This window comes from Pinus tabuliformis, chromosome 6 (genome assembly GCF_031772625.1).
Source record: "Pinus tabuliformis cultivar Carrire ecotype Pingquan chromosome 6, CPIR1, whole genome shotgun sequence".
In the NCBI taxonomy this organism is placed as follows: domain Eukaryota; kingdom Viridiplantae; phylum Streptophyta; class Pinopsida; order Pinales; family Pinaceae; genus Pinus; species Pinus tabuliformis.
Genome location: NC_142292.1, coordinates 1,007,580,030 through 1,007,692,868, shown reverse-complemented (window position 1 = coordinate 1,007,692,868; position 112,839 = coordinate 1,007,580,030). Strand labels below are relative to the sequence as shown.

Sequence of the window (112,839 nt, the reverse complement as noted above, 5' to 3'; positions counted from 1 at the left end):
GAAATATTTAAAAAAGTGTTAATAATCTAATTGAGACACTTCTAGGCGTAATTTCCATAAATGATTTATGGGTTTTGGAGATCTCATGTATTCTATCCTCTCCACCAAATTTCGTGACTAGAACACATATGATGCTACAAAAACTAACAAAGTGTCGTACCTAACTTTTTCATTATATATATAGTAACTTTGAGGTTCTACAATCTATAATATTCTTACTCTGCACTAGTCAAATCATGGAGGGCCCCCAATCTCTTGGCAAGTGCACCTTTCTTTCTTGTGTACATATTTTTGAAAATTTCCATGCCCTGTAGATTTGGTATGTGCCCTAGCTAGGAACACAACACACTAGAGAAGCCCAACACAAAAGCACTTTGCACAACGGAAATATAACAACAAAGAAATCAATAAAGTACACAAGTTTTATGAGCCCAAAAATTGATCTTTATTAGTCAATTAATAAAATAATCATAGGGCTCTCGTACCAGGGATCATGACCCTTCATAACCATGCTACAAACTTTTATACATAGTATACAACTAGGGCTTGAAGTCTAATCCTTGAGACTCTCAATTTACCCATCACAACAAAGACAAAATAACTTGAATTAATTTTTGTAGTAGTCCTTTGCCTTCAACCCTTTCTGTCCTCTTTGCCCTTGATGTATTTGGTTGTCCTTTGCCTCCAAAATTCCACAATGATCAACTCCTTTGGTCATTGTCCTCTTACTGCCCACCTGATAAGCTTCTTAAACAATTCCTTGAGTCTGGGCTCGTCTCTTCAACCCTTTCTCCTTGCTTCTTCCTTATCCTTGTACAATAAATTACTCACAATAGGGTTTGTCTTTCAATAAATTATACTCCAACCTTCAAATACTTGTTATTTAGACTTCATTCATTGAAAAAACTTCATGAAACAACTCAGCAAGCCTTCTACATGAAAAACAACCCCATAACTCAATTAGTTGGCCTATTCCTCATCCCTGAGGTACATCGACCCTGCTTCTCAATGGTCTAAGGCCTCCCAACCCCCTTTCTAGGACTGCACATAAAACCCTTGGTTGATTTATTTAAGGCCTCTGTTGGTTATCTTAAGGCCTCGACTAGACTCCTCAGGGTCTTGGAAGGCCTAACCAACTCTCCAAGTCCTTACCAATTGATGCTTTGATTAGCCTCCTTCGCATTGGATTTTCTCCCGCCATCCATACTTACCTCTGCTAGCTCCTAGTCAAGTTGTCTTAAGGTATTTATACTCTATTCTAGATCATAACTAGCTGCCTAGCTCTGTGGCTAACCCTAAATAGGGCTATGACTGTCCTCAAATAGTTTGGAAACCCTTTGCTAGGGCTCAACCCTCCTCCTAACAGTTGTGACCCTTATCTTGGTTGTTCAAACAACCCTCCTACCCATCCTCCAAGAGACTTCAACCCTCTTTCTTGTATCATATTCCTAACTTGTATGATTGGCTCCTTGCTAACAGAAACTCAACCTCCTCTAGAGTTGCCTTTTACTCCAAAAGATGAAGTCCATTACTCTTGTGATGAACCTTAGGGTTGTCCTTATTTATACTTTTGTGTGAGTGATCGTGGGGGCTTTCCTTGTCCATCAAGAAACCCTCATCTAAAAACTCAAACATAAATTAGATTAAATAGTTAATTAACATAGGTCTCAAGCCTACAAATTTGGGTCAAAAACCCAACCAACTGGGTAAATTTCCCAACCAACTTACTTTTGGTGGGTTTTTTCCACTCGGAAATACCTTCCAAGCTACCCAAATTTCAACACATATTCTAGTTTCTTATGCATAGTGTTTCTAGTAAATATCTCTTTATTTTTCTCTTTAATTTACTATAGATATGTGTAAATTAGCCTATATTTATAATGCAACAAATAGTTCCTTTTATTAAGTGTAGAATTTGCTTTTATAACAAGTCTAAATCTTGCTTTTGGGTAATGATTGGAGTGGCCTGCACAATATTTTTGCAATGCTCTTTTACCCATGGTAGTAGAATAGATACATTACAACCTGATTTTCTACTCATTGAGACCCCAATGGATGCTTGATTTGGCTAGCTAGACATGATTGAATTGCTTTCCTTTTATTTGATCAAGAGTAGCCTTTCCACTCAATGCATGAGTGATTAATATTTCTTTCCCAATCAAAAATATCCATAAGTGAGGAAAGTAATGTTGTGTGAGCCTTTTGAGGTGGGATATCCCACAACTTAGATTTCTACTTATGCAAGGTTTGGTAGCCTAGATTGGAAAATATTAGTTCCCATTCTCTTTGGAAAGTTAAATTGGTATCTTAGAACTTTGTTTTATTTTGCAATAGTTAAAGTAGAGTTAGTTTTGATATCAAGTTAGGACTTTTATTATTTCCATTGCAATAACTTGATGCATGTATACCTTCTTTAATCATATATGTTAAGCTTGAATTCCATTTCTAGTCAAAGCTTTAATTTCATTCTTAGATGTTAAGCTTGAATTCCACTCTCAGTTAAAGTTTGAACTTCATTTTCATTCAAAGTTTGTTTAGTGATTTAATTAAGTTTCATATGTTCTTGATTTTAACTTGAATCTCTTTATTTACTTAAGCCTTCAAGTAACATTCTTTACTAGTCTTTTAAATATCATAGTTCATTTAAATTTTGATAAGAAATTCATTCTTATCAAAGGATGATGTTGACACATGTCAGTCTGTGTGAGGTATTATCGACGCATTTAATTGAGTTGGACCAAACAAGTATGCATGATGTAGAGTCGTGATGACCATGAGTCAAGGAAAGGGGCCATGACCCTTCATGACCCCTCACTGCAGACACGCATATATAACTAGAGGTTGGATGAGGGGAGAGAATAACACAATAGAATAGAACATAGCACATTCAAATGAAGGAGAGCCAAATGGAGTCAAGGACCACATAGAAGAACCAAGTCATGGGCTATGGGAATCAACTCAGTCAAGGTCAAGAACCGAGGTCACATAGGGTGACGGGTTTGTTGAAAAAGCCAAGGGAGAGTAGAGAAGAGTCTCAAGTTCAAGTTTTAGGTGCAGTGTGTGGCTACATGTTCGAGGGTATATAAATGAAGGTGTGCAGTTTGAGTTGCAGGGACATGGTTAGAGTCTGCCACCTAATGGGTGAACAAGTTAGGTCGGTCCCACTTAGGGGTGACCCAATTGTGTTTAGAGGTTAGTTCTTGAATTGTAATTGGAGAGGACGGGTAGGGGAGTGACCAAAGCTTCCTCCCTTGTGTTGTAACTCAAATATTGTGTATTGAAGGTTAATTGAAGTTTGATTATAAAAGAATTGGAGCTTATGTTCCTCCACCCTATATGATTGTGTATGTGTATTTATGTGATGTTCATGGATTTATGGTGTTGATGAATTTATGATGTACATTTATATGACTGGAGATAATGTCTTGCAGTTATGCAACAAGCATTAACTAATCACATTATAAGTTCAAAGAAGAGGCGTAGTCCAAGTGTTGGACTCATTAGTTGGTTGTGCCACTGTTGAGGAATCATATTGGTGTTGCACACTTAGAGGTCACGATGTACCTTAACCTATGAGAATGTTCTAGGGGCATAACAATCACCCTCCAATGGTGAATGTTAATTCTCGTAGCGTAAATTTAATTTTGGGCATCAAAGGTAGATCTATCAAATCTTGGGAAGAATGATGCTTCATTGTTGCCCATGGTATGAGCTAGATGGACTTGATTTTCTCATGAGTACTTAGCACATTCGGAGGTGGGTGGCTTGCACTCTAATTAACGGTGCCACCCTATGCACATTGAAATTTGATGAGGCTTTGTAAGTGGATTCACTCTAGAATTTAAATTTTGGTTGCAAGGAAATTGATATATTCTTTTGGATTTGCTCCTAGTATCACACTAGTTCATTTTCAATTCTTTCGTGGTGGATGAATTAGGGTCCTGCAATCTCTCAAGCTCTCTAGCTATTTTAGAAACTAAACTTTATGTTTCCTTCTCTTGGTCACATAAATGGGGCTGACCTGGACACGATTTTTCCTTCGCTTCCCCCCTTTTGTTTAGTCGTTACTCTACCTTTCATGTCCCCTTGGATTTCTTTGGCCCCTCTCATGGCCATGACTCCTTCTAAGACCCAAGTCCCCAGTTTCCTTCCCATTTATCTTTGTTTGGTCTCTTATTGTTGTGTTTTCCCTTCTGGTTTGTCTTCTTCTAGCACCTGCGATACGAAGTGGTGTTCTACTTATGTCCGCAAAAAATCCTATTATGTTTGAGACATACACCCCTTTAGAGAGACATGGTTCAGTGTGGAGCATCATATTATCAAGAGCACGAGCACTCTTGGGCTCAACTACATGTCGAAAGCTCGACCTTCAAGTATCAAGAATTCGCCCCCTTGCTAGTCCAAGAAGAAATAACTCAAGTGGAATAAGAGTTGGCTAATTAGAGGTGTGGTCTAATAGATTCATAAGTCTTCGCTGAAGTGGCAGACTGTAACTTGGACACAGGTCACACCAGGGGTTGCTACAACCAATACATGCACATCTTGGATGTTTACTAGCCTATGAAATTATTATTAGGAAATTTGTTAGTCGACATAAATGAAGCTAAGGAGGAGATCCTTCTAATGTTAGATGAGATGCAAATACACATGGTCTCTATGGATCACAAGCTCAGATGCATAAATAATTAAATGGGCATCCCCCCTGATCCAGGTTGCTCTCATGGTAGTAACAAGTATCCCATTCTAGTGGAAGCCCCTGAATCTAATAAGTCTAGATGATAGTTTCTAAGTTGTTTTATTTCTCTATTTTTGTCTATATGTTTTCTTGCTTTTTAGTTAAGAATGGCCTTAGAGGCCCTACATTACAATTAGGTTTTTTGGTTTTTGGACAATTATCATAAAACTTTTATCTTACCTATTGAAACAATTGAAGTTATATATGTGGTCTAGTTTCCCAAGTGAAAAACCAAAAACAACTTAAAATGATATATATATATATATATATATATATATATATATATATATATATATATATATATATATATTCTCTTGAATTTGAGAAACTGAAAATTTTATAAATTTTTGTTTTTTTGTTAATTTGTTTTTGCTTTTTTTTGTTTTTTTTTAATAAAACTTTTAATGTGTAAATTTTCACATGTTATTGACGCAGGGTTACCCCTGCTTTACCCACAGTATGCATATAGACCTATGCATAAACCATTTTCTCCCCAGGAATTTATATGACCTTCCGGTCAAAGGTTCATTATAAATAAACAATGTTTTATGGCCCCTTTAATTAGAACTCATGCAGAATCAATTCATTACAATAGCCCAGTCTTTATTAACTCCATCCTTTCTATCGGGACTCGATCACCCCTCATAAACCTTTATTAAACTTTATGTCCGCACATATAAACCAAATTCCACACTTGTACTTTGGTTATATCGGACTTAACCGTAAAACCCTCTATTGTGCTTTAATCCATTATAAACCCTTTATAATAGATAACACATAAAACCACATAAATCATACCTTTTCCACCAATCCTCAACCTTTGCACATTTCCCAAGAATTGCCTTTATCGCAATTGCTCATCGCAGTTTGCCATGGTCATACCACACATATGCTCTTATCACCCCTCCGACTCTGATATGCAACTATCGGAAGCATTTAAATAACGCTTAAGCCTTAAAAGACTCGGGCAAAACACTTTAACAGAATACAAAGGAAATACATTGAAATTCCGCTCTGAACCACATAACGGGACTTCAAATATTATAGACCCACATTCATATTTATCATCGGGTCCTTCGACTCCAAAGCTTTTCTGTGTGCTACACCTCCTCTGATCTCCGATCTCCGAAACACCCGACCTCCAATCGCCGATCTGCCCGATCTCCGATCAGTGCTTATCGCTATCGACTATCGGCTATCGCATCGTCCTTCAGCTCCTAACCTTTGCGATATGCGATTACATCTCAACCGTCGATCAGGCTCATGATCCAACGGTTGACAATTAATCGCATGATCGCAATCGCTTATTCCCTTCGGCCATCCGACAACACTTGAAGGGTTTCCGCTGATGCGATATTCCTCTGTCTCCTCTGCGATTGGATCTGGTCCATTGATCTGTTAGATCCAACGGTTGTTGTACATCGACACTTTACTCCTCCACTACTCTATTTACTTATGTTTTTATGCTATTCCTTCAGCGTTCCACTATGGTTTCGGGTTTCTTCAAGATTTTGGTCCCTCGGCTGTTCCACTGCGCACTTCCTCCTGAGCTTTGACTTTGATCCCTCTAATGGATTCAACGATCCATTATGATCCTCCTCGTCATGTTCCTCTCTGTGTAATCGTCGAACTCTGCCTGCAACTCTTTGTTACACAGAATATGCTAATTCATTCATTCATCATTCAATATTCGATAACACACTTATACAAATTGGAATTTGAATCTCTGTGCATATATATATCAACAAACAATTACATAATGAGACTCTCTGTCTCTCCTTGGCCTGATCTTCTAATTTAATGGCCTCTGTTCATTATCTGCCTGTAGGCTTACAAACACTAGCTAAATGTCTAACCTCTCTCTCTCTGTCTCTGTCTACCCCTGTCTATGCCTTTTAGGCTTACATTTATACAAAAAGGGATTCTAAAACCAATTCCTGGTTTAGATCCATAAGCTTCTCAACAAAATCCTAAAATCTCTTTCTCATCCCTAAGGATTCTCTCAAATCCACAAAATCATGAACTGACTCCTAATCTAAGATTTACAATCAATTCTCAATCCTCTCATCACTCAACTATCCTAAATCTCTCATGTTCTCCTACATTCGAGAACATTTACAAATATGCCTCACAATATTAAATTAATTCCTATTCTCATTAAAATCACTCAAAACATTAAATAATTACATTAATTCAATACTTAGGAAACCAACTTCCTTGGAACATAAGACCCCCTTTGTCTACTAGAATACAATAATAATGTTGAGTTGAATGCTCCTCATCAGTGATTTAAACTTTTTGAAAATATATTATATTTAAAGATTTTCCAAAATTTTGAAATTCAAATAGCATATATAAAATTGATATAATTTTTTTTAATAAATACTTATCATAATAAATATTAAAATTATTTTATTACAATAAATATTAAAATATTTTTTTATTATTAAAAAATCAATTTTAATTTTAATTTTAATGGTATTAAACCCCTAAAAGATATTATTATTTTTTTAATAACTTACTAAAATTATTTTATTATAATAAATATTAAAATATTATTTCTTATTAAAAATCAGTTTAAATTTAACTTTTAATGGTATTAAACCCCGAAAAGATATTATTATTTTTTTAATAACTTTTTATTAGTTTGAAAATTAAACAACTATTTTATATTAAATTATAAAAAAGTATGTAATATATTATATTAAATTGTTAAAAACATTTTTAAATTATTAAAAACTTCTTTCAATAATAATCTCATTTTAAAATTAATTAATATTTAAAATAAAATTATTTTTTTAATATATGATAATAATCAACATTTTTATTAATTAAGTAAAATAAATTTCTTATAAACACTCTAAATAAAATGACAAATATTTAATTTATTTTATTAATAAAAATAAATATTATATTTATTTTATTTTTTATAAATAAAAATAAATAATATAATAATTAAAATAATTTAATAGGTTTTTATTTTAATTCCCATCTTTTGAACGATGAAAAATTTATGATAACTATTTTTACTCAAAATGAGAATAGACCCAGTTCACTTTATCAAATCCGGAACCACGCAGATATGCGCAATAGCTTTATAGGACGACTTTTATGTTTAGAACAACTACACATATGAGACGAATATTACTTTATAGGACGATTTTTATGATTAAAACTACATGAATATGATGATGAAAATTTTGGAAGGGGAAAGAAGTATAGGGGTGGATAGAGGTGGTTTCCAATTTAGTAGGTCAGAAACGTTGTTTTTAATAGTGTATTTAAAAATAATAAAATAATATAATATTTAAAATTAATATGAGTTAATTTTAAATATTATATATTTTAGTTAATATTTAAGGTATATTTTAGTTAATTTTAATTAAATTTATGTAATTTTTTTGTTTTTGTTTTTTTTAAATTTGAGTTTAAATTGTTTAATTTATATTATTTGAGTGTTTTAGGGATTTTTATGATTTTGAAATTATTTATACATTTAAAAAATATTTTAAACATAAAAAATTTACAATTTTATTTGAAATTGTATTACCATATTTTGGTGAAAAAGATTATTTCATCCATAAATTAAACTACCCCATAAAAATATGTAATAACAAATTAAATATAAATAAAATATTTCATCTTATTTTAAGTAATTACATTCACGAATTAAAAAATATAATAATAACAAAAAAATATTCCACCACAAATAAAATACTTCAAATTTCATTTTAATTTTACATGGATTTATATAAAAAGATAAAGCAATTAAAAATTGAAAAATGTAAATAATATTGATATTGCAAATCTGTGTGAAGGAGAGATATATACATTTTATGTTTAGTTGACATGTGGTATTTAAAATAATATATATATATATATATATATATATATATATATATATATATATATATTTCCTAAGGAAAAATCATAATTTTATTAATGAAAACAAAATTACATGTTGTAGATGCTTGAAAGCATTCCATCATCTAGTCAAAGACTGATGATCATAAGTTCATACAAAATAATCAACTAAACAGATGAAGAGAAAAGGTTAAACTTTTCTCCATTTCTTTTTTTCAACCTTTTGCCATTCTCCTTGAGATGGCAAGGAGGAGACAATGGCTAGCTAATTTCCTTCTTCTATTCTTGAAATTTCCTTGTCTGAATCAAAATTGTCTGATGCATGATGACATTTGTATCCGCTAGAATCCTTTGCTTCTGGTATCCTTGCTAGCTGTGCCGTAGTGACCTATAAATCAGTTGGTTCTTGTGATACTTCCCCCTTTCCTTCTTTTTCTTGCGATTTCTGATTTTCCACATTGGGAATGGGAGCTTTTCAGCTTCGTCCTCTTCCTCATCTAGCTCATTTGGGGGAAATTTCCATCCTTTGGGCTGCTTTCCTGGTTTCTTCTTCCTTCGTGATTCTTTCTTGGCTTCAGGGCATGTGTTTTGTAGATGTCCTGTTTGTCAGCATATTCGACATTTGAAGGTTGTGTTCTCGAAATCTAGGAGTTGAGTCCAATTCTACTTGTTGTGTGTCAATTGTATGCAATCCGGTAGGCCTTTACTGAGGTCCACTTCTACGCATATTCGAGCAAAAGTATAGATTCGTTCCTCCATTCTTTGTGTGTCTGTCTTTATGTATCATCCTAAAATATTCCCAATGCCTTCTAGCACTTGGTCATGCCAAAAGTGTAGGGGGAGGTTATGAAGCCTAACCCACATCAACATTTTTGATACAATCATGGTGTTTGCATCAAATTTTGGGAACCAAAAGTCTTGTTGATCCCCAAAACCATGGGCCTTCCTGAAGTACAATTTCTCGATCCTTCGATGATGCAAACTTTACGATGAAGAATCCTTTGGAGCAAAGATGTATTTCACAGTTTGTTGTCCAATTTGTGAAGATCCAATGGAAAAGATCCATTGGTTTTGGCCAAAAACTGTTAAATCTGCAAATGATGGCTTGGGCTTCATAAGTTGTGCAGAGATCGTTTGTTTCTGAAATATCTATGACCAGTTCTGGGATGTAATTCAATTGTTCCACTATGTAGGGACTGGGAGTGTTGGGTGGTTGTTCTAGCTTTGCTGTAGTTGCTGGTTCCCCTTGTAGAATGTTTTTGTAGGAGAGACCACCCTTGATATGTTCTTTGTTTGGTTTTGTACCCTTGGGTAAACTAGATCCGACAACCCCACTTGTTACCTTTGACTTACTTGATCCCGCTGCTCTGCCTCTCAGTCTCAGATTTAGGATGATGGTGGTCGCGAGATGAATGTTGTAATCTTGTAGACTCTGATCATCCTACAGAGATCTGCCACCATAGATCAGGTTTTGTAGGTGCGTTGGATAACCTAGATTGATCATGATGTTCTGCTTCAATTGAGAAACCTTGTCAGATGTTTGTAACCAAACTAATGTTGATTTTCTAGCAAGGTTTTAAAAAAAAAATTGGACAGTGTTCTGGTCTTCCAATTCTTCCTGATCCAGTGGGATGTAAGATACATGTTTGGTATCCGTGATATATGGCGCCTCGGAAGCCTACAACAGAGTCTGCATTGTGGGCATAAGCCATACTGTGATGTGTTCTCTAACAAAAGAAGACCGAGTCGCAGAAAAGGGTTCCAATAGCCATAGATTTGATTTCGATCCAGATTATCTAGAAGAATTTTTTTTTGGATCTAAAATGAACAACTTTATCTTAGATCGACTTAGCTTTATACAAGCTATCTACATTTCTGGTGGAGCGTAGGCGAAACAGCTAACCGCTTCGACAGAGAGAAAAACCTTAGTAATTTGATGAGATCTGGCGGCGAGTGCAATCATGACTGTGTATATCCAAACCTATACAATGCAGAGTAAAGATTCGAGTGTGCATTGACACGACTCTACAGGTGCATATCTAACCCATAACAATAAATTGATTAGAAGATAAAAATTCCCCTCTCTTTCGCAGATAGTAAGCAAATCAGATCTGATGTCCATAAGAAATCAGAAGGAGATCTCATGGCGTCCTAATCTATTCGGCTCAATACAATGGTTTTGGATCCGTCCATCCGTGAACTGGGTAAGAGACGCGGTCCCAATATTGATAATCTCCTCAGCTGCAGAGAGATGTGAAACCCTAGCTTTCTCCATCCATTGAAGACAAACAGAGATCTGATTCACATCATTCTGGAGGAGGGAGCCGCAAACGCTTGCTTTCTCCACAGACCCTCCATCGCAAACCTTCACCATTGCCTCAAATCACCAACGCCTCAGATCCTCTTAGATCCTCCATCGTTGTAGATCGCAGATCAAAGCCCTTAATTTCTTTAAAATAAAATATATATTCAAAGTAAAAGTAAAACAATATTTTAATGTGAATAATAAATAAAATATTTCAATTTTTCTATTAAGTAACATTGTTTTATATCAATTTTATATATAGCGATATAAAGTAATTGAAATTAAAATTTTTTAAAGAGGGTTTTCTTAATATTCTATTGTGAATAATAAATAAAATATTTCAATTTCTCTATTGAGTAACATTATTTTATATCAATTATATATAGAGATATAAAATAATTGAAATTAAAATTTTTGAGAGAGAGTTTTCTTCTTAAATAAGTCGAGGGAGATTTATAATTTCTTTGATGATTAATATAGAGTTGACATGCAATATTAAAAGAAATATTAATAACAAAATAAATCAATGTAAAAATATCTATTAAGACAAAGAGATCATATGTATATATTATATAAAGGAAACCAGGTTCCAGGTTCAAACTTCATGGGGAGGGGTTGAGAATGGAAGCTACTTTGGGGAAAAAATTATCCCAACGGGCTTCCAAACTAGGACTTAGCTTTGCACAATCCTAGTGATAAGCATCCTATTACTAGTTTATCGTTCTTCTTCCATTCAATAAGCAAACAACCTGACCTAAGCTCAATCTAGTCATACAAATTGGTTAAGATGGAAGAGATATGTGTGTAGAGAAAGCACTCTTCTATATATTATATAAAACAAATGAAAATAAAAAGTTTCTTATGATTAAATATTTATTAATGTGTTATTCAAGTTGAAGGAGATGTGTAATTGATACATACTAATTTAAATGTAAAAAAAAATTATAATTGCTTTAATGATTAATATGGAATTGAAATGTAAATTTTTAAAAAATATTAATAGTAAAACTAATTTAATGTGAATATTTATATATAAAAACAATGTGTGAAGAGATGTAGAATTAATAGATGTTGCTAATTCCGTTGTAAAGGGAGTTTGTAAATTTGTAATTTATTTAATGATTAATATGAAATTGAAAAGTAACATTTCAAAAAAAATATTGATAATAAATATAGAATTGAAAGGTAACCCTTAAAAAAATATATATATTGATAATGAAAGCAATTTAATAAGAATATCTATATACAATATTATAATGAAATCAATTTAATAAGGATATATATATATATATATTTATAGGGTGAACGCTATTTCCAACCCTATAATATTATAAATGCGTGCTGACAAGCGAGGGAAATAGTGCTCGCCCTCTCTCTCCACAGCACGTGAACAAATCTCCACAGCACGTGAAGAAATAAATAGAGAGTGGAGAGAGAGGGTGAGCACTATTTCCCTCACTTATCAGCACGCATTTATAATACTATAGGGTTGGAGTTGGAAATAACATTATATGTTTAAGGAAAAAGAGCTCTTATCCCAGCAAAAAAAAGTTTTACGCATACTTTTTAGAACATTATTTTTTTTTGAAAATTCAGAGCATTAAAGGATCAAATCCCCATGGCAAATGAAGATCTTCGATTGAGATGAACTTTAACTTTTTAACCGACTTCAAAAAGAATGTGCTACTGATCCACACGGATGGGAAGCTACCACGAACTTGCAGAGTTATTCTACTTTTGCAGAGTTATTCTACTTTAAAGAACTTGTACTCAGTTTCACATGCATACTCTATATCTCGATTTGACGTAACGCACAGTTGTATGAGTGGCATGCCCATACCTCCATAGCGCATGATCAAATAAAATTTTATAATGCTCATCATGTATTTTCCGGCATCCCGACTTTCCGACTCCGTGGCTCTGACTCCAAATGTCACAGTCCCGCCATAATTAATGCAAACAGTCCCGCTCAGTGTTGCAAACCACTAGTTCCGCGGAAAATTTTGAAATTAAATGTCCGCTCTTTGCTGTTGGTTCAGGGTAGTGGCTAAGCTACGGTTCATCAAATGCAAGAAGCAGAGCAGTGATAAGGTCGCAAGATCTATAACCCGAATCTGTCTATTCCCTCCACCAACAGAAGCGTATTGACAGAGCAAGTCTTGGCTCCCTAACGCTTCCAGCCCCGAGTTACGACCGAAGATTTCTCAGCGAGACATGGAAATTATAGCGAGGATCTAACCCTTATTAACTCTTGCACAAAGATAAAAATCAGTGGACTCCTTAACATTAAAGAATGGTGGATTTTTTGTGGTCGATTAATATCCATGCTCGGCAGCTTGTAAATCCATGTCAAGCGTGTTGTTTGAATTGGAAATAGGATCTGCGGCCATCAAAGTTGCCATGTAAAATTGTACAGCTGTAATGTATTCGTTTTGGATGTTTCTTAGCATTTTTTAAGGTTTTTTTTCCATATTTTTCGAGGGATATCAATTCTAGAGAATACTATAAAATGGGCAAAGCCATAATCTTTGTAAAAGTTTATTGCAAAAACCAGAAGCAAGCCCAGTGATGTGTTTACATCAAAGGAGAACATCCCTCTATTTGCATTCTTCATGGAGTTTACAGCAGAGGAAAACCTCTCTTTATTTGTAATCTTCATGTAGTAATAAATCCGACACATAAATCCGACACAAAGACAAGACGCCGAAGTTTTGTGTTTTTTCAGCATAGCAGGTCACAAGGAAGAATTTTAATTCCAAGATTGAAATAGGAATGATTGTTTCATGGAGTTGATGTTTACAAATAAAGTGGAATCATCCCCTGCACTAAAAGAGAAAGTGACCTGCAAGTGCTTTCTTCTTCAATTTGGCGATCTGTTGAGCACGAAAATGAAGGCATTGAGCTCTTGGAACACACTGTAATATCTATCAAAAGAATAAATAAGGTTCTTCCAATTACCATCTTAACTTGCGTTCTTCCAATTACCATTGTATTCATATTTTCTTTGAAATTTAACTGTAAATTACATTTGCGGTTTCTTTTTTAATATAGTTTTCTCTTTTAACGGGCACGGAAATGCATTGATATAAATTGTTAGGGTCTTGCCTTTGGAACCGACTCAATGTCTGCCTTCGAATTTTTCTGTTATTTCGTCTTTTCAAATATACGGATGCCAATCTTTGGAGAAAATTCTTCGGTATCCCTGGTTCGGTAACGACCAGGCCAGCCATGTAAGTTGGAAAATTGAGAACAAAGGTTTTTTAAAACGTTCTCTCCAATTCTCCAGGACGGTAGAGAGTTTAATCATAAATAGAATTGTGAAATTGCGGTGAAATCTTATGATTTGTTTTCACTAGATGCTTTTATATTGTTAATTTCATAGCCCAATTTCAAGAGCAGATAAATGAGATAAAGTATTTATAATTACAAGTTGTTATGAACTTGTAATTTGAAAAAAAAATATAAGTGAAATTATTAAATTTATTTTTATAATATAATAAAATTTAATTAATATCTATATTTAAAAATATAAAATAAATTTATAATAAAAACATATTCTCTATTTATTTATAGAGTAAATTAATATTGTACCAAGAGCTTTTTTTTAATAGGATTACATAATGTAATGGAAAATATTATGTAAAAATAGAAAAATATATCATTACATTTTTTCCAAAAAAAATTATTTTAATTTTGTTACTATCAGATGTAGAGGGGGAATAAATAAATCTATACCTCCTCAAATTGTAGGAAATTTGGGACCAACTTAATTCAGTAGGAGCCACACCAGATCAGCAGTTGAACTGCTCAGGACTGCCCTGAATGTAGCCTCGGAGGAGTGGGAGACATTTGTCCAAGGCAGAGGACTACCCTAACCAACAACAGAAGGCAGTTTTGGGCGAGACTCGTAGTTTGAAACGCTGGGCGGGACTGTTTGCATTAATTATGGCGAGACTGTGACGTTTGGAGTTAGAGCCACGGAATCGGAAAATCGGGATGCCGGAAAATACATGATGACCATTATAAAATTTTATTTGATCATGCGCTATGGAGGTATGGGCATGCCATTCATACAACTGTGCTTTACGTCAAATCGGCATATGGAGTATGCATGTGAACCAGCGACCATAGAGGCATTTAATGCCCGATGCCAGGCGGGTTAGCGCTTGCTTTTTTGGCGGCATGTTAGAGCTTTCCCTACCTTGCCAAGTGTTAGATTCTTCTACTACTTAATTAACAAAGCAACACACTTGGCACGATCGCTACTCTTTCGGATAATCCAACCCTTCTCTATGAACAGTCTGGAACTCCATGACATCATTGAAACTGTGATCCAAGTTCCATGACATAATTGAAACTGTGCTCCAAGTTTGTGCATGAGAATTTTAAAGATGGTGGACAAAACCCAAATCTTCTTTTCTATGAAAACTACTGACTGCACTGTTAAAAGCTATAAAACCACTTGGTGAGTTTTGTTCCAAACACAGGCAGTAGAACAAATGCTACATTGTACAAAAACATTGATAACACGGATGATACATTAACAGCAAAGATGGTCACCAAAAACAAACTAAGGAGAGTCGTCAAACAGCATCGTACAGCCCTCAGATTGGCTTTTGTTGCAGTAGGTATTCTTGTTTTATCTTCCCATCCGACCCCATGTAGTGGGAGAAGTCTGCAGTTCAAGTCTCAGGACTGTGCAGCTTTTGAGGATGGAGGGTGGTCTATAATGGGTTATTCAGCTAGGATGCCTTCATTGCTCAAGAGCTATGCAGCCAACAAAGCTACTATTAAGAGTTGCAGTGAAAACTATGGGTTTTTGCCTTGTTCAACAACATTGGGTGGAAACCTGTTTTTAGTGGTTGTCTATGGATTTTTAATGCTGAAAGCTGCTGAACTTCTGTCAGATGGAAGTGATATGCTTCTGGCCGTCATCAACCCGGGGATAATTGGTGGCCTGGTGCTTCCTATCCTTGGTGCCTCTCCAGATGCTCTCCTTATTCTTAGTAAGAAGCCATTATTTTTTCCAGAGACTTCCAATACTGTGAAATGTTTTCCAGAAATGGCATTTTAATATTGTATCCATAATGGTGTTCAGACTTTGGAGTTCTATCGAGACATATTTTATTTCTCTTCACCTAGATGATCTTATGAAGATGATTGTTGATCTTGAATTAATATTGTTGCTGTACATTCAATTGTGCAGATTTTAAGCACCTTGCAAACTGCTTTGAAAGGCTTTTTATTAGTGTCTTCTGCCCAAGATAGTTAAAATAAAGTTTGAACTAACAGACATTCTGCTGTAGTCCTTCGAGTTCTAGTTTATAGTATTTATTTTATTTTATTTTTATTTTTATTTTTTTTCATTTTTTTTCCTGGGCAGTTTTGATTAGGCATAGGCATAACATTTAGAAAATTCAATGTGAATTGCTCATATTGTATTTGCAAACGCCGAACAGTGAACATTCTAAACCTTGTGCTAGTTCTGAATTTTGCATTCCAGAGACATTGACATTTCCCACTTTGCTTTTATTGTTTTCAATTGTGGCAGTTTCCGGCGTTACTGCATCCAAGGAGAACGCTAAATCACAGATTCTAGTCGGCATGGGCTTACTGGCAGGGTCGACAGTCATGCTGCTTACCATAGTATGGAGTAGCTGCTTAATAGCTGGAAGATGCGATCTTCAAGAAGTTGGCAACGGCAAAATGATGATGAAACCTTGCACACTCACCAAGAAGTTCAGTCTTTATGGTATTTTTTTTTCATTCTGAAACTACCATGAAGCTTTGTAAAGAAGTTTAGTATTAACGTGGAATGATATATATATTTACCATTAGAAAACCACTGTTTATTGTTGTTCCGTTTAGCACTGCGATCTTTTGAATTTGATCAGTGTACGAATTGTAATTTTTCTTTGAGATGACATATACGTTATTTTCTCATATTTTCTCTATATTACGTGAAAAGCTATGAAGTTATTGTTGTGAAGATTGAGCTAAGCTGATTATTTTTTGTGTTCCATTGGCATAGGAACTGGCATATCTATGGATTCTCAATCAAAAACTTCAGCATGGATCATGATTGTTAGTGTATTACCATTTATTGTGGTTCAAATCCCTAAGTTATTTGGCTACCCTGTGACTTTTCCATTCAAAGTCACAAGCTGTATATTGGCCATAATTGGGCTGCTAGGCTACTGTAGCTACCAGGTGCATATTCTCCCAGAGTGCTTATGATGTCTACTTTTCAGTGATTTAAATCATGGATAAGAGCAGCCTCAAATTTGGCCATTGCCATGAATTGACAATAATATTTGCAGGTAATCTCTCCTTGGCTCCAGGAGAGAAGGATAACCATGGCAAGAGAACGGTATCAACAATTTCTTTCTGTCAAAAGATTATCTCAATTTTCTTATGAAAAATGGGGTGGCCTACTTAACTCAGATGGATCTCCGGATGAGAACGTCCTTGCAAAGTGGGTGAAGATTGCTTGTTTATTTTCTCTCTTTTTTTTCTTTTTAATTTTCCAGATGCCTCAGTTGAGAGTGTTACTTTTGTTCTTTGCTTTCATGAATGCCCAATTAAGAATTTGATGATAAAGGTAATTGTTTCAGTTGAAATAAAGAAAGAACTTTACTGCTAATTGATATTGAGTGACATCCTTCCCCAGATTCCCTGCCGTAAAACCTGCAAAAAACAGGTTAATCCACAACCTAAAAGGGAAAGTTCATTGTCCTTTAGTAGATCCTTCTGAGTACTTGTGTGGAAAACCTCTTGTTACAGATCAAGTTTCTGCAACAACGATACCAGCTAAGCTTCTCATTCTACTGCGTGTAAAGATCCATGATGGCTGAAATAATGCCAAAACGCCATGCCACAGTGTAAATTTAAAGAATTTATAAACCTAAAACAGCCTTACATTTTTCTGTTCAATATTATTTAGAGAATCTTGACTCCAAGGGCTTTCCCATCCTGTCAAAGGGCTCCGATCCAATGGTACATCTCTCCCACTATATGCAAAGTACGAACTTAGGGAATTCGCTTTATATGTTAAAGTTGTCAAACGCTTTTGAATCCAAGTAGAACCAGTAAACTAACACTGTCAATGAGTTAAATGTAATGATTAGCACCTATGTCATCGCAGGTTATTCAATTTTGCTGACAAAGATAAGGACCAGAAGCTGTCTGAATCAGAAGTCCGAGGATTAATTATTGGACTGGGCCTCCCAGATGCCTTAACTCTACATGGAATTGAAACAGATAATGTAGTTGACAAATGGATGTCTGAATTTGACATAGTTGAAGCAGATCGAGCACTAACAAAGGAAGAGTTCATTGCAGGCATGAGCAGATGGATAAAAAGTGCTATCAAATGGTCAAAGGCTCAAAATAAAGGTGAACAGAAACCAGTTGACAGAATTCTCAGCCATGCAGCTAATGTATATATTCCTTTCCTTCAAAATACGGACTAGATTCCTATTTATTTCTGTTAATATGTATTGCAACACTGCAATTTATCTACACCTGGTATTGGGCATATTTTGATAATGTACTTTTGGGTTCTGAGAAGGATGCTGAGTTGTCACTTCAAGCTCTGCTGGACAAAAATGCTGATGATGGAGAGGGAAAGGATGATGAACAGGAGGAAACAGAGTCTTTAGGGACAAAACAGTTAGTATTTAGAGCAGTTCTGAAGATTGCAGTAGGTGCTGGAATGGCAGCTATTTTTGCAGACCCATTAGTAGATGCCATTGATCGGTTCTCTACTGTTTCGGGCATGCCTAGCTTCTTTGTATCCTTTGTTGCATCTCCCTTTGCAACGAACTTCAGTGAGGCTGTCTCATCCTTTATGTTTGCCAGCAAGAAGAGTAAACAGCACCTCTCCCTTGCCTATTCACAGGTGTGTTAGATATACACTTACTTAAAATATGACTATGTATGTATGTATATCACACCCAATGCATCTTGATGTTTAACTTAACGTTCTTTCTAAGTGAGCATGTAAATGGATGCCCTTTATCTTTCAACTGTATGATTATTTAAAAATATAATGATAACTATTAAAAAGTTTGATAACCAACAATTATATTTATTTGAACTTGTCAGCTGTTTCATGATTTCATCCATAGAACAACAATTTCCTTCAAATCGGATGACTCCTATATATGTCCACCCAATAATTTTCCATTGAGCTAGGGCTTATATATAGGAGTTTTGTACAAGGGTAAGTCACCACAATACAGAGACGAATTTGAATATGAATATAGGATCCAATACGAATATGGCAATTCTTCGAAAATATGGGTTATGACATATATACTTATTTTACATATTAATGTTAGTAAAACTATTGTTTTGTTAATGATGATCTTTTAGGTGGTTTGTTGGTGGGTGAATGACATTATTTGATTTCTTTGTTCTCGTTGCATTTTGTCCATGTAGTTGGGGAATTGACATCCTCTTCGAGAATAAAGAGTCACATCTTTTGTGCCTCTATCCTGTTGCCATTGGTGGAGCTGTGGTTTGCAACTTTGCCCATTGCCAGTGTGAAGAATTGTTACTTTCTGAACTCTTTTTGGTCTAGAAAATCGAATTCCTTTACTACATGCTTATTATTCTAAATCCTGCAATTCAGATCTTGAAGAATTATATACTACTGATGAGGTCTATCAACGTCATGAGATTCTTTTGCTGAGATGGGAAATGCATTGAATCTTATTTTAGATGTAATCTTGTGATCATAGTGCAGTGTTCCAATACCAGATATAGAAATGCTACTGCAAATGTTGGGGGAAGAAACAACAATGTGAACAAGGATTGGGGGCACCTGCACACTGGGGTGGATTGCATCTCCAAATCCTAAAATATGGACGAAGACATCTTCATGAAAGTGATACTCAAATAAATAGTAATATTTGATTGATAATGGATTGATTGATTGTGTTCATAACATGATATGAGATACATATGAGGGATAAAACCCCTATTTATACAAACAGAAAGACTAAAACCCTATGCAAACTGGAACTTAGAGCTTAATTACACTAAGAAGAGTGATCAGGCCCTTATTGTATAAAAGTGGCATTTAAAAAAAATATAACATCATGACAACAGCGTGAGCATACACACAAGATAGTTCATGTACCTAGAGTCTAATGCCTACTAAGGATGTTGTGGTTAGATACACAACATACTTTCCCGAGAGAGGAAAAAAAGAAAAGCTTTTCCCGCAAAGCCAAAAAACCAAGCAATAAAGCGTAATGTTGAAAAACTGCTGGAAAAACTGAAACGATGCATTGTTGTCCCAAATAAAGTCCAAAGTTAGTAATAATAAAGTAGAAACATACCTATATATCTATTTGCAACATTAAATTGCCCTAATTTAGTGGCCAAGCCCATCTTTTGGCCTCTAGTGTGACTTTTGAAGAGTGCTGCAAAGAAGAGAAGTTTGCACTTTTAGACTTGAACCATTTGAAGAATAGAGAGCATGATTTGAACTCCAAAGTTCAAACTACTTATTTCAAAGATTTCTACTTCAACCAACTGAACCAAAACATGATTATATCTAAGTATGAAAAGAGAAAGGGTATTATTTTTAGTCGATGACTACGTAAGAGAAGTGGTGCATTACAACATGTGCAAACTTGGGGTATTTTGCCAAAAATGCTTTGACTCCCATGTAGCTTCCTCTTTTCAGAGGAGGAAAATCCACTTGATCTCGTACTCCATAACCTTCTTTACATGAAGTTTGATCACATTCATCTCCAGAGTCTAGTATGAGTGCCTTCCTCATTATGTGGGGAATTTCTATCTAGGTGACCATCTCACTACATAATTTTCTTTTTAGACACAAAACATGGAAGACATCGTGTAGTCTCCCCCAATTAGGAATGTTAAGAGGCAACCTCGCCAACTTTTGCTTGCACTCATAATGGAAAAGATAACCTAGGATGAAGCTTTTTCTTACCTTGTTGCCAAAGATTTGTCTACTTGTCTGGTTGTAGGTGAACGAAGACCATATCTGCAACTGGAAATTGTCTTTTGAAGTGGTGTTGATAAGCTTGTTGCTTGATGTCGTTCGTTCCCATGGAATAATTGTCCTTTAGGAGGTTAACAATGTCTTGATTTCTTGAACAGTTTCAGTTGCCGCAAAGAATCAAATATTTTGTATGACCCAATGGTTGTGTTATGAGGGTCCCCCAATTAGGAATGTTAAGAGGCAACCTTGCCAACTTTTGCTTGCACTCTCAATGGAAAAGATAACCTAGGATGAAGCTTTTTCTTACCTCGTTGCCAAAGATTTGTCTACTTGTTTGGTTGTAGGTGAACAAAGACCATATCTGCAACTAGAAATTGTCTTTTGAAGTGGTGTTGATAAGCTTGTTGCTTGATGTCATTCGTTCCCATGGAATAATTGTCCTTTAGGAGGTTAACAATGTCTTGATTTCTTGTACAGTTTCAGTTGCCGCAAAGAATCAAATATTTTGTATGACCCAATCGTTGTGTTATGAGGGTCCATAGCCACATAATTCTTTGAAGGGGATCATTTTGGTGGAAGAGTGGTAGGTAGTATTATATCAACATTTTGTGTTAGAAATCAAAGAGTCCAAGCAGATATTGTGATGTTTAGAAAAATCATTATAGCAATATAGCATAGTCAAATTTATTTATACTTGTAGGTTACTTTAGTGCAACAAATCTTCCATCAAATAAGGTTGATTTGGCCATATTCAGTCACACAAGGTGGTCATAATTGGTTAGTCAAAATTGCTTTTCCCATGCCTAGTTGGTTCTAGTCGACTTGGTTAGGACCACTCAGTCCTTATTTGACTAGTTAGGACTAGTGAAACATGAATCTCCGATCAGTCAAACTCTGCTCTTCCCTCAAACGATTTGATTCAACTCTGGGCGAGTCAAACTTGCGTTGACCGAGTTTGACTTGTGGTCAACATGATTTTGACTTGCAACTCAATGATTAATTGTGATTTAAGCAACTGAGGTGATTTTCAACCCTCAACTTGGTGAGCAAGGGTTTTAACTTTTAGCGTTCGCACATTTTTTGTTGCATGGTTTAGTTAGGTTAAAAATTAAATGTCGGTCCATAACTCTCTTCTCACTGCTCAGGCCCGCAACTCATACACTGAGAGGTAATAGAGGCATGGTTTCAGTTTCAGTTTACGCTGCGTAATAGAGTCGTAGTGTAATAGAGGCGTAGTGTGCAATGTGCTCCAGTGTTATCTTCAACATGTGCTCTATCAGATATTTCAGTACCAAACCATTATCGTATCATTTCAGCAGCAATCAAGAGATTTTAGTTATTGCTTTTTAACTGATTAGTATGCAATATTTTAGAAGCAGATGCTGCTGGTTCTCTGTAGTCACTAGTTAGGAGTCAGGACTCTGTGCTTTGGATCATGTTTGGAATCATAACATATATGAGATACTTATTCATTCATGATATTTTGGACATCTATTGATATTATGCATTGTTTGGACATGACTTTATTGAATATCAATGAAATATATATATATATATATTTTTTTTTTAATTCAATATATGTGTATATCTTTATTTATTGAATTCACCGATTTTTTCCCGATTTTTTCTTGATCCGATTAAAACTCTTCGCTCTTTTGCCTTACCGATTTATTGCCGATTTCGAGCTTGGTAACATTGGTTAGGACCACTCAATCGAACCTTATTTGATCATTTATCCTTAATATGGGTTTAGACATTCCAATATCCTCCCTTAAAAACAAGTTGGAGGATGAGGAGGGTGGCATTGTCTCAACACCTCCTCACAATGGAAACTTCTTGAAACCCAAGCATAAACTAAAATCTAAAAACTTTGCCTCTATTTTATGGCTTTGAAATGTGAAAATTTGGATGCCCAAATTTCTACGACAACCACTGATTAAGTTTCTCATGCTTGTTAATTTCTGAATCAAGTTACTTACTGTTTCCTACAGTAAATATCGAAACTAATACAGTGTAGTCTACACCATTTAAATTATAAGCGGAAACAAGAAACTGAATAGGAAAGAAATACAACACACATTACATCATTGTTTTTGGACAAATGTCCCCGGAAAAACCCAATGCGGGAAAATTGGTGCAACAACTCTAACAGTTTTATTATTATGCAGTAGTAATTTTTGAATACAATCTCTGAATGCCTTCCCGACAATCCAGTTACAAAGAATATCACTAACAGAGAGATTTGTGAGATTACCTCATAATATCATTGGAAGTCCTAGTTGATCCAACCCTTGAATGAATAGCCCCTGGTTGCCTCTGCGCAGTGTCTGCGTCAGCCCAATGTCACACTGTATAGGATCTGTGTCACTCTTCTCGGCTGATCGATTTGCCTCTGAGATTTTGACTTCTGCTCTCCTGGTCTCTCACCTCAGCTTCCAGCTACAGAAATTGGACCCTCCAACAAATTTCAGACTCCCTCAAGGCTTTTGCGCTGCCTTTGCGTCAGCTTACGTTGCCTTTGCGTGGCCATGCATCAGCCTCTTCTAGCTTTGCGTTGCCTCTCCCGAATTTCTCTCTGCCTCCTCTACTGAGTATTCCCGGATCAGGCGAAATCTCCAACCAGAACTATCCTTGCCTCTCACTGCAAAAGCTCACTTCGAATTTTTCTCTGGCTTTGCTTCAGAAATTCGATCTTCCGAACTCTATTTGGTGTGTTCTCCAAGTGCCTCTCAAGTCTCTTCTTATATCTTTCTGTTGGACAACCAACGACCCAGATTAACTTCTAATCAATGGCTTAGTTCATTTTAGCTTGATCCTCATCTTCTTCTAGAAGTTACATCCACATTTTGGATTAATACCCATTAATTATTTTAATTTCCTAAGTTTAGACTTAGGGTCCCATTAAAAATAATTAACTATTTTAATAAAACTGTCTCCAGGTGGAATTTCCCAAAACGATTTCTCGGTATTGGAGAATGAATGTGTCTAAGCCTCCCTACAAAGTTTGAGACTTAAAGCACATCCAATGCTACTAGAAATCAATATGAAAAAATATCAAAGATCTGATCATTTCCTTTGCAATAGATAAGAGATGTCACATTCTCCTATACCAATTTACTGAGGTAGTGTGCATGAAGTTGCTTCATCTTGATTTGTGCAACTACATTATGAACCCCTTGCAACTCATCGATTTTGTGTGTGAAAAGCCAAGTTGGTTGATTAGGTTGTAAATCCACACTGCCTTAGTCATTACATTCACTTGTTGCCTTGTATTTAACCTTAGTAGTGGATAAGGAAACAACCTGTTTCTTGTTAGATTTTGTAGTTGGGACATGTGTTCTAGCCTTAGGAGGTGTCATTGAGGCTAAGAGAACAAGAGAATAAATTATCTCCAGGCCCAGGAAATTTTTCTAAGGGAAAATGTCTTAATTAGATTATTAACCAGTTTTTAAATTTTTTTCTAAGTGAAAATGTTTTAATTAGATTCTTAACCAGTTTTTAATAATAGTGACTTCTAGAAAAGGTACTTGATAGAGTCGAGATGATATTAGCCATCGATCGAGTTTAGATCTTGGCCATTGAATTCTCAAAGAGATATTATAAGAGGAAATTGATGGGCATCTTGGAGATCAACGAATTGAGGCGTGGAGATAACGTGGGATTGGACACTAGCGAGGGTTTCAACAATGATTGAGTGAGAAACATTTTTCGGAGGGATTGTTCATCAATGATTCTTCCAACTTCTGGGATCTAGGGGAAGAGTATTTGCTAGAGATTTTTGTTGTAGGAGGGACGAGATTTTTAGAGGGTCATGAGGGTTTTTTGAAGGGCCATATTCAACCAGAGAGGCCACACATGTGGGGTTTAAACATTGTTTGGAGGGCCGAAAAATTCAAGGAGCCGATAACTAGGGCCAATGATATTGTTGGAAGAGCCTGAGTTTGCCAGGAGGCAATATCTTCCATCACCAGGCCGCACGTGTGAGGCTGTACAAATCTTTCTGTGGGGTCATGTTGCTTTCCAGTAGGCCAAATTTCTCAAAGTTGGTAGAGTCATCTTGCAGAGGGAGGTCGAGTACCTTCCAGGTATTTTTATTTGTTGGGAGTTGGAGAAAATATTTTACTGGAGCCTCGCCATTCTATGGCAAGCAGTTGTAATATCTATCAATTACATAATTGTTGAAGGAATAGTAAAACCCTCATAAAAAAAACTAGTTTTTCCAGGGACATTTTCCATATCACTCCTCATCATGATCAAACTCATCACCACTTCTACACAGGAGATCATCAACATGAGCTACATAAACAATATGGCTCAAAGTTTGAGGACTCCTAAAACTCCTCTACAACTTTAGTAGTAGTAGTAGCAAAAATAGACATCAAAACTACAAATCACTGATCAACATGGTCACTCATGAAACTCATCATTGATTCAACGCTACTAGAAATGGGATCATCAACAAGAGATACATAAACATAATCTATCTCAAAGTCTTCAAACTTGGATTGCTCAACCTTATAACATGATAGAAATTGAAAAGGTTTAACATGCCTAACCAATGATTTTTGTTTGAGTGAAGGGTTCATCTCCTCAATCTTATAATGTGGTAGAAAAATATTAGCATACCTAACCAGTTGATTTCCTTTGAGTGAAGGGTACATTCTTGTTAAGGCCATGGTAGAGGAGTTCAACAATCAATACCACCAACATCAACAAAGTTCAACAATCAATGCCATCAACATCAAGGTTCTTAAAGGGCTTCATGTTCTTGATCAAATGTGAATCTCATACCCTCACGCATGATAGAATCAAATGGAAACATTGCAAACCCCTAAACCATGAAATCTTGAAAACCATTAAGTCTTCTGAATTCTGAGTGAAATCTAAAATTCTAGTTTCTCCATATGAAATCCAATGAGGTCAAAACCACTCTTAAACATCCTGAGTCATTTCATGGTAATGTTAAAAATTTAAGTAAAAGGATGAAAATGAAAAATAAAGGAAATGTCACTTTTACTTTAAGAATTTAACATTACCATTAATTGCCAACATTGCTAGGGTTGAGATGTGTTAGGCAAATGAGAGGGTAGGCATGATTTTCTTGGAGGGACTATTTTTGGAGGAAAACAACCCCAAATTTTCCTCAAAACAACTTCAAAACTTAAGTATTAGGGGTTTACGCAATGCATTATATTAGATATCGTTTTTTTGGGATTCAACTGCGTTAAGTAAGTCATTAACGTATGACCATTTCCATGAGAGGTAGTCGTAACTGACTAATTTTTCATGATTTTTGAATTGTTCACTTAGCACTCATTGCATCGGGTGATGCTCACAGGGGTGAAGAAGTGGGATTGAAACTAGTGAAATGAATCACATAGCGTCAATCGTCACTTCCGGGGCTTGCACCCGGTAACCAGGACTTCCCGGGAGGTCACCCATCCCAGATCTCCTCTGGCTCAAGCGCGCTTAACTGTGGAGTTTTCCCCACAATCAAGCCCACTTAGCTTGCTACCCCATTTGCAAAACCTTAGCAAGTATTGTGCCTCATGAACCATTCAAGTAGAGATCCCTTCACTCTTTTTTGAATTTAAGTATTAGGGGTTTACGCAGTGCATTATATTAGATATCGTTTTTTTGGGATTCAACTGCGTTAAGTAAGTCATTAACGTATGACCATTTCCATGAGAGGTAGTCGTAACTGACTAATTTCTCATGATTTTTGAATTGTTCACTTAGCACTCATTGCATCGGGTGATGCTCACAGGGGTGAAGAAGTGGGATTGAAACTAGTGAAATGAATCACATAGCGTCAATCGTCACTTCCGGGGCTTGCACCCGGTAACCAGGACTTCCCGGGAGGTCACCCATCCCAGATCTCCTCTGGCTCAAGCGCGCTTAACTGTGGAGTTTTCCCCACAATCAAGCCCACTTAGCTTGCTACCCCATTTGCAAAACCTTAGCAAGTATTGTGCCTCATGAACCATTCAAGTAGAGATCCCTTCACTCTTTTTTGAATTTAAGTATTAGGGGTTTACGTAGTGCATTATATTAGATATCGTTTTTTTGGGATTCAACTGTGTTAAGTAAGTCATTAACGTATGACCATTTCCATGAGAGGTAGTCGTAACTGACTAATTTCTCATGATTTTTGAATTGTTCACTTAGCACTCATTGCATCGGGTGATGCTCACAGGGTGAAGAAGTGGGATTGAAACTAGTGAAATGAATCACATAACTTCAAAACTCACAAAATTGCGTTCTGTGGGGTCTATAGCTGCCCTGGCAATAAACCAATCGATTTATGATGGAACCGGCTAGTTTGACCATACATTGCCTAGTTTGGTCTGATTTTTGTGAAATTTTGGCGAAATGGACCCTTCAACCGAGTTTTTTGGCCGGTTTGGCCCAGTCACCCAATGAACTAGCCGATTTCCGGTTCAGCCGACTGGTTTTTAAAACTATGGTCGAGACATATTCCAACTTCACGATCCCATCCTGCACCAGGTTCTTAATAAAGTGGAACTTATTATTGATATGTTTCGTCTTCGAATGAAACATGGGATCTCCAGTTATTTTGATACAACTTTGATTGTCACAATTAATCATTGTAGGACCTAGAGACTTCTCGAACAAATCTGTCAGAAGCTTCCCTAAAACAACGTCCTTTTCTACTTCACATGCAACCACATATTTTGCTTCGGCACTACTCAACGCAACGGGATCTTGCTTCTTGCTCATCCATGAGATCATATCAACGCCCAAACTAAAACATCCTCTGGTAGTGCTCCTTCCATTGGTCTCACTGCCACCCCAATTAGAGTCTGTTAATCCAATTAGCTTGACTTCCTTACTATCATACTTTAGGCAGTGATATATAGTGCCATGAAGATACCTCAATATATGTTTAGCATCTATCCAATGATCGTGACGGGGCTCCAGTTGAAACCGATTAAGAATGTTTACTGCAAAACATATATCTAGCCTAGTATTTACCAGATACATTATGGAACCCACCAACTAATGATAGGAGGTAGGATCCACGAGGCTAGAGTCAGAGTCCCTCAACTTCTTGAGATTGGTGATCATAGGAGTAGTCATTGACTTGGAATCCATCATCTCAAATTTTTGCAATAACTTGATGATGTACTTTCCTTGCCCCAAATATATATCCCCAGGTCTCTGCAATACTTCTAGACCCTGGTAATAGCGCATCAGTCCTAAATCCTTCATTTCAAATTCAGCTGCCAATATCTTCTCGCATTCCTGAATTCTTCACTCTACATTTGTGATGAATAGATCATCCACATATAGCAGAATAATGATGGGCTCATCATTCACAACCTTGATGTAGAGATTCAAATCAACAAAACTCTTCACGAACCCAATTCTAAGTAGATATGCATCCATCCTTGCATACCATGCCCTAGGTGCTTGCTTCAAACCATATAGGGCCTTCTTAAGTCTGCAAACATGAGAGTCCCTGCTATTAACTTCAAATCCTTCAGGTTGTTCGATGTACACTTCCTCATCAATGGTCCCATTCAAAAATGCGGTCTTCACATCCATTTGATGGATGTTCCACCCTATTGTAGCAGCCAATGAAACCAATGATCTAATAGTAGTGTACCTTGCTGTAGGTGCAAAGGTTTCTTCATAATCAATGCCTTCCTTTTGAGAGAAACCCCTTGCAACGAATCTTGCTTTATACTTGTCTATACTTCCATCAACTGCATGTTTGATCTTATAGATCCATTTAGATGTGACAACCGATTTGTGACTAGGTCTAGGAACAATTTCCCAAACCCCATTCTTCATGATGGATTGATATTTTTCTTGCATTGTTTTCTTCCAAACCTCTTGATGCGCAACTTCCTTAAATGTAGATGGTTCGACTTTAATCAATTTTGTCATATATGTAGCATAACCAGAATATCTCTTCGGTTTCTTTTTTTTCCTGAAGGTTCCTTTCGCAGCTTCATGTCCTTCAGCATCTTCTAATGTAGCTTTCAACCAATTTGGCCTCTTCCTTGTGGTTGGAATGGTCACCGATTGAATAGCCTCACATGGTCCTTCTTCTTTGAGATTTGTAGTAGAGTTTTCATGATGAAATTCTTCTTCTTCAAATATGGAACTTCCTCATCATCAGAATCAATAGGAATATCCTTTGATTTCTTGTATGCTTGATTCTCATCAAATATGACATCCCTGCTTACTTCAATATATCTTCCTTCCTTGATGTAAATTCTATATGCTTTTGAAGAGAGACTATATTCAACGAATATTCCCTTGATACTTGTAGATTCCAACTTTTTTTATCTTATCTTTCAGAATATGGATATATGTTGGACTTCCAAAGTTTCGGAAGTGATCCACACTCGGCTTCTTTCATGTGAATACTGCTTTAGGTGTTGTATTATCAAGACTCTTATGAGGACTTATATTTTGAATGTATACGATTGTCATCAATGTTTCTCCCCATAAGAACTTTGGTAGATCTTGATCAAGGAGCATAATTCGAATGCCTTCTTCGATTGACTTATTCTTCCTTTCCGCCAATCCATTTTGTTTAGGATAATAGGGAACAATGAGCTTCCTCTTAATACTTGCTTCCTTTCAATATGCAATCAATTCCTTAGAAGTGTATTCCCCATCATTATCAGACCTCAGAATTTTTATTTTTCTTTCGGTTAGCGTTTCCACTTCAGCCCCAAACTCCTTTAACTTATCAAATACTTCATCTTTTGTTTTGAGAAGGTAGAGCCATGTCTTTCTAGAATGGTCATCAATAAATGTCACATAGTAGAGATGACCTCTAAGTGATTTGTCAGACATGGTTCCACACACATCGGAATGGATGAGGTCTAATATCTCTTTACACCTAGTTTCACTATTGTGAAATGGCTTTCTTGTATGTTTTCCCAAAGAGCATCCCTTGCACACACCTTCATGATCCAACCAGTTGACTAAGAGTAGGGATGACCTTATAATGTAGATGACCATACCTCTTATGCGACAATTCAATGGGACTTATTTCCATATGAACCAAAGCTTGAGGAGGTGGTGTAATGACTCTATAAAGATTTCCTTCACGACTCCAATAACACTAGCTTTATCAATGCTAGAGTATTTTCCCCAAACCAATACTTTTCCATCAAGAAAAGAAATTCTTTCCCCTTTATCTTCTAAACAAGAAATAGAAAGCAAATTCTTTTTCAAACTTGGAACATATAGAATGTTGTTGAGATGTAGCTTCGATCCATTATCTAGCTTCAACGATGTTGATCCCAGGCCTCTAACAACATAGCTTTTGTTGTCACCCAATTCCACTGCATGAGAAGATGGCTCCTTTGATAGTGTATGAAGTTGTTTACTTTCTCCTGTCATGTGTCTCGATGCTCCACTATCAATGATCCATGCATTGTCATCAGTAAGAGAACTTGTAAGAGCAGCCAAGAATCCTTGACTTTTGACCTTGTTGAACAAGTAGTAGTTGACCTTTTTGATTCAACTTCCAATAGTGTTGATACCCATTCTTATGTAGTTCATCAAAGAGGGAGAATCCATGCCAACAAAGTGATCTTCGACTCTTCCTGACCTTAGCTCTAATACCATGTTGGAAAATCAAAGTAGTTATATTAGGGTTTGATTCTCCTTTCTTGATAATTACTTGTGAGTGTGTTGGCTTCTTTTACTTCTTTATTATCTTATCTTTCATCAAGCAATTACCATATTATGTGTGTATGAAGATCACAAAACAAGAGACGCAAGATATAGGCACTATGCCAAGGCAAAACTTCCCTCGAGGGGAAACCCAATTAAGATAATTCTTCCTTTCGATAGTATTCTTTGAGACTCTTCACCCTAGACAAAGACCAGACCTTCCCTCCACACCAAGTCAGCCTCCCAGATCTTCGATCCCTTCCAGCAACTTCGACTAGGCAACAACTTCCGGCAACAATGAAACTTGGAAGACTTCGATCTCCCAATATAGGGCACGAAACCGAGACAGAGAGGCACCGATAGTTCAATTTTCTTCTTCTCCTTAGACTTCCCCAAACTTGCACTTCCTTTGGCTTCCTGGCAATAGACTTCGCACTTCTGCAACTACTCTTGAGATATTGAACTAGCTTGAGATGTGATGCTTTAAACGACTTCGTGTTAATTTTAGGTATGTTCTATGCTGAGAGAAAATTTACTTCAATTTTCCATATTAGCTCAATATCAATTCCAGATTAGCAATCACATTAAGCATGATAGTAAAATGCAGATAGAACATAAACATAAATCGCAGAAAACAAGCCAAGACAAGAGGACACAAGATGTGGCGCTAGCCAGGGACAAACCCCAATGTGGGGAAACCCTTGATCAATTCTTCTTATATGTTCTTCAATAGTTCAACAGAGAGAGAGATAGTACATATACATCAGAAGTCAACATCTTGACTTATCAAAATAAGAGCAGAGATCTTCTCTAAGAAGATGTCACATGAGGTAGCTGATCTGGACACAGGTGATTCCATCACCTTGCTGTACCTATCACTGTGCTGCACCATGCTGCACCATCATACCATGTCCATCATCACTATGCTACACCATGTTGCACCATTCATCATGTTGCACTATGCATCATATTGCATTATGCATCACTGTGCTGCACCACTGTCACTGTGCACTATGCTGCACCATTCATACTGTTGTACCCATAATTGTGCACTATGTTGCACCATTCCATCATTATGCACTATGCTGCACCATCATACTGTTGTACCCCCATTCCATCACTGTGCACTATGCTGCACCATCATACTGCTGTACCCATCATTGTGCACTATGCTACACCATTCCATCATTGTGCACTATGTTGCACCATCATACTGCTGTACCCATCATTGTGCACTATGCTGCACCATTCCATCATTATGCACAATGCTGCTGCAACCATCACATCATGTTGCACCCCTTTACATCATGTTGTAGCATTCATCATCATGTTGTCTTCAAACTAAGATAGCAACACCAAGGTAGTCCTAGCTGTGGTGCTATAGCCTGCGGCCTAGCACATAGCAATGCTGAAGAGAATTTCTTCGAAACTTTACTTTAATCAAACCATGAAAGAGTGCAGACACACACACATATATATCATTGATATACATTGCAAGAAGGCAGATCTGTGAGGTCCTTGTACTACTAGTGTAACCCCTTATTTTTATTAGTACAAGCCCCTTATTATATTGTTGTGCCCATGAAGCCCACTATTGTTATTATTGTGCCCCATAGAAGCCCACTATTGTTATTATTGTGCCCTTAGATTATTATTGTTATGTCAGCTCTGATTATATTATGACCCCTTAGACTCCTATATATAGAAAGGAGGTCTTGTCATTTGTATCATCTAAGAATTGTTCATTTGTGTAATGTAAAGGAGGTTGCCTCCTCAAAGAGGCTTATTTCTAAGGCGTTGATCTATCTTTTCTATCTTTTTTTTGTGAGTTGGTTTCATAACATTTGGTATCAGAGCTTTGGATTCTAGGGTTTTCGCTGCTCCAAATAGGTCGTCGTGGCATTTTCGCTATAAATTTTGTTCTGCGACGTTTCAGAAGCTATAAAAAAACCCATTTGAGCCGAAATTGCACTGAAGCTCGCGTCCGAATTTTAGATCTTGTCTCGCTATATTTTCGGAGATATGTTATGAGGAAGTTAGGGTTTTTTGCAAGCTCCATAATTCCATCTCAAACAGGTCATCGTGGAATTTTCGATATAATTATTTTTTACAAAGTTTTAGACTCTGAAATTAAAACCCATTTGAGCCGAAAACTTGTTGAAGCTCGGGCCCGAATTTCAGATCTTGTTTCACTATATTTGTGGAGATACAGTCCAAGAAATTTAGGGTTTATGCAGGCTCCCGAATTACATCCCAAACAGGTGACCTGGGGAAAATCGTCATAACTGTCTCTCTGAGCATCAGATTGAAATTTCGTAAGAAGTTACGGAAAGAGGACGGACTTTAGTTTCCTGTGTATATTTTTCAGATTTGAAGGTCAAAACAGTGACACGTGACACTTCCTACAAGTTCGCTCTTCTGAAAAAGTATATAATCAGGTCATGTTGGGAGATTGTGCATAACTATTTCTTGGAGAATCCAATTTCGATCAAACTGGTGGCATTGGAAAGAGGACGCAGAGGGCTACTGCAAGTCGCAATTTCAGAACTGGAAGATCCGAAATTACAGAGTTATAGTCGTTTCAAGATCGAGCTCCTAAAATCAAGAAAAGGCGATATGAGGAAGTTTGATGGCAAGGATCCAGTAAATTGGATACTACAGATGGAGAAATATTTTGATCTACATGGTGTACCACTGTTACAAAAGGTACGTATTGCATCTAATTATTTAGAACCGAATCAATTTTTATGGTATAAAGGGCTTTGTTCTCGTAAACCACTTGTCATGTGGTCAATTTTCACGGAAGAAATGATAGCACATTATGAGGATACCAAGAGCAACACCTTCTTTAACCAATTAATAAATCTCAAACAAAAGGGTTCAATGGAAAAGCACACTAAGGACTTTCAAAATTGAATATAAGGTTAAATGATATTATAGAGAAGCAAAAGATAAATAGTATTATCTATGCCATGGAAGTTGATATCAATGGTATGAAAGCATGTTGGAAGAAAGGCATGGAAGATTTGAAGAAAGACATGGAAGTTTTGAAGGAAGGTGGGACAAAGCTGCTACAAGAAAGGCCTCCTAATGACGAAAAGGATCAAGGAACGACAAAAGAAGAGGATATACACCAGGGACCAACCCTAGAGAAAGAACAAATGAATCCGACTATACCTTGTATTGCAATGGCAGGAATTACCACTCCTCAAACTCTCAAGATAGAAGGACATATCAAGAAGAAGAAGGTTACAGCCATGAAATATCAGGAAGTAAAGTATTAAGAAACATCAAAAGAAAAGGATACTCACCAGGAGCCAACCCTAGAGAAACAAGAAATGAATCCGACCATATCTTGTAATGCATTGGCAAGAATTACCACTCAAACTCTCAAAATAGAAGGACACATCAAGACGAAAAAAGGTTCGAGAAGTGAAAGATCACATCTAGAAAGAAGAAATGAATACGACCATATCTTATAATTCATTGGTCAGAATTACCACTCCTCAAACTATCAGGATAGAAAGACATATCAAGAAGAAAAAAGTTCAAGAAGTGAAAGATTACATCGAACATCAAGAAAGGAATCCGACCATATCTTGTAATGCATTGGAAGAAATTACCACTCCTCAAACTCTCAAGATAGAAGGACATATCAAGAAGAAAAATATTCAAGCAGTGAAAGATCACATTGAGCATCAACAACAAGCTCTCAAACTTTTAAAGGAAAACGCCACTATGGTGCAGAATCGAATGAAAAAATAGATAGATCAACATCACAGTGAAAAAAATACACTAAAGGTCATAAGTGTGCTGAGAAGAAATTATTTTACATAGATTATGAATAGGAGGAAGAAAATGACAATGCCACTTTGGTGCAGAATCAAATGAAACAACAGGCAGATCAACATCACAGTGAGAAGTTTTGATGTCGGCGATTGGATATTTTTATAGCGACATCTCAAGCAAGCAATTTATGAGAAGGAAATGTTGGCAATATTGCATGCACTTAAGAAACGACGACCTTACCTAATGGGAAGACACTTCAAGATGCACTCTCAAGAAAGGATGAGGATGCAGATGCATTGTTTTGTGCTATTTCTATTATCCAACTAGATTGGATACATGAAGCAAGGGATGAATGGAAAAAGGATGAAGAAGTGTGGCCACTCATTCAAAAGTTGCAGAAGATCCCAGTTCAAACAATATTGCCAGAACTTTACAAGAAATGAAAAATCATATTGGAACTTGGAGCATTCATAGAAACAAGAACTCGACAAATACGAAATTGATCAATTTCAGAGTATCTCATCAAGTGGAAGAACTTACCCACTGAAGATTTCACATGGGAGGACAAGAATTTTGTACAGAAGCGTCAAGAACTACTCAAGTGTTGAGGACAACACTTTGTGAAGGAGAGGGGCATGTTAGGTCCTTATAATACTAGTGTAACCCCTTATTTTTATTAGTACAACCCCCTTATTATATTTTTGTGCCCATGTAGTCCCCATATTGTTATTATTGTGTCTCATAGAAACCCACTATTGTTATTATTGTGCCTCATAGAAACCCACTATTGTTATTATTGTGCCCTTAGATTATTATTGTTATGTCAGCTCTAATTATATTATGACCCCTTAGACTCCTATGTATAGAAAGGAGGTCTTGTCATTTGTATCATCTAAGAATTGTTCATTTGTGTAATGTAAAGGAGGTTGCCCCCTCGAAGAGGCTTATTTCTAAGGCGTTGATCTATCTTTTCTATCCTTTTGTGCGCTGGTTTCATAACAAGATCCATACACTGTCCTCATCTGAAGTCATTCCTCTGAGAGATTGTATATAGGATTGTTGTAGATAACATCCTTAGGACAACGAATAGCCTTCCTTTTGACAGCGTCTTAAGGTCTCTTATTAGACCTGCTTTTAGAGCACATGGACAGCGTTAGAAGGTTGTATATATGTCTCCTTTTTCTGCTAATAAATCTTCATACAAACCTGCGGCTAGGGCACATTGACAGTAGATTTAGGGTCTCATAGATCAGCGTCATAAGGTCTCTTAGACCTACGTTATAGATGCCTTCTCCACTACGTTAAAGCCTTCATCATGACCGTGTTAGATCATCCTCACATGACAACATATTAGATTTAGGGCATCATTAGTGTTTACTTCCTTACTGCGGCTAAGGTAGGATAGATCCTCCATGACAGCGTTAGGGTGATAGCAATAGGATCCCTTCATGACAGCGACTGGATCTATCCTTTATGACTACGTTTCAATCTGAACAGTAGTTAGGGCATCCCTTATTTAGAACAACGTTAGGGCTTCTACTTGTTGATTTGGGGTAGCATTGGATGTGCTCTAGCCACGCAATTTTGTGAAGAGGTTGGGGCACATGAGATCTCCAATACCCAGAAAGGGTTTGGGCAGATTCTAAACAGATTAGGAGATATTAAAATAAATTAATATTTTTAGCGGAGTCCCTAAGTCTAAACTCAGGGAAAATAAAATATTAATGTGTATTAATATGAATTTGTGTTAGAATGGTCCAAAAGACATGGATCAAGCCAGATCTAATCTTAGCCGTTGATTAGGGACTTAATCTCGGCCGTTGAGATGTCAACAGGAAAAGTATAAGAGGAGGCTTGAGGGTCACTTGGAGAGCACACCAGATATGATCAATCATTGTATTCTCTAGAGCGGGGTTTGCTAAGAGAGATAGAATCAGTGATCGGGAGAGCAGTTGAGGGGCATTGAGTACAGAGAAATAGAGAAGGCAGAGATTTTGCGGGGGAGCAGCGCAACAGCCAAGGAGGGTGATGCAGAGCTAGCAAGGGCTCATGCAGAGGCAGCCAAATGCTGCGCAAAGCACCAGAGGGGCCAGCGTAGCTGATGCAGAGGCTCTCAGAGTTGACGCCGGGCCTCCTGGGGCTGCCGCAGGCCAAGGAAGGCTGATGCTGGGCCAACACTGGGCCAGGAGAGGCTGACACAGTCCAAATTGGGCAGACGTTGGGGTTGCATAGTAGTTTTGTGCTGAGGAACTGCCAGAAGGATTTTCCGGGGTTTCAGCCAGGAGATTTCTCTCAAACTGTGAGGTATAGCTATTAAGGAAATTCTCTATTGGGTAGGCCAGTTTTGGCACCTAGATTATACTCTGATATTGCTTAATAAGAAAACCCTCAGATAGCTGCACCGGTTTTCCCGCATTGGGTTTTTCTAGGGACATTGGTCCAAAAATAATGGTGTCATGTGGTGTGTTTGTTATTGTTTCTTTTAGTTGCTGATCTATAATATGTTGAGCATGCACTGGTGTTTATTTTCAGTATTTACTTTGTAAATAACTTGTTAAGGAAAAATAACAAGTAGGTAGGAATAAATCAGATAAAGTGCAAGGAGGGTTTCTAAGCTAAGTAAACTTAGAAACTTCAACATGGTATTAGAGTGTGATTGTAGATCACAGGAGGACTAAAAGACATCAGCCGAGCGGAGCAATAGCAGCAGAAAACAACTGTCTCGAGGTGACAGAAGCTGTTTCTAGCAGCGCAGAAGCCAAGGAAGTGTAACACAGAGCCAACGAGAGCCACACAGAAGAAGTCGGGAACTGCGCAGAGCCTCACAGAGGCCAGTGTTGCTGATGCAAAGGGCCAGAGGGTTGACGCATGACATCCCAGGGCTGACGCAGGACATCCCAGGGCTGACGCAGACCCATCCGGTGTGACGCAGAGCCAACGTGAGGCAGAGAGAGGCTAACGCAGTTCACAGAGAGGTAGTTGCTAGGGTCTATAAGGCTGCAGGAATATTGCAGAGTAGAGCTGGTGAGGTACTGTAGTCAGAACCATACCTGATAGAGCAGGGTCAAAGGAGTTGTTGCTGAGGGTTCTCAGCCGAGGAACCTGGATCAGCAGTGCAGTTGCACAAGACGATCAGAGTAGGGGGCATCTCGACAAGCGGCAGAAGGATTTCCAGGAGGGAAATCAGGACTCAGAGGGAGTTCAAAAGAGAACTTTGAGACGGGAAGTTGACTCAGAGGAGTTGAACAGAGAACTTCCAGGAGGGAAGTAGAGGAGCGTCATGGCACTAAACAGGGTAAGAGACTAGGATAAACTTGACGAAGCATCAAACTTCGCAGTCTGGAAGGCCAGAATCTTATCAGTGCTTGAGAGGAATCGTGTCATGAACTTCGCCTGAAAGGTAATGCTGTCCCAGTCGACCCCAATGAAAATGACAGGTACGAAGAGGCGATGGCGAGGGCCAAGTGCATTATACTTGACGGGGTCAAGGATCATGTGGTACCTTATATAACCGAGAAGGAAACGATAGTTGAGACGTGGGAGGCTCTCAAGAACCAGTACCAGCATATTTCTGTGCAGAGAAGAATGCTACTCCAGAACCAGATGAGGTCGTATTAGATGAAGAAGGGTCAATCGATTGACACCTTCCTCGGAGGACTGAATGAGATCCGAGACTAGTTGACTGCTATAGGAGCGACACTGGATTAGGAGCTTATGGTGAGGACAACCCTGAATGTTGTCTCAGAAGATTGGGAAGTGTTTGTCTAGCGTATCCTGGGCAGAGGGAATCTCCCACCTTGGGACGAGATGTGGGCAGCTCTTCGCCAGGAAGAGATCAGATGGCAGTCGAAGACGGGTAGCAGTAGCAAGGGGATCAAAGTCAAGGAGGAGGAGGGAGATGTGGCCCTAGCATCCGAGGGAAAGTAGGAGAAGCAGAAGAAGAAAGATCTCTCCAAGATCAAGTGCTTCCACTGTGGGGAGCTGGGTCACTATGTGACCCAGTGTCCAAGGAAGAAGAGTAAGGGAGAGTCTTCCGAGACTAAGGCAGCACCAGCATGGGCAGAGAAGGAAGTTTTGACAGACGATGATTGTGCCATGAGTGCACACACACCACTTGAGAAGAAGTGGGGAGACACCGAGCTGTAGTTAGGCGGACTACAGGTGATGAGGGGCAGGATCCTTTAGGTATCCAGCCTCTTGGATTAGACCTTGCTATGGGAGCCCTGACAAGGAGTAGTGGACTGGCTGAGTGGGTAGAGACGGATGCGGATGGAACGACAGAGAGAGCTATAGTGCAGGAGTCCCAAGACATCGCAGAGCTAGCAGGCTGCAGCAGTGCGAGAGGCACAAGAGTGTTGCACCAGTGCAGGAAGGCACAGAGAGGTGTGCAACAGTGCGAGATGCAGGGAGTTGTTGCAGCAGTCGCAGAGGTTAGAGAGAGGGAGCACTTGTCAGTGGCAGAGGGAGATTCAACATCAATGGGTGTTTCTAGCTCAACAGGGAGGTCAGTTGGAGGATCAGTTACTTACTTCTCAATAATTGAGTTGCAGTGCAACAGTGGGCAACACGATGCAACATGATGAGAGGAGGTGTGGTGCGGATGCAGTGTTGGGAGAAAGGACCAGCAGCAGCACGGATGCAGACGGAGTTGTCGTACAGATGCAGTAGTGGCAGTGGCAGAACCATGGGCAACAATATAGGAGGTAGCAGTGTAGAGGATGTTGGGCAGGAAGGCCTAGCATTAGCACAGGTACTGATGCCAGATGATCAGAGTAATACTCAGTGAGGAGTATTGCTAGAGCATAGTCCTCACTAAGAGGGAGTGTTGATTTGGGGTAGCATCGGATGTGCTCTAGCCACGAAATTTGGTGGAGAGGTTGGGGCACATGAGATCTCCAATACCCATCAAGGGTTTGGGTAGATTCTAAACAGATTAGGAGATATTAAAATAATTAATATTTTTAATGGAGTCCTTAAGTCTAAACTTAAGGAAAATAAAATATTAATGTGTATTAATATGAATCTGTGTTAGAATGGTCCAAAAGACATGGATCAAGCCAGATCTAATCTTAGCCGTTGATTAGGGACTTAATCTCGGTCGTTGAGATGTCAACAGGAAAAGTATAAGAGGAGGCTTGAGGGTCACTTGGAGAGCACACCAGAGATGATCAATCATTCTATTCTCTAGAGCGGGGTTTGCTAAGAGAGATAGAATCAGTGATCGGGAGAGCAGCGTAGTAGCCAAGGAGGGTGACGCAGAGCCAGCAAGGGCTCATGCAGAGGTAGCCAAGTGTTGCGCAGAGCACCAGAGGGGCCAGCGTAGCTGAGGCAAAGGCTCCCAGAGCTGACGCAGGCCAAGGAAGGTTGATGCAAGGCCAGCATTGGGCCAGGAGAGGCTGACGCAGTCCAGATTGGGTAGATGCTGGGGTTACAGAGCAGTTTTGTGTTGAGGAACTACCGGAAGGATTTTCTGGGGTTTCAGCCAGGAGATTTCTCTCAAACTGTGAGGTATAGCTGCTAAGGAAATTCTCTGTTGGGTAGGTCAGTTTCGGCACCCAGATTGTACTCTAATATTGCTTAATAAGAAAACCCTTAGATAGTTGCATCGGTTTTCCCGCATCAGGATTTTCTGGGGACATTGGTCCAAAAATAATGGTGTCATGTGGTGTGTTTGTTCTTGTTTCTTTTAGTTGCTAATCTGTAATATGTTGAGCATGCACTGGTGTTTATTTTCAGTGTTTACTTTGTAAATAACTTGTTAAGGAAAAATAATAAGTAGGTAAGAATAAATTAGATAAAGTGCATGGAGGGTTTCTAAGCTAAGTAAACTTAGAAACTTCAACACTACTTAGTTGTAGGTAGGGCTTCTTCATCTCAACGTTTAGGGTTGTTGCAACCAACATACAAGCCCTTGGATTTACTGCGTTCTAGTCCCTTGTTGCACTGCGTCCAAGTCCCTTGTAGAATTTTGGTTTAGGGCATGGCAAACCTCTTCTTAGAACAACGTATCCTCTTGAGAACTTTCCCTTCCACTAAAACCCAAAACAGTGGAGAGAAGATATCACAAGAGGTGAGTCCCAAATGACTTTCAAGGCACCTCTATTTATACTAAAACGTGGAGGACAATTGGGGGTTATTTGGTTGCTAGTCGACTTTGACGAATTGTCACATAACACAAATAAATTCATATCTCCATGAATACTTGTCAAAATCGGATGATCTTTAGATCAATCCAACACCTCTCGAGAGGAATCCAAGAAAAATATCAGCTGCCATAAATAAGATGACCCACATGGAGTTTGGCCCTAGTTTCCAATTTTAACACTTCGATTAGCTTGTATTTATAGGCTTCTTGTGGGGAGAATAAGGGTCCTTAGGTCGACTTGATCTCTTCTAGGCTGACTTGGTGTGGAGGATGCATAACTCATATTTGAATCTATACTAAACCTTTTTACATGATTTGAAAGCCCAAGAAGGGTCTCTTTGAATGTACAATGACTCTATAAACTCAATATTAATCCTAGGAGTCCACAATGGGGAATTTGACTAATATAATGATGACCCAAGCATGAAACCCATGCTTTAATAAGTCATTGTTAGAATAATAATTTTTTTTTTCTTTATTCTTTTGACAAGTACATTTCATGATGACTCAAGTACATTAATGAAGACAGACAATAGTTACATTTTCCCACATTTCTTTGTACATCAAAGCATAAAAGTTGCAAGGTTGCTTCTCCTTGACCTAGAAGGCCAACAAAGTGATGTTGAGGCCTCCTTGACTGGGAATCAAGAAATCTAACTCAGACTCATCATAGACTCCATTATCCAAACGATTAAGGCACTGATCTACCAAGGGTGGTCACTAAAATCACATTCTTTCACCTCCTTCCAGGTCTAGCCAAACCTGGGTACCTAGGGCATCAATTTCCCAACAAGCTAGCCCTCCAAAAAGTTCGATCTCCTAGGGTCTCCTGTGCTGGTGTTTCCTCAAGCTCTCTTCCAATTTTGAATCCATTCTGATGGTGGAGTTGAGAGAAAAGCCAAGCCCTAGCTCTGAGATCAAACTTTGCCCTGGCATTCCAAGGCTAGTACCTTTTAGGGTCAAACCCAATGCCTTCGAGTGAAAATTATTTCTTTGATCATTTCCCCCACCTTGTCTAGGGTAAGAATATCATCGATTGCTATATTCCTTCCTCATACCCTAGACTGGGTCCACTTGGTCCCATGTGGTCCCATTCCTTTGAAAAGACAATTCTTCAAGAACCATCCAGGATACCAATTGCAACAAGGATTTTAGGGATTGGGAAACTCCTTCACAAGTCATATCCCATAAACCTAACCCTCAAATCCTCCCTTCCTTTCCCTAGAATACATAGTACCTTGCTTAGAAAGCAAGCAAGCTCCATCCTTCAAGCTCTTTCGGGAAAGGGATTATTTGGGTCACTCATATCCATTCATTGACTTATCCTTCATTGGTGACTCCATACATACCAGGTCTCCTCCCATTGGTGAAAGTCCATAAATAGAAGGGAGCCTTAGCTGAGGTGACAGTGGGCTAAGTCTCCATTTGTTTCCCTTGGCCTATCATTTTCCCTTTAAGGATCCCCTGCTAGTTTGAGCGGTAACAGGGCTAGCTACTTGGTTGAATTTGTTGTTGGGCTAACTGTTGGGTCGAAGTTGTTGCTGGATCAAAGTTTTGTTCATGCTAGGTCGAAGTTATTGCTGAAAGGGTTATCATCTACAAAAGAAAGAAAAGCTTGACTTGGTGTTGAGGAAGTATGTGTCTAGGTCAAGAGTCTTGGATCATCTCGTGAAATTATTAAGGAAGGGTTGTTGATTGGGTTTTCCTCTAGATAGGGGTTTTGCCCTAGCTGTCCGCCTACATTTGGTGTCTATGATTTTTGTGCTATTGTTTTGGTAATTGCTTCATGAACTAAAAGATAAATGAGGAACATAAGAAAAACATAAGAATATCACAAGTCATTATCTATATAAAGAAAATATTTCCGCCTTTTTGATTTTATAACAGGGTCATCAAATTTCCTTTCATGGAAGAAGAGGACATATTTGATCCTCATAGAAAATGAAGTCATTAGACATGTTAAGGGTTTAATTGTCGAACTGCCAAAGGAAGAAGCTCAAGCTCTAACAAAGTATATGAAGGGGGAGATAAGGGTTCAAAGAATCCTTATAGAATCAATCAAAGATTTGCTCATCCCTTATGTTGCAAAATTGGAGAAGTCAAAAGACATCTATGACAAGCTGGTAGAATTATTCTCCGTAAGCACTACAGGAGAAGTAATATCTTTGAAAACCGAGCTATATAAGATGAAGGTATAAAAGGAAGAAGGGATAGCCTCATATCTTATGAGGGTGTCACAAATACGAGACCAACTATGAAATTTGGGGGAAATAATGCTCGATAAAGAGATGACCACTGTGGTGCTCAATGCACTACCTAATGAATGGGGCAACTTTATGTCAAGCAGCTATGGAAAGAAGGAAGACACCCCATTCAGTGAACTCTGGTCATTGTGTAAGATTGAAGAAACCAAGTTGAAGGCAAAAAGAGATGTAGGACCAAGTGAACAAGTTCAAGCATTTGCTGCCATGGCTAGGAGAAAACGAAAGTTTGGTCCTCAGAAAAAGAAGAAGATCAAGATGTCAAAGATCCAGTGCTATGGATGTCAGGAATATGGGCATTTCAGGAGAGATTGTCTGAAACTCAAGAAGGACAACAAGTAAAGGAAATAAAGGAATGAAGCCCATGTTACCAAAGAAGTGGAAGAACTTGAGAAGAAGAAATCAAAGGAGGAAGTGAAATATCTCTACTATCACTGAGATAATCTTCTTCACTTAGTTATTTTTCAGTTTCTGTGAAAGATAGCTAGCATGATAAAAAGCATTGTAAGTATGATAGGATGCATCATATTAGGAGATGGCATCATATTAGAAGCATACGATTAAAGCAAGAGCTCATTATAGAAGCTTGAAAGAATAGTTGAATTAGAAGTCTACATGGTTGCAACAATCATCATAGAAAGGCAGTAGCTCTTGGTTACCTTATTGAAAGAATAAGTAGTATAATGTGGAAACAGTCGAAGTCGGGATTAAATCGGCAAGGGTCCAAAAGTTGAAAAAGCCGGCAAAAAGTCAGCAAAATTAAAAAAATACAAAAATACTCATTTTTTAACAAATCCAGACTTTTTCAATAAAATCTGGAATTTCTCAATAAAACCCGATTTTTTCCAAAAAAAAAAAAAATCGTTAAAGAAACTACTTCATTCACGATTTTTTGGAAAAAGTCCCGATTTAATCTCGACTTTTTCAATTGGGAAAAAATCGGCAAAAAATCGGCCAGCCAAAAAAATCGTGTTTTGAGGATTTAATCCTGATTTTTTTCTCGACTTTTTCCACACTGGTTGAAAGAGAGTCATCTAGAATGATAGAAGATAAAAAGGATTCATAATACATCATCATCATTAGAAAAGATCATTTGCGAGATGAGGATAATCAAAATCCTCCATTGGAATCTTCATTAGAAGGTTCATCTCTACTTGGAAGAAGCAAGTGTCTGGCTGATCATTCCACCTTGTGTGGGATCCATTGTTTAGAAGGATGATGGTATGGTGACAAAGGAGTGCAACATGTCAAAATGGTTGAAGAACTTTCAAGTAAGGACAGGAAGTTGCCGAAGGAAGTCTAGATGACCAAAAGAAGAAAATACGTATGTATAAGTCATGTCATAATATAGTTGCAGACAACATGGGTAAATGCTCTAGAAGAAGGATCTTTTCCTTTAGTAAGATGTGTGAAAATTCCAAACAAGAATTCTATTGCAGCAACCGGAAATTATTCTCCTTATTGTTAATTTAATTTAACAATTTATTTACTGTTTGCTACAACAAATACTGAATAAATCACATTGCAACCTACACAAATAAAACTGTGGAAGAATAAACATTGGAAGAAATGCTAGCACATAACACAATTATTTTTGGACAAAAGTCCCTGTTGATTTTTGGTAGCATTGGATGTGCTCTAGCCATGAAATTTGGTGGAGAGACTAAGGCACATGAGATCTCTAAGACCCAGGAATTGTTTGGAGAAATTCCATCTGGATGAAAAGATATTAAAATAATTAATATTTTTAATGGGTTCCTAAGTCTAAACTTAGGAAAATAAAAATATTAATGTGTATTAATATAAAATGGGTGAGAAAATCTAAGTGACGATGATCAAGTTAGATCTAATATTAGCTGTTGATTAGGGACTTAATCTCAGTCGTTGAATCGTCAACATGAAAAGTATAAGAGGAGGCTTGAGGGTCAGTTGAAGACACACCAAGAGAGATCAAGAATTCGATTTTCTGGCGTTGGGTTTGCTGAGGAAATCGAGTTAGAGATCAGTTGCAGTGAGGGGCAGTTCAACAAGGGATTTCAATCCAAGGCCAAAGAATACATATCAGAGAGGCAACACAAAGCCTAGGAGGGTTGACGCAGAGGCTAAGGAGGCCAGCGCAGAGGACGCAGAAGCCGCATAGGCAGACGCAGAGGACGCAGAAGCCGTAGAGGCAGACGCAGAGGACACAAAAAGCTGCAGAGACTGACGCAGATAATGCAGAGGGCTGTAGAGGCTGACATTGGGCTGAAGAGGCTGCACTGAGGAGGTTTTGTGGGGCAGATTGAGAGCAGATCAGTCGGGAGAGGGTGATGCAGTTCCAGAGGAGTGCTTGGAGCATCTTTCGCTGTCCAGCACAAGGAACAGTCAGAGTCACTGTGGGGTTGATCATCCGGTTGTTGATTTGCCGGAATATTTGTCTCTAGATAGAGTTACCATTGCCAAGGATATTCTCTGATGGGTGAGCCATTTCTGACACCCTAGTTGTATTCAGAAATAGGCTTAATAATAAAACCCTCATATATGCTAAATCAGTTTCCCCACATTGGATTTTTCTGGGGACAATTGTCCAAAATTAACGGTGTCCCTTGTGTTGTCTCAATTTATTTCAGTTGTTGATCTATATATCTGTGAGGGCTACATTTGTGTTTACTTCGATGTTTATGTTATTAAATAACTTGTTAATGTAAAGAACAAGTAGGAGATAGTAAACCAAATAATGTAGTAGGGGTTTCTGATGTGTTAGATTCAGAAATTTTCACATGGTATCAAAGCGATTGTAGATCAAAGAGGACTGAAGACACTAGCGGAAGAAATCTGAAAATTTGCAGCAGAGAAGCAACTGTCTTGAGAGACAACGTTGTTCCAGAGATGAAGAGGCAAGAGGAGGAGTGACGCAGAGGCTCACGCAGATACTGTGTTAGCATTTTGAGCCAAGAGGAGGCCAACGCAGAGGCAAAGAGGGGCATAACAGGTTCACGCAGAGCCACGTCATCCTTCTCAGCTAGGAAGGATTGTCGCAGTTGGTCGGGAGGAGCAGATTCAACCTATACTGTGATTACGCAGAGCCTGAAGGGCTCAGATTCTTTAGTTTCCGAGCCCAAGGGACTGTAATGTTCCAACTTAAACAAACAATGATATACAAAAGCTAATTCCATTTTTGCACGAAAAAATTAAACTATTAGCAAGTATTCGATATATAACAGAAACAGGAACCAGCTGAGCCATTTTATTTATTAATGGAGCATTGTACAATAGTATGGAAAGAGCACTTGGGCTTGCCTCAAAGGCAAGCTAGATAGAATCCAGGTGTCAACAACAATCTGAAATGCTAGAAAGCCACTGCCCCTCTAAAGCTTTGCACTGTCTCCTAGTTACGGCAATTGCTAGTTGGAAAGGAGCTGCAAGAAATCCTGTCTCTGGTGCTCGGAAAATGATGAAACTTCAGCCACAAACTCCTTGGCCAAAATCCAGAAAAACCCAGAAAGGGTTTGTCCTGGAACCAACCACCCAAATTTGACCTCCTCTATGGCTTACACCCTCCAAGCAGCTCCAACAAAACGGCCTGCAAGAGATGGCCACAAAGTCTTCCTCCCAGCTTTGGAAAGGAAGCAAACTTCACCCCGAATGGCTCCTTCAACCTCCCCAAAAAAGCTCAGCTTCAAAGGCTAATACTCTACCCACCAAATGAGCTCCCCAAATACTGCTTTTGTGCTGGCCCAGGTAGTGTGAAAGTCACACTGCCAAGCCTGAAGCTCAATTAGCTCCCAAACTCTCCCAAGGGCTGACAATCCTCCTCAGCCTCTCCTCCTGAAAATCTCACAGTAAAACTCCATTGCTCAGCTCCACAAACAACTCGGCCTCCTCTCTCATTGCGTCCTCCAGAAACACGCACCACCTGGAAGGAAATGCTACTGCTGGAAATCACAATGTGAATCTCCTCCTGAAGAAATGAAGGAAATCTTCCTAGGGTGGCACTCGAAGTCCCCTGAAGAAAGGATGAGCTCTTCACCTAAAGAAATCGTCCTAAACAGCCAGTGACTCGGCTAAGCAGCTCAAGCAACCAAGAGAAATCGATATACATTCATGAAGGACTGAGAAGAGGAGAGTTGCCCTCCTTATATAGTTTCCATGGGGGGATTTTACCTCCATTTCGTCCTCCATCATGGGCCCCACTTAACCAACAACATACAAAAGTTATCTCCCCTCTATGCATATCGAACTAGGGAGTGCGTAATTCCATAGTGAGGGTGACCCCCATGTGTAACTTAACTTTAAAACAAAACATCTTCTCCTAGTTTAATCTCCTAATAGCATCAAATGGGGTCCACTTACTCCAAAATTGGCCCCATAATACAAAATTAAATCTTGTTCTAAAATTATTTAGGAAGGGATATTACAGTCCTCCCCTCCCAAACGTTGCTTGTGCCCAAGCAACTTCAATGTCGGATGCTCCAGAATGTGCTCTCCCTCCCAAGTAGCATCCTCATCCGGTATATTCTTCCATTGCACCAAATATTCTTTGACTATCCTACTCCCAAGCTTCCTCTCTCTGGTTTCCAAGATGGCTTCTGGCTCTAAGATCAAATGCCCCTCATCATCAAGTGGAGGCAACTCCATGATTGCTGTAACCTGCTGCCCCAGCACCCTCTTTAGGCAAGACACATGAAAGATGTTATGAATCCTGCTCCTTGGTGGTAGCTCCAACTCGTAAGCCACCTCTCCAACTCTCCTTCTCACTCTATACGGTGGCCCAAAGAATCTCGATTATAGCTTTTCAACCCCCTTCTGCTTGAGTGTGGACTGTCGGTATGGCTGCAATCGAAGGTATACCAAGTCACCCTCCTCAAAATATCTCTCTACTCGATGCCGATCAGCATACATCTTCTGCTGGTTCTAGGCTGCCTGTAAGTTATCCTTGAGAACCTTGAGGATATCTTGGCTCTCCAGGATCCAATCCTTGGCCTTTGGGGCCCTGCTGTCTCCAAAAACAATATCAACAAAAGATAAAGCATCATAACCATATAAAGCACGGAAAGGAGTCATACCAATGGACATATGATGGGTGGTGTTGTAACAATACTCTCCCAAGTGCAACCATCGAATCCAAGCCCTCTGTTGCCCTGTCACATAATTCCTGAGATAACCCTCTAACCACTGGTTCACCCTCTCTGTCTAACCATCAGTCTGCGGATGATAGCTGGTGCTCAGGGTGAGCTCAGTGCCGACTAGTCTGAAGAGCTCCTACCAGAATCCTCCCATGAATCGGCTATCCTTGTCATTGACTATGGTCTTAGGGAGTCCGTGCAGACGAAAGACCTCCCTGAAGAACAACTCTGCCACCTGTGAAGCTGAAGATCGTGTCGGTATGGCAAAGAAGTGTGCAAACTTGGTCAACCGGTTGACCACTACAAAAATAAAATCCTTCCCTTGTACTGAGGGAAGCCCAGTAATGAAGTCCATAGAGATGCTCTCCCATTTCCCCTTAGGGATGGGAAGAGGCTGCAACAATCCTGTTGGATGGGTCAACTCTCCCTTATTCCTCTGGCAAGCTTCGCACTCCTGTACATGCCTCAGTACATCTCCCTTGAGGCCCTTCCAAGTGAAGCGCTCTCTCACTGCCATATATGTCTTCCTAAATCCCTAGTGCCCAGACAAAGGAGAATCATGAGTTGCTCGAAGGACGCGCTCCCTCAACTGTGATCCTAAAACCAAAAATATGCGCCCCTTATAATAAATGACCTCATCCATCACCCTGTAGCGCTCATCTGCATAGCTACCCTCCAAGATGTCGCACGCTCGATGATCCTTGGAGTACTCTACCAGTAACTGGGCCTTCCAGTCATGACAGATGCTCATGAGTGAAAGCCCGACAGGTCTCCTGGATAGTGCATCCGCCACTACATTGTGCTTTCCCCGCACATACTCAATATCAAAATCATAGGCCTGCACTTTGTTGACCCATCTCTGCTGTCTGTCATTGAGGCCCTGCTGCCCCATGAAATGGCAAAGACTGTTGTGGTCCGTCTTCACCCAAAATCGATTCCCCACCAAATACTGTCTAAATTTGGCCAATGCATGCATTATGGCCAACATCTCCTTGTCGTAAATGGAATACGACATCTCATGAGGTAGAAGCTTCCTACTCTCAAAAGCAATGGGGTGCCCATCTTGGGACAAGACTACCCCAATCCCTACACCTGATGCATCGCACTCCAATGTGAAAGGCTGAGAAAAATCTAGGAGTGCTAAAACCGGACAACAACTCATCACCTCCTTGAGGCGATCAAACGCTGTCTGAGCTCCCTCAGTCCACGCAAAGGCCCCTTTCTTAGTCAGATCAGTAAGGGGTGTTGCCAACTGCGAGAAGCCCTTCACGAACTTCCGATAATAAGTACAGATGCCCAAAAACCCTCTCAATGCTGTCACATCTCGGGGCTCTGGCCAATCTCGAATGGCCTGAATCTTCTCCTCATGCACCTTGACCCCATTTGCACCGATGATGTGTCCCAAATAAACCATCTTTGTCAATCCAAACTCGCACTTAGACATCTTTGCATAGAACTGCTGCTCCTCCAATATACGCAAGACTGTCTCCAAGTGCTGCAGGTGCTCCTCCCATGTCCTGTTGTAGATCAGGATGTCATCAAAGAATACCAGTACAAACCTCCTCAGTTGGCCTCAGAACACATGGTTCATACATGACTGAAAAGTAGCCGGTGCATTGGTCAACCCAAAAGGCATGACCAGGAACTCGAAATTCCCATAATGACACCTAAAGGTTGTCTTCGGAATGTCCTGCTCTCTCACCCGAATCTGATGATACCCTGACCACAGATCTATCTTAGAGAAGTACTTGGCCCCTCTAAGCTCGTCCATCAACTTGTCAATGCACGGAATGGGATACCTGTTCTTCAACGTCTTCTTGTTGAGGGCCCTGTAGTCAATACACATGTGAAGAGTCCCATCCTTCTTCTTCACTAGCACAATCGAGGAAGCAAACGGACTAGAACTCGGTCTGATGTGACCCAATGCCAACAACTCCTAGATGGCTCTCTCGATCTCATCCTTATAGGCTTTGGGATGCCTATAGGGTGTGGTGATGACTGCCTGCACACCGAGCTCCAACTCTATAGTGTGCTCAAATCCTCTGTCAGGTGGTTGCCCTGGTGGTATGTCTCCAAAAACTACTGGATATTTATCCAATACTGCCTGTATGTCCGGATGTGGTGGTGTGGCCTTCCCTCCAACCTCTGAAATCCTCAGCTCTACTGCCCATGCTATGTCTCCATGCCTCAAATTGGCCTCCATCTGATGAGCCGAAACTGTCTGAGGGGTATAAAATTGCATGCCCCTAAGAACCACTGGCTTGCCATTTGGCCCAGTAAACTCCATCACCAATTGTTTCCAATCGATGGTAACCCGACCAAGGGAATACAACCATTAGACTCCCAGCACCACATTGGTGTCCGATACATCCACCACGAAAAAATGGTCTGTCATCAAATAGTTCCCCATAGTCACTGTCAGAGCAGGAACATATCGAGTACACTGCATAGTCTTGTCCCCTGGTATTAGGACTGAAAATCCCTCAAACTCTGTAGTGGTGATGCCCCTCCTCTGGACCATTTGAGCATCAATAAAATTGTGGGTGGCCCCACTATCTACCAAGACTGAGACACGCTGCCCCTGCATCATATCTCTGATCCTCAAAGTCAAGAATTTGGGAATCCCGCACAAGGAAGCTAGGACTCCCCTTGTTGGTGCGAAGGATGCTCCTCCCTAAGGTGGTGGTGGTGGTGGTCCTTTCCCTGCTGTCTCCTCGCTGTCTCTGCCACCAAACTCCAACTCCTCCTCATCCTCCTGATCACTGTCTGAGAAGACTTCGATGTAATGGGCCTTGCCTGCTGTGCACCGATGACCAGGTGCCCAAGGCTCATGACATGTAAAGCATAACTTCTTCCTCCTGAGGTCCCTCCTTGTCTCATCATCCAATTGACCACGCCCTTGGGTTGCTCTCTGCGCTGTGGGTGCTCGAGTGTCACTTCCCTTCTAAGGGTAGGGAGTGCGTGTAGGAAATGGAGCTCGAGCCTTGGGAATGGCCCCCTGCAAATCTCGAGTGCAAGACACTGCCTCCAGAAGAGTCGATGGTTTGCGAGACTTCACCAATCCTCGCAATGGCTTTGTCAATCCCTCCACAAATGTGCATACTCTCCTCGTATCTGACAAATCAGGCACCATGACTAAGTCCCTTAAAAAAATCCAAGATATAATGATCTGGATGCCCTATCTGTTGGAGCTGGGTCAACTCCCTGAAGTGAGCCTCTAGATCCTTTCGATCAAAGTGCTCCACTACTCTCTGTGTGAACTCCTCATAGGAGGTCACACTGGCATGTCTTAGAGTGGACAAACCATGAAACCACCAATCGTGTGCTTCCCCTTCCAGGTGCAATGTGGCCATCTTGATGGCTTCTACTTCTGTCATTCGATTCAACTGGAAGTATGTGTTGGAATTTCTAAGTCTAACACGTCAGAAATTCTTCTTGCATTAGCTGGTTTATTTCACCTACTTGTTTATTTCTTAACAAGTTATTTAACCATATAAATACTGAAAATAAACAAAAATGCAGTCTCAACTCATCTATAGATCAATTGAAATAACAGACAAACATAGAAGGGACACCGTTATTTTTGGACAATCTTCCCCGGAAAAACCCAACTTGGGAAAATCTGTGTAGCAGTTATGAGGGTTTTATTATTAAGCAGCTTTCTTGAGTACAACTAGGGTGCCAAATTGGCTCACCCAACAGAGAAATCTATCTGGCAGTAATACCTCTCTTCGGAAGCAGATATTCAGCAAGTTTGCTCCACGAAATTCTCTCCGACACTTCTCTGAAGCTCTGCGTCAGCCCTCCTGGCCTCTACGTCACTCAAAAGCCCCCTGCGTCAGCCTTCTGTTGCTCTGCGCTGGCTCTCTGGCCTTCTGCGTCACCCACGCAGGCCCTGCTAGCCTCTGCGCAATCACTCTGGCCCTCTGTGTGGCTCCTGTTGGCTCTGCGTAGCCTCCTCTGCCTTAGGGCTGATCCCTCGGCACTATCTATGCCTCTCTGCTATGCACTCACTGCCCCTCGCTACAACTTTGATCACTTGTTCGAATTTTCTTAGCAAACCCCGCTCCAGAAAATCGAATTGACTGATCAATCTTGGTGTATCTCCAACTGACCCTCAAGCCTCCTCTTATACTTTTTCTGTTGAGTCTTCAACGACCGAGATTAAATCTCTAATCAACGGCTAAGATTAGATTTGGCTTGATCCATGTCTTTTAGAACATTCTCACCCAGTTTTATATTAATACCCATTAATATTTTAATTTTCCTAAGTTTAGACTTAGGAACTCCATTAAAAATATTAATTATTTTAATATCTCTCTAACTGGGTGGAATTTCCCCAAACCATTTCTAGGTCTTGGAGATCTCATGTGCTTTAGCCTCTACACTAATTTTCATGGCTAGAGCACATCCAATGCTACCCCAAATCAACACTCCCTCTTTGCAAGGAATGTGCTCTAGTAATGCTCCACAACTGAACATCACTCTGATCATCCGACATCGGTACCTGTGTTGATGCTTGGCCTGCTGCCCAACATCCTCTGCACTGTTGCCTCTTGTACTGCTGCCCATGGCTCTGCCACTACCACTGCTACATTTGTACTGCAACTTCCTCTGCATCCGTGCTTCTGCTGGTCCTTCCTCCCATCACTGCAACTCTCTCTCATCATGTTGCATCGTGTTGTCCATAGCACTACCATTGCTAATTGTTGCACTGCAACTCAGTTACTGAGAATTAAGTAACTGATCTACCCAACTACTGACATCCTTGTCAAGCTAGAAGCCCCCTGATGTTGAAGCTACCTCTGCTGCTATCTTGTGCTCCCTCTGTTGCCTCTGTGCTGTTGTAACACCTCTGTGCCTCTCGCACTGCTGCAACCACCTCTGTGCCTTTCTGCACTGCTGCAACCACCTCTATGCCTCTCGCACTGCTGCAACCCTCACTGTGCTGCCAGAGACCACTGCACTCTAGCACTGCCTTGTCGCTCCATCCGCATCTTGCTTCTACCGACATTCGTCATCCTGCTACTATCTCTCAGGGCTCTCGTAGCCGAATATGATCCATGAGTTTGGGTACCTCAAGGATCTTGTCCCTCATCTTCTGTAGTCTTCCTGACTACAGCGCGATGTCTCCCCACCTTTTCTCTAGAGGTGCATGAGCACTCATGGCACAGTCGTCATCTGTCTCGACTTCTTTCTTCGCCTTAGCTGGAGCTGCCTTGGAGTAAGAAGCCTCTCCCTTATTCTTCTTCCTGGGACACTAGGTTGCATAATGACCTAGCTCCCCACAATGGAAGCATTTCACCTTGGAGATGTCCTTCTTCCTCTTTCCTTGCTGTCCTACAGATGCTAGAGCCGCATTTTCCTCCTCTTTCTTGATTCGACCTCCTTTGCTGTTACTTCCCGCCTTGGCCAGTTGTCTGATCTCTTCTTGGCAAAGAGCTTCCCACATCTCTTCCCATCCTGGAAGAGTAGCTCTGTCCAAAATGCTTTGGACAAATGTCTCCCAATCCTCGGAGACTGCATTCAGGGCGATCCTCACCATGAACCCCTGATCCGGCGTGGCCCCTATGGAAGTAAGTTGGTTCCGAATCTCTTGCAATTTGCTGAGGTATAGATCTATCTACTCCCCTTTCTGCATCTGATACGACCACAACTGATTCTCCAGTAGCATCTTCCTCTACACGGAAGTGCCTTGATACAATGCCGTCAAGGTATCCCACATCTCCTTTGTTGTGTTCTTATCGGCAATATGTTGTACTACATGATCCTTGACCCCATCAAGGATTATGCACTTTGCTTTCGCCGTTGCATCTTCATACCTTTCATTATTAGCTGGGTTGACTAGGATAGCCACGGTTCTCAAAGCGAAGCCCTTGATGCGATGTTTATCGAGAACAGACAAGATCCTGGCCTTCCAGATGGTAAAGATGAAGGCCCCGTCCAACTTGTCCTGATCCCTCTATCTGTTCATTGCCATCTCCGCTCTTCTCCTGGACTCCCTCTGGGTCTCGACTTCCCTCCTGGAAGTTCTCTTCTAGACTCCCTCTGAGTCACGATTTCCCTCTTGGAAATCGTCCTGCCAACCGTCGAATTGCTCCTCTTCGATCCTCTTTGCCCTTGCAACACAGATCTGGATTTCTTGGCTAAAAATCCCTCAAGGCAACGATTCCCTCTACCTTGATTCTATCCCGTTAGGTACTGCTTTGCTTCGACAGCAACAACACCACACCAGCTTCCCAATCCACAATCTGCCCACCGCTCCCTAGGCCCCAACAGCTGAAGAAATTGAGCCTCTTAGCTCTGCGCAATCTCGGCAAGGCTGAATCGCTCCTCTGGCCAACTGCTTCGAGCCTACTTGATTGAGTAGGATGACGTGGCTCTTCGTGAGCCTCTTCTGCCTCTCTATGCCTCTGCGCTGACCCTCTCTCTGGCTCGAAATGATGAAGCAGGCCCTCTGCGTCACTCTTTCTCTGCTGCCTTCTACTTAGGAACAACTTTGTCTATTGGGACAGTTGTTTCTACTGCAAATTTTTTGATTATGCTGGTGTCTTCAATCCTCCTGTGATCTACAATGCTCTGATACAATGTTGGAATTTCTAAGTCTAACACGTCAGAAATTCTTCCTGCATTATCTGGTTTATTTCACCTACTTGTTTATTTCTTAACAAGTTATTTAACCATATAAATACTGAAATTAACACAAATGCAGTCTCAACTCATCTATATATCATCAACTGAAATAATAGACAAACACACAAGGGACACTGTTATTTTTGGACAATCGTCCTCGGAAAAACCCAACTTGGGAAAACCGGTGCAATAGTTCTGAGGGTTTTATTATTAAGCAACTTTCTTGAGTACAACTAGGGTGCCAAACTGGCTCACCCAATAGAGAAATCTATCTGGTAGTAATACCTGTCTTCGGAAGCAGATATTCAGCAAGTCTGCTCCACGAAATTCTCTTCGACGCTTCTCTGAAGCTCTGTGTTAGCCCTCCTAGCCTCTGCGTCACATAGAAGCCCCCTGCATCAGCGTTCTGTTGCTTTGCACTGACTCTCTAGCCTTTTGTGTCACCCACGCAGACCTTGCTAGCCTCTGCGCAGTCACTCTGGCCCTTTGCGTGGCTCTGTTGGCTTTGCGTAGCCTCCTTTGCCTCAACGTTGATCCCTCTACACTATCTCTGCCTCTCTGCTATGCACTCACTGCCCCTCACTGCAACTCTGATCATTTGTTCGGATTTTCTCAGCAAACCCTGCTCCAGAAAATCGAACTGACTGATCAATCTTGGTGTATCTCCTACTGACCCTCAAGCCTCCTCTTATTCTTTTTTTTGTTGAGTCTTCAACGATCGAGATTAAATCTCTAATCAACGGATAAGATTAGATTTGGCTTGATCCATGTCTTTTCAGACATTCTCACCCAATTTTATATTAATACCCATTAATATTTTAATTTTCGTAAGTTTAGACTTAGGAACTACACTAAAAATATTAATTATTTTAATATCTCTCTAACTGGGTGGAATTTCCCCAAACCATTTCTGGGTCTTGGAGATCTCATGTGCTTTAGCCTCTACACCAATTTTCATGGCTAGAGCACATTCGATAACACCCCAAATCAACAGTATGTGTCCAACTTCTCCACCCAAGCACGTGCTATGCACTTGGAAGTGCCATCATATGTAGGGAAATACATTTTCCCAATAGAACGATGCAACTCATAGTTTTGAGTACCATAGCCTTTCCCCTTCTCGTTCTGCTTGAGCTTGCAAAAGTCTTTGAAGGTCAGAGCCTCTCTGAAGTTTGCCCCCATGGATTGCCATTCCCAGAAATGCTCCCCCATCAACGATGAATCCTCACCTCCACCAGTCTCTTCCTGCACCAAAGGTATAAAAGAGGGTAAAGTAGCTCGAGTTGGCTCACTCGAGGATGGTCGCTGCGCAGCTGAAGAAGGATGATCGAACTGTTGAGAGGCCCCAAAAGTCTCTCCAACTACAAACTCCCAGTGAGTGCTTCGCTCCTGGTTCTGCATTTTGATCTCGTCCAGCATCTCCGTCTGCCCCTTTGCCAAATCACTCAAGGCCTTCAAGAGGCTATCGAAAGCCATCTCCTCCCTACTCTTGGGCTCACCCATACCTTCTGCTACTGCTGTCTTCCCATGATCCTTCGTGTCTGGAGTAATCTCCAACTCCCTTTCCCTGCTCCAGTACCTCTGCCTTCTGTAAGTGATATTTTGCCGGTCTTCTTCACTCATAGAAAATTTTCCCCACGATTGCGTCAGAATCTAAGCTCTGATACCACTGTAATGTTCCAACTTAAACAAACAGTGATATACAAGAGCCAATTCGATTTTTGCACAAAAAATTAAACTATTAGCAAGTATTCAATACACAATAAAAATAGGAACTAGCTGAGCCATTTTAATTATTAATGGAGCAATGTACAATGGTATGGAAAGAGCACCTAGGATTGCCTCAAGTGCAAGCTAGACAGAACCCACGTGTCGACAGTAATCCCAAATGCTAGAAAGCAACTTCTCCTCTAAAGCTCTGCGCTGTCTCCTAGTTACGGCAATCGCTGGCTGGTGTTAGCACTCTAGGAAACTCTCTTAGGTTGTAGCTCGAAGATGCTTGGCAACATATAAATCTTCAATATCGTTCTCTGAACTATTGGAATGGATTGGGGTTTGGATCAAGTCAGATGACTGTTCAACTCTGTTTTCACTCAAGACATGCATGAACACCCTCAGCTTGACAAGGCTTTAGACCACTAATGCTCAATAGTTTATAGATTCAATGAATAGATGGAGAATCTTGGCTGTACTAGCAGATACATACATAAACACATATGAATGGCTAGCTACAGAAAGTAAATGAAGCTTGCAAATTTAATCTATCAACGCAGAGATAAGATGACAATTATCTGGCATTAGATACAGAAGAAAACATGAATAACCTATTCAAGTGCAAGCTTAGAACATATGAGAAGATGGGAATTGAACATGTAACAACAAAAGAAGCTTGTATTATTCGAATGAAGATGAGACGCTGGGAGGAAAAGAGTATCCACAGTCTCTGAAAGTTGAACCCCTATCCCTTCGAACTTTCGGCCGTTTATAGGCTTTTTACAATACTCTCGAACTCTCTGAGGCTCGAGAGTCGAGATGTCTTAATCTGTCCCTTTTGTCTTCTAACTGCTTGATGCCATAACTAGACAAATATGAGCTTAGAGAGCTCTGTTTCTAACAAACATGGTAATCAAATTCTGGTAATTTCGCCGCGCTGTCAGGTGGTTCACTCGTGCCAACATGTTACATGATCATTTCTGTTGGTTCGACTGCATTGTGCTGCTCTTTTTTCCGCTTTCGGCCATGTATTCTGTTATTTCAGTTCAATTGTCCGACTGTCAAAAACAATGACAAAGCCAACAAATTTCCTCCTCGGGTGACTGGTGGGAAGTGGGGTACGGGGGCCGTTGGATCGGGAGGAATGGGCGGAGGAGATCAATCGCCGGAGGCTTGAAGTCGTGGCGGGAGCGGAATAAGTCCGAGTCGTCAGATCTTAGATGGGTAGATCGAACGACTATTGGGTGGAGGAGATGAGCGTAAATCGTTAGTCGGATGAAGTATGGACTGCCAGATCAGTGGGAAGATCGACGACGGGGATCAGAGAATGGAGAGCGCAGCGAAAAGGAGATGAACTGAGAGCGGACCTGCCGATATTTATGAGCGCGGGTGTATAATTTTTGAAGTCCGGCTTATGGCAAAAACGGAGCAAGAGGAGACGTGGACCATCAGAGCTAAAACAATGGACATTTATGTTAAAATAGCAGCAGTGCACCTCAGGGCTAACAACTGGAAAGGCGCTGCAAGAAACCCCGTCTCCGGTGCTCGGAAAATGATGAAACTTCAGTCACAAACTCCTTGGCCAAAACCTAGAAAGGGTTTGGCCTAGAACCAACCAACCAAATTCGGCCTCCTCTATGGCCTACGCCCTCCAAGCAGCTCCAGCAAAACGACCTGCAAGAAATGGCCACAAAGTCTTCCTCGCAGCTTTGGAAAGGAAGCAAACTTCACCCCGAATGGCTCCTTCAACCTCCACGACAAAGCTCAACCTCAAGGGCTGATACTCTACCCACCAAATGAGCTCCCCAAACACTGCCTCTGTGCTGGCCCAGGTAGTGCGAAAGTCACACTGCCAATCCTGAAGCTTAATTAGCTCCCAAACTCCCCCAAGGGCTGACAATCCTCGTCAGCCTCTCCTCCGAAAAATCTCACAGCAAAACTCCATTGCTCAGCTCCTCAGACAACTCGGCCTCCTCTCTCACTGCGTCCTCCAGAATTACGCACCACTTGGAAGGAAATGCTACTACTGGAAATCACAATGTGAATCTCCTCCTGAAGAAATGAAAGAAACCTTCCTAGGGTAGCACTCGAAGTCCCTCGAAGAAAGGATGAGCTCTTCGCCTGAAGAACTCGTGCTAAACAGCCAGTGACTTGGCTAAGAAGCTCCATCATGGGGGAATTTTCCCTCCATTTCATCCTCCATCATGGGCCCCACTTAACCAACACCATGCAAAAGTTATCTCCCCTCTATGAATATCGAACTAGGGAGTGCGTAATTCCCTAGTGAGGGTGGCCCCCATGTCTAACTTAACTTTAAAACAAAACACTTCTCCTAGTCTAATCTCCTAATAGCATCGAATGGGGTTCACTAACTCCAAAATTGGCCCCATAATACAAAATTAAATCTTGTTCCAAAGTTATTTAAGAAGGGACATTACAGGGAGCTGTGCAGATTGTGATTTGAGGAGCTGGTGGGATGTTGTTTCTGTCTGTGCAGAACAATGTCTAAGGAGACTGAACCAAGGTAGAGGGAAGCACTACCTCGACAAATTTCTAGCCAAAAAATCTAGATCCGAGTTGCAGCGGCAAAGGAGGATTGGAGAGGAGTGATTCGACAGTTGGCCGGAGGATTTCCAGGAGGGAAGTCGAGACTCAGAGGGAGTCTAGAAGAGGAGCAGAGATGGTAGTAAACGGATTGAGGGATCAGGATAGATTGGACGAGGCTTCCAATTTTGTCATCTGGAAGGCCAGGATCCTAGCAATCCTGGATAAACATTGCATCAAGGACTATGCCTTGAAAACCGTAGCTGTCCCAGTTGACCCTGATGCAAATGAGAAGTATGAGGAGGCCATGGCGAAGGCGAAATGCATGATCCTAGACAGGGTCAAGGATCATGTAATACCACATATTACTGAGAAGTCAACAACAAGGGAGATGTGGGAGACCCTGACCACCTTATACCAGGGATCTTCAGTGCAGCGGAAGATGTTATTGGAAAATTAGCTGAGATCATATCAAATGTAGAAAGGAGAGGAGATAAATCACCTTCTCAGGTTGCAAGGAATTTGCGACCAGCTTACTTCCTTGGGGTCTACACTGGATTCAGAGTTTATGGTTAGGACTGCTCTGAATGCAGTCTCCAAGGACTGGGAAACGTTTGTCCAAAGCATCTTGGGCAGAGCGACTCTCCCCAGTTAGGTGGAGATGTGGGTAGCTCTTCGATAGGAAGAGATCAGGAGGTTGACCAAGGCGGGGAGTAGCGGTAAGGGAGTTCTAGTCAAGAAAGAGGAGGAGGAGGATGCGGCTCTAACATCTGCGGGACAACAGGGGGTTCAGAAGAGGAAGAAGGACATCTCCAAGGTCAAATGCTTCAATTGTGGGGCGCTGGGACATTATGCATCTCAGTGCCCCAGGAAGAAAGGCAAGGGAGAAGCCTCTGACTGAAAGGCAACTCCAACAAAGGCAGAGAGGTATGTCGAGACTCATGATGATTGTGCCATGAGTGCTCATGCACCTCTAGAGAAGAGGTGGGGAGACATAGAGTTGTAGTCGAGAGGACTACATGTGGGAGCAGGATCCTTGAGGTACACAAACTCTTGGATCACATCCGACTACAGGAGCCGTTAACGATAGTAGCATGATGATAGGTGTCAGGTGGAGCAAGGTGTGATGGAGCGACACTGCAGTACTTGAGTGCAAAAATCTGTAGCAGTGCAATGGAGGTTGCAACAGTGTGAGAGGCACATAAGAAGTTGCATCACAGTGGCAGCAGAGGGAGCACAAGATAGCATCAGAGGTGGCTTCAGCATCACGAGGCTTCCAGACTCACTGGGATGTCAGTATTTTGGGGAAGTCAGTTACTTACTTCTCGGTAATTGAGTTGCAGTGCAGTAGTTAGCAGTGACAGTGCTATGGGCATCATGATGCAGCATGTTGAGAGGGCGCTGTAGTACAAATGTAGCAATGACAGTGGCAGTGTCATGGGCAGCAGTGCAATGGATGTGGGGCAGCAGGTCTAGCATCAGCACAGGAGCATCGATGCAGAGGATCAGTGTGATGTTTCTATGGTGAAGCATTATTAGAGCACATTCCTCGCTAAGAGGGAGTGTTGATTTTTGGTAGCATCGAATGTGCTCTAGCCATGGAAATTGGTGGAGAGGCTAAGGCACATGAGATCTCTAAGTCCCAGAAATCGTTTGGAAAAATTCCACCCGGATGAAGAGATATTAAAATAATTAATATTTTTAATAGGTTCCTAAGTCTAAACTTAGGAAATTAAAAATATTAATGTGTATTAATATAAAATGGGTGAGAAAGTTTTAAGTGACGAGGATCAAACCAGATCTAATCTTAGCCGTTGATTAGGGACTTAATCTCGACCGTTGAATCGTCAACAGGAAAAGTATAAGAGGAGGCTTGAGGGTCAGTTGGAGACACACCAAGAGAGATCAAGAATTCGATTTTCTGGGGCTGGGTTTGCTGAGGAAATCGAGTTAGAGATCAGTTGCAGTGAGGGGCAGTTCAACAAGGGATTTCGATCCAAGGCTGAAGAATACATATCAGAGAGGCAGCAAAGTGCTGGAAGAGGCAGCGCAGAGCCTAGGAGGGCTAACGCAGAGGCTAAGGAGGCTAGCGCAGAGGACGCAAAATCTGCAAAGGCAGACGCAGAGGACGCATAGGCTGATGTAGAAAGCCGCAGAGGCTGACGTAGACAACGCAAAGGGCTGTAGAGGTTGACGCTGGGCTGAAGAGGCTGCGCTGAGGAGGTTTTATGGGGTAGACTGAGAGCAAATCAGCTAGGAGAGAGTGACACAATTCTAGAGGAGTGCTTGGAGCAGCTTTTGCTGTCTAGCACAAGGAACAATCAGAGTCATTGTGGGGTTGATCATTTGGTTGCTGATTTGCCGGAATATCTGTCTCCTGATAGAGGTACTACTGCTAAGGATATTCTCTGATGGGTGAGCCATTTCTGGCACCCTAGTTATATTCAGAAATCTGCTTAATAATAAAACCCTCATATATGCTGCACTAGTTTTCCCACATTGGGTTTTTCCAGGGACAATTGTCCAAAAATAACAATGTCCCTTGTGTTCTCTCACTTTATTTCAATTGTTGATTTGTATATTTGTGAAGGCTGCATTTGTGTTTACTTCGATGTTTATGTTAATGTAAAGAATAAGTAGGAGATAGTAAACCAGATACTACAGTAGGGGTTTTTGATGTGTTAGATTCAGAAATTTTCAGTCCCTGGAAAAACCCGACTTGGGAAAACTGGTGCAACAACTGAAGGTTTTATTATAAAGTAGCAATGCAATAATCTGAATACAAGTGGATGTTGAAACTTGCAATCCTATAGAGAAATACTAGAAAAAATATGGAGAGGAATTTTCCTCAGCCCACAGGAAATCTCCCAGCACAACTTACCTTCAGAATTTTGGCCCTTTGAGCCTCTGTGTCAGCCTCTGTGTTGCTCTGCATAGATGGCTAGATGTCTAGCCTCGAATTGGACTATGACGAAGTCATTCTGCCTTCTGCTGAGTAGAAAGACACTTCTCCGGCACTCTAGCACTCCTTCTCGACCTCTGGAACTGAAAACGTCAATCTCTCCCAACGAATTGACTTTGCCTCTAGAGGCTACTATGCTACCCCAACGTCAGCCTCTCTGTGGCTCTCTTGCCTCTCTGCAAATGCACTCACCAGATCTGGAAACCTTCCTCCGGCTTCACTGTCTCTGCCCCTCTCTCACTGCTTCGATCTCTAGCTCTCTCTCTGGCAACTGACTATTGCTATTCTGGAAATCGATCTGCTCAAGTGTATTCTCCATCACCAGATTGACCTCCTCTTATAATCCTCCATTGGAGAAACAACGACTAAGATTAAAACTTAATCGAGGGCTAGAATCATCTCTGGACCGATCTGTGTGATTTTTAGATGATTCTCGCCTTGACTTAATTAATATTGATTAATTAACCATATTCCCTAAGTTTAGACTTAGGAAATATTTAAAAATTGGTTAATAATTTAATTAAGTCATTTTTAGTCGGAATTTTTAGAAACGATTTTTCGGTTTTGGAGATCTCATGTATTCTAGCCTCTCCACAAAATTTCGTGGCTAGAACACATCCAATTCTACAAAAACTAACACTCCCTCTTAGAGAGGAATGTGTTCTAGTGCTATTGCACACCTTGTAGTAGCACCTGTCTTTGCATCATCCACTGTCACGTTGTTGATGTCTGGCCATACTGCGCACCAACCACTGCGCAACTCTGATATACACTACATCTGTGTTGCTGCTGACCCGGCTAAACTGCTGCCAACACTGCGTCTACACTACAACTCCCTCTCATATGTTGCTGCAATTGCAACATCTGCAACTGAAAAGCATCCAAAATACTGAATCAATTGTGATTAGTATAATGCATCTGTCACCCGAGTCTCTGACTGCTACTAGCATCTGCACTGTCACTGAAGAATCTGAGCTGCTGTTGACTCTGCACTATGCCAACTGCACTGCTGCCAACCCTACACTACGCTCTCCAACATTTGACTGCTACTAGTCTTTGCAACTGTCACTTTGGCATCTGACTACATCAAGTGTCACTGATCCATCCTGCTATTTAACATTGTGGACCCGCATAGCCAGGTATTGATCCATGAGGTGGACTCCTCAAGGACCCTGCTTATCTGTAGCGCTCTGGGGCTAATACAAAATCTCCCCACCTCACTCCTGGAGGTATATCTGCAAACATCGCGAAGTCTTCCTCCAACCTAGAGGACAACTTGTCGATCTCTGCTAAGGCCACATGTTGGCCCTGCTTCTCCTCCTTATCCTTCTTTCTAAGAGGACACTAGGTACTGTAGTGACATGGCTCACCACACCTGAAGCACTTGACCTTTGATAGGTCTTCCTTTTTCTTCCTCTACTCCCCCTATCCCTGAATGGGACCCTTTGATACGAGGGCCACTTTCTCCTCCTCCTTCACCTGCTTCGATCCATTGTTGTTGCCACTAATGGAGCTTTTCAATAGAGCTCATCTCAGCTCCTACTGCAAATTGGCTCACAGCATGTCCCACCTTGGCAAGGTATCTCTGCCCAAGATACTTTGGACGAATACCTACCACTTCTCTGAGACACTGTTGAGTGCCAATCGCACTAGCTCCGTGGATTGAGACATTGCCCCAATAGCTGCAAGCTGGTCTCAGACCTCCTGAATCCTAGTGAGGAAGTGGTCTATGCCTTCCCCCTTCTGCATCCAGATGTATCTCAGCTTCTCCTCTAAGTACATCTTTTGCTGCTCAGAAGTACCTCGATATATAGTGGAGAGAGTCTCCCACATCTCTTTGGTAGTATCTTTGCCAACTATGTGTGAGACTATGATCCCAGACTCCATCTAGGATCAACCTCTTCGCCTGTGCCATCTCCTTCTTGTACTCCTTTATCTGATCTGCATCTGTTGGAACTGCTACCACTGCATCAATATATATTTTCAAGCCAAACTCATCTAGAAGGAAGGACATCCTTGCCTTCCAGATGACGTAGTTGGAAGCTCCATCCAACTTGTCCTAATGGCGAAGCCCACAGTGGCCATCTCAACAAAATGTCGAAAATCTCCTCCTTCCTTCTACTCAGTTGCTGCTCTTCTATTCGCACTCCCTTCTGGAGTGAGAAGATCTGCTCACAACGATTGCTGATCTGCAAGGAAAAATCGAACTTCTTGAGTTCCTTGAGGAAAATTTTCCCTCCGTGTGCGCTCTCCTTCCTTCCACCCAACGTTGGCTCTGATCTAGCAAATTGCTACAAAACCACTGCGTCCAAATAGAGATCTGCTCCACAAAAACACTGAGTTGCTCCCTCTGCATCTGGAATCATCCGATCTGGAGAGATCGAATTTTTCTGTCCCTCACTTAGAAAAATCGAATCTCCTCAAGTAACTTGGCCTCTTGGCAAAGTCACTGCGCTACCCCTAGGAATTTCGATCTGCTGCTCATACTGAATAGCAAAATTCCTTCTCTCATCGCCTCTGAGATCTCTGGCTGATCAACTATGCTCTGACACCATGTGAAAATTCCAAACCAGAATCCTATTGCAACAACTGGAAATTATTCTCCTAATTGTTAATTTAATTTAATAATTTATTTATTGTATGCTACAACAAATACTGAATAAATCACACTACAACCTACAGAAATAAAACTGCGAAAGAATAAACGTTGGAAGAAATGCTAGCACACATAAAATAACACAATTATTTTTGGACAAAAGTTCCCGAAAAAACCCAACTTGGGAAAACCGGTGCAACAGTTGAGGGTTTTATTATTAAGCAGCAGTGAAATAATCTGAATACAACTGGATGTTGAAACTGGCAATCCTACAGAGAAATACTGGAAAAAATTTGGAGAGGAATTTTCCTCACCCCAAAGGCAATCTCCTCAAAATTTCGATCCTCTTAGCTTTTGCACTGCTCTACGTAGCTCGCTAGACGTTTGGCCTCGGATTGGACTCTGATGAAGTCGTTATGCCTTTTGCTGACCAGAAAGACGCTTCTTCGACGCTTTGGGACTCCTTCCCGGCCTTTGGAAATGAAAACGTCAATCTCTCCTAGCAAATCGACTTTGCCTCTAGAGGTACTGTGTTGCCCCAACGTCAGCCTCTTTGTGGCTCTCTTGCCTCTCTGTAAATGCACTCACTGGATTTGGAAACCTTCCTTCGGCTTCACTGTCTCTGCTCCTCTCTCACTGCTTCGATCTCTAGGTTTCTCTCCCGCAACTGACTATTGCTACTTTGGAAATCGATCTGCTCATAAATCAAACTGCTCAAGCGTCTTCTCCATCACCACATCTACCTTCTCTTATAATTCTCTATTGGAGTACCAACGACCAAGATTAAAATGTAATAAATGGCTAGGATCATCTCTGGATCGATCTGTGTGAGTTTCTAGATGATTATCACTTTGACTTAATTAATATTGATGAATTAACCACATTGCCTAAGATTGGACTTAGGAAATACTAAAAAATTGGTTAATAAACTAATTAAGTCAATTCTAGGCAGAATTTCCAGAAACGATTTTTGGGTTTTGGAGATCTCATGTATTCTAGTATCTCCACAAAATTTTGTGGCTAGAACACATCTGATGCTACAAAAACTAACAAGATGCATGAAGACATATCTTTTGAACTAGTTCACATATTTACAAGATGAAATGAACATAATATGTCCTCATATGGAATATGAGGTGGTTGACAAAGATGAAGGAACTATGTATAGAAGTTCCTGGGAACAATATGTGAATAAAGGAAGAGGAGTTCGTAAGAAATTCAAGTATGGTCACGAAATAAGAGAAAGTGCTCAACATCCGATGACTAAAAGAATTGGCTAGGACATCTCCATGGAGAAGGTATGAGGACTTTGATGAAGTCTATAAAGAAAGGAGACCTTTGACATTGAATATCTTGGAAATGTGTCAATGAATGTTCATGATTGTTGATGTTGCAAGCAAGTGGATGTTATGATGAAAGGCCATCATAAAAGGTAACTTTAATTTGATGTTCATTTTGATTTTTGAACAACCTCTGGTTGGGTTGAAACATGGTTACCGAAAGAGAGTTGTAGATGACACCTACAACCAAGAATGGATGGAAGATCCTGAAAGTAACATGACTTGGAAAAGGTAGCTGGATGAAGAAAAACTAAATGTGGACTAGAAGATCACTTTTCGATGAAGAGGAGGATGACATGACTGATATGATTCATGAAGAAAAGTGATGGATGGCCGATGCCCTACGAATGAAACCTAGAAGATGAAGGTTCCATAATGATTCATGACATCTAAAGGAGGAGCTCTAAAAGCAGCTGAGGGTAACATGGTCTCCACTAAAGAGCAGAGAGCTACTAGAAACAATTCCCTAGTTAAGAGGGAGTTTGTAATCAAGTCCCTGGATAAGAGGGAGCTTGGGTATATTCCTTTTATAGGAATGAGTATATCTTCCCTAGTTGAGAGGGAGAGATAGACACATCATTCTTGTCTTCATATTGTGAAGAAATAATGGAGGATTGGGTAAGCATCTGAGATTGATTCCAATACTCTTTGAGGATGTGGTAGGGCATCCAAGATGTAAGAGTAGTCACAGAGGAAATTCCTTGAGAATGTGTTATTCCAAGATAGGAATTGTCCTAAAAGGACATACCATACGAACACATGGGTGGGGTATGTGCCTTAAGAGACAACGATGATAGTGTTTATCAGTGATTGGTCTCGCTAGCATTGTGCTCTTATCTTGTGGACAATGTTGGTTGGTATGATGAGATGCTTTGGTATAAGCTGATAAGATAGCTTATGAGATGGATGACCAATCCGACTCTTCTTATGAGAATTCTTCAGTTTGAGAATGTCCAAGTACCTTGTATGAATTACGAATACCTCCCTAGTTAAGAGGGAGTGTTGAAATATGTAACAAGGTTCAGTCTTCATAATGACACATGTAATCATGATTTTATGTATTTGATGTAAAGAGAAAAATAAATTTATTATTTTCATTCTTGAGGCATGGGTTTCATGCTGAAGGTTATTTGATTTATAGGTCAATCACCCATTGAGTGCTTCTAGGGTTTGTCTTTGAGTCAACAAGTCATAAGAGTCATAAGAGTCATTGTCATGTATGGAAGACCCTTTTGGGCATGTTACATATTGTAAAGAAAAATTTGTTTGAGTCAAAAGTGTCAAATAGACCCTCCAAGACCTTGTCAAAAGGCAAAGATCAAGTCGGCCTACAAGCAACAATTTGACCTAGAAGAAAAGGCTATATATAGGAGAATTTGACCTCGCTTGAAGGACACTCACTCAACACATAGGAGTTCAATCAAGTAAGAGAAAAGGTGCAAAGAAGAGGAGATATAGAAGAAGAAAAGAAAGACGAAATTTTGAATTGTTTTTGGGTTACTATCCTTCACATGTGCGAGACAATTAGGGCACCTATTGCAACAACTAAAGTCGAATTAGGGAAACAATTGGTATACTTTGCAAGTCGAATTTCCAATAAGAAGGAATCTATCCAAGTGAAGGAGAAAAGAAGAAGAAATCACCATCATTTCCACAAGTGCAAGAATTAGGGTTTTTGCAGAAGAAGCTGATGGGTATTGAAGCTACAGAAGAAACTGTTGGGTGTCGAAGTTGCAAAAGAAAATGCTAGGGGTCGAAGTTGCAAAAGTTACTTTGGTCGAAGTTGCTAGAAGGAATGCTCATCAAGGAGGAAGGATTGACTTGGTCTTGGAGGGGACTTTGACAAGAGTCTTAGGTCTTGGAATTCGTCATTTGAAGTTCTATAAGAAGAGAAGAGTTCTTGTGGGTTTTCCTCTCAAGAGGAGAGGTTTTGGCCCTGGTTGATCGCCTATATCTTGTGTCCTCTTGTCTCATTTTTCTTTATGGTTTGGCAGTTGTTTGATGATAAGAATACTAATTATAATCAAGAGAAACAAGAAGTTAATCAAGTTAAGTAATATATATCACAAGTAGTTATCAAAGTAAGAGAAATCACCTAACCTAGCCGCCCCTAGATTATTCAACAATTTCAAAATCCAACTCCTTGAAATTTTTGCGGCCCTCCTAAAATTTCGGCTGCCTCCTAAAATTTCAGCGTTGTTATAATTTTGCGAGATACGAGATGCATAAGACAAAGTTGATGTGTCCAAATGACGAGAAATGATATCCTTTATATAGCCTTCAAGTGGGGGTCGAATGGGTGCCTCTTAGGGGCCTAGTTGACCTAATAAATTTAGAGGCAAATTTAAAATTCAAATTTCCATTACTTTTTCAAGATGAAAATACTAACCATGGCTACCATATTTTCCAACAATCTTTCTTAGCCAGGGAGGTACTTTTCATTCTTGCTCTCAAGATCAATCTTCTCGACCAATCATATGTCTCACAGCCCACAACCCAAGGAAGAGATCACAAATACAAATCTCTCTCTCTATGTCAGGACCAATCTCCTCGACCAAATATAGGTCTCACATCCCACAACATAAGGGAGAGATCATCAGTTTCATCAAAAGGAAATATACATAGCATCCATCTCAAATCATCTCCCTGACCAAGAGGTCTCAACACAGGCTAAGGGAGGAATCAAGAATACATTTCCCGAACCACAAGGTCTCATGGCACACAGCCTACATGAGGAATCAACAATACGTCTTCCGGACCATAAGGTCTCACGGCACATGACCTACAAGAGGAATCAACAATGCACCTCCCAGACGACAAGGTCTCACGATGCACAACCTATAGGAGGAATCAACAATGCATCTCCTAGACCACAAGGTCTCACAACACAATCTACAGGAGGATTTAACAATACATCTCTCAGACCACAAGGTCTCACGGAACATAGTCTACAAGAGGAATCAACATACATCTCCCTGACCACAAAGTCTCACGGCACACAACCTAGAGGAGGAATCAAAAGTGCATTTCCTGAACCACACGGGCTCACGACACAGCCTACAGGAGGAATCAACAGTACATCTCTCGAACCACATGGTCCCATGGCACACAACCTACAGGAGGAATTAACAGTACATCTCCCGGACCACAAGGTCTCATGATACACAACCTATAGGAGATGGTCCATAATATGATGTTATGTAATGCTCCCTCTTCAAGGGGATTTTCAGTGATTTCAATATCTTCATATCAGCAACCAATTCAACATCATAAATGTAGCCATGGTGGATCTCAACATTCAGTGGTTTATTCAACTTCAGCTAGGCTTCTTTCAGAAGCAAACATAAGCAGTTATCAACAGACAATAATAGAATTCAGCAGTGGATTTTCACAGAAGAAATCATCGACAACCATAGAAGCAAATATTAGTGTCCATAGTTGAATCCAACATATAATAAATTACTTCTCACAGAAGCAGACATCAACAACCATAGTAGAATCTGGCAAAACATAATCGAATTCATCAAATGATAAACAACTTCTCATAGAAGCAGGTATCAACAACCATAGTAGAATCTAGCAAACCATCATCGAATCTAGCAGATAATAAATGGCTTCAGCTGAAATAAGCATCATCAGATAGATCAACGAACTAGTCAATATTAGAGTCTTGCAGCTTCTTCAAATCATTCATCAGGGAGATGTTGATGGACCTGCAGTCCATTGTGCCAAGGATATCACTAGGTTCATGCCTCAAAGGCAACTCCCTCTTACACAAAAGTCCTCTACATAGCAGAAAAGTCACGGTCTCATCTTTAACATATCTAGGTCAGCATCGCTCTTCAAAACTTCTAATCATCTTCATAGAAACGTGCTTCAATCAAGCTAATCTTGTTTGCTCCCTCTGAGTATAGAGCCTATCATGAGTATTTTTTGTCACATTGTTCTTCCATTTATTTCAAACGATTTCTAGACTTTGGCAGTCTCCATCGTGTACCTGCAATCCTCACTAGGAGGACATGGAAGAACAAGAACAACTAAGAGACTCATAATGAAAACAATCAATAGAAATAATCAAGATAATACTTATCTTTAGAGAGTGTATCAACTTCCTCTAGATCTTAGCCTTCTTAGATCGATTCAATCTCATCACATCATCAAGAAGTCCACGTCATCAAGGAAACCACATCATCATTAAGGAGTTCTAATTATCAACAAAGAGTTCACGAAGTCCAAGTCATCAAGAGTCCATATCATCATCATAATCAGGGAGTCTACATCAACTAATCATCATCATCATCCATATCTTCATCATCATAAAGCGGTCTACATCAATAAGGAATCCATATCATCATCATCATATCATCACGGAGTCCATGTCATCATCAAGAAGTTGACCATATCATCATCAAGAAGTTGAACTTGTTCATATCACCAAAGTGTTCACATAAGTAGTACATATCATCTATATTATCAACGTGTCTGTATCATCATTGAGAAATTCGTTCAAGGAGTCCATCATCCACATCATCAAGAAGTTGACATCAACATGAATAAAGAGTTCACATCCACATCATCATAATTCCACATCATCAACGAATCCACATCATTATCAATGAGTCCATATTATCAACAAGGAAACAAGGTTAGGTTCTTTAGATTTTCTTCTCCAAACCCAACCTAGGGTTTTAAAAATCATAGATAGTCCAATGTGAGTATTAATTGAAACAACAAAAGAAACACAAGATACTTATCCTTTTGAGGTTGTGACAACTCCCTCTTGATCTTAGGCCTCCTTGTATCTAGCTTGCAAAATATTCTCATCATCATAATGTCAAATCTTCCTAAGCGGAAGCAATTAATCCATAGCCCCAACCCAAAATACTGTTATTATTTTATTGGCAAATCCTTACATCAATATTAGCGTTTTAGATAATTTAGTAGAATAGAACAAATTCTTAGGACCTTATCAAGACCTTTAGTAAATTTCAGAAAGGTCGGCTTAGATGCATATCAACCAACATCTTTAGTATGTATATATCATCAATTCCTTAATAGGTCAGAGGATTCTTGTCATAAAGTTCCAAGCTTTCTTTTATTGACTTTGAACTTGAATTGAGCTTCGAGGTCGTTGTCACTGCCATGTCATTCATCAACAGGATCATTGTTACACTGTACTTGGATTATTGTCACCCGTCATGGTACTAGGATCACATAATATTGCAGATGTCATCGGGTTGCAATCAGAAACCACCGTCGTGGTGCGCAATAAGATATAATGGCGGAAATGTTGAACAGCACAAACGGCGACCAATGCCAACTTCTCGACATAAGCGTATCGAGTTTCCGTATCTAGTAAATTGCGGCTGAGATAATAAATGACATGCTCAGTGTCATCATCATCATCTTGAACTAGAACCATGCCAATAGTGGTATCGGCAGCGGCTAAATACAGAGTGTAGTCACGATGATAATCAGGAGGACGCAACAACGGAGTAGAAACAAGGAGAACCTTGAGGCGCTCGAAGGACTCTTGTGCAGCGGCATCCCAAAGAAAAGGGGTATCCCGCTTCAATAACCGCGTATAGCCTTTGGCCACTTCGGCATAGTTCAGAATGAATCGTCGTAAAAAATTCGCTTTACCCTGCAAACTCTGCAATTGTTGCAAAGAAGCAGGGGGAGGGAGATTCAAGATGGCTTCGACCTTAAGGGGATCCAGACGGATACCCTCTCGGGAGATGATAAACTCGAGAAGTCTGCCTGACTCAACGCAGAAGACACACTTATGTGGATTAAGCCAGATGCGGTAGTGTCGATAGCGGAGAAAGATTTTGCGAAGGTGAGCTGGATGGTCCTGGCGTTTGGCTGAATGAGCTGGCAGATCATCCAGGTAAGGTTGCACAATGTGTCGAATATCATGGAATGCATAAGACATTGCGCGTTGGAAGGTGGCACCGGCATTTTTTAAACCGAAAGGGAGCTTTTTGTAGGCGAAAGTGCCCCACGGACAGATAAAGGCGGTCTTGTGTTGATCTGCGAGCGCAATATTAATCTGGTTATAACCAAAAAAACCGTCCATGAATGAGTACATTTCACTCCTGGCACACTCATCAATGAGCTGGTCAATGAAGGGTGTAGGGTAGTTATCTTTGGGACAGGCCCGATTAATATCACGATAATCAACACAGACCCTGATAGTGCCCTGTTTTTTAGTCACAGGGACAATATTGGAGACCCAATCTGTGAGTAAGATTGGGTAAATAAAACCAGCCTTAAGAAGCTTTTCAACTTCTGCTTTAATAGCCGCAGCCTTTCGGGGGTGCACGGGGCGTAAACGCTGCCGAATAGGCTTAGCACCCGGATATGTAGGTATCTCATGCACCACAATGCTAGGATCGATGCCGGGCATTTCTTCGTAAGACCAAGCAAAAACATCACGGAATTCGCGAAAAAGATCAGTATAGAGCTGAATCTCCTCCGGAGTACAAGTTACTCCGACATGGATGTGCTCGACAATCCTTGGTTTAACAGAGATGTCGATTGGCTGAGTTTGCGTGATGTTTCCCATGTTCCCTTCAGAAGACACTTGATAAACTTGAATGGGTGTCTGAAGGGGTTGGGATGGGAGACAAGGAGCAAACCGCTCGAGATAGGTAAGCATTTCCCGGTGGGCAGGGAGAAACGAGGAACGATGGTGATGATCAGACCAAGGGGGTTCCTCGAAAGACATGGTCTCAATAATGGCTTCATCAGAAGGAAAAATTTCCTTTAAAGGGTCTGAAGAAGCGCCATCTCCAAGCCAAGGGGAATGAGCGTACGAGTCGAGAGCTCTGCTCGAAGGAGCAGATTCAGAGGGTGGAGCTGATGCAGAAACAATTTCGACGTAGTTGAGCTCGGCAGGACTCAACGGCATCTCATCGCCCCAGGATTCTATCTGATCAGCGGGGGGAAGAACCCAAGGATCAGAGCGAACAGAAATCATATTAATAGGAGCGACGTTGGGAGGTGGGAGCGAAAAAACACCCATAAGGGTAGGATCTTTAAAGAGTCCAGCTCCCACACTCTCACATGGAACGGAGGTATGCTCCACAAAAGGCACGTTGCCATCGGAAGAGGAGGAGGCGAAGAAAGACAGCTGGTCTACTGTGATGATCTTCCCCTGATGAGGGAAATGAATGACATGAAATAGAGATGAAGCCACGACTCGCATGGCATATGTCCAACTTCGTCCCAAAAGGAGGTTGTAAGTTAGATTGGCATCAACGACTTCAACCTCCACTTCGACTGTCTTCCCTTCCAAAGTAATAGGCAAGCGTTGGAGTATACCATAAGGGCGAGACTCTCTCCCATCAAAGGCTTCCAAGGTCGTAGGAGACTGGCTCAGAGTCGGAGAACCGATAGCCTTCCAACAAGCAACAAACATTATGCAAGTAGAAGCGCCTTCATCAATGACGGTATGATGGATCGTTTTAGAATTGATGATGACCTGGATAAGGAAGGCAATTTGGTGAGGCAGTCTCGGTATATGACTGTCTAGGTCAAAAGTGATCAAATCCGAGTCGGCCGGGTCAATGCCACCGATAGCTGATAGCAAGGACTTCCTCTGAGAGGGGTAGCTCTAGAGAACTTCTAAAGCGGACATAGCTGACGGAGCCTGGGCTAAGTCCTCAACGATGCTATAGTGCTGAGTAGCACGAGCATTAGGGTTGTAAGAAGACTTCCGGAGTACACCTTTAGGAGGGGGTCGGATGGTTGTCTCAGTGCTAGGTCTCTCGATATGGAGGGGACCAGAACTGGACGGAGGAGCGCTAGAGGGAACCTCAGGCTCTTTCCCGGCAAGCGACGGATATTCTTTTGCCCGAGTACTAATGTGGACAGGAATCGTCCCAGCCATAAATACCTGAGAACCAAAGGGAGAAGAGGATTGGGATGGATCAACCACCATTTGCGTTTGTTGCGAGGGAAAAGGCTCTTTGAGCACGGTAGGAGTCCCGGGGGCACCTTTCAACAAACGACTAACTTCAAACCGCCTCGGGCAGTCTTTGGTATAGTGATCCTCGTCACAGATAAGGCAAGGATACTTAGGATTGCGTTTGGTACCTTCCTCGGGCGTAGGTTTAGGGGAATCCTGCTTTGGTTGATCAACTTTATTCTTTCCTTTTCCCTTCTTTCATTTCGAGGCTTTGTCCGCCGTGGTGGACTGGACGACGTTAACCTCGGAAGTATTATCGGAATTGGATACAGCCTGAGAAGTATTTTCATTCGGAGCATTCGACTTTTGCTTCCCAGGGTTCGCGGAAGATTTCTTAGAGGATGGATTAACAGAACCAATGACGCCGTCAACAGATGGTGTTGGCGGGGCTTTGGAAGTTTCGGGCCTTGGGGCATCAGGCAAATAATCATATAGTGTATCGGACTGGGAGTAAACCAAGTCAAGGTACTGAGCACGCGCAATAGCCTGCTCTTCAGTTACACATGCCCCCATAGCAATGTCCCGCGCTATCGGACCGACAAATGAGGTCGTGAACCAGTCGGTCAGAAGCTGATCGGGAATCCAAAACTTAATCAAACGGCAACGCCGTCTCCATTCATGGATATGATCGGAGATATGTGTAGCCGTTGTTTGTTTCAAGGATGTCAGGAGATGTGTGCTCGTTTCATATCGAATCAATAACTGAAAATGAGTTAAAAATGCCATAGCCAACGAGTTAAAGTCCTGAAAAGATCTGCGAGCTAACTCAATATACCATTTAGCAGCAGAGCCAGTGAGGGTCCGTTGAAAAAGGCGGAGCCAGATTGAATCATCAAGCCACGAATTTGACGAACACCATAGATGATAAGTCATGACGTGGGCTTGGGGATCTTCTCCATGTTTACCGTCAAACTTGGGACAATCATCGGGAATCTTAGTTGGAACCGGCGGCCAATACAGATTATGAAGAATAGGATCATTTTTCAGTTTGGAGTCTGGACACATCCGATAAGTCCAACGTTGCTAAAAAGGGTAATCGAGGGTTAAAGGACATTTGAGGCCGCGGGTAGGAGGTAGCACCAGAGTTCTAGCCAGCGGCTTGTTGCCCCCATTGAGTTTGTCTGGACGGATTTGGCCCAGAAGGGTTTTGTCCGTAGGGATTTTGTCCATAGGGGGTTGTAGCTATAACTTGATGGTTGACCCTGGATTTGCCCCCAGCATTCCATTGATTACCAACTTGGCCTGCAGGAGCAACATACGGTTGCTGGTAATTCTGATAAGGACTCACCTGCAGTTGTTGATAATTTTGGTATGGGGAAAATTGGGTTTGCCCTTGGGATTGTTGGAAACCATAAGGCGGCTGGGCTCCAAACTGAGCCTGGGAGCCAGGCTGCGTTTGATAAGCAGGTTGAGATTGAGATCCAACCTGCATTTGAAGACCAGATTGGGTCTGGAGCCCAGACTGGGGCTGAAAACTGGGTGGAGCTTGAGAAGCAACAATCATTTGAGTGCCCGGTTGAGCAGGCCCAGATGGATGTCCTTGAGAGAACTGAGGCTGAGCCATCTGGCCAGAAGGTTGACCTAGTTGAGATTGAGATTGACCCATTTGCCCAGAAGGTTGAGCTTGCTGGGTATTGGGTTTTCCTTGCACAATTGAGGGCTGTCCTGATTGACCGGAGGGCTGAGCAGACTGGACAGTTGGTTGGCCTGATTGGATTTGAGGTTGACCAATTTGTCCAGATGGTTGACCGGACTGGACGGTGGGTTGGCCTTGTTGAACGTAAGGCTGACCGACTTGCCCAGAAGGGTAGCCTTGCTGGACACCAGGTTGGCCTTGTTGCATGTAAGGTTGTCTCGGATTACCAGAAGGTTGCCCGAAATAAGTAAAAGATGAACCACCAGAGGCCGAAGGTTGTCCCTGGAAGGGTTGTCCTTGTGGGCCTCCAGGTTGCCCTGGATAAGGTTGTCCGTAATACTGCTGCCCATAGGAGGGCTGCGTGTAAGACGACTGACCTTGATAGGGTGGTCCTTGAAAATTGGCAGGGGGTACTTGGCCACCATGATAACCGGTGGTACCCCAAGCAACGGATAACGGGACCGTGACCTCAACTGCAGGCTGAGATGGCAAAGGTCCGGGGTAATAAATATGAGCTCCTCGAGAATCGTAATAATGAAACGGATCTTGGGGGTCCAGATTTTGAAGAGCTTGTAAATATTGATCGTATGCCCCCCTTGTTGGAATGGAACCAGAAGAAGGTGGGGCATTTAGTGTAGGATCAACAACTCCGGATGTAGATGCCGATGGGCCACTATTTGCAGATCCGGACGAAGGTCCAGCAACAGTGGTCACAACTGAGGATGCAGTGACGGCACCAACAACAGGGGCTGAAGAAGCCACACAGACAGTTGGAATAGTCGGGACTGAGGTGACAGACACATTGTGAATTTGAGGAATAAAAGACTCCGAAGTCGGAGTGACGGTATGAGACCACATGGAACTCGTAAGGGAAGTCCTAGAACCCATAACATCCCTCAAAGCCTTATAGCGTAAAGGCAGCGTGACACCGAGAGGGGTGACACGGAAGGGTGTAGTTTCCGTTGGGATAGGAATTTCACCGCTCGTCACAACGGATTCTTCACTCGTGATGGGGGATGTGTCATCCATGTCAGAAGAAGACATTGGGACCGAAACACTAGGAGGAGTACCGGGAATATCTTCTTCGGAAGGCTCCCAAACAGGGTTCCAATGAATATCGTAAGACTCGTCTTCTGGGGCGCGAGAGTTAATCGGTTGGATACTCGGAATGACAGGGAGAGTATCACTAACAACCGGTATCTCAGGAGCAACAGAAGAGGGAGACCCTTGGTCACTTGGAATGGGAGACGGGATCGGTGATTCCACCAGGATGATTCGATTCAAAAATCCTAGGAAAACTAATGAGAAAGAACCCTACTCAAGCTAACGCAAACAAGATCTAACAGGGTAAATGTGAACGTGGCCGAATAAATTTTAAGACACAGGAACATAACTTGACCTTTTCATCTTTAGAGAGTCGAGAAAAGGACAAAAAGATGACTCTAGTCGCCTTCGAATATTTAATGAGCCTGAAGTGACAAGTGCTCAGATGGACCTTTTCTTTTAGGGAGTCCGAAAAGGAACGAAAGTGACTACTTTGGAGAACTAGGCAAAAGGTTTACTAGACAACCCGTAAAACTGCATATACACCTTGGCAGTCATATGAAAACCAAGGACTTTCCGTACGGCAGTCAATCTTCTCGAATGCTGTGTTCGGTGCGTTACGGTTTGCAAGGCAGCAGACACGGCTTCCTAAGGATAAAGGATGATAACCTAGTGGGGTCTCCCAACATATACTCGACCGTACATGGGAGCACAATTCCGTACTAGACCATTATTGAGTCATAGAAGGAGGAATCACCCAACCTTGAGTGAAAACAAAAGTGACTAGGTTTAACGACACCGGAGCACGTCTCTAGCCTAGACCTCTAAATAGTGTGTGTTATGTTCCAATGCGTTGTTAGGTTTATTTAGTTCATTTTAGAGTTGATCTTGAATTATGTTTCAGTTTTCAGGCCTTACCGTATGTATACAACAAATCCTAGGATGCAACTAGAATGAGCAAAACATCCTTTTACTTCAATGAACACCTACCTATGGGAGGGTAGAGAGATCATTCCCAAACCAAGAAAACCAAGATAAACAAAGATAGTCACTAAATGCATACAGACATCAATTCCTAAAGTGCACAGATACTACTAATGAGAGATTTTATCATTCGCTTTCCAATATGCAAACTTGAAATGCAAATTCACTTTCACTTTCGTATACTAAATGAATGCAATCCTTTTGATTTTGATGTCTTTAAATCTAGAAGAAACAAATAAGCAACAAGCATGGATGGAAAAAATCGGTTGATCTAAACAATTGTGATCTATGTTCGGTAGTGAAAAGAAATCGAATCAATGCCAAAGATTGGTTCAATAACAGTCACTAAACAATCAACCAAAAACGAGCAATGGGGAAGGCTCAATCAAACCAACAAAAAGCTGCAAACGAACCTTGAAAAAACCAGCAACCAAGCCAACTGATTCAAGAAACTTGAAATAATGAACTAGGTCACACAGGCAAAAAAGCAAGATTCATTCAACAAAGCTGACCAAAGAGTGCCTTAACCATAAACAGTGAAAAACAAGCTACTAAGCAAGCGAGAAAAGCAAGGGACCAACAGGACTGATGGACTCAGGAGGCAGAATTGAGAAAATCAATTCTACAACAATCAGCGCAGGTAATACACAAGCAACTAGCGCTGATAAAGAACTAACCACAGCAACAGAGCGATGTCAGCGCGGAAGTACACGACTTTTCCGCGATGGTCGGATTTACAGAGCCATCGCGACTGTGAGGCGTAATTACGCGACACACAGGATCTTACAAAAGGGTGAGCGTGATGACAGCACGACTGTTAAATTTTAATCCGCGATGATGTTCAAAACAATGACAGGCGAACGAAAACTCCCAAATCAAAAACAGTCAATCCTTTAATCAAATAGAGGTACTTCGCAGATCCAGCCAGGAAATTCAAAAGATTGATAACTAAACCCCAAACTTCAAAAGAGACCAAATCAAAATCAAAACAAGAGCAATCAAGAGAAGAACATAGGACAAACTCCCCAGCGGAGTCACCAATTTGTGATGCAGGAAAGTGTTCCCTCTGCGGACAGAGGCAACCCCTCTAGCCATAGAGTGGGTCTAGTTACAAACAAGGACATATCAACAATAGCTTTCCTTAAACAGTCATAGTTGGAGGCCTACCTCAATCGGTGGTCGATGGAGTTCCGTTGCGCTGCTCTAGCTTCCGCTTCCTTCTCCTAATGAATGGTCAACCTGAAACAATGCAAAGGAAATACAACAAAGCACGTAACCGGAAAACAACAATTATTTATTTACTCACAAAGTCAAGAAGTCATGAGATATCAAGTAAATTACATACAAGACATAGGAAAACATCATTGATTGTATTAATTATGAAATAAGAGCAAGCTTACAACCAAAGTCTTGATGTCACAAGCCTTCTCAGAGGAATCCAGCCAGCATGTTCCTCAAGCATTCACTCTTTAAAGATGGATCTCCCAACATACAAGATCTCTCTCACTCATAAGTTTTACACAAAATTAAGGGCACTTCACAACCTTCCACAAGCTATCAACAATCCCACACTTGTCACACTCACACCAGCTATCTAGCAAACTCACAAACACTAACAACATTGCTCAACCAAGAATTTACCAACTAGCCAACTATCAAAAACTAGCAGTGCATAGCAATGGTGAGAGTTTAAATAGGAGAAGGAATCTCCATGAAAGATGGAAGAATGAGCTTATCCCCAAGGAAGGTAGCACAAATGACAGAACAACCACACCAGAGGAGGAAAGACGACACAAACTATACCAACAACCAGCTCTGGAGGCATCTAGAAGGCCGACTGTTGGAATGAATTCGTCCAATCTGGATCATCTCAGGTGAACAACTGAGCTTTAGTGCTGACATCGCTAGTGAGCAATGTAGCCAGTCAGATCATCGCTAAAGATAATAAGCAACCTCGCGTTGGAGCATGAAATCGGACCATTGCGAGAATCAGATGTACTTCCGCGCTGGCAGCGCAGATGCACTGTTTATGAGCGCCCTTCAGCGTGTATATTAAGTCGACAGTCGCGATGAGGCAGATAACTTAGGAAAAGTGGGTCATTTGGGAGCACAAGAGAGCATTTGTTCAATATGAGCATGTTTGACTTGGACACATGACACAATAGAAGGATTGGAGTGAAGGCAGTGACAAATTATTGTGTAACAATTAGCAAATCCTAATCTAGGAAGTGCCAATACATCTTATCACACTCAAATCCATCATATCCACAAGTTTTTACATACAACGGATTACGAATAGGTTTGGATCAAGTTGAATGATCTCTTGAATCTCGAATCTTTCATAAAGGGAGCTCAGACTTTTCAGGTTTTCATATTTTCTTGTCACAAATTAGGAGCAAATTCGCATACCACATAGAAGCTCAAATTTATGATATAGGAGGCTTCCATAAGAGCCACAATAACCTCGTATTTCTCATTACATAATTCGAATACAAACTAGATGACAAAAAATCATACCTGAGAAACCTTGACGTTAATTCAAACTTTCATTTACAAGAGCATTTCCACAGGACCATAAAACTTACATCCAAAACTTCGAATTATCTTCAGAAAGGAGAGAAGTTGTAAATGTAATATTCGACCTACCACAGGGGACGACCTAAATTATAGGTCTACGAGTCCACAATAGGGTTCTATTGCCAAAGAGGAAGAGATCAAACGAAGCTAGCATGTCTTTAGGGACTCGGCCTTGATAAAAAACTGTTTAGACCTTTGTTTGTCCTTCTATGCCCCCCCAACTTTGATACCATGTTGAATTTTGCTTAGGGCATAATAGAACAACACAATTTACATCTTCAACAAATCATTATTGGTGTACATATAGCATTTAACAATATCATTATGCAATTTAAACATTCTATCATCAAAACCATGAAAAGCACAGTAAAATATTACCATGAAACCATAAGACAAGAGACACAGAAATTAGGCTCACAACCAAGGAAAAACCCACAAGGGGAAAAACCAGAAAAGTTCTTCCTTATGTGAGAGAGAGAGTTTCCATATTCATCATTACATTGTAAATAACAATCACAAAATAATAGCTAGCGCAGAAACCAACATCTTAATCAAGTGCCATGTCAAAATCCAACCCCTTGAAATTTCGGCCCTTTTGTAATTTCATTGGATCAGAGGTCCATAAGACAAAGTTGATGTGTCCAAATGAGGAGAAATGATCTCCTTTGTATAGCGCCTTCAAGTGGGGGTCGAATGGGTGCCTATTAGGGGCTCAACTGACCTAATAAATTTGGAGGCAAATTTAAAATTCAAATTACCATTTCTTTTTCAGGACGAAAATACCGACCATGGCTACCATATTTTCCAACAAACATGAGCCTCCAACTGGCTCTCCAAAATCGGTTCATCATGCACACTGTGCATATCACCCTCCACAACTGACTCACTCTCCTCTATGTGCTTTCCATGTTGATCATCTCGCAAGTCTGCTCCTCGATCTTCTTCCCTCATGGGGACAATCTGCTACTCATCATTCTCCTCCATCACACATGCATGCATATCTGGGCTGCTGTCAACAAACCCAAATCACTGCTCATGCTCCTCAAAGGTATCCTCGTAGGATTTCGTGGACTCAACTATAAAAGAAGAATCCTCATTTGGAAAGTCAGAATGAGTCGCGTCCTTATCTACCTTGGTCATCTCCTCAGTGCCACTCAAACATGAGTGGTTAGGCCCCCAAGGTTCCTTCCAGATGAAGCGAAGACCCTTCGTCCTTAACTTGTTCTTGTTGCATGGTCCACAAATCTTCAACAACTCCTCCCTTGTTAACTGTCTTTTCATCCATTTTATGTTCTACTCGACCATCATTTTGGCTAGTTCATAAGCAACGAGTGAGATTATCTGTTCCTTTCTCCAAATGTCCAACAACTTAGACCACTACTTCTTGCAAATGGCATCACGACCTCCCATAACTGTAGACAAAATGCACCGCATGTGTGTTTTCATTGTGTCAAGATGATGTTTCTTAATGTTGAAGAAACAATGGAACATTTGAAGAATCAGAAAATGACACTCGAGATCAAACATGAGGTCATATGATCCGATCATGGCCATAGCTTCTAAAATCTTGAGCTTTTTTCCAAAAGTAAGACCCATGGTGTTATCCAAGTCTCGAAAGGTCTCTACTATCAGTCTGAAAACTTCATAATATCATCATTGTAAGGGGATATAGGTGCAGTCACGTCATGATGTTATTGAGACAGGATGCAACTAGAAGTTTGACCCCTTCACAAGGGTACTCCAAAAACTTGTGTTGTATTAGGGCAAGCATGGTTGGTTTTAAAGCCCAACACTAAAAAACACTCTCAGCCCATTCTATTCTAAGTCAATGCTAAATACTAAACCCAGATGGCTGTGCAATAAAGAATTCGAAAGTGGATGACCAATACAAAATGACAACGAATATTTAAATGATGATGTATTTCATCATCATGAGTCAAAACCATGGTGTACCACTTGGCATTTGTGTAACATCATCGAGAGGAGACTAATTCAGATAGGTGTATAGTCAGCAGTCCATTAATTGGAAAAGTTTGTCTTCTTATTTGTGGTTTTCAAGGATTCCATTGGAAGTATCTAAGCCATGCCATAAATACAATTAAAACTAGTTGCGATCTAAGCCTCAGATCCGCGAGGATGAATTTATACATTTATGCTAATGTTTTGGTGTCTTCCTGTTGAATAGTACCATTGCAAAAGGTGAAGGTGGTGGTTAGTTGAAGTATGAAAGACAATAATTGAAGTTTTTCTAACATATATGGTGTTCTAGGATATGCCCATGTTTAAATATTTACTAATTCAATATCTCCAAACCCACCTTCATCAAAATTTAAATCCTCACTGCAGCAAATGAGAAAATGACACTTTTCACCAGTCATCTTGCTTCGACATAGACCTGTTATTTTATAAGTGCTTATTGTTAGCCTGCCTTCACTTTAAGATTTCTTACTCCCATTGAATGTTGAAAAACTACATACCTGTTTGTTTCAAGACTTCATAAGATCCTTCCCAGTGGTAAACAAGAAGTTTATGAATGTTAGCTTACTTGGTCTTTCAGCTGACTCCACTTTACAGACTATCCACAAAGTCATGCTGCTGTAATAGCTATTTCATAAAAGAAAAGTAAAATAATATACAAGTTTGAGAATAAATTGTTGACGTTTGAAAAACTTCATAACTTAAAGAACACATATTGACCAACATTCGGGGAGAGTAGTTGTTGAAGAAAATTAAATGATATCCTTTAACGAAGTAAAGGTATTAAAAAAATTGTAAACCCGTCAACAGCCTCCTTCACAATTTTAACATACATATTACAAGGTTGCTGCAATAAGTTATATGATTTTCCATTTGTACCAATGTTGTGAAAAGCGTGATCGGGATTAAATCGGTGCGGGGAACGAATCGGAAAAAATCGGAAAAAGGCGGGAAAAAATCGTTTGGTACAAAAATATTCATTTTTTAATTTTTTTTTTTCAATTTTTTTAATATTTAAACCATCTACAACATAAAATAAATACATTGACACATAAATATGATAAAAAAACTAATATATAAGATGTTTAATATCATTTCTAGCGCTAAAATCACACATAACATTGAATCATGTCCTAAATAGTAAGTCCTAACTCCTGAGTCCCAACTCAGCCTCAAAATATCAACAAAAAATATGATAATGTATCTCATCATGTCATAATGTCATATACAATAAAATGAAAGTCTAATCCTATTGATTTCCTCTGCCCCTCTTGCGAGAAAATGCCACAGCTTTCCCTTTCCCTCTAGATGTAGATGCTGGTGCCCGTGCTGGTGGAAATGGCAGTGGAGTCTGATGTGCTCTAGAAGCTGAAGAACTAGAAGTAGGAGCTATAGGAGGTAGACCACGTCCTCTGCTGGTGGCAGTGGTAGCCGGGTAGGCGGTGTCACCTCCTCTTCCTGTTCCTCCTCCACCTGCTCCTCCTCCTCCACTACATCCTGCACTAACCAATCATCAGTAGAATCCATGAGAGGCCTCTCGGCCTCAACCCTCCATGTAGCAGTGGTGTCAATCCCATCCAATGAGATGGCATCCACATCAGGTGTCCTCTCAAGTTGCCTCACCCACAATCGAAGATTGTAGTAGACGTAGACCATGTCATTAAGTCGCTGGGACTCCAACTTGTACAAAGATCATGAAATAATAATTAATAATTAATATTATAAAAAAGATATTGTTTAATGAATTCAAAAATTTATTCGGAAATTTGCAATATTTTAAATGTTTAAGTGTTAACCTGTTGCGCTTCTTGTTGTGTATTTTTTCAAATACACTCCAGTTGCGTTCACATCCTGAGGAGCTGCATGTTTGGCTGAGGATGTGAATGGCAAGCTTTTGCAAAAGGGGTACCCTGCCACCATACATTTTCCACCATGCATCTACAACAAAATTACAAATAAAATTTTAAATAAACATAAGAAAAAAATGGAATTTGAAGAGACAATGAAATTTGAAGCAAAGTTACAAACTAAAAAATATCTGGCATTTTAATCGTCCTATCAGTGATAGCCATCTCAAAGCCAAATGTGCCACCTGCCATCTTATATGTCTCAATTTGTTTAGAGATCTCTATACGTTGTTCTGGAGATCGCACCATCTTCTGGACACAGGATAAGAATCCATCTATGATCTCAGCATCAAAATCAAACCCACATGCATAAGAAAATGCAGGGTTTAGGAAAAACCCAACAGCATGAATGGGACGATGGAGTGTGTTGTTCCATCGCTCATCAATCACTCCCCATAGAAGGAGTTGTTTCTGAAACCCATCATCTCCCTTATCATCATAGTAGGCCTGAATGGCTTCTTTGGCCCTGTCCATGGCTTCATACAAATAGCCCATTGCGGGCTTCTCACTATCAACCAACTGAAGAACCTTTACCAAAGGTTCAGTAATGGCGCACACCTCCTATACTCCCGCCCAGAAGTCTTCCTGGTATGAAACTAGTCTGCATACGGCCTCTCCTTCTGGTTTGCAGCTCATTGACAAAGCACACCACTCCTCTGAAAGAAAAATTCTCTTCACATCCCACATAGAATTCAAGAGGGATTGAAGGGATATGAAACTCGTGGCAAACCGTGTAATGGTGGGGCGCACCAACTCTTTGTTGTTGGTGAATCTTCTCATCAAGCTAAGCACAGATGTATGATTATATATAAATTTTGTGATGCTTTTTGATGAGTCAACAATATCTTTGACAAAGGGAATTTTCCCTATGTCCTCTAACATCAAATCAATACAATGGGCAGCACAAGGTGTCCAAAATAAAGTAGGATGCTTGTCCATAAGCATTTTACCAGCAGCAACATAATTTGCAGCGTTGTCCGTTATGACTTGGACAACATGTTCACCCACCTCCAAAATAAACACATCCAGCAAATCACATAAAGTTCTTGCATCTTTGATTTGATGAGATGCATCAACAGATTTGATAAACATAGTCCCCTTGGGACAAAAGCATTCTACCAGCAGCAACATAATTTGCATCATTGTCCGTTATGACTTGGACAACATGTTGTTCACCCACCTCCAAAATAAACACATCCAACAAATCACATAAATTTCTTGCATCTTTGATTTGATGAGATGCATCAACAGATTTGATAAACATAGTCCCCTTGGGACAACTAACCAAGAAGTTTATAAGGGTTCTCCCCTTTTGGTCAGTCCAACCATCTGACATAACAGTGCATCCTGTTTGTGCCCATGATGCCCTAAAATCCTCCAATCTTTGGGTGCAGTCACGCTTTTCATTTTGAAGAATCCGGCCTTTGAAATCATGATAAGAAGGGATTTTGTACCCTGGGCCAACACTGGCAATAGCATCAACAGTAGGTTGGAAAAATGGATTATTCCTTACAACGCTGAAAGGAATATCACTCAAGAGGAGAAATTTTGCCATCAACCTGTCAGCTTGTTCTTTATCAGTTCTTTTTAGCATTGAACCGATAGATGGTTGTGAACCAGGTGTGGTTCGAGGAACAAAAAATGATGATGCAGCTACCGGATTGACTGATGCTGCAATAGAACCAGTGCCACTTGGCCCACTTCCTTCAGCTGACCTTTTTAGTTGCCTTTTGAGTTCTTCTTTGGCCTCTCTAGTGTGCTCTAATTCTTCCAATGCTCTCATGGCTCTTTGGATAATTTCAGGATTTGTATTTATACAGGGCCCCACATCATGTCCAGGGATTTGTGCAAGGTGAAACTTCAACCTGTACACCCCCCTGTATATCTCCTTTCCACACAACTTGCAACTCAAGTTTTGTCTATCATTCGGAGCTTTAGGTTCACCATATTCCCAGAAAGGATCCAATTTCCTTGGCATGTTTGTTTTTGAACTTTGAATTTGCAAACTTGAAGTCTTGAATGGTGTTTTGGTGCAGTTGTGAACCTATGGGAAAATAAGGATTAGGATTACAATTTAGCATTTACAAAATTACAAGTTACAAATTTACAAATTACAATTTAGTATTTTAATTTTTAATTTTTACATTGATGATTGTACAATGAAAATCCAAGTTACCCATAACCCAACCTAAAACAACCATTCCAAAGTCCAAAGTTCAAAGTTTCAAACACAAATTACCCAACCATTCCAGAATCCAAACCCAAGTTACCCAACCAAATGGCAAATGCCAAAAACAGTGAAAAAACATAAACAATGTTTAAAAAAAATGAAAAAAAAAAAAATGGTTCCCATAGTCATACCAAGTTACCCATCCCAAATCAATGAAGAAATACAATTTTTTTTTTTAAAACAAAAGAAAAATGGTGCCCATACCAAGTTTCCCAACCAAAAACAATGAAAAACATACAAAAACAATGTTTTTAAACAATGAGAACAAAAAAAATTAATCCTCGTACCGTTTCTATGGAGAAATCGGTGGTCTCCTCTTGATTTTCTCCTCCAAGCACTTAGATTTGGCTGAAAACCCTCTTCAATGGTCCCCAAGAGCTCCTCCTCCCTCCACGCGCGCGACTATCCAAATGACCAAATGAAAAACCAAATTTTTTTTTATAAAATTGTGCTGTCCCGAGCCCCCGCGATTTTTTGAAAAAAGTGCGATTTTTTCAATAAAAATTGGCAAAAAAAAAATAGGGGATTTTTTCGTATAAAAATCGCGATGAAATCGGCAAGCTGAAAAAATCACGATTTAATCGCGTTTTTCACAACACTGATTTGTACACATTTATTTTTCCACTACATATGTGGCATTTTCTTGAAAAATGCGCAAATGATGTAGTTTAGAAAAATCAACATATACACATCGAAAGAGAGGAATTGAGGGAGTCACCAACATTGTGTAGGTTTTCCACAATTTTTTACACTTTTATTTATTTTGATTATAATCTCCTTGATAATCACATACAACATTACAATCAGTCCTGGATGCAAAGTAGGATGCCTGGCACCTCTATTAACTTTTCCCATTAACCCAAACATGAGACGTTTCTATACTCCTCCCCAATTCTAGTGCTATAGGTTTGTCACCTTCTAGGGCATCAAAAACTGTCTACAGATTGACAAAGAGACAAGCCCATGACATAGAGAGGATACTGGATGGTAAAATCAATATAAACTAGGGCAATCTTGGAATGCAATTGAGTGCATTGTTAAAATTATTTCTGCTATGACGTGGATCCCTGTTCCATACACATTTATTTATTTTGATTATAATCTCCTTGATAATCACATACAACATTACAATCAGTCTTGGATGCAAGGTAGGATCCCTGGTACCTCCATAAACTTTTCCCATTAACCCAAACATGAGACTTTTCTATACTCCCCAAATCTAGTGCTATAGGTTTGTCACCTTCTAGGGCATCAAAAACTGTCTACAGATTGACAAAGAGACAAACCCGTGACATAAAAAGGATACTGGATGGTAAAATCAATATAAATTAGGGCAATCTTGGAATGCAATCGAGTACATTGTTAAAATTATTTCTGCAATGACCTGGATTCCTCTTCCACCAGGACAATGGTTTGACTCTTTAAGATTTGTGGTTCATGATGGTCAAAATATAAAAAATAAAAATAATTAAATAAATAAGAAAATTGACATTTGAAGAGGGTCCAAATTTGGAGTGCTGATTTTTTTTACCAATTGTTGTCACTTTTACTGCAATGTGTCAATTTTTTTCTAAATCTTGTGGTCTTTTTGGGCTGATTTTCCATTTGAGGTTTGACATCATGCAAAATCGTTCTGTTGTTGATTTTTCTGTGATTCTTTCGTTTATGATATACTAAGATTCCCCTCTCAAGTTTTGTATGAGCACATTTATTCTATGTTTCTCATGCTTTTGGGATTATTCTCTTTTTTTTGTGCTAATAAACATATAGAGGACTATGGTCCAACAAAAATGATCCGAGGCTGCAATCTAATTTCTCAGACATGCCAATGTAGTCTTATGATTTATCTATGATTTTGTATTTCATTTTTATTCATGCATTTTAGTTGTCTTTCGATTGCAACTGTATTGTGTTTATATGTGTAAATTTTGCCTCGGTATTTGCTATTCTGGATGTTGATGAAAGCAGAATTTCAATGTTGGACAGATATATGGTTCGGTCACTATGAACAACACCTTGTGCTTAGGCGTGTTCCTGCTTGTAGTATTGCTGAAAAGAGTGGCCTGGGATTTCTCATCAGAGGTTTTGGTGATTGTGGTGGTGACATTGATCATGGGTCTCTTCTCAGTGTTTAAGGTCACTTTCCCACTATGGATGGCAATTTTTACTTTCTTCTTGTACCCTGTTTCCATTGCCCTGGTAGTCATTCTAGATTACGTATTTGGATGGCAATGATGATTCGAAGGTTTGGGGCAGCCTGATCGTGGGATAGGAGTCTAGATTTCACTCCTTGTTGGATACATGGTGAGAAATATTGATAATATTGTATATAGTTGCATCATTCAGTGAAACTTTGTTCTATGAGTAGAATTATAAAGAATCCCAATACTTTCGTGTGAAACTTTGTTCTATAAGTAGAATTATAAAGAATCCCAATACTTTCGTGTCAAAAATGTATGAATGGTTGATCAATGTAGCATGGGTTAATTTACTTTTATGACGCGTTGCTTCTTTTCATTGTTTGACATGCATGTTGGAATATTTCATAGATGCTCAAAATTTAAAGATTTCCCTTTCTTTATCTCCTTAATTAAGTCATCAATAACTGAGATTTGGAGAAAAAGCAAAGCAGCTATGTTATCTGCAAGGCAATAAATGTTATAACCAACTGAGATTTGAAGAAAAGCAAAGCAAATATCTTATCTGTAAATGGTGTAAATATGATGACTATTGATGAAAACTAAGGTCATGTAATCCTAATCAAGGGATCAGGCAATGATCAACTGTACCACTTGGATTTATCCTTCCGTTTGTTATGGGAGGCAATGATCAACTGTACCACTTGGCCTTATCCTTCCTTTTGTTTGGGAGCTCAGTTGAGAAATATTTATAGGCTATGGTGTTTTTGCTTTATCCCTCATTTTGTTATGGGATCTAAGTTAGAGAAATATTTTATAGGCTATGGTGTTTTTGTTAGTGGTATCCTATTTGCACTCTTCCATGATTACTTAATGACTTCATCTACAAAAATATTACTTCTCTTTTATAGCCTCTCTGCCTAACGTTAAAGATTAATGATATGCTATTGAGCTGAAAACATGTTGCACTTGATGGTGACATTTTAAGCGGAGAACAAAATAGATTGCTTATTGGGATTGTTTCAGTTCCATTCGGCTTGCTACCAAATATATGCCATTTATCTTGTCTATTAGGAGAATAGCCAAGTTTAACCCATGAGTTTCTCCCTAGCCATCATGAGAACAAAATAGATGGCTTATTGGGATTGTTTCAGTTTCGTTCGGCTTGCTACCATATATATGCCATTTATCTTGTCTATTAGGAGAAAAGCCAAGTTTAACCCATGAGTTTCTCTCTAGCCATCATGTGATTTGCCTCATGGCATGGAAGGATGAGTTCTTTGAAAGATTGGCCCAGAGAGGCTAGTTTGATGTCTTGGCACTGTTATTGCCTAGATGTATTAAATTGGAGGGCTGTTTCATTGTAAAAATGCTTTTATACCTAGACATTGGTTTGGGTGTTAGGTCGGACAATTTCCCACACTATATTGTGATTGGAGTGTTTCCCACATGATATTGTGATTGTACATGTGTCTTGGAATTGCATAACAGAGATAATTGTAGTTGTAAATGTGTGATTTTGTTAACTAACTAATAATTCTGCACTCAACTAAAAAGAAGAGTAGGTGTAGTCTAGGTTCAAGTAACACCGAGATGGGCAAACTATTTGGGAAGAAAAAACATTGGTGTTGCACGCTATTGGAGTCTATTATGTACCTGTTACCGCACAAACTAGCAGGGGTCCTAAAGGGGAGACCTAGAGGGACAACTACTAGGGCACAACAACAATATGGGACAAAGGCCCACTGTCACCACAACCCATGTCCCCTTTTCTTTTCATATTTTCATTGATGGGAGGAGTCCCAATATCCCTCACTTGTGTAGATATTCTTAGGATAAGTTTGAACTGAGGCAAGATGGTTCATTCAAAGGAAAGGCTCAATAACGGTGCAAGCTTTGGGAGAAGCTATAAGGGCTTTCCACGAAAACCCCCTTGTAATAGATAGCTACATGAGATTAGGGTTGATGTATGTGCCAAAATATGGGTTCATCCAAGGTCGGGGTAGTTAAGAGAAAAGGCTTTGTATGGTGTTCTTCAACAAGTAGTTAAGCATGAACCTTCAGGGAATCCCCAAGTCAAGGCAACTTCAAGGGTTCCCACTTGGTACGAAGACTAGGGCATCAAATATTTTGAAATCCAACCATGAGAATGACCCCAAAATTGGAGGAGAACTAGAATAAACACCACCGCAGAAGACTGTTAGATTAGTTTTGCACTATCTCACTCCGAGGGAATTTTGCAACAAGCCCTAGAGGGGCTACCTTTTCTTGAAGGGATGAAGAAATGAGGAGGACAAAAAAAGGTGAAATAATGATGTTTTGTTAAGTGATATGATCAACAAGGATTTCTAGACCGGTGCTTGTCTATTGGGAAATATGGAGTCTAGGATTACTTTGATTTGATGCTTTTCTCTCCATAAAGGAGGTCTATGCAACTTCTCTAGCCCTAGAAGGAGCAACAACATAGCTACACGAGGATTTTATATTTTGATGACAATTTTTAATGGAGTTTCAAGGATGCAATACACAAGATTGACTTGTAGGAACATTCTTTCATAATTTCCTATGAGTAATGCATGCAATTCTTCCAATAATATTAATGTTCTCACAAACTCACCTTGAATTAGGGCACATTAAGCACCATGAAAAAAAATTCCATACATTAGACATTAAACAAAGTAAAATTTAGCATCGAAGAGCACCTACAAGACAATGAGAGTATACCCAACCATTAACATTGCAAAAGGAAGCTCCAAGAAAAGATAGCGAAAACTTTCCAAATGTCAAAGTGCATTCAAACATCCAAATTTTGTCCAAACTTGGAGCTACTGTTGATTTTTGGTAGAATCTGATGTGCTCTAACCACGCACATGGGTGGAGAGGCTAAGGCACATAAGATCTCCAAGATCCAGAAATTGTTTGGGGAAATTCCACCTAGATGGAGAGATATTAAAATAATTAATATTTTTAATGGGGTTCCTAAGTATAAACTTAGGAAAATTAATATATTAATGTGTATTAATATAAAATGGGTGAGAAAGTTCTAAATGACGAGGATCAAGCCAAATCTAATCTTAGCTGTTGATTAGGGACTTAATCTCAGTGGTTGAATTTTCAACAGGAAAAGTATAAGAGGAGGCTTGAGGGTCAGTTGGAGACACCAAGTTGATCAAGAATTCGATTTTCCGGGAAGGGTTTGCTGAGAAATCAAGTTAGTGATCTGTTCCAGTGAGGGGCAGTTTGGCAGAAGGCCGATAATACATATCTGAGAGGAAAAGAAAGTGTAGGAGAGATAACACAGAGCCTTGGAAGGCTAATGCAGAGGCATCCAGGAATGGCGCAAAGGTTGAGGAGGCCAGCGCAGGTGACGCAAAGGGCTAAGAGGCTGACGCAGAAGCAGTAGAGGCTACGTAGAAGTGATGCAGTTCTAGAGAGAAGCTTGGAGAAGCCATTTCTAGCACCCTTGTTGTATTCAGAAAACTGCATAATAATAAAACTATAATATCTGTTGCACCGGTTTTCCCACATTGGGTTTCTCCGGGGACGATTGTCCAAAAATAATGGTGTTGCTCGTGTGATTGTCTCAGTTATTTCAGTTGTTGATATGTATATGTGTTGAGGCTGCATTTGTGTTTATTTCAATGTTTATATTTATAAATAACTTGTTAATGGAAAGAACAAATAGGACACAATAAATCAGATAATGCAGTAGGGATTTCTGATGTGTCAGACTCAGAAATTTCAACATGGTATCAGAGCATTGCAGATCACAGGAGGACTGAAGGAACCAACAAAAATCTGCAATTTGCAGTAGTTGCAGTTGTCCCGAGAGACAACGCTGTTCTAGAGCACAAGCAGCTAGAGAAGAAGTGATGCAGAGCCTGTGTCAGCATTTCGAGCCAAGAGGAGGGTCAACACAGAGGTAGAGGTAGAGAGGGGCAAATTAGACCTACACAGTGCCAGATCATCTTTCTCAGCCAGGAAGGATCGACGCTGTGGCCAGGAGGAGGAGATTCAGCCTTTGCCGGGATTGCGTAGAGTCTAAAGGGCTTAGTTTCTTCAGTTGTCGGGGAGCTGTGTGTAGATTGTGATTTGAGGAGCTTGTGGGATGTTGTTTCTGTCAAAGTAGAACAATGTCTAAGGAGACAGAACCAAGGTAGAGGGAATCATTACCTCGATGGATTTCTAGCCAAGGAATCCAGATCCGAGTTGCAATTGCAAGGAGGATTGGAGAGGAGCAGCTCGACAGTTGGCCAAAGGATTTCCAGAAGGGAAATTAGGACTTAGAGGGAGATTTCCAGGAGGGGAGTCGAGACTCAGAGGGAGTCTAGAAGAGGCGCTGAAATGGCAGTGAATAGACTAATGGATCAAGACAGGTTGGACGGGGCTTCCTACTTTGTCATCTGGAAGGCCAGGATCCAAGCAATCTTGGACAAACATCACATCAAGGACTTTGCTTTGGAAACTGTGGCTATCCCAGTTGACCCAGCTGAGAACGAGAAGTATGAGGATGCAATGGCAAGGGCGAAGTGCATGATCCTAGATGGGGTCAAAGATCATGTCATACCACATATTGCTAAGAAGAACACAACAAATGAGATATGGGACATTCTGACCACCTTATACTAGGGCTCTTCCGCGCAGTGGAAGATGCTATTGGAGAATCAGTTGCATCATATTAGATGCAGAAGGGAGAGCAGATAGATCCATTCCTTCTCAGGTTGCAGGAGATTCGCGACCAACTTACTTCTATGGGGTCTACATCGGATCCAGAATTTATGGTTAGGACTGCCCTGAATGTAGTCTCCAAGGAGTGGGAGACATTTGTCCAAAGTATTTTGGGCCGGGCTATTCTTCCCGGTTGGGAGGAGATGTGGGCAGCGTGTCGCCAGGAAGAGATTAGGAGGATGACCAAGGCGGGGAGTAGTGGCAAGGGAGGTCGAATCAAGAAAGAGGAGGAGGATGCGACTCTAGCATCTGCGGGACAACAAGGGAAGAGGAAGAAGAAGGACATCTCCAAGGTTAAGTGCTTCCATTGTGGGGAGCTGAGACATTATGCATCCCAGTGTCCCAGGAAGAAAATCAAGGGAGAGGCTTCTGATTCAAAGGCAGCTCCAGTTAAGGCGGAGAAAGAGGTCAAGACTAATGACAATTGTGCCATGAGTGCTCATGCGCCTCTAGAGGAGGTGGGGTGATATTGAGTTGTAGTCAGGAGGACTACATACTAGGGGTAGGATTCTTGAGGTGTCCAAACTCTTGGATCACATCCGGCTATGGGAGCCCTTAACGATAGAAGCATGATGACAGGTGTCGAGTGGAGCAACAAGGTAGTGCTTGGGTGCAGAGGTATGAGGCAATGCAGTGGAGGTTGCAGCAGCGCGAGAGGCATAGAGGTGTATGCAGCAGCGCAATGGCAACAGAGGGAGCATAGGATAGCAGCAGAGGCAGCTTTAACATCACGAGGCTTCCAGACTGAGTGGGATGTCGGTATTTGGGAGAAATCAGTTACTTCTCGGTAACTAAATTGTAGTGCAGCAGTTAGTAGTGGCAGTGCTAGGGGCAGCATGGGCAACATGTTGTGAGGGAGTTGTGGTACAGATGTATCAATGGTAGTGGCAGTGTCATGGGCAACAGTACAGGGAGCAGCAGTGCAAGAGATGTGAGGAAGTAGACCAAGCATTGGCACAGGTACCCATGCAGAGGATTAGTGTGATGTTTCTATGGTGAAGCATTACTAGAGCACATTCCTTGCTAAGAGGGAGTATTGATTTTTAGTAGCATTGAATGTGATCTAGCCATGGAAATTGGTGGAGAGGTTAAGGCACATAAGATTTCCAAGATCCATAAATTGTTTGGGAAATTCTACTCGGATGGAGAGATATTAAAATAATTAATATTTTTAATGGGGTTCCCAAATTCTACTCGGATGGAGAGATATTAAAATAATTAATATTTTTAATGGGGTTCCTAAGTATAAACTTAGGAAAATTAAAATATTAATGTGTATTAATATAAAATGGGTGAGAAAGTTCTAAATGATGAGGACCAAGCCAAATCTAATCTTAGTCGTTGATTAGGGACTTAATCTCGGCTGTTGAATCGTCAACATGAAAAGTATAAGTGGAGGCTTGAGGGTCAGTTGGAGACACACCAAGTTGATCAAGAATTCGATTTTTTGGGGTAAGGGTTGCTGAGAAATCGAGTTAGTAATCTATTGCAGTGAGGGGTAGTTCAGCAGAAGGCCGATAATACATATCAGAGAGTTAGAGAAAGTGCCAGAGAGACAGTGTAGAGCCTTGGAAGGCTGATGCAAAGGCAGCGAGGACTGATGCAAAGGCTAAGGGGGCCAGCGCAGGTGACACAAAGGGCCAAGAGGCTGACGCAGAAGCAGCAGAGGATGCGCAAAGGTGAGGCAGTTCTGGAGAGAAGCTTGGAGCAATTTTCACTGTCCAGCTAAGGAACTGTCGAAGTCGCTGTGGGATCAATCATTCAGTTGTTGATCAGCCGGAATATCCGTCTCCGAGGAGAGGTATTTCTGCCAAGAAAATTCCCTGAAGGGTGAGCCATTTCTAGCACCCTAGTTGTATTTAGAAAACTTCATAATAATAAAACCCTCATATCTGCTGCACTGGTTTTCCCACATTGGGTTTTTCCGGGGACGATTGTCCAAAAATAACGATGTCCCTTGTGTGATTGTCTCAGTTATTTCAATTGCTGATCTGTATATGTGTTGAGGCTTTATTTGTGTTTATTTCGGTATTTATATTTATAAATAACTTGTTAATGGAAAGAATAAGTAGGAGATAATAAACCGGATAATGCAGTAGGGATTTCTGATATGTTAGACTTAGAAATTTCAACAAGTACGAATTCTTTTCACAAGTGAAATCGAAATCCAAGTGATGATGTTCAACAAATGAGGCTCCTCTTTAATTTATATAAGCCTCCAATAGTTCGAATGGGTCTAATTAGGCTAATGAGCCCCTAAAAACAACTCTAATGTGCAAAGCAACAATATAATTGGTGACAAGCCCACCAAATAACTCGAGTACAAAATGAGCCTTCCTAATGAGGCTGAAATGATAGAATCATGGTGCAAATGGCTATTGGAAGGCCAATACATGTCTCTCATATGAAAAAATGAAGAAGAGAGCTCTCAAACTGATGACTAAGTGGTTGGCCCCTTGGTTTCCAAGCAAAACATTTATGGTGCTCCCAAATGGTTGTGCGGCACATTGAATGGTCTCATGGGTCTCCAACTAGATCGAATATATCGATACTCCATCAATGAGGGATAGGATGATGATACAAGCCCTCCCATGTTTCCCTAGGTGAGACAAAACCCCATTTGGGCCCTCGATCAACTGCCAAGTGTATGGTGCAAATATGTGGTCGGTTGAGCAGTGTGGTCCAAGTTCATCATCATTTTTACATGACTGGGGTATGAGCAAGCATAATGTGGTGCTAAAGAATCCTATGGTATGGCAATGAATGCTCTGTTGTGGAGGAGTCCCATAGCTCTCAACGCTCACCCTACAACTGCTATCATGACCCTCTGGAGGGCTTGGATACCGTATATGGAGGCCAAATCCAAGGTGAAGACCCACCTACAATATTGTGTAAGATCCAATGCGTCTCCTCACCTGTCAGTATAACAATTCACTAGTACAAATGAGTAAATGAGCTTACAAATCAGGGGCACAAGTGGACACTTCACAGTGGCATCCCCTTCCAAATGGGCTTTAGAATCCACATGGCTCAAAAGGAAGGTTAATGAAGGACCCTATTAGGTGGTTTCAACCTCTAAGGGAGTAACAGTTCCATGGTACATCTATCAAATGGCAGGTGTCACGTGAAATACTGATCGAATGGAGTGGGGCAACATGGAAGGATCCAAGCCACATGCCATGGTACAAGGGTAACCATTATGAGGGAAGCCTACACATGGGTGTATAGATGCAGGAGGGAGAAATCGTGGTACATGAGTTACCCCGACCTTTGTTTTTCACCCTTCTTCATATGCCTTTGCCTTTTATTGATTTTTCTTTCTTTTAACTGCGTAGGGCTCCAGGGAATGAGAGCATGATGCATATGATATAGTAGTGAATACCCCCTTAAGGTTGGGTAGTTCATCGCCCACCAGGGGTTGGGACAATCATGGGTTCCCTAATGATGCAGAGTGCAGGGGACTCACAGAAGGAGCCCTATGAACCAGGGTGATGGCCATAATGATAAGGGGTAGAGCTCATGTTTGGCTTTTTCCCACTTGCTAATTTTTTATGTCGCTGCCATCTTTTGCATCTTATGGCACATTTCTTATTGTAAGTGGCCAAATAATGATTTTAACTTTTTTTTTTAGCCGCATAAACCTTCGAGACATCGTTCCAGGCCCGACCCAAAGTGTGGACAAGGGGAAGAGGAGGCTAACTCCTTGTGGACCCAATGGACAAATGTGGACCCAGATGGGAAAAGAGTGAAAGGGGTTATAATGAGTGGAGGGGAGTGATGTATATGGTGTCAGGAAGCGGGACCACACAACCAAAGTCGAGGTTTCCCATGTAGTGTCACTCCTAAAGCTAGTAGCTAGTAGAGGAGATCCCACGAGACTAGGATACAAGATTAACCACCAAGTTGGGACAAGTGAACAAGAGTACAAACCAAGCCCATTGTTTCTGTTGAACCCCCCCACTAATCCATGTCCAAAAGTGTCCATGATAAACAAGCAAAAATACCCAATTACATAATGAAAATCCATACCTTTGGGGTTGGAAGGCCCACCCTCAAACACACAATCATAATAGATGGGCTAGGGCACATAATTGCTGGCTTAGGTGGCGGAGAATGGTGGCACATCGAACTATTATGGTAGCTACAAGGGGTTGGCTGTCGACTGAGAAAAATTATCCTATAGGTGTCACCTACTTGTGGTGGGAAACAGTGCCTTGATCCATGTAGGTCTCCTTGGGGTCGCAACAAGTGGTAGAGTAGGGCCATTGTCACCGTCATGACAGGTATCAAAGCAACAATTCGTGAAGATAGTGTGACTATCACATATGTGATGGGTGATTTTAGAGTTGAGGTCAGAGAAGGGTCAAGTGGTATCAAAGTAGGGCCATTGTCACCATCATGACAGGTATCAAAGAAACAATTCGTGAAGGTAGTGTGACTATTACCTGTGGTAGGTGATTTCAGAGTTGACGTTAGAGAAGGGTCTATGGGGAGACTCTTTGCCACTAGGTGGCGCATTAGAACGGGTTCAACATTGTGATTGGTGACATATTGGAGAGGGTGAAGATAATGGAGTGTTCTTCACATCCATTGCAGTCAACAAGAAGTATCCACGAAGAGTTGTTACTACCATTGTTGAGTGGGGCCAGAGATGAAATCATGAGAAGGGATCTGAGTGCTACCAGGGGACAGGGGGGGTGAGATCAGATTTCAAAGCATCTATGGCATACTCTTCATTGTTGTGCTTGTGACAAATGGTGGTGTATTGTCACAGCCGCAGTAGAGTGAACAAAGACAAGTCACAATTTTCGAGACACAATGAGTTCCGAGAGGGATATTTGTGACAATGTATGCTAGAGAGCAATTGTTGATGCCGAAAACTGAGGATTGGCATGAATGTGCTTGATCACCATTCGACAAGAGGAGGAGAAGGGGAAGGTGATATAATTTAAAGGGCGTTGATGCATTCCAGACAGAGGCGACCGAGATACGGTCCAACATCCAACAAGAGTTGGTAGTTTGAAGACCTATAAGTGATCCTGTCTTGAGGATCATCTTGTATCTATTTCTTCGAAAGGAGGAGAGATGGGTATTAACAGTTGGAGGGAGTCGAGGGAAGTCATGACGATCATGATTCTAGTGAACCAAGAGAGCATAAACTGGAGCAAGATTCACTTGCTCATGGATTCGTGATAGGGACGAGAGTCCATGGGAGGATTTGATGGTTTAGAGAGATAAGGTGATCATCTCTCTAGATAAGGAATCACTCAGGGGGACGACTCAAACCATCAATTATTAAGAGAAGGAAAGGCGGAGTGTTACTTGTGTTCTTCGAGGCATATGCATTGGACTTTCCATTGAGAGGGAATTTTGATCAGTTGATGCAAGATGCAAGATGAAGATAGTGTGGTAACTCCCACTAATGGAAAAGAGATTGTTGTGGAAAAATTAACGGGAATTTCAGCCTAAAAGTGCCCATGAAATTTTCACGTAATTTCCATGTCATAATATGTAAACCAATCAAAATCATTTAAATTTAAAAAGAGGTACATGTCTTAAATAATTTTAAATTGTTTAATTTGGGTATTTGTGAAATATTTTATTATTAATTTGGGTATTGGTGAAATATTTTATTATTAATTTGGGTATTCGTGAAATATTTTATTAATATTATTTAACTACCTTACCCATATGAATTAGAATATCAAAAAAGTTATTAATGCAATGTAAAATCTCAATATTAGTGAAAAATATAAATTAAAAATGTGGTCCCATTTGACATTAATAACCATGCCCCAAAAAAACACAAAAAATAGTAAAATAGTAAAATAATTAAAAATAAAATATAGTTATACTTAAATATAAAATAATTAAATAGTTAAATATAAAATAGTGAAAAAATAGTTAAATAGTTAAAAAAACATATTCTAGAAATGACAATTATCAGATTATGTCCAAAAATATAAAGTATATAGTTAAAAAAATTATCCCAGAAAGGACAAATTACCAGATTTTGACAAAAAATATAAAATATATAGTTAAATATAGAGTAGTTAAATAATTAAAATTATTTAAATATAAAATAGTTAAATAATTAAAAAATGTATTCCATAAGGGACAAATGATCAGATTTTGGCCATAAACATATGCTTTAGGTGAAATTATAGCCCCAGGTTAAAAAAACACAAAAAAATAGTTAAATATAAAATATATATAGACAGTTAAATATAAAATATAAATATAGGCAAATAAATATAAATATAATATATACTATAATATATAAATAAACAATTATTTTAATAGATTGTCATATGTTGAGGGATTTGATAAAAGTAAAAAAATAAATAGTATATTAATTTTTTTATTAAATCGTGTGCTAATAAATATTTTGGAACATAGATAAAAGTAAAGTAATATTTAAAAATTGTTTACATGGCATTTTTTATTAATTTTTTGATTTTTCTTTAGGAGACCACTTTTACGCTGAAATTTCCTCTAATGAAGAAGTTCCACAAATTGGAGAGGTTTTTTAGACAACAACCAAACTTGCAGCTTTCATGTAGGAAAGAGAAGAAGGGGGCAATGTCTCTTCATCGCAAGAAGACGAGCAAGGTCTTCATTTTGTACAGGTAAAAATATTGGGGAAGATGATGTCCGTGTTGGTTGACACATGTTCTTCCCATAGCTTTTTCAATAAGAAGATGGTGAAGTCTCTTCATTACAAACAAGAGGAAGACGAGAGCAGGGATAAGGTTGTCAATTCATAGGAGAAAAAAACCATGGGGATTATATGTGTTGTTCCTATTCAGATAGGAGAGTGGTTTGGGAATGTGGATATGACGATCATTCCTTTGGATGACCATGCAACTATATTGGATCAAGATTTCTTGAGGACCGTTAAGGCCATTCCTTTGATGAGAACAGAGAGTTTGGTCTTCATGGGAGATGGTAGAATGATGAGTATGCCTATGACAAAGAAGAGAAAGTTGGGATGAAGGTTTGAGGATTATTGCGATGCAGTTGAGAGAGAAAATTCATGAGGAGATGAGCACACCGCATCCGTAGATTGCAACTAGTCGATCCGCCCCTACTCTTCATCACGAGAGTATTGAGAATGTGGAGATTATATATCATAGATTTTCTAGAATGATGGGCTACTCACACCAGAGATCACACTAGAGAGGACAACATAGACGAGTGAGCTTGCTTAGTACCCCATGCCAAAATGCCCAACCTAAACAAAATGATTAAAAAGAGCAAGGAGGCTCCTGTCTAGCTAGAATGGGAGAGGATGAGGAGATAGGAGAGGACAGAGACCCCACGACTATGTGAGCTTTTGTAGAGTGGCAATGGTAATTTATGACTTTCAATTGACAACCACAAAACTTGTGGAGTTGGGTTGTTCACCAAAGGAAGTAAGATTGGCTTTGTAGTATTTGCAAACGAGATATCATTCAGATACGATGATTGTTCTAAGTATCAAAGGAGACTTCCAAGCCATTATACTGTGAGGGATTATAGAGGTAATTTGGATTATTCACTAAAGTAAGATTGAATTTGTAGTATTTGCAAATGAGGGATCATTCAGATACGATGATTGCTCGAAGTATCAAAGGAGACTTCCAAGCCCTTATCCAGTGAGGGATTATGGAGGTCGATGCGTTGCCTCAAGTAATGCACCTAAGGTGCCTTATGGAGTGAGGCACCATATCTAAGCCAAGAGAGGGAGAGTTTCTTCTTGGAGAGATGAGATCAAGAGTCTACAAGGTCAGAAAGATAGATGGAAATGAGTGCATTTGATACGAGTGTGGATATTATTATAGGATGGATGTGACAGTTGGACTAGCTACTCAATCAATATAGAGCATGGAAGAGCTCAATGTGCACGTCAACATATTAGATGTATTCTTAGTACAAATGTAGGAGTATGTGATGAGATGGACAAGGAGATTTCTCAACATTATATGATTGAGTTAAGAGGAGGCAACACTTTGATCCTGGGATGAACTTGATTGGCGACTTGGAGGATGGGTTGCTGATTGGAGGGTTGTTGAAGACATCAATGATTTTGAGTGGGGGAGGATGTAATGCCATCAACGTCATTGGCATACACAAGCATGCTTAGGTACGTTGTTGACATTTTCTTTCGTTTGGTTACCCGCACATACTTTGGGGTTTTCTTGCCTTGGATTTGCATGGGTGATACATCATGTCATGATGTGACATTGCACCTTGCGTGCTCACACACTTGGGTGAACCCACAGTTGGGCAAAGAAAGGGTATTTCACACCTTTGCAACATCTTTGCGAGATGAGATGGCAAGATGAGATAGACATCGTGTTGAGTTGAAATGTGATGAGCATGTTCGCATGACATGGGAAGTCTAAGATGATTGGTTAGGTCCCTCGTATGGGTGCACTGGGTGTGGAACACTCAAATTTATGATTTCCACCATGGAGCGACATGGGCGAGTTGTATGATGAGGAGGGAAAAACTGATACATTTGGCACGGTCGATTTGGAAAAGTGTGACAATGTGTTTGGTTGAGTTAAGTTAGCATGACGTGTGAGTGTGTAGGTCAACACATGCAATGGTCCGCAAGTGAGATCACATGTGTTAGACCCCTAGGCTTGAGCACGCACGAAGGCGTGCCCAAGTGGAGAAAAACTGAAGTTGAGCGAGGTCGTGTGATGAGTCATGTGACGGGACCACCGAGATGGGTGAATTATGATGGCAAGAGTGCTTATGCGACGACATGGGTGAGGGCGCCGGGCGACATGGACAAAATGATATGTGACAGGGCATTCATTCTTGTAGTGGAATGACGGGACCACCCAATCAAGGGTGTGGGCGCTTGGAAAACAAATGTGCTCGACATAGCGGTGGAACGACATGTGAAGGATGTGATGTGTTAGCAAGATGTGTGGAGGACACAAACGATGGAAGATACGAGTGTTGTGGTGAACGATGGGTTGGCTCGTGCATGCTGAGGTCAGTTATACGCGCATTGAGGTCGGCTCAACCCAAGACGTGATTGTTTGGTGAAGTGAGATGCATATATAAAGGAGAGAGGAAAGTTGGAGATGGACAAAACAACTCGGCCAAGCAAGAAAAAAACGGAAAAGTCTGAGGTGAATAGAACTGTAGGATAGGAGACACAAACAAAGAAAGAGTTGTAGGGAACGAGCTAAGGCTCGCTTGGATGAGCCCATAGGAATGCATTCTAGTTGGTTTCTATTAGGCGTGTGAGCTGCAAGGCTGCATGAGTTTTGCAAGTTTCCTAATCTTGGTTTCTGGATGATGTGCGAGTCAAAGGGGTTGCATGAATATTGGATTTGATTTTTCATGCAAGCTAAAGGTTGCATGAACCTGTTTGAAGTTCGGTTGAAGGTTTTGTTGAGGCAATGAACTCTTGGAGTTTAGCCCAACGCCTTGGATGTAAATTTGAGGTTTTTGTAAAACTGAGGTTTAAATTAATTGAAAAATGGGAATTATGTTTGGGAGTTCCCCCTCCCTTTGTATATCTTTGTGCACTTGTACATTTATGTTCATGTTGTTTTTGTATTGTTGAAGTGAATGTTTATGTTGAAGAACTGTTAATGAAGATTTATGGTGAATGAAGTAAATTGTAAAGTGTTGAAAGATTTGTGAAGGGCTACTGCACTGAACTTAGATAAAGTACTAATTCCAAAAGTAAATTGTAAAGTTTGCGTTCAAGTTGCATAGGTTAGAGGCACAGTTCTAGTGCTAGTAAGCCTAAGTGGTCAAGCCTTTAAGACAGAAACATGCTAGTGCCACACACCTCAGGGGACTCGAGAGCCTTATGGTCAAATGTGCGCCCTGGGGGCGTGACAGTTGGTATCAATGCAAATTGAAGACGGAGACAATGATACAATTGTCCCTTTGTGACACTTGGTATCAGAGCTTGAAGATGTTAGAGCAACTTGAATCTGGAGCTTGTTGAAGTCAAATTCCAGGGAATGGCATCTCTTCAAGACAAAGCTGGAGAGGGAAGCTCGACTCAAGATTCAAGATTAGAATTGCTTTAGAATTTTCTGAATAAGTTTGATGAGATCTTTGAGCGTGTGAATCAGTTGGAGGAGGTCACGAATGTGATGGTTGGACTAGCTGTTGGAAAATCAAGGTATTTGTAGATTAATGTTTATTCTCCTTGATAATTACTTGTGATATTTGTTGGCATTTTATTATTTAGTTTTAATTCTTCATCAAGATATTATAAAAAACATGAAGATCACAAAACACAGAACACAAGATATAGGCTCCATGCCAGGGCAAAACCCCAACAATTGGGGAAAACCCGAACAATCCTCTTCTTATAGAATCAGATTAAAATGAGACCTCCAAAACCTAAGTCCAAGACCTCCTCAAGCCCTAAGTCAACCATATAAATGATCTCCTTCAAGAAAGACAAAATCTACCAAAGTCAACAGAGGTCAAACTCTTCAAAGTCTGCTCCAATCAAAGTTTCGGCCCTCAATTTAGGCTTGCAGATTTGGCCTGCAACTTGCACATAAACCCTACAATTTTGCACATGTGGGTAGAAATAGGTTAGATTTGAAATCTTCTTCCTTCGCTTGGTATTTCTTCTTGTTTCCTTGTCCTTTGCTCTTGATTTCTCCTTGTCTAGGTGTAGATCGAACTTGCTTGATTGGTATCCAACTTGCTTGATTGGCATCCAAATGAGTCAAAGTATCTTCCTTTTTATACCCTTCTCATGGGGTCAAATAGGCCTCTTCTAGGCCGACTTTCACTGGTAGGGACGACTTGGTCTTGGGAGTCCAAAATGACTTTATAAACTCAAAAATAATGTTTCATTCTTAAACAAATTTCCCAAAAGGATTTTTTACTTATGACAATAATTCTTTTGATTCATGACAAATATTTCTTGACTTGAAAAACCCTAGGAGCATGAAATGCATGCATGGCCTAGATGACCATTAAATAGAGCATGAAACCCATGCTTGAAAAACAATATTTTTATTTCTTCTTTTGCTTGGTACATAAAATATACATAATGACATACAAAGACAATTATGAAGACCGAATCTAGTTACTTTTCCAACACTCCCTCTTAACTAGGGAGGTATTCATAATGACTCAACAGGGCTATCTCAAGTTTAAATATTCTCATAGGAAGGGATCCAGAGCATAAAAGTATCATCATAGCCAACATTGTCACATTACCAAGGCCTTGACAGGTACACTCTATCTTTCCACAAGATCATAGCACAATTCTGGGAGGCATTCCATGGGACACCACATCGCCTCACCAAGGTACATACTCCACCTAGGATACCTGAAGTATGTCTTCCACTGGACCATTTCCCTCAAGGAAATATCTATCTATTCGACAATTCTTTATCTAAGTCCAGCATTAGAGAAATTTTGAAGTCTAAGATGGGCCTCAAAATAAAATTGTACAACCATAATCAACTTTGTAAGAACCAATATGATTCAAGATGATGATGTCAACCATGGGGGAACGATTCACCATTTTTGGAGTAAAAAATAAAAATATAAAAAAATTTAAAAAACTACTTTTTCAACTCATATTTTCAACCTATCTCCCTACGATTTTACTCAAATTTCAAGCCGGAGCACTCATTGGATACATAATTTAATTCCTCAACCACGGAGTACCCATGTTACATACTTTCGATGGACCATGCTACACGAAAAAATGAGAAATACATGGAAAGCGTGATTGCAATTAGATTTTTTCATGTATTTCTCATTTTTCATGTAGCGGGGTACATCAAAAGTGTGCAACATGGGTACTACTTGCAATAAGAAATTAAATTCTGCATCTAACGGGTGATCGCGCTCGAAATTTGAGTAAAATAGTAGGGAGATAAGTTGAAAAAATAGTTTTTACTTTTTTCCCTCTAAAATTTGATGATGTAACCTAATCTTATTTTATTATTTCCACTATTATTTTATAATATTCCTTAGGAGACCTATTTTAGACCTCAAAATTTCTCTAATGTGTACTTGAATTAAGATCTTCATCCTAATCCCTCACAGTACATGACTCAAGAATGTTTGTCCAAGATGCTTATTCAATCCACCATTCTCCTTTTTTCATGTCCATGTACTTGACTAAGGATATCAGTCCTAATCTGTCATAGTACTTGACATAAGGAGAACCATGCTAATTCAATCGATCATTCTTCCTATTCGCGATGCATACACTGGAATTACGATGATTAGTCTTGGCCTAGTACATGACATAGGGAAAACCAATGTCTAACCTTACTCCCTCTCAACTTGAGAGGATAAATCCATGCTCACTCCCTCTCAAAGAAGGAGAATTCATCAATAAGCCTCAACTTGTTTCACAATTACTCATACTTCCCTTGCATCAGCTACCTGTTGTAATTGTAGCTTCCATAACCAACCCTCTTATCACTGAGTTTTCTCATCTTGCAACTTCTTGAACTAGGGCTCCAAATTTGCCTCCTAACAGTCTATGATTTTGTACTTGAGGTCTTCACGTACTGCATCCTCAACTGTGTCCACCACTACTTCCTGCACTGCTTTCTGCCTTGAAGATAGTCCATCACATAGTTTCTTCAACAAACTAATTATCACAAGGTTAGCCAATCCATTGTTTTGAACACAACTTGGATGACCTTTCCAATTAGTCTCTATCAGTCAACACAACTTCATAGTCACAAATAATTCTACCCTCTAGTTTCTATTTTCATCTTTCCAAAATAGCCAACTCTCAGGGTCTTCAAATAAACCTTCAAATAACCCTCTAACTATCCTATTGTTGCTTCAAATTTATAGTCCTTAGGGCACCAATCAAACTGCATTTCAATTGTGATTTAGTTGCTCTAAGATTACTGTCGTAAGTTCTTCCAAGCACAACCCACTTGATAGTAAATGTCTATTGCTTCACTGTTATTAGGGTTTTCACAAATCTACCCACACAGTGGTCAACCAACTCTTGTACTTACTGTACACGAGCTTCTTCAAGTTTTCTCTCTAAACAATCTCAGATACGAGCCTACACCATTTAACCTTATCGAGGGCTTCCTAGTACCTGCAAAACACAACAGAAAACCCTCACCAAAGGACCCTTTTCCCATGCAGTTGCCACAAAGATATGTGACCCTGTTTTGGAAAGCATACTAGACAACTCTTCCTACAAAACAAACCCTTCTTTCTACTTGCAACTCCATAGAAGTTTCATTCCCTCTTGACTACGAGAATCCTTCTTCTTTTGCTCGAAACTAGCCCTCTAGACTTTGGCCAAATTTCCTTCAAAGATTAGTCCTTGAAGATCCAAATCCCTACGTCTCCTAACATACGTATAACCATTTACAGGTATGCAGGGCACAAGGAACACCTACTAACAGCCATAGGATGATCCAAGAATTTGTCCTAAACTAGGAAAACACATCCACTAGCAAGAAACACCAACACAAGAGAACAACATACCTTGTTTCTACAACCACTACTACTCTTGTCCTTAGGTTTTGTGCATTTCCTCTGCAATCTCAGCCTTTTGATTAGAGTTGACTATAACTATAGTCACAACTCCACGGTTATGGAAAAAAATTCTCTTGAATGTTGCAGCCTCTTCTCCTTTATAAGCCCCCACACTTGTTAATCTCTCGGCCCTCTTACATCCACCTGTAATAGTTATTTTCATGTTCAAAACAAGCTCTACAAGACTCAGCCTGCGAATAGGGCATAATCTGAAGCTTCGAGCTTGTTTCTTGAGAAGAACCACCATCAAACTAGGCACAAAATTGCCCTACCTCAGCCTTCTTTTTCGCTGGTTGCTCCTTCTAGCTTCAAGTTACAATCACAAGAGAAATAGCCCCAAACATGCTTCTTCTCTTCCTTTTTCAAGTATCCCTAGGTCTCAATTGCCTCAGAGATGTTTTCTTGATGCTTACTCTTTGGATGGATCAGAATATGACCTTCTTAGTAGCCCATATCGACCTTCAAGTTTGGTCTCCACATGGACTACATTTCGACCTTAGAAAGAATTTGTATCATAGTCATGCATTTCCTTTGAGAGAGACAACACATATCAATTTTTTAACTTCACATCAAACTTTAGGAATTAGTTTGTATCATTGAACCTTCATATTGCAATTGTATGGAAAAAGACCTTCATTGTCGTATTATAACTCAAATCATTATAAAAGTGTAGCATAGTGTTAGATCATGTATACTTCTGCAGTAACTTGGATCTATAATGACTTGGATATCACACATTCTTATCTTCTTGTAGTTTGTTATTTTCATTTCTTGTATCACTATACAGTAACCCAAGAAACTCACTTCCATCCTCAGTCTAGTAGCTCAAGGGAATTCACTTCTTGTCACGTTTCTTATACCTTAGTTCTTATACTAGGATTATTTATATCTGTAGGACAAGAATTTCTGTGAAGAGGAAGAACTTGGATTTTTGTCCAACAACATTGGTATTACTCCACAGTAAAACTTGCCTCCCTAATTCAGAGGAATAAAACCCATAGGATTTTGTATTTGTTGGGCATGGGATCACCCACAGCATGGTTTTGGGGCTTAAAGCCCGAGTTTTGGTCAATGTAATGTAAAGACTCCGCGAAGTATGGATGCGGAGCACGAAAGTCTAGGATGAGTCATAGGGTTGTTCGCCCTAAGAATTGTAAAATAATGTAAAGTTGTGTCGGCCTACCCATGGTCCACGGACCATGGGATTGTATAAATAGAGCGAGAATCTAAGTGTAAAGATAGTTTTTGGAGAAAGAGAGTAATAGATAGATGCGAGGGCATGGTTAGAGGATAAAAGTGGACCTGAAGTGTATTGGGTCGTAGTAGTAGGAAGAGGGTTTGCAGCTGAGTGCACAGAGGCCTAGTAGAGTCCGCAACTGAGTGTGCAAACCCCTACAGCTGAGTGTGCAGGGCGGAGTCGGGTCTGTAATTGAACTTAACTTGAAAATATTATTAATAAAGATAAGTTTGATTCAGAATATTGTGCATCTATGGTTCTATTTATCTTTGTGTAATTATATTGCTTTTGATTACGCGCACTTACTTAGTTGAATAAGTAATAAGAACATTGGGCCCGCACAAACTAAGTCAAAGCACTAATATAATAGCGCAGTAAGGATCGAGATCAGGATAGTACTGTAGTCGTGCCCCTTACAGAGGTGCGCACAAGTTTTTGCACGGAGCAACGCAAGCGTGCAGGTTCAGATTGCGAACCTCCGAAACCTTCATCAAGACATCCCTAGGGTGTGGAAACTTGGTTCCAACACCCTCCCATACTACTTCAGGTGAGACCTTAGTCCGTACTCTACAGACTGTTGCTGAAAGGGTCAGTGGTACCAGGATTTGCTTGGCTAAATCACTTCTGAACCTAGGTCAGGCCCCATGTAGCCAACAAATGGTTCTGTTGCCGGGACCAGGATCTGCCTAAGGGATGTTTGATGTCATGCCACTGGAACCCAACAAGAAGGATATTGAAGAGTGGTTGGACAGGAAGATTCACGAGTTCGCAACACAAGAAAACAGAACTCCGCAAGTATCTGAGAAAAAGTTGCTGGATCGCTACGTGTATACGGAAATCCATGAGATTTTCTTTGCATCATTTCCTTCTGAACTGTATGAGTGGATTGCGAGGTTAGCCGACAACCAGGGAAGGTGTAGGCTCAACAAACCAATAGTGTGGACTCTGAAATTAGTACGCAAACTAGAGGCATCAAAAGATAAGATCGTGCGAGCTGTGGACCATTGGCTTGACCGGATAATAGGGGGATTTATTACGGAGTTCGCAATAGACATGACCGTAAGCTACAGCGAAGTAGAACGACGCTTTCTCAAAGGACCGCGAGGTAAGTATATTAAGTCTTTAAATACTTGGATTAAGATGCTATTGTGTGAAAAGAGGGTCATGCGAATACATTAATGTTTAGGAAAACGTGGAGCGGAAAGATTTACAAAAGTAGCGAAGAATTAGGAAACAGTCCCTTAATTTCACCTTCGTGATACAACAAGGAAGAGCTCGCTAAGGTCTCTTCGAGAAGCACGGTTAGTTTGATAAGGCAGCGCATTCCGCAGTTACCACCTCCATCCATGCCACCACCCGCTTCACCTCCCTCACCTCCATCTACACACACTCCCCCTCCACCACCTCCACAGTTCAGTATGGCGAGTGTGATCAAACTACCAGTATTCAGAGGGGTAGGGAATGAAGATCCAGACCAATTCTGGTTCGTGGTAAGAGCAGTATGGGAAGCGCAAGGTGTCATGGACAACAATATTAAGAAGGCTACATTGGTGAGCGCGCTGCAAGATTGCGCATTGACATGGTATATCAAGCACTCTAACGACCACCCAAACGCAGGGATAGCAGAGATCCAGAATGCATTGAACAGAGAATTTAGCTGACCGAAATCAGAGACAGTCAATCATCGGGTTTAAAGAGATCGCGATGCTTCCAGGGGAGACTCCCTGGGATCTGAACCAAACATTGAAGAGTACGATCCGTGAGGCCAATATGACGCTAATGGATGCACAACATCGCGCATGGTTTGTGGCATCTTTGACACCACACTTGAGGATGACACTGTCACAATAGAAAATTTCCACCCAGGCCGAAGCATTGGAAATGGCAATGAGGTTGCATGAGACCCCAATACAAGACCCTGGGTTGGGAGTTCAACAAATCCACGTGCAACTACAGAATCTATGCCTGGAAATGCAAAGTTTGAAGCAGGATAGGGCACCGCGACCAGAGGCGCGCAAGGAAGTATGGTGCATAAAATGCAAAGGCCAGGGCCATGACAAGGATCATTGTCTAGTGTTCGCGAACTACTTGGCAGGAGGGGGGCCAATGCCATTGAGACTAGAGGCACAGGCAGGGCCGAGTGCGACACCCGCGTTATGGTGCGCGATCTGTCAGATAGGAGGAAAACACACGACGGATAATTGTCATTTGTTGCAGAAGTATACACAGACTCCCCAACAGTTGTTTTGTAATTTCTGCAGGTCGGTAGGCCACGACGAGTGCACTTGTCGCAGTTACGAGTTAATGATGGATCGGACCCCAACCTATAGGATGCAGACAGAAACGCAAGCCCTCGACCTAGCTACGGGGATGGCGCGCACTGGATTTCAGGGGCAAGGTCGAGGACGAGGAGGAATGGGACCAGGAAGGGGCTGTGGACAGTTAATTTGTTACAATTGTGGAGGAAGAGGGCACTATTCTCGTGATTGTACCAACTCGACGAGGATATCCTGTTCGTACTGTGCTCAGTTTGATCATGAAACAATAGATTTCCCTATGCTGATCACACAGATGTGTGAAAAAGGGGTATTCCAGCCTCCTCTGACTCAGAATATACAAATGATGAGGTCTAAACTGCGCGAAGAAGACCTGAATGTGAACATGATGCTCAGAAGCGGTGCGACCACAGGGGAGGATAAGGGGAAGCAGCCTGAGGAAGATACATGGGTTCGCAAGGCTCCTGCAAAGGAACCTGAGTTTGACTTAGAATGCGCAAAGGAGACGTTCATGGAAGCTAAGAAGAGCTTCGCGGAGGCCTCCACTTTAGGTAGTAAGGATCAACCAGAGCCAGGAATGGATCCTTCAATGCTTACTACCTTTCTAGAGACATGCATGAAACTTCTGCGCGACAACAAGGCAGTTAAGGGACTACAGGAGCTGATCACCAGGTGCGTGGGGTCAAGAGAACCGTGCGTAGTCCAGAAATTGGGAAAGCATGCATTGCGCACCTTGAGGGAAATGAGATTGACTGCATAGATTGGTGAGTATGAAATGGATCAAGTAATTCTAGATCTGGGTTTGGACGCAAATGTGTTACCGAAAAAAACATGGGAACGCATGGGCAGGCCCGCGTTATAGTCTCCCCCTATTCAACTACAAATGGCGAACCAATAGAAGATTTTGCCCATGGGGAGGTTGCAAGGAGTAACAGTTGATATTGAAGGCGCGAGCACACAGACGGATTTTGAAGTGATAGAGATTGTCGATGACAACAATCCCTATCCCACGTTGTTAGGAATAAACTGAGCCACTGATATGAATGGAGTCATTAACTTGAAGAATCGGAAGATGATATTCGAGAATAAGTCACTACGTGTAGTAGCCTTGCTAGACCTAGCCGAAGGAGCTTGTTGCACTGAACCTGTGCGTGATGATATAGCGACGATGAGCTGGATTGTATTTACAATATAACTGCGCGAGACCAGGATCGGGTGAATCCGATTGCAGATGGGAGAATCTCGTGGGAGCGCGAAAGCAGAATCGGTTGTACGAAGTGACAACACTGAACTACAACATGATGGTTAGATCACTGCGTTGCGTGACAACAGAGGCAAGGGAACTGTCGACATATGATGGATTGACAGTGGTGGATGAATTCTTGGGAAAATTTGAAAGCACGGTACCCAAACAACAATGGTTCAATGCATTAAGGTGGGCACTGCGCGCAATACCCGCATGATGGTGGGGTACACATCAAGGCAATTTTGAGGACTGGCGCGGATGCAGAAGGATGATGCGTCTGTGGTTTGGAAGGCCCCAGCCTCGAACGAGAGTTGGGCAGCTAGGACAAAGCAGCTTGCGCACCCACCTGTGTTGATGGGTACAAATGTGTGCTATGCAGCCCACATGAACACACCCCAAACTAAGGATCCAAAATCGAAACAGGACGTAGTAGTAGGAAAAGCGACGCGCACCACAAACATTCCACGTAGAAGCATTCAAGAAGGTATACGAAATCGTGAACAGGGTTCACTAGGCGAGATGAACTGATGGGGACCTACGCGTACCGATGGTCCGATGGGCCTCTAGGACCATGTACAAAAACCTGAGCGCGGAGACGATCTCGATGCTGATGAGCAGAGTCAAGGCCATAGTTTTGGAAGGAAGGACTCCTCATGTGGTAGCTCCCACAGTTGGGACAATACGCGACGACCAGGATGAAGGAATTATGCAGCCACACGAGGATGAATATATGCAGATTCAGAAAGCCATTCGACGGGGGAACCTTAAGCTTCGCAAACTCAAAGATCGGGTACGACTGAGGAAGAAAAACATGTTAATGGATGCAGAGAGCAAAGAACTGGAAAATGAAATCATGCAAGCATGTTGCGTCGAGAAACTAAGAATGACAAAACAAGATATGGGCAGCCATACTACTGCGTTAGAAGATTTCCACTGAGAATTTGCGGCCCTGCTACCATGGCGAGGACCAACCCTTACCAGACAAATAACCAGCAAAGCGCACCGCATAAGGAATAACACGCGGCGCTGACTGTCGTGGGGGTAATTGAAGAGTGCCCGCGAACTTGGCTGGAAAGTGAATTGAAGCCTCGCACAGGTGGTGCGACCACCTCACTATCCGTAGGGAGCATAGTCTCAGCGCTCCAGGCAGTTGAAAGAGAGTGCAGGATTATAAAAGAGTCTTAATGGGAGTTGCGCAATAAGGAGGTTGCGCGCAGGATCATTATGTCACAGGGGTCGCGACCGCGCATAAGGGGTTGTGCTGCCGCGTGCGTAGGTTGGGAGGTGATCGTTGGTGTCACTGTTCATGACAAGAGGTCCAATTTAAGGCAAAAAGGAGCGGGCAGTGGGCAATTAAGACACGGATTAAGAGCTAGATTTGGAACGATATGCCGCTAAGAAGGCATTAATGACTTAGAAGTGGGGGGGATGGTCGAATTCAAATTCAAAAGATGCTATCAAATCTGTAGGGCTAGCCTTGAGGCAACACTTGGTTGTGTGAGAATTGAGCAGTTACAAAGCAGTGAGCGCTACGTATTCTTACCACCTTTGACTATAGACACAATGACGGCTGCTAGAACAAGAGTGCGATTCGCCGAAGTTACCGCGGAGCCCCATATGGCCCACGAGGAGCCTGGAGAAGCGGAAATTGCACCAGAAGTTCCAAAATCACCACGAACGCCGTGACCGCAGAAAGATAAACAGACTATGGGTCCAGTGCGTGTATCCCCAAGAA

General features: G+C 40.7%; 1 protein-coding gene across 1 annotated transcript; it reads left to right on the top strand.

Moving 5' to 3' along the window:
* The first annotated feature begins 15,139 nt into the window (after positions 1 to 15,139).
* On the top strand, positions 15,140 to 88,458 carry LOC149262407 (sodium/calcium exchanger NCL2-like). The gene is made up of 7 exons (XM_089424418.1): positions 15,140 to 15,910; positions 16,456 to 16,656; positions 16,936 to 17,114; positions 17,225 to 17,379; positions 18,049 to 18,343; positions 18,475 to 18,804; positions 87,948 to 88,458. The coding sequence occupies exons 1-7, from the start codon at positions 15,457 to 15,459 to the stop codon at positions 88,194 to 88,196; spliced, it is 1,863 nt and encodes a 620-aa protein (XP_089280544.1). The 5' UTR covers positions 15,140 to 15,456; the 3' UTR covers positions 88,197 to 88,458.
* Positions 88,459 to 112,839: the final 24,381 nt, after the last annotated feature.

Coding starts and splice junctions, on each gene's coding strand:
- LOC149262407 (XM_089424418.1), top strand. CDS start 15,457: ATGGTCACCAAAAACAAACTAAGGAGAGTCGTCAAACAGCATCGTACA. Junction 17,115..17,224: donor TAGGCTACTGTAGCTACCAG/GTGCATATTCTC, acceptor TAATATTTGCAG/GTAATCTCTCCTTGGCTCCA. Junction 18,344..18,474: donor TTCTCAGCCATGCAGCTAAT/GTATATATTCCT, acceptor GGTTCTGAGAAG/GATGCTGAGTTGTCACTTCA.